The sequence below is a fragment of the Hesperophylax consimilis genome, chromosome 11 (assembly GCF_061612785.1).
Source record: "Hesperophylax consimilis isolate HC1 chromosome 11, BYU_Hcon_1.0, whole genome shotgun sequence".
Taxonomy (NCBI): Eukaryota; Metazoa; Arthropoda; class Insecta; order Trichoptera; family Limnephilidae; genus Hesperophylax; species Hesperophylax consimilis.
The window spans coordinates 19,146,332-19,269,351 of NC_142846.1; the positions used below are offsets into that span (position 1 = coordinate 19,146,332).

Sequence of the window (123,020 nt, forward strand, 5' to 3'; positions counted from 1 at the left end):
GGCATGGCGGATGAATTTTCACAAATATGTATAAATGTTCAACAAGTTCTTATAATAAAAAAATAAAAATAAATAAATAATAAATTTCTATATCTCCTAATTTTAATTTATTAATATATTAGGTTTAAATTTATACAAGATTATGTTAATAAGACTTTTGGAGTTTGTACTTACATAATTTTACACTAAGACGGCCTCAAAATTCGGATTCAAGTTCCGACGTGTAATATTTCATTTGTGTTATTTCACAATTTATTAATTTAAAAATAATATATAGCAAAACTTTCAACATGTTCCAGAATAGAAGATAATTTCAGTATTTTCCTGGCGTGTATCGTGTTTGACAAAATTTTAATAGCCAGGTACTCCCCCGCATTCCTCTTTTCCACCTCCTTTCCATCCCCACTACCTTCAGCCTCACAACATACACCAATTGGGAATGCCATAGCATTACAAACTCCATACAGTTGGAAACAATTGGGACCCATGTTCAATGTTAACATAAAAAAGGACATTTGAATAAAAACCACAATAAACTCCCTCCAACAAGAAAAAGAATCTATTTCTCATGCTACAATTTCAGTAAATCATTTCGTGTATTGCATCATAATATATTCTACCGAATAGAATATTGCGTCATGAAATTACGATTCGATTATCACGTATTCCACATTGATCGCTAACTGTTAGCATGGTTATCACAGAAATAAGCCACATGCTCTCCTGGCCTATATTTTTTACGTTTCCGGATTTCCACCGGTTCTAAGCCATGGAGATTATCGTTTATCGAAAATAATTACTGTTATCATATTTGGTTATTCCAACGTTTATTTGGTAGTAATCGTAGTAGTAGCATGGTATTTTCTGATTATTTAACTATGACGTTTATCTGTAAAAGTCTTTCGTCTGCATTTTTAATCAAATAATTGCGATAATTAAACGTGGGTAAAACGACGTATTTTATATTGAAACCGGATTTCTCTGTTGATAATTATGAACATGACAAAGTGCGCACGTCAATCAATTGCGTTGGTACATAATATTATTATGTATCAACCAATGATAACCAATATCCATAATCCAAAACCTTGATAGATTTGAGTAGAAAACATTCTCAACTCAATCTAATTGGAAATTTAAGGAAAAAAAGTTAATTACATAATATTTTTATACATTTGCTGCACACAGGAGATCCTGAGGTAAACAATTCCCTTCAAGGCCAATGTCATCTTTGGAGATGCTGTATGAAAAGTATTATTATGAAAAGACGGGGAAGAAGTTCTAGGAAGAAAAAAGAAATGAGGGGTGGGTAGGAATCTGAGGGTCAGTGTGTCCGGGAGTGACAGACGAATTTCATTTCTCTTAACATAGTGTTTACACGCGGACATACACGCATTTCTCTGAAATCGGATGACATTATAGCTGTTCATATACAAAGTAAATGTTGGTCCAACCCGATCGATATTTGGCGAAGTTGTTAATATACAAATCCTTTATTTTTTTCAGGAAAAGTATTGAGTACTACTTATTTTATGTTGATTACTGAAGCTGCTATTCATAGATCTAAGTCATTGTACATTCTGTCTTACTGGCTTTACTGAAGATGTAAAATTAATCTTACTCACGATTAGAATTATTAAATTTATTTTATGCAAAAAAATGGACTTAAATTTTTGGGTTGTTTTATTTGTCGTCAAGATTTTTTTTTAAAGTTTCATATTATAATCTGTGGCTTATTTGTAATCTTACCCACATCCCCCATGTCAATGCTTGCAAAGACTCGGTCGGATTAACAAGTCCCAATATATTTTGTCATATTCATATGTAATGTAGTATTCATTACACCATGGTAAAACAAACAAGATATGCGTAGAAATGAACTTTCAAAGCCAGAAAACTTACTGATATGAATGATGTTAATTTATTAAAAATATTGACAAATTATTCGTTTTCTTGTTGAAAATGGGACCTCGGGCCTATAACGAATGAGTCGAAAGAGTTCTTAACAAAATATCAAAAGGCAAAATGTTCATACAAATACTGATATTGATACTGACTTACTTATATTGTAGCATTCCATCACGATATCTTTTAAGATAAGAACACGTGCTCTCGATATATTCTGAACTACTAATATTTTATTAGGAAGTTCGCATACATTTTTTCAACAGGATAATTTTTCTCCGAAACAAGTATAAGCTTTAAAGCTTACCCTACCGGCTCACGTGTTGCTACAAGGCCATGACGTTAACTAATCAAGCGCGTCACGTTATTACGTTCTTGCGTTCGGGCCCACATAATGCAATATTATTATTTAATTTCAGGCCTCCCAATTTAGGTAACCAGAGTGCATGAAGGGTTAATATAATATAATATAATGTTTTCCGAATAAAATGACGCAAATTGCAGCACCAGATTGTCGCGTGTATAAATTTGACCTTCAAAATATTCTGGGCAGTTTTCGGTTACCAAAGGAATGTTTCTCAGAGTAAGTTAGTCAGAGAAGTTGTGGATTAAATGAGCATAGTTATAATATAGCCCAGTCAATGAACGCATTAAACTGGAATAAGGGGAAAGCTGAATTTTTGCATTAAATAATACCTATTGTAGGGAGTATTTTCATGAAACTCCCCACTCCTCCATTTAATGTTACCTTTTTATTTATCTGCGTCTTCTTCTGTTTCATGTTTCAGTTAGATTTATTAGTATTATCTTTTTCTTACTACTGCTACCTCATATTTTTACAAGAGTCCCATGATGTAGGAGGGAGGTAACGCAAAGACCGGCAAATCGTTCCACGGCCGAGCTGTCGAACTCAAGAACAGGTGGTAGAAACGACTCGTTATCACATGACAAATGACTACCGTCTACATATATTGGATGCACGTTTAACGTTTTTCCCGATTATGCAACGGTTATGAAGGGATCAATGACGCTAGTTCCTTGGAGAATCTTCCATTGGTACATTCCATTGTACAAAAAGGACAGCATACTTACCTGACGTCTGTGCTCTAAAGATTGCAATCTACCCTCTCAAAATAGGGTAATCTAAGCACAGAGTCAAAGGTTTTTCCATGTATGGGGCTCCAGACCAGAGATGGCTGACAAATTCAACAGTTGTCAATAAACAACAGATCAGCAGTTGTTTACTATGTTGTATATATTGTGTGTATAAGTTCTCACTTACCCTCGTTATTTTCATATTCCGCTCATCACAAACGCTTTTAAAAAAGTCCTTATCTTACATTATTGTTTTTTAAGTATCTACTTATTTATAATTTTCTTCGACACACTGGAGAAGGGTAGTGCAAGTATTATATAAGAATGACACACATTTTTCATCTGCTTGGTAGGTACGCACTAATTTGTTTTTTCATATCTCACAATTTCTATGATGCTCAGATGCTGTCACGCAGTGCATACAATCACGTAACGTAACAACAGTGACGTTAAGGCGATGCACTAAGTAGTGCAATATTTTAAATTGAGCCGCTATCAATAACAACCCTTACGTAGATGGCGATAAGGTTTAAATTCCCGCTCAAAACCATCCGCCGGTTTTGATTTATGCAAGAAAAAAACACGGCCAAAAAGTGCCTTTTATTTTATTTTGTGGATGTTCAGGCATAAAATTTTTTTTTTTCTTCGATTATTTTATAAATAACTTAATTTGCCACATTATTCAATAAAATCATCACTGAAAATGGGTTCGTAAGTAGGAGATTTTGAACTTTAAAGCAGTTTTCATAGGCCTTATACATTATTTTTTTCTGGGCTTATAAAAAGATTTATCTAAAAAATACTCCATTATTTCAAAAGCCAAGATGTATTCTACTCGCAGTATTCAATAAAAGCATCTGAAACATTTCTAGGCGAACAAATTTTCAAACCAAAAACACATGATTTTGCATTACTACGTATGGCATCGCCTTAAGTTATATCGGTTAATATAATATATTTCGTCACTCCAAGGACACGTAGCCTCGTTAATCTATTAAACTCTATTCAATAGTACACGGTTAATCGAAATTAAAATTAATTATTTGGCTTTTGTGTAACACTACTCGCTGTGACGCAAATAATGGTTGATTAAATAAAATTCGGTAACATCAACGTATTACGTTAATGATAGGTACTACGTCAGATAATACTATTATTGGTGATACAACATGGTTCTAGCCGTAACCAGTTATGCTCTCCGGATTCAAGTGCTTTCACAAACAAAGAGTATAATTAAAACGCTCACGTAGATTGGAACTACGTCATCTGTGCCAAGTTAAGTACGTTTACATGCAACCCTTTCCTGATAAATATATAGCTATTCTAGAAACTCCCTCATTTATTTTTATTATTTATTTATTCTTTTTAAACACCCCTGGGGCTTTTACATTGGGTACATTGAAATGTTTCAATTTTTCAAGTGATGTTTATAACCAATGGTTGCAAAAAAATATTTCTTACATTACAGTGGTATACAAATGGATAAAGTAAAAAATATATATATACAATAATAACGAAATTATATCTTTACATAAAAAAATAACGATAAGTAAGAGTTCACTTCATAATTTGTTCGTGAATGGTGATATTGAAATAGGACCATATGCCTAGTGTGTCGAGTAAGTACTCTTAAATTGACTAGACTAGAAGGTCTCAACGGTCGACCTACAAATTTTCGATTTTTAAAAAGAAGCGTCGGTTGCTTATCCAATTGATAAATTCGTAATAAATCAATATTTTGCCTGGATTATATACAGTTGGTAATACTTTCAAAGAAATAGTATATATTTTCAACTAGGCAGAATGTAGTTACAAGTTACAAGAAGACAGTAATTGAAAATGACGCGACAAATTATTTTACCATTTCACTAATTGATTTTTTTATGGTTAATTATATTATCCTTGATTACTCCAGTATCACTTAAATAAAATAAAATATGTAAAAACCTCTATGTTTAAAAAATAATTATGGTTTTTTTCATAAAATTCGACCTACTAAAATAAAAACTGGTTTTACTATTGAGTTAATTTTAAAATTTGGGAGTTGGATATGGGAACCGCCGCCGAGGGAACCATTTATTGGATGACGAACGCCTCTGCCATTAGTCACTCCCAGTGTTTTGCTACGTTTGGTGACTTAGCAGGGGTGCCCGGGTTCATAGGGTAAGGTTCGTTCAGGTCTTGACGGCGGATCATCTGCCAGGAGGGAGGTAGAGGGAGACATTTTTTAACATCTTCAATCGGACTCCCTCGACCCATCACCTTGCATAGCTGTCGGAATAATGGATGTCATTCCTAGACATACTGTCCCCGAGATTTCTACCTTCCCCTCAACCCGTTTTCCTTCCCTTTATTTATTTAATCCTTTCTTTCCTTAAAAATACCCCTCCACACAGCATCCCCAAATATGTCACAGGCCCTGAGGGCAATTATTTTCCTCAGGGCCTGTGTTGGATTAATATAAAAAAGATCGAAATTGAATTACTTTCTGAATTGCGGTCTGGTCTCTAACCAAGACTCACTTTTCACCTTCCTGTTGATGCTTATCTATAGGATAATGTATATTAATAAAAAAATAAAAAAAATACTGGCAATAGGTACAAACACTGCTCATTATTATCCACTATTCATAGATTCGAGCACTCGGACTTTACATTATCCCATAGATAAGCTTTCACGAGGATGGTGAAATATCCCCTTAAAGTATCATGCACGTTGTAACGTCATATAAAAATTACAAATATTTTAATTATTGAAGACAATATTAGCGATTTCTAAACGAAAATCTGAAACAGAAAAATCAGAAAAGGATACGGTCACATCTAGGACTCGAACCCAGGACTGTCTTTCCGGGATACCGCTCTACCAACTGAGCTAATTCTAGACTTGCAGAAAAGTCAATAGATGTCGCACATTAAAAATAAAAAAATAAGATAGGTTTATCTAAAAAAGACGCTGTCTAGATTGCATTTAGTTTGGGTTGAATCTTGCGATCATACATAAAGATAGTTGCCAATAAAAATGTGCGGTGAAAAATGAATACAATGTTGGTAGTTCTTATTCGAAGTATGATACAGTTAAAAGTGACCAAGGGGGATAGGGTCCCGTAAGCTCAGTTGGTAGAGCGGTGTCCCGGAAAGACAAGGGTCCTGGGTTCGAGTCCTAGATGTGACCGTATCCTTTTCTGATTTTTCTGTTTCATATTTTCGTTTAGAAATCGCTAATATTGTCTTCAATAATTAAATATTACAATTTGAGGTTTTACTCAATAAAGTTATTCCGAAAAATAAATACAAATATTTTATTTGTGTAGACAATTTTATTGTATGAGCAAATAAAGTAGAGGGTTTTGAACTTTCAATCTCTGGGCTTGAAATCGAGATGTTTAAAAATCATCCACGAGTGTCACCAATTAATTACATCCTGAAAAAGCAAATAAATACCTACATATTTGAGCTTTTACGCGGCTACGTATTTGCATTTGCGCATTCGGTGTAAGATATTACTTTATCTCCGTATCTTTGATCGATGATGTAGTTCTAACTACTGTACGGTCCGCGGGCGCCAGTGGGCCCTGACCTCCGACCCTTGGACAGATAGAGGGGCCACCCTACCGCAGGATGACAGCTTCTGACCCTCGTCAAATTACGTCTGTTACGAAAAAGATGCAATCAACAATTCATTTACAAGATATCGCGAGTCACGACGATATTCAGCGACGATAAAAATTTTCAACTTTCAAAAGATACTTCACGTCTTAAAAAAATATGATGCTTAAAACTGTATTTTTACAAACAACCTAACAATATTTAAAATCCTACTATTACCATCATAGTAAAAGTCTGGAAAGCAGGGAAGACATGGTACGATCAAGTGAACCAAATAATTGTGAATGTGAATGAAGAAAGGAGTGTGACAAGACGGAGTTGTTTGACGGTCCATCCTCTCTGCCTACCCCTGCGGAGATACTTGAAGATTATTTAGTTATATTGAATATATTAGTTAGTTAGTTCCCCCCCCCCACCGCTATAATCACTATATCATTCAAGGAAGCCTTACTTTGACTAGATGGCTAATTTTGACTAGGTTTCGTAAGGATTCTTGATTCAAAAGTGAAGTCGTCGTGTTTCTTTGAACTTTCTTATTCACCTTTTTAAATTTTATGGTACCTAGACAGAAGAAAGTTTGAAAAAAAAATTATCATTGAGATAGTGTCGTTTCTTTGGAAAATTGTAATAAAATAAGAATGTACATGTTTTTGTAATTAAGTAGGTAGGGAATTAGAACACATAAATTCCGTATGATTTTAGAGGAAGAGGTTTTGATTTATCAATTAAAAAACATTACAAACATATTGGATACGAGACCTACTGTTCACAGAACTCCAGGCGCCATTTGTCTCAACGCAAATGATTTTCTCGACTGGGTGTTAATCTCTAGGAAAATTATCAAAAGCCAGTTATTGAATCGAATACCCCACAGAGCTTTTACTACTTGTTACATAGAGGTCAAAAATATTAAAAAGCACTATTCATTTTTATCTGTTCGTAATCATATGTCAATTTCTGATTGGAATGCGTTTCCATAGCGCAGGGGTGCCATTACGAAAGCAAGCGCATTGATTGCAGTATGCAACGATACCATTTGATTGAGTCGTGTTATTAAACAGTAATTGCTAATAATTAATAAACACATAAATGCTAACTTTTCTCCGGTAATCATAAGGCGAATATACCGCCTGCGTGTGCTGCGTTCCTGATACTGAGATGGTTACGCAGTATACGGTTATACTTATTGAAATATATATATTTTTTAGATGATAAGATACTATTCTTTACTTGTATTTATTTTTTCCCGCGTTAGTTAGTATGGATACGTTCCACGGAGACACATAAAATAAAAACTCTAGAATTTTTACATGAATTCTTTAAGTGCTTGAAATGAAAAATGATTCCTACGGAACTGTCAGTTGATTTTGGAATGAGTAAGAATTGCGAATGACAAAACCCAGCACATTATATACACATTTGCATAAATCATTTACATGATGGTGAAATTTCATTGTACTATGTTTAAAATAAAATTTTAAAAAAATCAATAATTGTTGAATGAAAAAATGCCAGTACATATTATATAATTTTGCGGGTTTTGAATAATCCAACGTAGCTCAATTGGTAGAACACCTGATCGGCAATCAGAAGGCTGTGGGTTCAATTCCCGTCGGCGGCACGTATTTTTTCTTTGAAGATATTTTTCAATTTATGTCGGTGTTTCAGGCAAATAACTATTGATTAAAAATAACTTGTTATCCTTCGTGCTATCCATAAAAAACTTTGTCTCTTAAACATTAGTTAATCATTTATAAATAGAAGTAGGTTTTATTTTAAATTTGTATTTAGTTGATACCCGACCATTCAAGGGGCAATGGCGGGTAGGTATGTAAGCAGTTAAAAATATATTTGTTTGCATAAATAAAGCGAAAAATCCTGCTTACTTTGTTGCCCGTAGTTCAATAAACATAGATTCTACGCGGATCCGAGATAAAGACAGAAAAACGCATTTGAATTCCTTTATGTGTAGACACAACAAATTCTTTCCGTTTCCTTGAGATGTACACTTGCATCTGAGATATTTTTCGGTAGCAGATTCCGCCCACGCTTATTAGTGAAATTCTAATATTTGTTTCGTCGGCCGGCAGTGATGTAAGAAAACTTGATATAAATGTGGTTTTAGATTTAAGCTTTGTTGTTTATAATAAATTTAATCATTCAGTGCATCTCGTCACGTTTCCATTCCTAAAATATTTGTACTAAAGAAAGAAACGCTTGCTAATTTTCTTTCTAAACATTTTTCAAGGTTTTTACGATATGACTATGGTAATATTAAAATTATTTTTGACTGACAAAACGTTTTCTATCAATAAAAAATGTTTAGGTAATTCCACCTCAGCATTTGTTTACAAAAATCAGTGATGGTAGCTCAAGTTAGTTTATAACAGTAAATTAGCATCTCATTTAAATTACTGCTCTAGTATCCTTTTCTTGTACAATCAAACACAAATAAAGAAATTTAAATAATTCAAAACAGAGGCAAGCGAGCAGTATTGAATTGTAGCAGGTATTCTAAGATAATTAATATGCAGAAAAACTAGGTACGAGATAGTGTGTAATTTACAATATTTTAATATATATATTTATTTTCAAAAATAAGATGCTCCCGAAATGTTTAAGAATTTTAATTTTAGTATCGAAAAACATGGCTACCCCACGAGAAACTGTGAAGATTTTAGACTCGAAAAAAAACATGTCGGGAACCCAAAACAATCTTTATCTTAAAGAATTTAAAATTTTCAAATGAACTACCAACAGATGTTTTTTCGTGGATTATTCCTAAATGCTATAAAGAATAAGTTTTATATGTAGTGTAAGGTGTGCCTAAATGTCATAGATATAAGTTGTTAGTAGTTAGTAAGGGTTTACACTAGATATTAAAAAAAAAGAACTTGAGGAATACGGCGGAAGATCTGGAGGAGTTTAAACTTTTTTATAGGCAGAACATTCCAAGAATTTTTAGCGCTGTTAATGATTATTGCGAAAATAACAGTACATACTAAACTACAGTATACTAAACTACAGTTATACTTTATTGGTTCTTATTAGTGCGGTCGAATCTTTTTTAATACCTACCCTACATACATCGTTCGAGTTTTCATCAATGGAACACACAATGTGGCGACTTGCCTAATTTTAATAACTTACCCTACATACATCGTACAAATTTTCATCAATAGAACACACAATATAGCGACGTGCCTAATTTTAATAACTTACCCTACATACATCGTCCAAGTTTTCATCAATGGAACACACAATGTAGCGACTTGCCTAATTTTAATAACTTACCCTACATATATCGTCCAAGTTTTCATCAATAGAACATACAATATAGCGACTAATCTAATTTTTGTTACATTTTAAATCGGTCTAATATGGTAAAAGTACTTAATACGACGTAAATTATGTTTCTCGCTGAAATCTTGTAACCTTTATTTTCCAAGTGTAAAAGCTTTCTACTTGAAATTTTTATAACTCCAGAGCTCACTGTAACTGGTGTTTCGGACACACAGATGGTTTTTGATATTTAGTCAGGAAATTTTTTACTCAACGTTGCTGAAATTTTCATAAAATCTAACATAGTCGTTAACTGCTCTCTTTAAAAGTTGAAAATATTTCTAAAATGTCATATTTATTTTGATCTAAAAACTTATTTTCATGTGTTGAAGTTTCATCCATCCACGTTAATTAAGTGCATGAATTATATCGACCGAGTGCAATAATACAAATGATTCAGTTGACGAAATTGGGAGAGAGATTCTGAGATTGGGAGGAAGCGAACTTTAAATAGATCAAAGAGTAATTCTTTTGAATTAGATGTCTCATTAGAAACGAAAGTTAATCAAGTTGTGCCAGAATGACAATTTATTTATTCACTGAGTGACTGGCTGAGAGTTAGTGTCTAGGGACATAAAAATCTCATGATGTTACTTTTCGATTTATTAAACAACAATTATACCTGCCTCAACACTTTCAATTTTCCCTTTAACGTGGGAAATTGGCTATGATCAGGACAATCTTTGCAATTCAGCTTTAAAAATACTACTCAAAGAATCTACGTATATTAGTTTCAAAACCATGGGATGTGATGTCTCTTCTACAACTCGTAAGTCTTCCATGAATATTATTCCCCTGGATTATCAGTTGCATTTTTATAATTTCTGATACACATCCCAAGTTCGCCCTTGACTGTACAGCGTGAAAACAAAGGGAACTATATATATCCGATTTGGCAGCGTTGTGATGAGGGTTAAAGTAGGGACTCTAGGAAGGGATTTTTAATGGGGGTCCTGGAGAGCTCCGGATTATATATATGAAAGACAAAAATAAATTCCTGTAGCTCGTCCCGCAAGCGAGCCGACTTACATGGAAACAAATCGAAGCAAACATCAACTATGTACGTGTGATCCGCTCGTGTCACATGGTGTACAGGTGATCAATGCTGCTAGCTCCTTTGAGTAGGCTCTATTGAAATACCAGTAGGATTGGCTAACCTTGCCCACATTGCATCTGAGAATTAGAGATCAGTCTGTTAACGAACCACCCTCCTTTGCGCAGAATAATTTGGTTTTATCAGGTATTTTGAGGCTCCGGCCCAGGAGCGGCTCTTCGGACGTAGTTGACATTTGTACACAGTTAGCAGCTGGTCACTACTGAAGAATCTGCAAGCCCTATACAAAGCGGGTAGTTTCTTTGAAGCCATATTTACTCTGGCTTCAATGGAGCACCGATACTTGAGCTGGTCTGATATATAATACTGAGAATACTTTGATATCTTCTATTGAGGTAAAAAAGATATCAAAGTATTCTCAGCGTATCTTAATATCGAGTCTTGCTTTTATTTGCTTCCGAAGTTCCTATTTGTTGTCTCTATCTAATATTTGTTTTTTCTTTCATGTGAAGAAAACTGCAAAACCTTAGCTAGGTACAACAAATGCAAGGTTAGGTATAATTTAAGTTGTTTATTGCTGACTAAGTAACGAAAACAAATCCTTCATTAAAAACCTGCTTGACTGGCGTCATAGTTGTTCCGGGCAAAATTCTATTTGATGAAGATATTCAGCCTTTTGTATAGAACGTGGTCCAAAAAACCACAGTTCAAACGATTTTTCACAAACCTAACTTTCGTTAGGATAAATGAAAAGAAGTACCTCTAGAAGTTTCTTCGTACGATGGAAAGATGCCACCTGTACCCAATGGTCTCAAACTATTTGGCACAAGAATCAAATTCCAATTTAATTGTACCGAGCTTTAAGCATAAGCTTTATCTGATTAACTTTGTAGTGACTACAATGAAAAAGCCACGACGAAAGTAAATTCGAATTTTTACTACTGAACTCTGAAAAAAAATCTGAATAATGGTCAATAGATCAAGATGTCTTATATTGATATTGTATCTAAATACATAATACACGATAATATCCATTGAATCCATGTAATCTTATGAATAAATATGCCTACGAGTGAGCCCAAATACTTGTAAGTTTTATGCATTTGCGTGTGTGTAAAAGAAAGTTGCCTGTTTTATATCTCTATGTCTATGTATTTAATGACTTTTGTACTGTAGTCACTTGAAATTTTATCCTTTTTTAATCTATTTTCTATATTGAGGTTTCTAGTTATATTTGTGCTTTGGTGTTATAATTAATATTGTGAAAGAAACCTGCTGACAAACTGCTTTAGTAGTTTAGCGGGTGCTTATAATGAAAAAAAACAATGCTTCTAAACATTAAAAAATAATTATAAGCAATAATTAGTCGCCTGAAATATCAATACAAATTGAAAATATCTCCCGAGTATAAAATAAATGCCGCCAACGGGAATTTAACCCGTGCCTTCTGATGTCCGGTCAGGTGCTCTAAAACGACTGAGCTATGTCGGCTTATTTCCAACCTGCCAAATGATTCCATATGTACTAGTACCTCAACCAACAATTACTGTTCATTGTATTTTTTCCACCTGTAAACAACAAATTTGTATTGATATTTCAGGCGACTATTTATTGCTTATAATTATTTGTTATCCTTTATGCTATGCATAAAACCTTGTCTTATAAATATTAGTTTATCGTTAAAAAAAAAATAATAATAGTAAACATTAGTTCACGAAATTTCATAAATACATAAGTAATTCAACTGTTGGGATAAACCGATAAATGAAATGAAAAACAGCACATACTTACTATAGTAGTTAAAAAAGCGTGGGTTTAGTAAAACGAAGCATTAGAAACCAATTAATTATCTATTGATGCAATCTAAAAAACAATGGATATTAAAAAAATTATTATTACTTATCAATATTTTTATTGCAATATTGTACTTTTTATATTGGTTTCGTCTTGAGTCATCGCGCGTTTCTCCTGCGCCCGAAAAGGCGTTGCTGAACGGTTGTTTGTGACGCGTATGCCGGGTTGTTCGTGCATAGTCAGAGTTATACATACGTCTTGTATGCATAACAGTATACGGAAGGAAGAGCCGATACTGAATTAGCACTGCCCACGCCATAGGTCGTGAGCAGAAAATGTGGGCAGGCAAATGATATAAAATAAGCAAGATTGGGTGTCGCAATGCGAAAAACATAGCTCCCACTAAACTACTGGGTAACTAAAACAAACTTTATGTAAGAAAATTAGTAAGGTAGATAACTTTAATCGGGGTGTTAATGGTAGAAAAAATCGGGGACGTCCAAGGAAGACATGATACGTACAAGTAAACCGAACACTTGGGTCGGGTAATGTCAAGAGTCATAATAACAGATTGGTGTGAGATAATATTATAATGTGAATGTGAATAAAGCAAGTAATGTGTAGGCACAGACACGACACACCACAGGAAACGGCGTGGTGGTTAGTTAGTTAGTTAGTTAGTAATGGATTTAATAGAAATGTTGAGCTATAACTTTTAATATTTAAGTTCCCTGAAAATCTAGAAACTAAGAATAATTTGTTGAAAATTGAGAACCTAATCTCTTATTTTCCATGTGCCCTCTTCTCTTTGAAGTTGAATATTATTTAGGAATTCTTCTTCGGAAGAGTCCGGTTTATGAAGACCCTTTGCTGGTCTCCCTCAACCCATCGTATCGCAGCAAGGCAGGGAAGGATCCATCGTCTCGCAGCAAGGTAGGGAAGGATCCATCGTCTCGCAGCAAGGCAGGGAAGGATCCATCGTCTCGCAGCAAGGCAGGGAAGGATCCATCGTCTCGCAGCAAGGCAGGGAAGGATCAATCGTCTCGCAGCAAGGCAGTGAAGGATCCATCGTCTCGCAGCAAAGCAGGGAAGGATCCATCGTCTCGCAGCAAGGCAGGGAAGGATCCATCGTCTCGCAGCAAGGCAGGGAAGGATCCATACGTCCGTCAGTCCTGGACATACTGACCCCTAGATACCTACCCACCCCTCATATTTTGTTTTCCTTCCGAGAACTTCCACTCCTTTCATTATTTAAAAAAACCCTCCATACAGCATCCCCAAAGATGACACACGCCCTGAAGGAAAGTATTTTCCTCAAGCTTCTTACGGGGGTTAGTGTAAAAAAAAACAAACTTGTATCAGTCAAGTAACTTTGGACGTCATGAGGTGTAGCGATTCACTGAAATCTTCCCCTGGATTGTCAGTAGGGTATGTATTTCCTAGGTATGGACCAAGATATTTTTTCTTTCTTTCTAAAGAGTTTTATATATCAATATAATACAGTAGACACAATTTCATGGATTACATTTTTGGCATTCGATGAAACACCACTTTCTATTTTTTTAACAAATAACCGTTGTGTAAAAATAAACTGTTACCTGACAATGTTTGAAAATCTCATACTACCCTTACTTATTGCAGAAGTGGAATATTAGTGTAGGTTATTACATTGTGGCCTAAAAATGGATTAATTTTTATACCTCGTTATTTCACCGCTTTAGCACGCGTTACTCTGTTTATTTCACGAACTTTCCAAAGTTTTAGTGTCAGTGCTTACAGAAATATATTATTAACTTTTACTGGAGTAGGTAAAATGTAAACTTAGTTGAAATAATTTTATATTTGTATATTAAATATATATTTTTATATACTTTTTATCCTGGTGACAAAATCATTGTATTTGAAATATGTTGGTATTTTTTTTATTTAATAGTCGTTTAAACACAGTTTTTTTTTGGTTCTATTAAAATTATAATAAATATATTTATTTGTGTGCAATTAATTTTGAATGTTACAGACGCATTTGTCGAGGGACATTTAAGCCTGTGACAAACCACTCTTTAAGGACGCTATATTTTCGTGTCTTGGCCTATTCCAGGCCCATGCGTATAGCGTAATCCTACCTTATTCTGAATATCAACAATTTTTGTAATACAAGCATGTTTCATTAACGTCCTGTTTGTGTCCCAAATAAGAAAAAATAAGTAAAGATTTTTAAGAGAATACTAAAATTGAAGATAAATTAGTATGGAATGAACTTCAAGTTCACAAACCAATCAAAACCTCATTTAATTTGCTTTGTTGCTGTATTATTTCACTCTCTTGATTAACCAGAAGATAATAAAATATCTGGCCAGGTGTTGTTTTCATTATTTACTATTATTTTCTTCTTTAATATGCACATATATTGTAGGTACTTTTTATGTATGTGTCAATAAGAGCATAAGAGTCCCAACCCAAAAGGGGTACGTTATGAGGTTCATTATGGTCGAGAGGGAAAGGTGATAAAGAGTAGGATGGGGACATACCTGGCAAGCAGAAAATGTTAATTTGAAAAGTAAATAATTGGAGATCCGCAAAGAATGTGTAAAAGGCTGATGTAAGCGTAATGCGTAAGATTAAGAAATGGACGCTTAGACGGTTTGGGCATATTGAGCAATTGAACGAAGAAAGGAGTGTAAGGAGAATTTGAATGGTAGCAGAAGTCTAGGTCGCCCGAAGAAGACATGGCACGATCAAGTGAATCAGATACTTGAGTCGGGCCATGTCAAGAGTCAAAATAATAGAAGAGTATGTATGAAACGATCTATGAATGTGAATGAGGCAATGAGTATGTGCCAAGACCGAATTGTTTGGAGTTCCGTCCTTCCTGCCTACCCCTGCGGGGAAAGGTCGTGATGGTTAGTTAGTTAGTTAGTTGAATGACCAGATCTGAAGATCCAGGTATTTCCAAACCTTCTTCCAAAAAAAGGTGTACTACTTATAAAAAATTTTATTCGTTTTCAGAACAAAAGACATAATATAAGTTGCATGACCTAATAATGAATATTTTTATACGCCTACTTATTTAAACTTCGTTGCCAAAACTTCTTCTGTATGCTGGCCATAGAATAGTAATTTAGTTTGGTCATGCCTGGTTTTACTCGTCGAAGTAATCTTGATAGTAATGACTCAATAACGGTTTATTTTGAAACAATGTTCAGAATAAACTACATAACTCACCTAACCTAACCTACCAATTATTTATCACTTGTATTTAGAAAATTATCAAAATCGTGAAGCTTAGTGCTTGTCAAGTTTTCTTGTGAAAATTAATTTACTTTTTCACATATTTTATTAAGTTGTGTTTTTTGATGACATTTTTCAAAAATAATAAAAATAACCAATACACACAAATTATACTAACTGTTTCTGCTATCGTGGTACGAGAACACGCCGTCAGATGGAATGCAGGAAAACACTTCTTCTTCTTGACATATAAATTTATTAATTCACAATATAATTGCAGAGGATCTTATTTTCCTCTGCTAAAACTTAAACTGAAAGAAATAAAGGTCTAGTTTCCTTTATTCTTCAGTTTTCCCTAGGTTTACATAAACCTAGTAATTATCTCACGACTGACTGCCTAGGTACGCATGTACCTACCAGTTATAGCAACACTCTAATACTGTGCTTTTTCTGGGAGGTATCTGTATTTAAACTAAATTCTGAAGGACATTTTACCAAAATAAAGATGTTCCACCCGCTCGTTGGCAAACAACATTCTTAACATAAAATAAAATGCACTAAACTATTCTTAATGATACAAACGTGACTTAAACAATACAAATATTTTAAAGGGATTATTTTAAGGGACATGAAACTTTATTTGGGGTTTTTATTACTATGGGACAGGGGTGGGAAAGGTATTGGCAAATATTTTTAGGCATAATGGTTTAACTAGGGTCATCATAAAATAGAAAGCGAACAGCTCTATTTGAAAACTGCCGCTGCTTGCAGTAAAATGTCACTAATTCTTAAATCATAAATGATACACAAACAAGACAATATCTTTATAAAAATACCAGGCCAAAGAATTGTTTTATTGTAGGGTCGAATCTGCAAATGTGGGAAGCTACATTAACTTTGAAAATACGAACTATGGGAACGGGCCTCCTGAAGGCTAAATTTTATTGAGCAATATGTAATTGTCGCATTCTGGAAGATACATACCTCCTCCCGTGAAGATTCTTCACAAAATAGGCAAAGAATGCGACTGTTATCTTTGTTAGGTACCTACTGCTTGTCTACGAAAATTATCAGTTAAATTTATTAAAATATCTGAAATACAAATATTTATGCTGCTTTTAAAACTAGAAATTCCGTGGAATATGTAAATCTTATGACTAAAAATTGTGTAGTAGGTAATGTCTTAAACTAGAAATTCCGTAAAGAATGTATATCTTATGACTAAAAATTGTGTAGTAGGTAATGTCTTAAAACTAGAAATCCCGTAAAAAATATTTATCTTAGGACTAAATGGTTGTAGTAGGTAATTTCGCATTCACCTCCCCCCGTGAATTCATTTCACCTAGCGGATAAAAAGAATGCGATGGTTGTATCTTCAATACTGCTACTTTAGTAGCCGGTCTGCGAAACGTACCGTGATTTGTTTGAATATCTACAACGCGGACTTGTCCATCGGCTCCGGGGTATACTTTTACTACCATACCCTTTGGCCAGGTATTCCGGGGCAACGTGTTGTCACATAGGATAACTACATCGCCTACCTTTATAGGTGGTATCACGTCATGCCATTTAGAACGTTTTACCAGTGTAGGTAAATATTCTTTTACCCATCGTGACCAAAATTGGTCGGCAAAAAATTGTGCAATACGCCATTGCTTTTTTAGGCATAAATCGCCGTGATCAAAGACCCCTACGCTTGGGGTGTCATATTTATAACCTAACAGGAAATGATTTGGTGTTAGACTTTCAAAATCCTTGCTATCGAGAGAAACGTGTGTGAGTGGTCTACTATTAACTATATTTTCTGCTTCTAACAGCAATGTGTGCAAAGTATCCGGGCGTGGTGCTTGCTCGCGTAATATGGCGTAAAACGTAGTTTTAATTGGTTTTATTAGACTTTCCCAGGAGCCTCCGTGGTGAGGAGATCCTGGCGGATTAAATTTCCAATTTATTTTCCTTACCGACATTTCGTTATTTAATTTGTCCTGGTTTAGAGATGATAATGATTCTGATAATACCTTATCAGTACCTCTAAGGTTTGTTCCATTATCACACCAAATAGTTAGCGGGTAACCGCGCCTAGCAATAAAACGTCTGATTGCTAGTATGGCGGAATCCGTAGTCAGGGAATCCGCGATTTCAATATGCACGGCTCTTGTTGATAAACATGTAAACAAAACACCGTACCGTTTTTCATTTCTGCGCCCTATTGTTACTTTCATGGGACCAAAGTAATCCATGCCTGTGTGTGTAAAAGGACGTATATGATGTTGTAACCTTTCCATAGGTAAACATCCCATTAGAGGTGCCTGTGGTTGGGCTCTCTTATTTTTGCAAGTTTGACATATATATTTAATTTTTCTAATAGACTGACGCGCATTAAGTATCCAATACTTTTGTCTTATTGCATTTAAGACGTGTTCAACTCCACCGTGGCTAGACATCTCGTGAAACTGTGTAATTAATAATTGAGCTAACTTATCTTTATTGTCGAGAATTATCGGGAAGACTGTACTTAATTGTACGTCTTCAATCGCCGCAATTCTACCTCCTCCCTTAAACCCGCCTTGAGCATGTATGTATGTAATATCTTGTTTTAATTTCTTCGCACTTTCTACTGAATTTACACTATCTATATAGTCGTTCACGTAATGTTTTGTTTTTATTGCTTCGACGGCCTGGGGATACTGAGATAAAAATTGATCCGCGTTTTTATTTTTTACGAATTGCGCCGAACAAGGTGATGATTTTGCGCCAAAAATTATAAGAAGGGAAGAAACCGCGTCACGCGCCTCTCCTTTTAACGCTTTTTGTAATGTATATAAATTTTTGCTGTCAGATACTTTTAAGAAGTCTGTGGTATGATGGAATATTAATTTGAACGCAATCCATTCAATTGGATTGCCGTTAAACGTGGGAAGATCATTAACTTTGGGCCTGGTATTATATAAAGACATTGCCTTACCAATTGATTCCGCGAGACGGTCTTCAGTTATAGCAGGTGTTGGTCCCTGGAATCGGCCCTGCGACTCTGGCCACTGTTGCCCGTCGCGATGCTCTGCTGAGTTGAATGGCTGCTCTGATGTAGGCAGCTCCCAGCAGCTACTGCTTGGCTGCTGATGCTGCGTCGACTGCAGCTGAAGAGATTGCCCTACCAAGGGCGGCTGATGCGATGTTCCTCTGGGTGGGAGTAGCTCGTACCGCCCGCCCTGCCGATGCTGCTCCAACCGCTGTCCCAAGTGCAGTGGAAGAGCCTGCTCTGTCCGAGGCTCCAATTGCGACGGGAGAGTCTGCCCTGCCAAGGGCTGCTGCTCTGACGATCCTTTTGGTGGGAGTAATGCGTACCGCCCACCCTTGTGCTGCTCCAACCGCTGTTCCAGTTGCAGCGGATGAGCCTGCTCTACCCGAGGCTCCATTTGCGACGGGAGAGTCTGCCCTGCCAAGGGCTGTTGCTGTGCAGTTCTTGTGGGCGGTTGTAGTGATAACCGCCCATCATGGAGCAGTTCCTGTTGCTGCTCCATTTGAACTCGAAGAGGCTGTTCATCGCGATTTCCAAGTTCTGATGATGAACTGTGATGTGACTGGTCCACCCAGTCATTGACTCTATCCTTGAGAGTCCGTTGCGAAGTCCTTGATGCAGCTTCTAAAAGGAGCGCCGCATGTTGCTCCTCTGCTTCCAAGACTGACATTGCTGCAGCCATCTTTACTTCGGAAGCCTTTGCTTCCGCGGCCATCTTTGCTTCAGCCATCTCCGTAAGTAGGCGGGCCTTTTGTCTCGTGATATGCACCTTGGTTGCTGAAGCTTTTATTTGAGCCTCCATCCAGCTCCTGCTAGTTCCCGCCTTGCTGCCGAAGACAGATGACGTCTTTGAGTGTTGTCCCGCTTCCATGATGCTGCTGTTCCCGATGCGGCTCGAAGGACCATATGTTTCTGCTATCGTGGTACGAGAACACGCCGTCAGATGGAATGCAGGAAAACACTTCTTCTTGTTGCCATATAAATTTATTAATTCACAATATAATTGCAGAGGATCTTATTTTCCTCTGCTAAAACTTAAACTGAAAGAAATAAAGGTCTAGTTTCCTTTATTCTTCAGTTTTCCCTAGGTTTACATAAACCTAGTAATTATCTCACGACTGACTGCCTAGGTACGCATGTACCTACCAGTTATAGCAACACTCTAATACTGTGCTTTTTCTGGGAGGTATCTGTATTTAAACTAAATTCTGAAGGACATTTTACCAAAATAAAGATGTTCCACCCGCTCGTTGGCAAACAACATTCTTAACATAAAATAAAATGCACTAAACTATTCTTAATGATACAAACGTGACTTAAACAATACAAATATTTTAAAGGGATTATTTTAAGGGACATGAAACTTTATTTGGGGTTTTTATTACTATGGGACAGGGGTGGGAAAGGTATTGGCAAATATTTTTAGGCATAATGGTTTAACTAGGGTCATCATAAAATAGAAAGCGAACAGCTCTATTTGAAAACTGCCGCTGCTTGCAGTAAAATGTCACTAATTCTTAAATCATAAATGATACACAAACAAGACAATATCTTTATAAAAATACCAGGCCAAAGAATTGTTTTATTGTAGGGTCGAATCTGCAAATGTGGGAAGCTACATTAACTTTGAAAATACGAACTATGGGAACGGGCCTCCTGAAGGCTAAATTTTATTGAGCAATATGTAATTGTCGCATTCTGGAAGATACACTAACATTTGAGTAAGTTAGCTATACTTACTTCAAAAGGTTCTGAGAATAGCATAGAAATCGGTAATTAATTAACCGACTAAGTTCACACCGTCACTTCCATTGTGCACAACAAATCGTTGAACATTATTAAATTATCTGTAAAAGACCATAATAAGATGTTTAACATCAAAAGTGTGTTGGATATCGGGCGAAACCGGGTTGTAAAATGAAAATTATTATAATAAAAACAAATTTAATTATTTTTTCTAATAACACAGATTGTACTAACGTACAATATTGCCATCAATTATCTTACAAAAATTATCCGAAGAAAGAATATTTCATAAATGGTTCTATCCATATTAAACTCCTACTCGCTTTAGAATTAAAAATTTAACCTTAAAAAGTGCCTTGAAATGTCGTAAATTTTGAGGAATGGATTAGTTACTACAATTGTTCTTGCACAACTCTTTCTTATGTTAATATAAAATCATTACTTGTCCTAGAAACAAGCTATAAAGACACCTCAATACGTTTCTGCTTTCTGCTGAGAAAAAATTGAAACTTCTAAAATAAAGCTTTTTTTCTTCAGTTGTTCATAAATAAATCAATTCAACGTGATGATTGCTCTGAATCCGTTGGTGGCGGGTTCTTAGTCCAACGTGGGCGTAAATTAATTTGTGTCATTTCACGTGTTAATTAAAGTATTTAGTATATTTTTTACCGAGTTGTAGATAATCCATTAAAAATCGAAACGTTATCGCCTAAATGGCAATAGCCGTCTTTGGTGACAATATCTGAATAGCCATGATCTTCCTCTTTGCCATCTTCTTAATTTCCTCATTTTCTTCAGCCTTACAATGATTTTTTTGTACATTACAGATTGATGCAATCCTATTGTAATACACATGAAATATACAAAGTTTTAAATGAAACATTTTACAATAACTGAGTTCTTGCCTAAAATGACTTTTGAAATCTTCAAGGCCAATATTGAAAATGTCAAGAGACCTAGATGTATCATTTAGCAGCACCATACCTTTTGTCATGATATGCTGGGCCATAACGTCGGTTCTTCCGTGTGGAATACAGAGCAAGTCGTGGCGTCGACCCTTACGGTAGTTGTTCGGTACAAACAATTTATACCATTCCAAGAGGAATGGGCTGTCAATGTAATAGTTCATAATGTTAAAAGCTTGAAGGGTCCCATTTCTCCTAAATTGGAGACTTTCGTAGTGCGTTTCGGAGAGAAAATCTATGTGATGCATAAATCGTGGGTATTTACCATGCGTTCTCATATAAAGATAACTTAGAAAAAAAATTGAATTTGTTCTAATAATTCTATGTATTTTTACTGGTATGGGGGCCCAGACAGCAGAAGCGAATTCTAATTAAAATCGTATAAGGCAGTTGAACATCGATGTCATTGCTTCGGGCTTGGAGAATTGTTTGCTTAATATGATATAAATATTTTTTAAATATCTATTTTATTAGGTTTACAATCCATAAAGCATGTGTTTACTCGTGTTCGCGTAGCTCTATAGATGATTTTCCATTAAAACGGGGCAATGATAATCATCCAAGGATTACTTTTTGGGAGGCGCGGCAGTTGTGGCAATATCAGTACAGATAAATATATATATATATTGTAGTGGAATAGTACGAGGGCGAAGTGGTTTTGTGGTGAGAGTGCACCATACTACAGTCCTCCCACCAGCTCAAGGTAGCGTTATACCTCAACATTTCTCTGCCTACTCCTTTCGGGCCTACTGACGTACGTCACGTAACGTAAGATGATAAAAAAAATAAATTATAATAAAATCTTTAGTATCGCATTTATTTGGGGAGCAACTGAAAATAGCTTTTAAAAAACACAAGAATTGATATATGAAGAAAAAAACACAAGTAACTTACTATAAGAGTTAGATACACGCAGAAAAATGAGATTAAATGATGATTTATTGAAACACTGTTAAAAACGTGATGGTACTCAATTTCCTGATAAAATATTCGTCAATTCAGAATATATCGGAACACGTGTTCATGTAGGATAACGGTCTCGTTTTTAACAGGAATACGAATAATTTGAACAGATTTTATATAAATCAACAATATTTTATGTAAGTAAGTTTTCGAGAAAAAACCAACAACAGATTTTCTCAAAACTCGAAAATAAACACGTTTAACGAAGATTTGCTTCAAAACAGACATTTTTTAATAAAATTTGAAGGACTTTCACGTTTAATATTACCTGCTGTTACGTGGTTGGAAAATTTTAATTAAATGAGTTATTTTTAAACAAATAAGTACCTACTACCATTCCTTTAATTTGTGGGCAAAGCGACTTGTTAACCAGTTCAAATAAAATTAAAATCACACTTCTTGCTAATATACTGATTAAAACGTGATTGCATATTATAATCAGCTACATAAATAAATCGTAAGTTGCATTATGCATCAAATTATGTTATACTTCAGGCATAAAACATGACAGTTCACAAAACAATGTTAAATACTAGGTTAATATTTAAGCATTTAGACTTAAGTACTAGTGACTAGGTAATTTTTTGCATAACGATGATGTACAAACAATTCGTAAAAATGTTTATCAAATATTATTAAAATCTATTAACAAAAATCTGATATTAATATTTTAATGAACATTCAATGACAGTCTATTTTTACTTCACGGTTTTTGTAACATTGTTTACCAGGTGTGAAAATACTCGGAAGAAAACATTGTTTTTTACGGGAAAGGCAATAAAGAATAAATGGAAAGAATGTACACATAAATCTAAAAATGGTTTATCTCGTGACCTTTCTTTTGAAAACAAAGTAACATTGCTGAGAACTGGAAGTGTTGCATTGTATGTCTCAAAGTGTAAGTATTTCGTATCCCCTTCTGCCAATTCTAAAAATAATAATTCACACCAAAGGAAAAATAATTAGTTTTGCCGACGACACTGTCATTGCATCTAATAACAGTGATTACATAAACACGTTTCACGAACAAGGGCTTGTCCGTCGGCTAAAATGGGCCAAACACGCTCTCACTTAATTTTATCAAAAGTAATTTTTATGTGCGGTGCTGATTGCTAACAGAATGGAAGATCTACAGTTTCTCAAGTCTAGGATGAACAAAGTATGTATGAAAAATGAGTTAATGATGAATGTAAGTGAGTCTAAAGTCATGGTGTTTGAAAGAGAGAGTAGGAAAACAGTGTGCAATTTATAAATGAGGTAATAAATGAGGAATACTTTAAACTTGTTAAAGAGAGATGGGAAGGCTGACAGAGATATTAAAATAAAGGTAAATTCAGGTTACTCCATTAATGGAGGACTGAACGCAGTTGGCTCTAGCAAAAAATTGTCCAAAGGAGCGAAGTTAGCAGTCCTCAATGGAGGGCTAGTACCTACCCTGAAGTGAGGCATGAAACTGGCAGAGTAAGAATGAAAGTAGACTGAATGCTGTAGAAATGATATTCCTGAGGCGTATGTGTGGTAAAACCATGTATGATCGTGTGAGAAGTGTGGAGATCCGCAAAAAGTGCAAGTTTGATGTAAGATCAAGCGTAATGGTTAAGATCAAGAAAGGAACGGTTTGATGGTTTAGACATGTAGGGCGTATGTGCGAAGAAAGTGGTGTAATAGGAATATATGATGCAAATTTAAAAGGTAGCAGAAGTCGGGGACGTCCGAGGAAGACATAGCACGAACAAGTGAATCGATGTATGAATGTGAATTAGGCAAGGAGTGTGTACCAAGACCGAGTTGTTTGGCGGTTCGTCCACTCTGCCTACCCCTGTGGAGAAACGGCGTGATAGTTAGTTAGTCAAATATTTTACGTTTGACAGAGGACAGCCAGATGTTGTTAATGCTTTTAAATTACATGAATGACAAGGGAACCATTTATCACAATCATACCAATGCTTTACTATAACACACTTTAGAAGCATAAAATATCTTGTCATTGAAATCGATGAAAATATTCAATGGGACTCCCACATAAATAGCATTACAAAGAATCTCAAAAAAACGTGTATTACTTTGGAAACATACGCAATATACTAAGTAAAAATGATCTGTTTAAAGTCTACTATGCTCTTTGCCATAGAATATGGGATTATTGGATGGGAATCTCTCTCAAACACCCACATAAAGCAGGTCGTTGAAACACGAAAAGTAATAATAAAAATAATACTTCACCCATAAGACTCTTTGACGGCCGGCATAGTCCAGTGGTAACGCATTGGACTGCCATTCCGAAGGTCGCGGGTTCGAACCCGGCGTGCGCAAATAAATTTTATTTGATTAATTTGTGTTATTTCACAATTAATTAATTAAAATAATATACAGTATATTTGCGGCACATTCCAGAGTGGAAGATACTACCAGTATCGCCCTGGTGTAAGACCACCATTCAGAATTGAAAGGTTGCTCCAAATGGCATTAGCCGTGTTTAGTGACTAGATCTGAATAGCCAGGTACTTCCCCACCTTCCTCTTTCTCTTCCCCACTTACCTTCAGCCTCACAACATCCCCCAATTGGGGATGCCATAGTCTCACTGGCTCCAGACGGGAGCAGTTGGGACTCTTGTGAGGTATTCACTATAAAAATAAAAAAAACTCTATTGTAATTTTTTTAAAACCTTAATCTTTTCAGTATTATTAAACTCTGCTAAAAATCAAATTTAAAAGAACAAATGAGTACCCTACTGACCACCACACCTACAATACAAGGCCAAAAATCTCAAATTTACTGAACATCCCAAAATTAAACACATATCTTGGCCAGATAAACCATAATTTCCATGCTACAAAAATGTATATATGCCCTTCCGAGTGAAATCAAAAATATCATGGAGATAAAAGTTTAAAAACTACATTAAATATGGCTAAATTTATGATGATGAGAATCCACACATTTTACATTCATCAAACATCCAATTTTAATCAGTTTATTTATTTCATTTGTGGAAATCAACAAACCTGAAAATTAGAAAATCGTGATGAAAACCCTTTAAACAACTAACAGTCCACCTGGGACTAGGAATACCTAGTGAGGAGGACTGTGAATATAATTCTTTACTTTGCATGTTTAATATTCCACAATCCTATCCATTTGGCAATCAATCGCCAACGGGACACTGGCATCCCCATTTCATGGGAGTGAAATAACTGGAGGGAGGAGAAGTTGACGGGGAACAGGAAAGTCGTAAGCTACCTATCAATTCAGATGTAGTTACTTGTTCTGTTTTTTAAGGGTGGTCTCTCGCCTGGATGCTTATAGAATTTTTTTCATTTCTGGAAAGAAGTGCTAATATAATTTTTTTGTAAAAACATTACTTTGTTGTTCTATTTGTTACGATACAGATTTTTCAATCCAGGAGCTCTGGTCTAGAACCAAAGAACTACCGCTTTCCTATGTAAGTCATCCCTTACGGTGGTAGGTAGTCTCAAAAGAAAATTTCAAAAATTTCAAGTTCGCTCAAATCAAGATATACGAATTATAGCTTTAATGTTATCGAACATACTTTTGCCAACTAGTTGGGAGTAGTTGGGGCTTTTGAGCGGGTTTCACATCAACAGTAAAAACATATATGCATCAAACGTTGGATCAAGGTTCTCGATCCTAGCTTCCTCCTATCTTACAGCAAGCTCAACAAAATCCGAGCATAGCAGCAAGGCAACACGGCAGAATGCTCTCAATCCTGCAAGAAACTACCCCCTAGGGCATTAACGATAATCAAGCCTTGCTTCCTCCTGTAAAAAATGAAGCTAGCAATACGAGTGTCAAGCACCTCCTGCGTGAAACCACCCCTCGACGCCAAGCGATACGGTAGTAGTTTTCATTGTAATCGAGCCTCGCTCCCTCCTACCTCGAAGCAAGCAGCCCAGCAGCCCAGCACGACAGTACCACAGCTCGCGGTCCTGCGTGGGCACCGGGACGCCCACGCTGCGGGTGCTGTGCGCGGGGCGCGGGACGCCGAGACGCCCCCGCCCGCCCGCGCTCGCCCACGGCCGCCGGCTGCCGGCGCATGAATGGATGGCCGCTCAGTCCGCTCGCCCCTTCCGTCGCTCGTAGTCCTGACGGGTCGCGAATTATTTACACGGCGAAACGTATCGGTTGTTTTAGAAGCACGCCACGCCAACTATTTCACAACTTTCGCGACTGCAGTTTTCGTCCGGTTTTTACAAAGTGACTACCTACATATTTTAACTAACATCAAAACCTCTCGTTTATTCAAAGATCATCATTAATTTTTTCACATACTTAGTACCAAATGTCCTTCAACTTAGAGGTTTTTTTTAATAACCATTTGCCAAGTTTCGCAACCTTACTTTATTCGGCTTTATAAACTTACTACAAACATGTTTCAATTCTTTTCGTTTATTCAATAATCATCATTCACATACTCGGTATCAAATGTCCTCCCTTTAAAGGAGAGTAATTTTTTGGCAATTTTTGCAACACCAGTTTGTCCGGTTCTTACAATGTGACAACTTACTTAACATTTTATCTCTTTCGTAAATCATCATTAAGTTTTCACAATCTCTCTTAATTCCTTATTTTAATTTTGAGGATTTTTTAGCAACTTTAATTTTTCTGGTTTTTAGAAAGTTTTTTTTATTATCTTTACTATGATTATAAATCATAATTTTTCACGTAATAAAATTTCCTCATATTTTAATTTTAAAACAATTCATCTAGTGTTTACCTATATGGTTTTTACCTACTTATTAATTTTATTTTTTATTTATCTGTTATCCTCAACATTTTTACGTCTTACTAGTGTAAAAACAACCAACCTCCCCGCTCTTGCCCAAGTACATGACATTTTATAAGGATTTGAAAAGTTTCGCGCCAACAATACTTAAGGGTCGTTTGGTGGTAAAATATTTACTCTTCGATATCTTTACTCTCTTATTACAGATGACAAGTGACGATCAAGTTTTTTGAACGTCCATTTTTCTGTGATTATTCTGATCGATAGATTAATTATTTTTATTGCAATTCTATTGCAAATATTGTTAAATTTTACAACAGTTGTTTGATGGTTTCCCCTTCGGTCACCAGCACAATTTGATATTTTACGGTGTGTCAAATATATCTTTCATATAAATAGAATAAATACAATTAACGATATAAATCAAGGAAAGAATTTGGACAAATAAAATTGTTTGAACTAAAAACCTGTTTTGTTTGAAATTTAGATGCCCCCCTTCCCGCTCTAAAGCTGTCAAAACTACAATGAAAATCACGTTGGGTTATTTGTGTTTCAAATAGAATAGACTTTAAAGGAATATTTATTTCATTGAATATGTACTAAAGTAGCTGGTAAACTGACAATTTAAACAAAATATTAAGCATTGAAATACCCAGGTATTTAGTTTGCATTTGATCCCCTCTCCCGCAAAGAGCTCTCAAAATCACACTGAACTGTTTTAATAAAGAATTGAAATGGTTTAAAAAATCCTTATTTTTTAAAAAAAATGTAATAAAGTAAACGATAACTTTAAAATGTACTGCAAACTCGATTAGTTAGTTTTGGTTATGTTATTATTTTCAATACATATAAAAATATACAATACATTCTCATCACTTTGACGTGTCGAGGTGAAAAGCACATCGTGGACACTATTCCACAAAAAATGATTTGATATTTTTTTAAGAATTAGAAATTTTCTAGGTTTCCTACAATACCGTATATCCTACAAATATTGGAGAGGGATTGAATTTCATTATATGATGTGAACGTGTTAATGATGCAGTTTAGATGACAGAAAAATTTAATACTCAAGTTTAGTTTGTGTATTTAATGTTCGGAGGTTCCTTTGAACCAAGTCATAATACACAACACCAGCAGGTGGGCGGCTCGCTCAGGCGCTCTGTTCCTACAGTTGGCCGTGGGCGGATCACATGGGCGGGAGCTCATTCAGCTCGCGTCAGTCGCCGCCGCCCGACTACCGCCGGACTCGCTCTCACAGCTAGCTATTGCAATCCACCCGAACTAGCTGACGGGCATAAGGCAAACCTGGGGATCGGGCTTACATGTTAACGGGCACTCGTCAATCGTAGAATTCTGGCTCGACAAACCTAAGAATCGGGCACACGAGAACTCACCTGAGAACCTGACCAACAGGCACTCGACCAACTTAATAATAGGGATAGCAAGCACTCGACAAACCTGGATATCTGGCTAACGGGCGCTCGACAAACCTAACAATCGGACACTCGCGAACTCACCTAAGAACCTGACCAACGGACGCTCGACAAAGCTGGGAATCTGGCTAACGGACACTAGACAAAACGGGAAACATGTTGGTCAAATGGCGAAGATTACCCAATTAGTAAAAGTAATTATATAAATAAAACGTTGGTTGCATAATATAACTGAATAACAGACAACATTGAATAGTGCCAAGGGAACCTTAAAACTAGCTTTATTTGTATATTTTGAAATGTTTTCAAGATGCTTTAACTTTGTGCAGTCTTTATTAAAAACGAAATATTTTTAACAACAAACAAGACAGTTACCACATTGTAATTCTAAGGCTTTAAAATTTAGACCTATAAAACCTGTTTATCACTTCTTCGGTGTAAATTCAATTTCCCTTTCTCCGCAAGTAGTCATTTTCTGCGGTACAAATCTTAAACCAATATTATTAATTCCTAACACTTTTGGCAATTGATTATTTTTTTCCATAAACAATTAACTATTTTGCTTGCAAATGACATTGTAAGTATTTTTCGTTTGAATAACGTTAACTCAAAGTTCCCACTCAAGTTTCAAAACCCAAATTGCTAACTATCTCTTTGTAATTATTAACTTTACTATTATACTTAAGTAACAAAAACAAGTAAAGATAGATGTTTTGGAGAGCTTAAAACTTTTTCGAAGAGGGTATTATGATTTATATAAATAAATAAAAATGGTTTTCAACTCCGAGGTACAAAGGCTTGTGAAAAATAATGATGATCGTAATGTTTTTTTTTTTTAATTTTTTTCAGATTTACTGTAGCTTTTTATTTGGATTATATGAAGCTATCATGTAGCACATCAATTCATGTCAATATGGATAAATCTTCAAACAAGTGATTTCGACAATATGTGGACCAAGTAATATGCATCAAATTTCTGTGAAAGAAAATCCCATCGTAACCAGAAGTAAACGTATTAAAATGAAACAGCAACATTGAAAAAATAATAGCCAAATAAGTGTTTATAACTTAAATAAAATATAAAGTGTAAAGAAGTGTGCGTGCCTATTCAAGGTTTATTATCTCGACCGGAGCTTATAAATGTTGTGATATTTTTAATTAGTGTATTTCACTTTGAATGGTGTCCTTGTTAAAGTGTAAATCTTCCTGTGCCAGTCAATTGTCAATCTTCCTGTGCCAGTCAATTGTCAACAAATCTTATGATAATATTTAAATCCAATCATTTTCTCAATTTATCAATAGTCAATATTGAGTTGATTTAAGTGTTTAAATGTTGTCGGTATAAATAAGAAAATCAATTATATACATTTGTGATCGTATCATATTTGATACAAACTAAACATTTAACCCTCCTTAATATTCACATAAAAATTTTAAATTAATTACTTGTTTAACATTATTGTGAAATTTAAATATTTGTGTGATAAACTAAGTGTGAAACTATAAATATAAAAAAAACATCGAAATTGAATGTAATTTAAATATTATTTGCCAAGTGACATCGTATTTAACAACTTAATAAATAAATAGGGATGTTGATAACGATCGATTTGTAATCGACTACAACTTATGGTCGCGCGTGAGTCGCAGGTTACGGAGAGGGCGGGCGAGGCGAACAGAGGTCTCAGGGCGGGTCGCAGGGCGGCATGCTGGCTCTGATGATGCGGCGGGAGGGCGACGAACCGCAGGACAGTCCCTTCCTCCCGCCCCCGCCCCCTCCGCGCCCGCGAGCCCGCCACACGGAGGAGTTCGTCGACATCTCGCAGGTGCAGCAGCTGCTGCTGGAGACGGGGCCGGGGCAGGCGATGGGCGGGCAGATGATGGTGATGGGCGGGCAGGGCATGATGGGCCAGGGGATGATGGGCGGCCAGGGCGGCATGATGGGTGGCAGGTCTCGCCAGCTGCCGCAGCAGCCCTACTATGTCCCTTGTCCGCAACAGAACGCTAGCGTCGAGGACTTGGTGGCTCTATGGTTTTCCGGAACACCAGCTCAAGGTAAGACTCATTTCAAGAGACTCATTTTTCAGTCAAAACCTTATTTCCAATGCTAAGATCTGCGTCGGTATTATGATATTTAAAATGAATATTTCGGTTCCTCACCATTCAAGGTTCTAACCACAGTTAGACAAATTCATAAGCAGGAATAACTCAAGATATCTTATTTTATACCAATTTTTAATCTAATTACTCAGTGGTTGTGGGATTCAAAAGTTTCTCAGCATATTTAGCATTGTCAAAAGCGCAAATCGTCCATAAAACTTATTTTGCGCATTCAAAATAAGTTTCAGTCGTATTATCCTTGTGCTAAGTATTTCTACTAAAATAAATTTAAAGGTTGCAGAAAAATCTTCATAATTATTATTCTGGTTTGTTCGTCATATTAAACCGGTTAAAGTCATATATTTCATGTCATGAATGTCGCACCAAAAATGAACCTTTTTAGCGGGTTCGTCCAAAACCTCCAAGATCACATATGGGGTTTTGGTTCTTTCAGGCGTCGATAATAAAAACGTTGAAGATGATAAAGCAGCGCTGAATTATGTAACAAAAATTCTCAGATGGGAAAAGAAAAATACGAACACATGAATTGAAAATGCTACATGCATTCGATTAAAAGAACATTATGATTGAATGAATTAACTGGTGCAATATCTCTCGCCATTGCAGCACAGTAGTTCAAACGTTTGGATATTACCATTATAATGGGCATATGTGCAAACTGTATGGTAATATTTCAAGTGACGCCTCGCGTTTAATCTAGTAGTCTAATCTGGTGAAAGAAATATCTATTTGATTCTGGTAAATTATTCTTGCTGGTTTATTTCTTTTGCTTCCTATTTATTTAATTCACTTAGTAAACTGTTGTTTACTTCTTTATGCTTCACTGTTATTCTGCAACAATTTTTCAACAGTTAGAAATCGTGGTGATAAAATGAGATGTGTGAAACAATTTCTCTATCTCAGATCAAATAGATGAACTGGTAGTTAATCTGTGAGATGATTCATGGAATATGAAATGGATTTAGCGCCAAAGAAATATCACAGTCTAACATAAATTTAACACACATTTCTTTAATATGCAAAATGTTCGAGAAACCCCTTTTTAGATTTTAATTTCTTCGGCATGACATCAGCATGAGCATGAGTCCAGGAGCCAGTAAAGCTCTGGAATTTCTTCATTTATTGTTTGGTCAAAGGAATTTAAGGTATGGGGAGTGGTGAGGAAAGAAAAGATTAGGAAGTACCTACCGAGATAATCAGACCTTGTCACTAAGCAAAGTTGTAAAACATTAAACAAATTTTGATTAATAATGTTGGTCCCTCACCCGGATGATTTAGTTCCTTCATTCATCAATTTCAAAGTTAAAATTCAAGTTCTGTGAAACTTCTATTCAAGTTCTGTTGTCATTTCATAATGGGCTGATTATGTCACAATACCTTGTAAACAACAGAACATGGATTGGACATAACTTGAAATTTAATTATATTGTTTGTTAAGCAATCTGTCCTTAGAGTCAAAATCAACAGGCTTCTTGACTGGAATATATTCTCATATTGGCTGTTTTTAAACAATATCAAAAATTACTTGCAATTCGGTAATGAAATACTGGGAAGACCCAAAATGCATAGGACGCGCTTAATTACGGAGGCAATTAAAATTCACAAAACCTATTAATATTGACGCAGGGGCTAAGCATAGCACATCATGATTTCCGGTACATGATGGTTACACCAAAACAAAATGTCGAAAACCACAATAAATTCATTAACTATCGTACCGGCCCCAAAAGGGATTAACAAGCGCAATCGAATCCTAACATAGTATCGTCACTTCTACTTACATTAACACACTTCACTACAGTCTACATTCATTATCTGCCCTAATGGTGGATACTATAACGTTGTCCAAAACGTTGGCTGAAGAAGATGTAAGTGCAACACGGCCAAATAACCCAAAAATTAATCGCTATGGCAGCAAACATGTTAATATTAGTGACAGTGAATCGTCATAATAAATAGGTATTGCAATCATTAATCTAGTCATACATATAAACATATAAAACATTTTATATAGATAATAATTATTGCATTCAAATGCGTTAAGAGGGGTCGGAAGCCGCTTATGGATTTGCCCGTGGCCAGGAGTTGGTTGCTGCGCCACTGCTAGGCCGAGTGCATTATAAATTCATCACACTTGCAATAGTATGTTATTGCAGTCAATTTAATTTCATGTTCGCTGGCAAGCGACAAAAATTAATAACGGCTTGCTCGCGGTATGAAATTATTGCATTAATTTCTACGTCTGCACACTTGGCGCTGTAGATTTCTTCAAAATTCTCTAGAAGTCTCCAGCTTGGATTCTCCGTATTATATATTATGTGTAAAGAAGCAAGGCAGCAATGTCCACTTACTTGATATCTATTTTTAAACATTAAAAAACGTATATTTATTTTCTTCCTCGAATACATGGTTGATGTTTTTCTTTATTACTGTTTCAAATAGTTTCTAGTTTCATATATTAGTATCTAATCTCTAAGAAAAAAACATTTCCAAATATCAAGAATATAGCTTTGTACTCGATGAACTACGTAGGTAAAGTTAGTTAAATATATTTAAAATTTATGTTCACATCTTTTTTTTATGTGATTCCCAACTGCTACAACCGTCTGGAGCCAGTGAGCCTATGGCATCCCCATTTGTGGTATATTGGGAGGCTGAAGATAGTGGTGAGGGAAAGGATATGGGGATGAGGAAAGTGAGGAAGTACATGGCTATTCACATCTGGTTACCAAACATGGCTAAAGCCATTTCAAGCGACGTTTAAATTCTGAATGGTGGTCTTACACCAGAGCGATACTGATAGTATCTTCTACTCTTGAACGTGCCGTAAATATACAATATATAATTTTTAATGAGTAATTTGTGAAATAATACAAACTAATCAAATTAAATTTACTTACCGCCAGAAAGCATCCGACCATGGAGGCTGTCTGGGATAAATGAAAAATAATCGTTAAAATACGCCAAAAAAGCTAATTGCTTGTATAAGTTATCGCTTTAACTTATCATTGAATCACTATTAACTTATTTGTCACCACAATACAATAATTATTTCGCAATCAAATAGTTTTAAAAATTCTTTTTTATTTTTTTTTAGTAGAAGCTGCCGTACGATTTACAGTATAAGCCGCCAAGAATGACTTGAAAATTAAATAAATTGTTTACCCAATATCAGCACCGGGATTGGTTACTCGAATATCAACCAAAACCGAGTATCTTACCCACCGCGTTGAATCATAAAAACATATCCTAAAAAAGATCAACCAAAATTTTTACTTTTTTTTATTCTACTGGTCTGAAATCAGTGCAATCCACGCCAAATTTTTTGTGAAATATTTCTTTATTTTCAGACTTATATTCATATATTCCTTTAAGGCGATGCACTACGTCGTGTAGTATTTTAAATTGAGCCGCTATCAATAACAACCCTTACGAAGATGGCGAAAAGGTTTAAATTCCCGCTTAACACCATCCGCCTGTTTTGATTTATGCAACAAAAAACATGGCCAAAAAGTGCCTTTTATTTTATTTTGTAGATGTTCAGGCATAATTATTTTTTTTCATTTTATAAATAACTTAATTTGCCATATTATACAATAAAATCATAACCGAAAATGGGTTCCTAAGTAGAAGATTTTGAACTTTAAAGCAGTTTTCATAGGCCTTATATATTATTTTTTCTGGGCTTATTAAAAGACTTATCTAAAAAATACTCGATTATTTCAAAGGCCAATATGTATTCTTCTCGCAGTATTTAATTAAAGCATCTGAAACATTTCTAGGCGACCAAATTTTCAAACCAAAAACATTTTGCATTACTACGTATGGCATCGCCTTAAAGTGCATCGATTTATCAACCAATCATTCGCGACGCATATAAACAACCCTGGCGATGATCGGCCCAAGTCGTTTAAAAACAGGAGTCGGCGTCCATTACGGGCAGATCGGCGGTCAGCAGGAACCAATAAATATATTGACCAATTTGTAAGACAACATAATTGGCAATCCCTTGACACTTAAGATTTAACGGTGGCTTCACTATCAGTCGGGAAAGGGATAAAGAAATGTGATAAAACATGTTATCAGTACGAATAATATTAATACTAGTTTGTAGATGTAGTTGATTTTTGATATTGATTGTTTTGATTTACTCTGAAAAATGGTGCTGTACAATTTTTTTATTTCCCTTAGTATCTCTTGTCGGAGAGCACCACTTATAAATGGAGAGTTTTTTGAAATGGCTTCAGCTATATTTGGTGGCTAGATTTTAATCTACCGTATAATTTAGTTTAAAGATTGAACACACTGCGATACAATGCGAAACTTACAAATGTACTACAAAACGTGTATTTCGAAGGCTTTAAGTTTATGAAATAGCAGCGTACTTGACTTACTTTAATCAGTAATTCTATTATTTAGAGTAAAACATGACAATGAAATTTTGGCCTGCGGTGACATTAGTTACGGTGACTTAGATTTGGGGTGAGTGACCAGTGAAGACATGTGAGAGAAATAAAAATAAAAAATTCTTTCAAATGATTTTTTTTTTAAATTTTTACTCATATTAATCGCAATAATTTAAGACTCTAAGTCAAGTACTTCCTTTACTATCATAATATGCTTTACAAAATATCTTCCAATATTGGTACAAAATTGGCTGGAATATTTTGCAATCAAGTTTCAGATATTTTTACGTATAATGCCAATATTAACATTTTTCAGCAGTCCAGCATTTTTTTTAAATAAATTTCTACCTTACCTACTTCTCAAAACAACAATCACTATATATATACTATATCTCTAACAAAACTTCGTAAATAAATTCTAATAAACTCCGTTCAATCTTTCTCATTCACAAAGATTTGTCAATGCCCTTTGTTAGAGTATCGTATGTTTACATAATAAATATAACTGCGTTCATTGACATCTGATCTCCCAACTGGATGCTGTAAATCCATTGATATCTGGACCACCTAGACTGCAATCGTAATTTGTGATAAGGCGGCTTAGAATACAATATGCATTCCGTGTGATCAATTCCGTTCGTCGTAAAACCGATAACGAAGCTTATATTATATGAATAACAATGTACCAGTGGCAACTATGAACCTGAATCATTCAAACGAACGTTCATTGACAACATCGCGTTTCACTTTAGCTCACTAGTTTATGGATTAGGACATGAGATTATTGAAATTACTTGACAGCGTTAATTGGGTTTAAAGTCTATGAAATGTAATAAGTTAACCTTGCTCTTTACCAGAAATATGTATTTATTTCTTCATGTTTCTAATATATATAAATATCAGCAAGAAGATTGCAAATTTAAGCTACATGAAAGTATAAAAAGGACATGGGGGCAGTTCTTTGTGATAGGCGCTAGAAGAACCGTTTTTAAGTGACATTTTCGATGGTCAATGCAGAATCGCTCTGTTGATTGGCGCGTAATCATCTAAATGCGCCCAATGGGTTAACTGGATTTATGTGAAAGTGTACATATCTTATATGAATGAATGAAATTAATTAAAAATAAGATTTTTACCGTATTTAGATGATTCATCTGCCAACAATTATTCCGGTTGACGTGTTATTTTCCCACTGATATTGTCTATTGGTAGGCAAAATAGCATTTTAACTTTATCATTTATGAGGAGTGTTTGTCTATTATTCTACGACCAGACCAGCTTATTGAAATAGTAACTTTTGACGTGAGATTTTATGGTCTCTCATCGTATCGTTGTGCAAACAAAGCGAAATCTAATACTCCTGTCTGGCGTCGTGTAGATCTCTCGTTTTCAGTATGCATGCATTTTAAATACAAAAAAAATATACTTAATAATCCATGAATTTTAGAAAAAGATTCTGCATTAACAGGATTCATTATTTTAAACCCCTCAGGATTTTGAATATTTTTGTCCAGTTTGCAGTAAGACGAGTTTTAATTATACTACATTATATTTTTCATCGTGCATAAAAACACTTTTTTAGAAACTATGTTAGCTTATCTGTCAAGTGTATGTGTTCAAAACAAAAATTATAAATATTGTCCAAAAACGCTTAAACTAGACCCAGTGAGAGCTTGTAAGTCCTCTCGTCCTGTTTCTTCTAACACGTCTTGTTTGAAAACGAAAAAAATAGAAGATAGTAGAATGATAACGTCATGTACGATCTCTCGCTGGGACTAGTATACCACATTTTCTAGAACATTTTTTACTCCAGACATAGAAATAAATGATGGAACACGGTGTTTCCAAATACATTACTTTTAATGGAATTTGTAAGAAAATTGTACTATCTCTTTTTATCTTGTTCATATAAAAATAAATTGTCAATTCTTCATTTTGTCTATTTTTAGGATGTTATTATTATAAATTTTTGACTTTAGCTGTTTATAGGATTTTATTAATCTGAATTGAAAAATAAGAAATAATAATAGTATCTACATTCAAAATAAATCAGAAACATTGCAAGCTGGGCTGAAATATCGTAAAAGCCGAGGAGTTAATGAAGGTAAGTATTGTAGTTAAGGATTTCAGATTTCCTAAGGAATTTCTTATTCACGGATTTTGAAACGCACTTTAAATGAAATAGTAACCCTCATTAAATTTACTGTTTCCCCACCTTTATTTCTAATACTTCTCGAAAAATTTTATTCAAAATAATAATATTTATCATGAGTAAAAAATTTTATCACCTTCAAATGAAGCCGGCCTAGTAAAATAACTCAAACACCGACCTGCATTCATTTTTCACTTGAAAATGCATAACATTCAAACTGCATTAATAACTTGGTATTTATTAATTCATTACTCGGGGTGTGTAATCTAGTAGCAATTAAAATACTTCATTAAGTGATGTCGAATCGCCCCCAACATAAATCAAAACCACTTAATTTACAAAGATCATCTCATCTTAACTTTGTGGGATACTACAATATATAAATATTTCATGTTTTTTTCTCAGTTGAATAATTTGAGTTTGACATTTGTGCCGCGGAGAAAACAGATTTATAACATCTCTCTCTGAACCCAGCCGGATTAAGAAATCTTTTATTATTTTTATTGCATAAGAAGTAGTAGTTTCTGATATATTTAAAGTTTTTTATCTTTAGTGTGTTGTAAGAAAAAAAAGAGTTTGTGTATCGGCAATTAGGTTTGGCGATGGCGTTATTGATGGCTATTTTATTTAAGTTTATTGTTTTAATATAACCGGTTATATAGCAACTCTGCCGTGAAAATACAAAATGATTCTTCTTGACTGCGAAAATTAAATAACAAAGACAAGCGAACAAACGTCCTGATTTCTGAAATAGCTGCGTAGCGTTTTTAAATAGCTACTTAATAACGAAACAAGAATTATCTTTATGCAGGTTAAATTAATTTAAATGAGTTTATTTTTACCTTCATCAAAAACTCATAGTCCTTCCGAAGGGGTTTAGTTACGTGTTTATTATATTACATAGGCTTTTAAAGGTATAGGTAAAATCATCACGATTTCCATAATATTTATATTTCGTTTATTGAAATCAATATGCATATTTATTATGTGAATTTCATATTGCAAGCATTGGGTTATACAAACCGCAATGATTGCAAAAGGATTATTTGCCAATATTGATAAAAGTTTGGCTTTGAAAGTTGTTTAGGAGCCAGTTATTTCACGAAATGTAAATTTTTTTGTTAAATAAAAACAATTTGTACAAATTTAGGGTAGTCCGACAAAGCTGTCATCTGGCAGCTTGTTTGTAGGTTCTACCGATTAAACATTCTACTAATAACAAGATATGTAGTCAGTTACATTAAGAAATTCAAGGATACGTGAAATTTTCATTAATTAACCACAGATTTACTATTTTAGGGCATAGTCTCTCTTTTTATTCAAATTTTAAATTTTTAATGATTTTATTGAAAATCACTGGAATTATGTATTCAGGAGTACGGCTTCCATATTCATTTAATACTCGAAGAGTTTTTAGGCCCTTTCCTTCTTTAAATCTTGTGGTACGTTTGTGTACGAGTGGGTGTTTGTATGAGCTTTCCTTTATGTTATCCATAATAGTAGTGAACCAAAGGTGACCTTTTATTGTAAGTAGGCTCTCTGATCCATATAGAACATTTAAGTCGTGTCTCTGACTGTAAATATTAGATGTGGCAATTTTTTTTACAATGGCAGTTTGTAAATTTTGAATATATTTAATGTAAATAGTGCTTGCGTGTCCCCAAGTTCGAATTCCATATCTAAGGATGTAATCGACCTAGGGCAATGAGGCAAAATAAATATTAATTTGTAAAAGTTACAAGCTAAGGATCTGAGCTGGTTACAAATTTTTGCCACTTTTTTTATCCCATTTAAAATAACTATCAACAATTATTCCCAGATAAGTATATTCATTAATGAAATCAATTTTTTCATAATCGCAAGCATTAACAATTTCTCTATGATATTTGATATTGCACTGTGAAAGTTCTATTCGAGTTCTGTGAAAAAGCTTGCCAATAAAGTAACAACAACACAACTTAAGTAGAACTTTTACTGAACTTGAATAAATACTTTAAAATTGAATGAATTGTTTAAGTTCGGTGAGTTGTGCAGATACTATTACAAGTTTCGTTAAAAAAAGTTTTTTTATTTTTTTTCTTTTTCGCGCAATTTTCCTTTTCAAAGTAATTTTTCAAAATTATGACCAAAATACTAGCTAATAATAAAGTGAATCAATTATACGACCCTGATCAGAAATATTTAAAATGATATAAGTTGGTCAGTAAAACCAAAAAAAAAAAAAATTATATGACAAAATCAGGTTATTTCCGTCACAGCTTGCGCACTATTTTCATTTGTGACTTTGAAAACATAAGTGTTGACCTTTAAAAAAGCTTTATAATTATTATTTGCGGGTATTAAATACACTATTTTATATTTGGAACCCGTACGCCAAACGCACGAAGCATTTGTATTAAATAAACTAAATTCTATAAAGTAGAAAAATTTGCGTAAAAAATCTTCAACTATTTATCATTCGCGTTATATGATTAATAATGTGTTCGTTTTAGCCCGTAAGACTAAAGATAAGTACATTGATCATCATTTTTTTGTCACTTTTCTTATTGTTTTAATCACTAAACAAATAGTCGTAACATTTAACACTTCTTGTTGTACGTGAGTATATGTGTTCCATGTTCTATTACTTGGTTTATAGAAGAGCTTATACTCGTACATTATGGTATCAAAAGTGATGATTATGTACTTATAAGTAAAATTTACAAAATACTAAAAATCCATATTTTCTGTAGGTTCATGAAAGCTTGAAATCCAATAGATAGGAATAACATAAAATAATGTACGTTCTTATCGCATGTCTTCTAATTCAAAGCTTTTGTTGTAGTAATAGTTACCATGCGGATTCGAAAATATGAGACTAACACCATTTTTTTAACAAAACACATATTGAAAAGCTTTGTAACTGTGGAAAGAAATGACGCTTTAAACTTAACATAATTGCATTTTGTTGAAAATCCCCAACAGAAAACGCTGAACAAATTTCACAAAGCGTTTTATTAAAAGGCCTCAAAGCTTACCCTACGAAAATAATAAGCTCTTTTTTAGTAAACTACGAGTAAGTAATTTGTCTGACTCTCCTTCGAGGGAGGAGACGCAACACCCAGCCTTTCAGACGTTACAGCTCCCATCACCAAAGCTGATAAGGGGGCATCGTTCATTTAAAATATTTCCTCGTTACGCAGCCACCAGGCCCGGTAGTAAACAGGTTGGAGTAAGAAGCGTGTGAGAAGAAGTAATTGCTCAAAACGAGTAGCAATTAGTCGGAGCCGCCCCGCGGACCTCAGAACCTACATAAGTGCGGAAGAATATTATGTAGATTGAAAGAATTCCTCTTTAAATGGAATTATTAATCGAGACCATCCATTTGTCTATTGGTTAGTCGGCCTGATTTGTCCGAGATAAATTATTGTTTCTGGTGATTGAATTTTTTGAAATATGAGACTTAATGCCCTTCGATGCAAAGTGAAAATTTGCCTTAATTTGTTTTTCTGATTTTCATGGCAAGACATTAATTTATTTGATTATAAATCATTCATCTTGTATACTGGATACATCCAAAGGTACACTCATTTGTATCATGGCAACCAAAAAAAATGTTAGGACTTTTGCAATATGAAGGCTCTAATTTGATTCATGAATAAAAGTTCCTTCAGCGACAAAACTTTCAGCAAAACATGTAGCAAGAATGAGTGGTAGTTGAACACCAAATAAGTTTCTTTATAATACGCCTGCAGGACGATAAAAGGGAGTTTGACGACGAAAACAGTACAGGTGACCGACTTCCTTGAAGTGATCAGGACTCTCCAAGAGTTGAAGCATGTTCGATGATGGTGATTTCAAGTACCAGCCGAAATTTCGAACCTATTTCTCCCGAATATAAAGCGAGTCATACACCTTTAAGAAACGGCGTCATTAATGCCGCCTTGATATAAAAACAAACATGTGGGTGACATTTTTTTCATTCCTTGTAAGTAAGTGAATTTAATCTATTTCTCGGTCAATAACGTAGCATTAAAATAGTACAATTCCAAACCGATTCTCACAAACACCTGAACTATTCCGATAGTGAAAACACGTCCGTTCAATACTCTGAATATTTTTCACATATCTGTCAATAAACACAGCTCGGGGAATATCTCAATGTAGATAATAATAGTGTTCGGAGGAGCGCGGCGTGGTGTGGTCCAAATATCTCGAAATAATATCTGTAGAAGGCGTCGAACATTATTATTTGACACAGAGCGGATCTTCCCGCCCAGCTTGCGGGTCCAGGCGATGCGATGGGAAGAATCTTCCATTAGAGGAAGGTACTTGACCCAAGCCGACCAACGTCTATTTCTTTCATTGGTTTGGAACGAGGTATTCACGCGTGTCCACGTTATTTGGATTAGATTTCTTAATTTAATTTGTATTTGAGATGTTATTTTATTTGGTAAGAACGGCTGCGCGGCAAAACGTCCAAAACTTAATTTTTTTCGTGCAAAACTTAATTTTGAATTTGAAGCCAAAATACCCAACCAAAGAACAAAATAATTTTTTTAATCAAAATGTATGACAAAATCTAGTAGAGATATGTTACTTTATTTATTTATTACGGGCAAAAGAATTCAATTTTTCATGATTTTGGAGGCAACTTTAACAATTATTTGTAAATTATTAAAAAAATGAAAACAAATTGTTTTCAATCAATAAACATAAATTAAATGTGATTAAAAAAACTATTTTTATTGGCGTAAATTCAAATTATGAAAGACTGATTCACTTTCGAACGCCAGTTTGTCGTAATAAATTAAAATTTCTACAAAAAAAACGCCGTTTTAGGATGTTTTATTTTTTATCATATAAAAGAATAGGTAGGGCAACATTGTTTTTTTAGTAAGTACTAAAAAATATAAAAGTTGCCTCTAAAATCACACAAAATATATTTTTTAATTGCATATGTATCAATTAGTAAAATAGTACAAATGAACACTTGTCATTCTCTATATTCTCTATTCGGTATTTTGTCCATCTCTTAAAACGTAGACATGGAAAATCTTGAACACACCTCAACCGATGAACACGGGCACTCCTGCTAAGTCACCAAACGTAGTGAACCACTTAAGGTGACCTGTGGCAGAGATATTGGTTATCAAATAAATGATACCCAAACCCGCCTCCCAAATTGGGAATCGGAAATCTTGTTACTACATGTGATTTGGATTTTGGCACTTATACATAAATTTATTATTATATTTACTGAAAAACAATTTAAAAACTACATTCAAAGCGCAATGGTCTTAGTAGATGCATTTCTCTCTATAAACTCTTTTTGTATCATGGAAAGTATTACACACAGAAAAACTGCCGTTTCGGAAAACAGTTTACCTTTGTTGTTTAAGAATAGAAGATAACCCGGACCTTTCATTATTTTGTATTCATTATTTGGTTAGAAAAATAATCCATTTTGCTGCGCGTTCGTTATTTGGAAAATAAAGTATTTTAAATATCGCTGGGCTTTCATTCAAATGACAATGTAAATATTACTTTTAATTGTTTCTGTTCCGTTCAAAGGCATTTCTATTTTTATATTCGCGATGTAGCGGAAATTGCTAAGGTATTATTTTTAAATGGTTTCAATTGGGAATGAGAACAGATTTTTTTGTCTGCTTACTCAAAGCTAACGCTTTTTTAGAACGGAAATTAAAACATGTAAGATTTTAATATTTGATCGCACGATTCTATAAATTATCAACGCACCAAATTTAACCCTTGAAATTGTGGATTTATATGCATTATTTATTTTGTGGTACCGCATGAATGTGAGAGGATATGGAACGTGAAGGTCTGGGAAGTGCCTTGTTATTCAGATACGTCAATACATGGCTAATACGTTTTCGAACGGTTTTATTTTCACCACCAGACAATCTGGCTAAAATAGAATTCTGTGCTCCGGATAATTTCACGCGAGGCCACCAACACAGGCTTCTGATTCTTCCCAGGTGCAGAACTAACTTACCAATTAATATTGATGCCCCTGTGAAGACTTACTAACTGCCTCGCAGAAAATTAACGAATATAAACATAAAGCATTATTCAATCTTATGTTTACCTACGTGTATCTTTTTTGTCCTACTTGTAACTTTATGTTATATTTTTTTTAGTGATTTCGCAATATATCGGTTTTCATACTGTTTTAATCATTGTAGTCTCTCACAAGGCGATATTAGGACTACCTTACGCTCCAAGATTTTACACCGTATTCATTAATTGTTCATAATGTTGATGCCATTGTTTGAACCCTCGACTTATGGATTCAGAGCAAATTAATCCAAAAGAGGACATTGAAGAGGTTAACCATTGTTTTCTAAGAATTTTGCATCCACATTAATCCAAAGTATACCGGCGACCTGCCACATTTAGTTGGTACAGGAAATCCTGCTCCGAGATCATGCTCTTGTATAATAAAGTTAATTCCTCAAATTGTTAATGGTGACTGCAGAATCAATTTAAAAGATACCGCACGCGTCTTCTGCTCTCCTTGTCTCCCGGGTCGTCTGGCACAGTCTGGCACTACTGACCACTGGAATTAACAAATTTGGATTGTGAGGTTGGTTTATTAAAGCGGTAGAAAGTTTTTTAATATTCTTTATATATTTTTTTACTTTTTTGTATTAAAATTGAAGATGACTTGTTTTGGAAAAACCCTTACTTCGTTTTTTGAGAATTAAAATGGTACGAGGCCCTCCATGGTCGAGGGGTAAGGCTCTCCAATTGGCGTATGTTTTGAGACTTAAGGTAGTGGGGATGTGTATGAGATGTGTAAGAGGAAGATGGGGAAGTATCTGACTATTCATATCTGGTCACGAAACACAGCTAAAGCCATTTCAAGCAATATTTCAATTTTGAATGGAGGTCTAACACCATGGTGATACCGATAGTACCCTCCACTCTGAACCGCAAATATACAGTATATTATTTTTTAATGAATGTATTGTGAAATAACACAAGTTAATTAAATAAAATTTTAACCTGCGTCGTCCGTATTCATAGGGACCGTAACCACTCATCCTTAAATTTGGTAAAAAATATATTTCGGTTGTGATGATGCTATTTGAAAACTGACGTGATATGCTTCGCTAAATTGGAGAGAGAATGATCACAGCATTGTTTAGTGTGATAAGTCAGTTTCCTGCCATTAACACTTTGCTCCCATTAGGGTTAACGTGAAGGAATTTCACGCATCTTCCCGCTATTCGTATTATCTCGTGCTCTCATGTACTCCTGGTAGGTGAGATGTTATTGCAACATGTCAAATCGCATTGAAGATTGATAAACTATTTTGTATTTTTTTATCTTAAATTTCGTTTCTCAATGAAAACTTAGAATAAAACTTCCTCGGTACTTTCTAAGCATTATTTGATTTTTTTTAAATTGTATTATGAACACAATATGAGTTTTGTGTTTAGATATAAAAATTATCTGTCCGAAAACTCGCTAATTTCACTATTTATGAAAAATTTCAGGGGAAATTTTTCGATGCTATAGATTAATTTAAAACTGTTTTTAACTAGTAGTTCTCTGAAAAGTCGACCTAACGTCCAAAAAAGCACGTTTATAATTTTCTCTTATTTATTAATTTCAAAAAAGTAATTATGTAATTCGTCCAAAGAAACGTCACAATCTCAATTACAATTATTTTTCAAACTTTCACCATGCAGTTAGGTACCATTATATTGATTATTCCGATTTCATAGACCGTAGAAGAATCTACAATCATGCAAACTCTGGCAGTATCCAACACGGCGATCATCTTGAAACGGAAACTTAACATACCAGCAAATTTATAGCAGACGAAATGTAAAACAGGAAACGCTACGCTCAGTCAAAAATAAGTTACCGGTCTGCTTAGATGAGATGAGATTACTACATTATAAAAATGACAAAAATTGTCACTTACACATTTTCAGATGAAAAATAAGAAATAACGATATAAAATATACACCAAAGACCCGAAATTGGCACAAGAGCATACGAATTAAAAATTATGCCAGGAAAGTACCTTCTCTATCTCTGAGATGACATCTCCAACTATATTGCCGGTGTATTTACGGATGTCACTTTCTACGTAGATTATATTTGAGTATCTCTCTGAATTCTTTATTCACGTGTCATAATAATCCAAGCTTTGGGATCAGATACATAAAAACCGCAATCTGCGTTCTCAAAATATACTGCTTCGGTTTGACCAAGCTTCTGATAGTTGATAACGACGCAGGTCTAAGAATTGACTGTCGTGAACTTGTATTCTCGGGAGAATGCATAGATTATGATAACTAAAGCAAAACCAATTCGTTAAAATGTACCATGGATTGTTGTCTGTCGAAAATACCTTTTAATAATTTTGGATGTTCTTTTCAATTACAACCCATAATTATTACAGCTTTCAAAATCGTTCCAACTAAAGATATTCTTTTGTTCCAACAGTCTGACAGTTAAAACGATCTTTGTTACTAATAAAACTACATTCAAATAAGCTACCCTCTGACATACCGTTTACCTAATTCAACATTTTATTCCGTTCCGGTAAGCAAGCAGCACTCATTCCCTCGCTGAACAATAAAGAGCTATTAATTTGAAAGCGCTTGTAAACCGTATTCACAATCTGGTTAACATAAATCAAAGACGCATAATTAATTCCACATAAGGATTGTTCGATCCGTAAGTTGCAACAATACCCTGTAGATTATGTTGTATTAAATCCATGGTTGTGTCTAACACGGTTGGAACAAATGCTACTTCGTCGGTGGCCGCAATATTAATAATATTGCTGCTCAATAATCATATATTTATTCAATAAGCTTCATGATAATGCGATATGCAATATCTTGGACGATTCGCGGAAGATTTGTCGTGTAAAAGAATCCGCTTTGTGAAGTTGTGTGTTAAACATTACATTAAATGTTGAATTGATGTGATGGGCTTATTATTACATTTATTACGAATTTGTAACCGAAAGCTTTCTATTTTACCTAACTATTTATTTGATCGTACGCGTGCTAACGCGCTACTTTAGTGTGTTCACTTTAACCACGATGTGTCAGCACAAAGTTTAATAACAACGTAGATTTTTTATTACTTTTAACCACTAATCTTCAATAACACATTGACATTGTAGTTACTATGGAAAAGTGCCGCTAATAAATTTGTTTATTTGTATGAGTATATTAACTGAAGAGGATAACCAGACAATTCAGATATTATTAAACTATCTTATTTTCCATTTAAAAAAAATATTTAAATACGTTTCTTTGTAACAGTAGTTTCTTTGATTATCTGTAGTTGTGTGTTAGTTTTATTCACCCATTACCAGCAATACCACCTCTTACTAGGGCCGCCGTTATCGTTCATCACTTACTTCTATTCAGACGAAGGCGAGTACTCCTGCTACACTTTCCCGACTTGCCCCTCGCGTAATCTTGCATCTTGAGAGAGTATAGAACAGGCAATATATTTTTTAAATCATTTGAATAAAATGTCTCAAATTAATTTAAATTAATGTGAGCATCTAATGGCTTACTCCGAAAAGCATTTCAATTACACGTTTATAGATTACTTTGTTAAATTGCATGACTGTATTACGTCTTAAGCACAGGATAATATTTAATTATACTACTGAGGAGTTCTAGATTTCTCACATGCCTGAGCGAAGTAAACTCTACCGCACCTGTCCCTAGAACAATCTTCAATTATCTCCAAGTCAAATGTCTCCGAGTCAAGTACGTAATGGTTTTAATGGTTGTAATGGGTCTCTCCTGCAAAGCGAATTAATGCTAGTAATTTGTTTGTAATAAGAGTGCATACATTATTCTCATGAATAATTCAACGGTGGAGGACTCAGAAATTTGAGACAATCGACTCGTTCTCAATAACGAACAACGCCAGGCCATTGTGAGGCAATAATTTATTCCTAGATTAAGCTAATGCGGAGCTTCGGTGCAATTAAGAGCTATTAGGGAAGGCAGACGAATTTATAGAAGGAATTCAATTTGATAATGGTAATACATAAGTAGTTGTCTTTCACCTGGCTTTCTGATTTAGGACTGTGAGATTTTTTCGTTCAGCGGGTAAGTCTGACATAAATATGTATTTGTTCAATTTGAGAATTCAATTACGTAAACCAAATAATGTCGTCAAGATTCTACTCTAAGGACTCGTAATCAACAAATCAAATTATAAATCAAATATACAAATTAAAAATAATATAACATTCTTAATTAACTTAATTTGACCAGTGAAGAGAAATATTCTCGGGTCTAAATGAGGAGCTGGTCTATTACTAATGCTTAAAAATAATAAAGGTGCACTATAACTGCTTGAAAACCAATCCGTAAAAAAAGTTCTTTTACTATAACACATCTATTTTCAAATGTCTTTTAAAAATAAAAAATGGCTAGAGTGATGATTAAATTTTCTTACCCAGGAACTGGAGTCAAATCCTGTTTGGTTAAGACCGAGATTTATTGCGTGCATTAACTATTTAATAAAGTGGTTTAAAAAAAATCATTTATTTGACATAAAACATTTGATGGAAAGATATGTACATTGTGTACAGAGCCAAAGGGGGTTGTTTATGTGTTGTGTAAACTTTATTTTTTTACAATAAAAACACATAAATTTGTTTTTGACCACTATTGTTTTATTTTCACTCTACCGGTTTCGGAAGAACCCTTCCTTCGTCAGGAGAATGTTAATTTTTTCTTTAATTTCTCGTAAAGACAAAAACCATTTTAAGAAACTAAATAAAATGATCTTTTAGATCTTTTAATTGAAATAGATTGTAATATTTTTAAATTGGCAAATTTTAATTTCTATTTTTCGCTTTTTGTTACAACAGGTAAAGCGTTAAATTGCTTTTTGCCTAGATATTTGTAATTGGGCTGAAAAGCTGTCGCGTGGCATGATTGCACTTTATAATATATTCAATTCATGTTTTCTTAAATCTTTTAGGAAAAAAAAAGTTTATGTTAACTAATTCACCCGCCATAACACAGGGTCATCCCTAGCATGGAGGGTGAAATATCACAAAAACCATATATACCCTCTAAATCTTGTATTAATAAAATAAAACAACTTCTTAAAGGTAAGGTGGTAAGTAAGTAAGTTTTTACCAGTAAGGTGGGTACCAGTAGTAACAGTCTATGGATGATAAGAAGCGTTTATCTTATGAATGAATAATAATAATTTATAATTAACTAACTAATTTTTGTAGAACTATATGGTAAACTGGCATGAAAAAATTTATCAGAAATTTAATTTGAAGTTTGGAAAAATTTCCCCGTAGTCTTTTGGTATACTCCCTTATATCGGGTCAAGAATTTAATCAAACAATGAATCACTTAAGAAGTTCACATAAATCTGGAACCAATAAACTCATTGTATTTGTTGGATTTATTTCCATCATTATTGGTAACGGAAGCGCCCACAATTAACTTTAATAAATTGAGACAGGTGGAATTATCATACATTAATGTCAGCTTATTCCCAGCATTATGTCGCGGGACGTAAAATTCTTTATGTTCTTGCAATCTTTGTTTTATGTCCCGGCGGTTAAATGTTTATTTGTTTTCCGATTGTTTTAGTTTCACTAGTATTTCGAACAAATTTAAATTTTCGCTTTAACTGGTCTATTTTGGAAAGATTGCTTGCATATTTTGCACGGGTGTGTTTAAGCTAGCTGAATCTATCGAAACTTTTAAAACAGTGAGTTTTGATACTAGTTTCAACATGTTTTACTAAACTATTTGGGAAAGAATTTATTACCTAACGTGCACTGGTATCCATAAGTTGTAATTAACTGATGTTATCGGAGCTTTTATTAGACTAGTTCAAAGATTTGAGTTTGTTCCTACACTTTTCACTGCACCTTATTTTTATGGATCGCAGTTTCAAATCCCGGCGTGCGCAAGTAAATTTAATTTCATTGATCTGTTTTATCTCACAATTAACTCCTTAAAATAATACATATTATATTTGCGGCAAGTTCCAGAGTGGAAGATGCTTTCAGAAACGCCCTGGTGTAATACCACCAAATTTGAAGCATTGCTTGAAATGGCCTTGACCGTATTTGGTGACTAAATCTGGATAGCCAAGATCTTCTCCATATTCCTCTTTCCTATCACTTTCTTCTCCACACTACCATAAGCCTTACAATACACTCAAATTGGGAATGCAATAGTTTCACTGGCTTCAGTTCGTTGAGACAAAGTGCAGTTTCACATAAAAAAGATGTTAAAAAAAACATACACAGCTGTTGGGAATTTTAATCAATACGGCTCATTCACAAAGAATCTTAGGACGGGTTGTTTCGGAGAATCTGAACAATTCATCAAATTTCAAAGTTCATTTTCTGGTTCTGTGAAAGACTTAGTCAAGTTCTGTTTTTATATCATTGTAGGCTAGTTGCTTGACAAAACTGAAATAAAAACAGAACTTGAAAAAATCTTTCACAGAACTTGAAAATGAACGTTGAAATTTGATGAATTTTTCAGATTCTCCGAAACAACCCGTCCTTAGAGTTCTGTATAATTCAAATTTTATCCAAGGAAGAAAAAAAAACTTCTGTGTAATTATGACCATGAGCCGTAAAGCTTTTGCTTTCTTTGAAAATTAAAATTTTATCAGCGGTTTAGTTATGACTGAAGCATTCTTGGACAAAACTTTCGAACAGTTTATTTAATTATTGTTATACGAGTTTCCAGGGTTCTAGAATTTTATAATTCAAGAATAACTTTTTTATTTATTTAGACATAAACGGTACTTTTTATTAGAAGTGATAACGTACGTATATTGCATTTTACATGATCATGTATCGTAATCGACTATTAATACTATTGAACACAGAACTATTTTTTATAATGTCCAAACTACTTAAGATATTACAACCAAGGGGCATAATCTTTTACCCCTTTGTCTAAAACAATTTTTGTCTGAGGAAATTTTAGATACCTTGCAATACAATTCACTTCCACTGACACCAAGAAAACAGACATCAATCTTGTGTCATCTACCAAGACAGATCAAGCATCAAAGATTATATTCAACCCTATTTATATATATCAATGTATTTATTTGGTACGATTCCGACTGTATTTTATGTTTTTTTATTTTTTTTGTATTTTAAAAGTAATATTTTGTTGCTAATTTGATTTTTGTTGTAAACTGATTAATTTTTAAACTGCACCTGCTCTCGACACATGATTTCCTAGTAAGACAGGCACAGCACATCACCAATGTAGTGAAATTAATAAAGATGAAAAAAAGAAAATGAATAATTAAATTAAATATTATTTTTGATTACATCACTTATTGTTTCATTAAGCCTTTATTTAATTATTTGTAATGGTAAGCTAATGTTTAAGAGACAGACTTTTTTATGAAAAGTACAAAGGAGAAGATATTATTTTAAAGCAACAATTATTAGCCTGAAACACATATATAAATTTAAAAATCATTGAAGATAAAATACACGCCGCCGATGGGAATTGAACCAGCAGCCTTCTGATCGTTGGCTTATTTTATTGTATGTCAAAAAATCATCACATAAACTAGAAAAAACGAGAAGAGCCAAGAAGATACAAAATGAACCAGGAAGAGTCAAGAAGAGGCCAGGAAATGTCAGAAGAAAGTAGACATAAAGAAGAAACGATAACGCTCAATAAATTCATTTATTTATGCTTATCCTAAATTCCGACACTGGCTTATTGGGTTGCCATGTATTCAGGTTGATTAAACTCCTTTAAATCTCCTTCCAGTCCTTCGAGCACGTGTTTCAAGTCCTAATAAAACAGTGTCCCCCTGGTGTTCCGGTCTCACCGGGACAGGAGTGCTCCTGACTGGGGTGGTACAATCGTATCGTACCGTGTAAAAAAATAACACATGGATAAGAAAATTTGAAGCTGTAATTATTTAACTCAAATCCTAACAAATTGTGTCAATTGATATCAACGTAAATTATAAGACGTATCTAGATCCGATTACAATGCATCGTTACACTACCGTTGCAACGGTTGAGTGGAAAACTACTTGTTCGGAGATCATAAACTAAATACTTGCCAATAACTCTCAGTGTACGTGGGCTGGGATCGAACCAGGAACCCCGGACTTGAGAACTGTCAACGCCGAACACCTTGCTTCTCCATCACCGAGCCTCGTGCGGGCGGACTGCATTCATTATTCACAATATTAAGTTAACTATCACATGCAGTTAGTTAGCCGAGTGTTATTTCAATACAAACCTATTTAATAATGTGATATATTGATATATATATTAACTAACCAACCATCAAGCCGTTTCCAAGCAGTGGTAGGCAGAGAGGATGGATCGCCATACAACTTAACAGTGACACATGCTCCTTGCTTTATTCACATTCATACATCGTTCATAGTGACAGCACCCAGATCTTTAATAAAATTCTTATTCTAACTAGACTTCACTTGACACAGTCTTGTTTTTATTATTTTACATATGTATTATTTGATTCTTTCATATTGTTGTACATCGTTATTGGAAGGTTGATATTTATTTATTATTATTTCTTTATATCTTTAAATATCAACCCTTTATCTGTTGTATATGAGAGTACACCCCTTACACAACCGTACTCTTCTGTTAGTCAGATCCTTTAGATGGCCACATAATTCAAGTATATTTGATTTACTTGATCGTGTCAGGTCTTTCTTGGGCGTTCCTGACTTCTTCTACCTTTCACATTCCGATACATTCTCAAAGTATCTTATCTTTTCTTTCAATCTTAGTCATTAACCATTATGTTTACATCAGCATAATTCTTTTTTCTGAATCTCTATATTCTAAAAAAGGCTAAATTTAGTTTTTCCACTTATTTATCTACGTATTTCTAAAGCTTTCAATCTAGTTTCATCCTTCCTCTGAAAGTACCATGCCTCACTGGAATATTAATAACTTTCTTATAATATTATTTGTAACTTTTCAATGGATTCTATTTAGAAAAAAAAATTATTAGCCATTATATTAAGTTAAGTTTGTTATCATTTGCAGGTAGTTGAATGTTAGTTCAATGTCAACCTATTAAATTGATGATAACTCTAGAGGGCCCGAGAAATCTTTTTTCTACTTTTAAATTTTCTATTTTATTTTTATTTTCTATCTTTCATAGAAAATTGTTTTTGTAAACATATAATAGATTTTCAGGGATATTATTATTTACAAGTGAAACTTTAACACTTAAAATTTATTTTGTAAAATCTTTAGACCGATGCTAGATAGGAAAAAGGGCGTGAATATCATTTTAACTTAACAAAAATTAAAGCTCCATAAACTTTGAATATTATTAGTTTTTAAAGTCTAAAATAAAAGAGAGAGAATTAAATAAACGGCGGGTCTTAGACCTTAAATAAAGACTAAATGTTTAGCAACCGAATTTGTACTTTTTAAATACTTCCTTTGTTTAGATGTCGTGGTACCAATTTCAGCTTACAGAGCTACGAAACTCTTAACAATACAATTGTCACAGTATAAAACAATTTTATAGTTACAAAGAATTTTTTTGGCAGAACAGGGCTGGCAGATTCTTCAATAGTGACCCTGTACAAATCTCAAGTACACCCAACAATTGAATTTGGGAGCCACCTCTGGGCTGGAGCCCTACAATACTTGATTCTGTGCAAAAGAGGACTGTCCGTCTGACAATCGGTTGTAAACAGACCGATTGCCATCTCGAATATACAGACACATTGTAGGCATTGGAGTCAATTCTACAGGTATTTTAATAAGGTCTGTTCTAACGATCTAGCCCCCAGTGCCCGATGCACATGCTTGAAACTTGACGGACACGTGTGGAACATCCGTTCACAGTTTATTCGTGAAAATGGGTCTTTTTTTTACTCATTTTTGTGTAAGTCGACTCGTTTGTGGAACGAGCTACCGGCATCTGTTTTGTCTCCTTTCATCCGGGTTTCTTCAGGACCCGCCTTAATAAATCCCTTTCTACAGCCCCTACCTTAACCCGCCTCACGACGCAATCCAATTGGGTTGCGACATAGTTCCCTATCTTAACAATGTACATACAGGGCGCTCTTGTGAGGTGTTACGTAAAAAAATAAATTTGATAACCAAAATGTGGTTTTGAAAATCGTGCGACAAATTACTAGTCTAATATAATTCGTCATTGGATCCTATAGGAAGGAGGAAACGTAACGTTTAAACACTTTCCCAATGCCAGTACAGGCGTGTTAATTACCATTAGGCTACCATTAATAACGATTATTAATGTAACCAACAGTAATGATACAAACTAATGGGCCACAGTGTGGCCTGGATACTTGCCAACCCACAATAGTCCGAATCGCGAAGTTTGGCGGCCAAAAATATCATTTATCTCAAAATATAACATTTGAGTAAAATCTTTATCCCACTTACTAATAAACATGTTTTAATTTTACGCAATTAATAAATAACCGTGTGCCAAATAACAATGATTATTTAACAGATGTGTAAAGATTAAAATTCGGTTATTCGTGACGTCCTATTATTGAAGACTGATAGTCAATTATCACAAATGCGTACATAAATTTGAAGAATAAACTCGTAATTGGAAATGGCAACACCGCAAATGCGTCACTTCTTATATGATGATGTTTGGTCGTCAGCGTCGATCGCATTTATTTGTACATCTAAAACAACTAAAACTGCTCGGCTATTTGAACCAATATAATATGTAAGAAGTTTGGCAATTTTTTAATGGATATTTCTGGACAGGTATCACTCCTCGATGTAAGTTCTTAATGATTTCTTTCTTATTTTAAGAGTTCAATAGTAATTTCATCTTCTAAGTATATTAAGTTCAAGGCATGATCTTGATAAAGATTTTTTATGTGATTGATCATTAAAAAAAGTAACGCAATTGCATTATGTAAAAAACGAAAATTCTAAATCATACTTCTACTTATCTTAGGGCAACAAAAACTGTTTTGTCAACAAACTGTTATATTAATATAAATATGTATTAAGTACTTACATATATATATATATAAGGTGAGTGAAGGTCCTAGCATGCATGAGGCACCGCTAGCAGAGGCCCCGTCTCAAGGCCCCCGGGATGTACAACTCTTATTTTACACTCTTATTATTTTAAAATATCTTATATATATATAAGATATTTTAATTTTTTTAAATTGTCTCTTAGTATCAAATTCACTGTTTTCAGACCTCAGATTTATTATTATTACCAAAACGGTTTTTTAAGAGGTTGCTTTTGAGACCTGAGTAACTAGCACTAATAAAGGATTTAACGATAGTGTCGATAACTTGTCATCGTACCCGGGCATGACTGCAGATCTCTAACGAACAAACAACAGTTCATATCGACTAAATTAAGAACACTTAGGACGGGTTGTTTCGGAGAATTTGAACAATTCATCAAATTTCAACGTTCATTTTCGGGTTCTGTGAAAGACTTATTCAAGTTCTGTTTTTATATCATTGTAGGTTAGTTGCTTGAAAAAACTGAAATAAAAACAGAACTTGAAAAAATCTTTCACAGCACTTGAAAATGAACGTTGAAATTTGATGAATTGTTCAGATTCTCCGAAACAACCCGTCCTAAGTCTTTGTAAACCCTTGTTTATTCTTTGGCGATCTGCAATCAAACTCGGAAACGAAGACGAGTTACCCACATTATCGATAATTTTGCTATCGATCTACCGTACTAGATACACTGGTCATACGTAGATATAATTATTTTCTTAAGATACTGAAGTATTTAGTATTTCGAAATGAATTTCGGGAGAGTAATTTTATGGGAAAAATTACACATGAAACAAAAATCGTCCTGGAACCTGCTGAAAAATGAGATGTGTTATATTAATTTAAAACTTATATAAAGCATTTACTTAAAAGTATTTTAGTTCAATAATATTAGCATTTCGGACCTCTGTGCAGTCCCAGTGTCCGATATATCCACAACAAGTCACACTGCTCACAAAGTAGACTCTGTAGATTATTCAACCCGTTGCAAAGGAGAAATGGGCGTAATATGCGGCCCCATTCAGCTCGCATGACTACATTATTGGCAACGATTGTTGATGAATTAATAAATCCAGAAGATTTATTAAACAGCTGGAGTACTGATGAACTTTTCAATGAGGTTGTCTCTATTTTTAATATATGATATTATATTTAAAAAGTTAATAACGACGATAATTTTTTTATGTCTAGTTGCCTACACATAACCCGCGACCCATTCTCTGTCAAATTTAAGACCTAATTCATGTAAAAAAAAATTCCAGAATGAAGTTTATCTCTTTATGGCTGTTGATATTATTTTTAATATTTATACTGCCCTGATGATGCTTCGATACTAAAGAAGCTAAATGGCATTATGATATTTTAAAACTATGTGTATACGCATAAAACAATTTTCAAAACACAAGACTGCAAAATTATTACACCGCTAGTTTACTGATAAAACGATCCCTCTATATACCCGTGCAAAAAACCAGAAACTTTTCTGTGCCTTTGTGGATCTACAAAAAGCATACGACCGAGTCGACAGGAAAAAGCTTTGGAAGGTGTTGTCCAAGTATGGAGTGAATACAAATCTGACTCAGGCAATTGCGTCTCTGTATGAGGGAAGCGTTGCATGTGTTAGGGTAAACGGTGGTTTTACGGGGTGGTTTGATATCACAAAAGGTGTTAAACAAGGCTGCGTAATGTCACCGTGGTTATTCAATCTATACATGGATAATTGTATGCAAGAATTGAAAGAGGTGGGATTGGGCGCGAATTTGAATAATTTGAAAGTATGTTGCCTGTTGTATGCTGATGATACAGTGCTGATTGCTAATAGTATAGATGATCTACAGGCTCTTGTGTCTAGGATGAACGAAGTATGCATGAAGAATGAGTTAATGATGAATGTAAGTAAGTCTAAAGTAATGGTGTTTGAAAGAGAGAGCACGAAAACAGTGTGCAATATAATTGTGAATGAGGAATACTTGGAGCAGGTGGATGAGTTTGTGTATTTAGGAAGTATGTTTACGAGAGATGGGGAGGCTAACAGAGATATTGAAAGAAGGGTAAATGCAGGTAATTCCGTTAATGGAGGACTGAACGCCGTTGGCGTTAACAAAAAATTGTCCAAAGAAGCGAAGTTAGCAGTCCACAACGGAGTGCTGGTACCCACCTTGATGTATGGAAGTGAGGCATGGAACTGGCAAAGAAAGGATGAAAGTAGATTAAATGCTGTTGAAATGAGATCCTTGCGGCGTATGTGTGATAAAACCATGTTTGATCGTGTGAGGAATGTGAAGATCCGCAAAGAGTGCAAGGCTGTTGTAAGCGTAATGAGTAAGATTAAGAAAGGGACGCTTAGATGGTTGGGCATGTAGAGCGAATGAGCAAAGATAGGAGTGTAAGGAGGATATATGATGCAAATGCGAATGGTAGCAGAAGTCGAGGACGCCCGAGGAAGACATGGCACGATCAAGTGAATCAGATACTCGAGTCGGGCCATGTCAAGAATCAGAATAATAGAAGAGTATATATGAGACGATGTATGAATGTGAATGAGGCAAGAAGTGTCTGCCAAGACCGAGTTGTTTGGCGGTCCGTCCTCTCTGCCTATCCCTGCGGGGAAACGGCGTGATGGTTAGTTAGTTTGTTAGTCTTGAAACACAATTCAGTACGAATCACAATTCGTGGGCAGTACTGCATTCTGCCGCGGCAGTCATTTTATGTACCGTGCCGTCATGCGCTTACCGATTGTCCTAAAATGTCAACATTTTATCAACTTATATCTTCGGTACTTACCTACTACGATATTTCCTATCCCGTCCTTAGCGTGCGCTAATTAATATTATAAGTTGAAAATTATATGAAATTGTGTTGAAGGAGACAACCTCATTAGGATGGATAGTATTTAAAATATTTTTTTTTTAAATAAGATAAAGATTAAAGTATAAAAAAGGCTATATTACAAAATAAAAGATTAAAAACATACTTACATAGTACACATATTATACACAACCAATCATAAATTATATACATCATATTGCTTAATTTATTAAATACATATTGCTTAATTTTTAAATACATGTTGCTTATTATTATACTATCTTAATATTTTTTTACTTCATTTAATTGACATAATTTCAATATAGTACATTTTTATTTACCTACATAATTTGTCACGTAAAATTGTAAAACAGGGTCTTCAGCACGTATTATTATTTTTTTTTCATGTTCTCCATAAAACGGTTATACACCAATATATCATGGAGAAGATTACAAATTAAAAAGTTTACAGAGGCAGTTTTACTATTTTGTGACATGTGTTAAAAGATAGTTACTGAATTGTCTGTAGGTGTTATTGAAAATGTCGATGGCTAATGCAGAATCGTTAAGCAGTTGAGTCGCTCTGTTTATTGGCGCGTTCTGATAGGCAGAAGTCCTCGCTTTCGGAGCATATAAGAGTGCATGGGATCTCCCTCGAGTATAATTGTTAGGGACATAAAAGTTAACCTCTTTCAACTTAGGCGGATTGTGTATTGTACCAGAGATTAACTTAAAAAAGTGTTTGCCTAAAAATATTTTTCTGCGGGCTTCTAATGTATTGAAATCGAGCATTCCTGTTAAGAACAAGGATGGATACAGGAATGGATAGTATGTATATTCCCTCATATACAGAAATCGCATAAACCTTTTTTGTACTTTTTCTATTTCTAAGATATGGTTTTGTTCAGAAGAGGCCCAAATTATGGAACTGTATTCCAGGATGCTGCGGACAAGTGCTTCATATGTTCTCCGTATTGCAATTCCATTAGTAAATGATCTCGCATTACGAAGAACAAATCCAAGCATTTTGTTGGCGCGGGAGACAATGTCAGATAAGTGGGATTGGAAAGAGAGATTTGCTTCGAAGATCACCCCAGGGTCACGAATCTCGTTTTTGCGTGTTAATATATTTTTATTAATGCGATATGGGAATAGAAATGTATCTTTGGATCTTGTAAATGTAACTACACTGCATTTCTGGATGCTGAAGGGTAATTTATTTAATTCCGACCATTTGGAATCGATACAACTTTTGATAGCTCTGAAAAGTTTGATATCGTCAGCAAAGAGGAGATATTTTGAGCGGTTAATGGTCTTGCCTATATCATTAATGAATAAAAGAAAGAGGAGGGGTCCTAGATTCGATCCCTTGGGAATTCCGGAGTTAGTTTTGTATTCGTGAGAGAACTGGTGTCCGTAACTGACATACTGACGACGATTGTGTAAGTAGCTAGCTACGAAAGCGAGAAAATCCTGAGAGAATCCGATGTCACTCAATTTTATTAGTAAAATATCATGGTCGACTTTATCAAATGCTTTTTCGAAGTCTGCATAAATCACATCGACATGTAAAAATTTTTCAAACGATTTATTTATATAGGTGGTGAGATTCATAAGGTTTGTTGAGGGTGATAGAGTGGGGCGAAATCCATGCTGATTATCGGTGAGTGTATGTTTTGTTTGATTATATATTTGTGAGTAAATTATGGTTTTTAAAAGTTTTATAAGCACCCAGTAAGGCTCACATTGCTAAAACACATTTTATAAAAAAAATATTCTAATGTTTTAAAAATAAAACAAAAAATATTTAATGGACCTTTACCTTTGCAAGAGTTTTGACACTCTCAAAAAGCTTTCTCAAAAGCTTTCAACATAAAAATTTAAAATATCTTATAATTTACAAACAATATTGCGATTTTTCAAACAGTTACGCACACATATGTAAAGACAAAAAATATAGGCGTATTTACTTATATATTACAAAGTTACAAGCATTAATTTATTTCTGGAGGAAAATTATAAAACTACAATATTTTAACCTTAATGGATAAGCAAAAAAACATCTATAATCTGCACTTCTAACTCTCAACTTGTACTTTGTCTTTTAATCTTTTAATTTGTATTGTGATTGAATGAAATTCTTTCTCATGTTCGCAGAATGCTTTTTAATAACCTATGTATAACTCGTCTTTCAAATAATTCATATCAATCAGTGTATATTGAACATTGGTGTATACTATTGCAATCTTAATCTTATGATACATATGACCAACAGGTATTTTAATTGTATAAAAACCACATGAAAAATTTTGATTTCCTGTATAACATAATTCTACTCACTAATGATATGCGGCGGCGCGAAAACAAATCGGAATTGTTTTTATTTCGTTTTTGTCTCGATCCTTAAAAATATTTCGTGATGCTGAATTTTTAATTCGCGGAAGAATGGAAGGCAATGTCTTGAGAAACCAGTGCGCACCGAACAGTGTTGAGCGTAATTTATTGAGAGGTTCTTCCTGCATCTGCCTACTGAGATGAAAGTTCCTTGGAGATTTTATGATGCAATGTGCAATGAATTGAATTGTACGATAATAAAAGAGGATATTGGATGCATTACGAAAGTAGTTTGCCATAGAAAACAAGAAAATTGTTTTCGAGAATCTTTAATTTAAAAGCTCATTCATCAGTTTCATAAACTCGGAGAAATAAATTCCAATTTAATTTCGTACATTTGTTAGCTTTCGTATTATTTTCTTTTTGGGAAGAAACAATTTGACTTTTTTTTAACCATTATGTGTATGCACTTGAATTTAAGGTAATTCATCATTTAGTTTGAAGCTTTTGTGGTTTACTTTATTAATATAAGAAGGCGAAGGCGTTAACTGTAATTTAAATCTATGGGTAAATTACTGTGAACACATTAAGTTCTTCACAAAAAATATCAAATGGAAAGGAGTATTTATATATTGTTCATCGTAAAGTACACAAATATGCAAAAAAAACATTAAAAATATTTCCACACCGTGGGCTAGCACGCAAAAGAAGTAAAAACTTAAAATTTTACAAACTGATAAGAAATGGAAATCAATTTATTACGCCAATCTTTAAAACAACTCAAATGCAAAACCATTATATTTACCAAGCCATAAAAAACTACAATAATCTCCCTTCCGAATTGCGCTGTATTACGAACCAACAAGAACAAATAAAAAAAGTCAAACTATTTTTAGAAAAAAAAATTTATAGTGAAAAAAAAAAAAATATATATATATATATTTTTTTTTTTTTTTTCACTATAGTATACACATAACATAATATTATAACATAGAATCTAAGTAAGAATCGTGGCTCCCTTATCAGGCACAAGAGCTCCTCTTTTCTGATAAGGTATACATGACCAATTATGAACCTAAATATTATATTTTGCAAAATATGTATGTATTAATGTAACCCATATGATCTATATTAAAATAATTAAAAAAAAAGTTTGCTACTACGAGTATGTTGTATAAAAATAATCGCAAAGATACGAAAAGCCTTAAAATACCATTATTAAACATTATTATTAATAAACAAATCTCACCTGCAAATTTTTTTTTGCTTCGCATGAAAACTGGTAATTTATTTTTAATTTGACATATTTCAGCATTTACCAGTAAAATCTTAATGTCCGGGTGCATTCTAAGCAGATAACAAAAACTGAGACTGTTTTCAAAGACGGTAAACACAAAAGTTGAACTCAAACCTTTCTATAATTTCTGGGCAAATAATGATATACTTTCATCGACATAAATGCGACACATACAACAAAATAAGACACACTATTTTGTAAGTGTGAATTCAAGTACGAGCATTTTGGCAACTTTACAGTGATCTTTTGAATTAATGTATTTGTAAATAGAATGCTTTCATCGCTGCAAAGCCTCCTTTAAGCTCTGTGCCCGAGATGCAAACAATAAGGCACGCGTTGGCTCCGCCCACCGCAGCATTATGCCCGTGCTCAAGTCTCCCGGATGATTGATGCTATCACTTTCAGCGAGCATAATGCAGAAAGGATTTGTTGAAATTATGATTCATCTCCACTACAGCCAACTCGCTGGAGCTTTTGCACTGCAGCCATAACCAGAAATAATAATATATTATAATATATGGAAATGAAGACAACAAGTTTGTGCATTTAGCTTTGAAATCAACTTGTTTTGGAAGAATGAACTTTTGTGAAAGCTGATATTTTGATAACATATCTCGCAATTAACAATCGAATGAAGTGACAAGTGTGAAAACTGTCTTTGTTTGATTTCTTATCTATTCCTAATTATGTCTTCCGACAATACTTAGATGTACAATTTTTATATCGATGACTAAACGAGGATCCTACAGCGATCATTATGAACCATGAAGTCCAAAACAAAAGTAATTGAGTGGCTGAACCATTGTGATGTCTGCAGGTTGCAACTGCGATGAGCGGGCTGGAATGAATAAATAATGGTAAGAATGGGAACGCAATACTGAAATTTACACCAATTGTGTGCTTTGTCAAAATGTTTCCATTAAAAATGTCCCCAGTCATAATGTTCCCGGTAAAAATATTCTCAACAATATTGTTCTTTGCCAAAATATTGCCAATTAGAAACAGGTAAAATGTTACTATACTGGCCCAGTCAGTCGGCAGACTGTGATCATCCTAACCTAACCTTACCTAACTGACTTAACTTGCGACAATTAACTGGGAACATTTTGGCAGGGAACGTTTTGATCGGGGTCATTTTGCGAATATTTTAACTGGACATTTTTACTTTGAACATATAACCGGCCATGACTGGAAACGAATGATTTTAGACTGTATATAGCATGTTGATGATCTGGTATCGCAATGACTATCCATGTGTGAAATATAATTTCTTAGATTAGTGTTTTCATGGGATCATGATATATTTTCTGAATAATAACTGATGTCGTTTAAGATATCTCTTTGATTTAAACATAAATGACTAACGTTAACTTAATGACATACAATGCATTTATAAAGTACTTATTTAGAATCTTTTAGATAATTTTTTGCGGTTTCGATATAACGCACGCAATTGTCAATGCCTTTATGCGTTTTAATTAACATTAAATTTAAAAATTCTGAGACATCCAATAAACCACCTCAGTGCTCTAAATTCCCTTAATTGTCATGTTATGAGTTCACAATATTCTCCTAATAATGGAAAAGGCATAGTTCCACTAGCTCCAAACAAATGGAATTCTAGAACTACGTCACAAAAGTATAAATTATTGTACCTGTTGAAATGTTGAAACGTTTCAAATAAAGCAAACATAAATGATTTTGTAGATACATATTAACTCAATATCACCAACACAAGCCACTAGAAGATCAAACAAGATTAATGTATCCTGTAAGTCACTTATCGCTTACGCATTATTAAAGCTCCTAACCATTTTGGCCCATCTTTAAATCATGCCTGTCAAATAGCCATAGCACTACCGTTTTAGCTGTTAACATGTCGCTTTTGGTCATAGAATTATATTCAAAATGTAAGATATGATGTGACAGACCGATTTAAAATCGAAATTACAGGTAATTCGGTGTGAGAAGTTATAAATCGGGTATCGAATTATCGAGCAGACATTAAATTACCAATACAATTTCCTTCTATTAACAGTTAGTGCCCCGGGACACTATAACAGGAGTACATGATAGAAAAGTGGTCACAAAATACTTGTAAAGTGTATGAGGATATCGAGACATGAATACAGTAGATAGTGCAGTACATACCTGCATTATATATTATTTTATTATTGGGACCCGATCCCTGTGTTTAGATTATGCACTATAAAGGGCTCTGGTGCATAGTGGATGTATTTAATAAAACTAATTACTAACATATTGATATATTCAATGTTATTTTTATTTAATTTTATTGGTGTAATATTATTTGAGATTTTCACGGCCAAAAGTATTATAGTAATTTATTTTTGGGGTATTGTGCCGTGTTGTGCTACCTCCTTCATAAGCTAATTTTCGGACAGCATAACAGTGTCCATCATCAGGGCAGATGTGTAATCGATGTAGTAAAGTGTATGCTTAGGTACGTAGGTGTGATACCGCAGGATTGGTGTGTTGGATCCTGGTTCGATTCCTAGTTGCAACTGTTACCTTTATATTTTCTTTGTCTTGTTCTGTTTCATTTTTCGTTTAGATTAATTAGTATTAGCTCGTACAAAAGGCCCCGAGGAAAATAGATTACCTGAAGACCGGTGAAATATTTGGGTATGCTGTATTCTAAGTATCTTTAAGGAAGCAAAGGAGAGGAAGTTCTGGGAAGGAAAAAGGTTTGGGGGGTGAAGGTAGGAAACTGGGGGTTAGTTTGTCGAATTCGTATGAATCCGTACGAACTGCAGTACAAGGCGATAGGTCGAGATTCCGGCTGGAGAGGTCAAAGGTTATCACTCAACCGGACTCTCCCGATCCGGCCCGCCACGCAGCTGGTGGGCAGGCATCACCGCAAAGACCTAGATAAGCCTCATTAAGTGAATCTGTATTGACGTAAAATTTTCAGCAAAATTAATTAATACGTTTATTCTATGGTTTACAATTACATTTAAGCATATAACATATGTATAAGTTCCCATAAACACTTTATTTAATAGAATAACTCACCAACCTATACAACGTACAATAATTACACAAAATAACCTTCATTATTGTGTAGGTGTGGTTCTAAGTGAATTTCAACTTTGTATTTATCTTATTTCGTAGTGTAAGTTATTGTATAATTTAGACTCAAAATTTCTGAGGTTTGTTTGTCGAAATGTTGTTGTTGTTTTGGGCTTTAGTAAGAATTCTTATTAAATTAAAAGAATAGTAAGAATTTATATCGTGCGTTTTCAAGGTGCTTTCCTTATAAATGTATTTCAACTACAACTTATCACTAAGCCTAATAACTAGCGACTTATAAATGGAAATTTATAACAAGTCACTTGCATTTAGAACAATACTACCGTAGTAACTAAAAGCACAGTGTCTTCCTTGAAAGTCTCAAGGAAAAAATGCGTTTTTAGTTACCACAGCAGTATAGCTATTATGTGTCACTAAATACAAGCATTGTTTTACTTTATGTTTTATGTGTATATGAATTCACATTGTAAATAAACACATCTTAGACTGGATTTTGTTAATGCTGACCCCATTTAGGAAAATAATTTTTCTCAAGGCCTATGTCATCTTTGGGGATGACATAGGAAGGTGTGTGGAGGGTATTTTTAAGGAAATAAAGTTCTGGGAAGGAAACAGGTACGAGGGGTGGTTATAAATCTAGGGATCAGTATTTTCAGGAGTGACGGACGAATGAATACATCCCTTCCACTGTGGTGCAAGGCGTTGCGTCGAGACACCCCTGCTAAATCACCAAACGTGGCGAACCACTTAGGGTGACCGTTAGCAGACGTGTTGGTTATACAATAAATGGTTCCCGGGGCGGCGGTACATTCCCAAATTGTAGACACTGCGATCCAAAGACTAAATAACTTATTCAGGTCATGTGAGGAGTCGGAATAACTTATTTTCATGAAAGATTGCAGTATCGTCTGCCCCGAGAGCAAAGGACTATGGACAAGGGTAAATTAAATTATTTCAAATAAGTAGCTAAAGATTTTCTTTAAACTTTGATAACATAATATTAATACTAAATTTGATTTTGGTATTTTATTATCATCATCAGTGTGAAAGAAAATAAAATATTAACGTATATTACACATTTTAACTTACTAACCCATTTAGATCGGTGTTTTTATCATTCTTTTCTAAACAGATTAGACTAAACCTTTTACCAAAAGTAACCAAAGTTCTCTCGAATCCTTGTAACAACTTGACACATAATATTATTTAAGAGCTTGCGTCATTTTACTGTTGAAATTTTTCCAAAAAGATCTGGAAGCAATATAAATTATATAAAGATTCTGTTTACGTGGACTTTCTGAACAAATTCTAAAGGATCTATAAATAAAGCATTGCCTGCTAAAGCCCGTCAATAATAACGTGGTATAATGAAAAAAAAAACACGCGTAACGACACTGGGTAATCAAAAAGTGTTGTCTTTTTGGAATTTATAATACATCAATCATTCACCAGATATCCAGAGACAAAGCGAAAAAACAGGTTATACTTTTTACATCCAACTGATCTCCAACGCTCTAACGCTGAAACTACTGAATCCGGTCTATGCGCAACGCTTATCATTATTCAATAATTCATCATCAGCAGGTAGTCATCCTGTACTTTCCTTATATATACCTTAATTACATTATTAGGTTCAAATATGATACTTACCATTCAATATAACTAAAAAATTAATAAAATGGAGAAGGTTTACTTAGTTTACGTGAGCACTCAGACCACAGGCCCTTTGTGTTGTCTCCCATGTTACCTTATTCCTTTAATCCTTTGATAAACTTCATCTTCGATCACTTTGATAAAGTTCACTAGGGTTAACATTGAACATACGGATATGTTTCCTGGTTCCACAATGTGTCTTCCAAGGAAGAGGATAGTTTCCATTAGGACTTCGATCACTTTGATAAAGTTCACTAGGGTTAACATTGAACATACGGATATGTTTCCTGGTTCCACAATGTGTCTTCCAAGGAAGAGGATAGTTTCCATTAGGACTTCGATCACTTTGATAAAGTTCACTAGGGTTAACATTGAACATACGGATATGTTTCCTGGTTCCACAATGTGTCTTCCAAGGAAGAGGATAGTTTCCATTAGGACTTCGATCACTTTGATAAAGTTCACTAGGGTTAACATTGAACATACGGATATGTTTCCTGGTTCCACAATGTGTCTTCCCAGGAAGAGGATAGTTTCCATTAGGACGGGGCATTAGTACCATAGGTCAATTAAATTCTCTTCATCCTCTTGACATTTACTGCTTCTATTGGTGTTTTCCACTTCCAACAGTTGCATATGTCTCCTGAAGTGGCAGTATCTCATTAGTAGTCCTACCAGTTCCCTCAGTGAGTGCACTGTCCATATTGAGTAGTTCCTTGGTCCGTCTAGAGTCTGGTCCATTTATGAGTCCTTTGGATTGTATTATTTCGAGTGCCCACTCCCATTCTTTCCAGTGCTGTGATTTGCCACAACTTTCAATATACGAGTATAGTTGCTAGTCCGTCAGCCTTCTCCTAAACTTCAACACCTTTGTATGATGTCTGTTAAGAATTGGTCAAATGTACGTTTTTACAGAGTAGTAGATACTTTCAGTATCGCCCTGGTGAAAGACTACCATTTTGTATTATATATTGTTTGTTGTTATTACTATCCCATTGAACTGTAACTAAGCAGTTTGTGGACTAAGGTTGCTCGGAATGGCTTTTATATTTAGACAATTCTACGTTATTCACCTGAAAAAGTTTTGCATCTAAAGTATCCGTTTTTTCCTCAGATAAGTGTACATTACTTGTAAATATTAAAAAAAAAGTTTCTTAGAGCGCCCGCAGATGAGAGACTTTAGTCCCGGTGACAGTTCGGTGCAACAGTTACGGGCATAAAAATCCATTGGGTATATGGAGGTGCCCACATGAGTAACGCGACACTAAGGAGATTTTTTTAGAGTTTGTATGAATTTTGGAATAGTTTCCAACTTTTGCAGCGACTTAAATCTCTCGCCTGCGGGTGCCCTTTTATTTTTTAAAATTATTTTTTCAAAGATTACTTATACCACTATCATTCTGCGCCCTCGGTAACACAGTGGGCAGTTACATTTGATGATAGTGACTAACCTTATTATTAATAACCACTTTTCAATAACCATTGCTCGGGGTGCGTAAACTAAACGTAAAACAGGTTGACATTTCAGTGGTTTGAATGGAGTGAGCATATATTACCATATTTCAGTGCTGGGATTAGAATGGAGCAAACCGGAACGGCGTTCCGGTTTCACACCATCCGTGTTCGTCAATTATTAGATAAAACGATGTAAAATCTTAAAACTATTTGAAATTCAGGTAGTAATATTTGTATTGTCAATTAGAAGCATAAAATTTGTATTGCGTAACCACTGCAGCATACTCAGAAATATTACAAATCATTTAGAGCTCATTTATACCTCCTACGTAAAGTAAAAATAATTGTTTTAATTGTTTTTCGTTTTCTTTTGGATCTGTGCTATAATAATAACATCCTTGGCATCGTTAACTGGAAAAAGCTTTTCAATTAAATGTTGAGCTTTGGTGAACGGTGTAAAATCTACACAATTTTTTTAAATACTCGTAAATATCTATCGAGACATAATAACTCCGTTTATATATAGAGCTTTGAACACCAATTTAACCACATAAAATGCACAAGATTATATTATTAAACAAAGATTGAAAGTCGGGAGGTAATCACTAGTTCTTCTATGAACTTTGTTTGGATGACATGTTACACAGGTGCGTAGCTAGCATGCTCTTCATCGAATCCATTGTTCCTGTTGGCAAAACTATCGAATCTGAGCACTGCCATAATGAATGGAAAATATTAAAATAAATCTTCATAAATGAATTGATATTATTCACTTTGGCTTGTGTAACCGATTATGTATAATGTAGTTCACCTAATCATGTTTAGGTGTCGTAAAAATATAATGTCTGTGATCGGTTCCTAGGTGGTTAAAGTCTGCCATAAATTTTGGAAAGTTGTCACTATCGTGCCTAGATTTTAAATTAAATTAAGTCCAATGCGTTGCCCGAGTTATTTTTCATGAATATAAATATTTGAATTGATGAGTTCGTTTTAAATTTAGCATAATTATCAGGCAGCAGATATATGATTTAAATAATGGGTGATAAAAAATGATTTAATTATTTTTTTGTAGAATTATTGCAGGTTATTATGTATTTTGAATATAATTTAGTTATTTATTACCGAGTGGTCACATCGGTGGCTCCGCTCGTATGGTTGTACGGCTTTCAATCTTGAGTATAACTTCTTTGAAATTAATTATTTTATGTCATTTTTATTGCCATGGTAATCATGGTATCGCCGTGGACTGTAAGAAACGACATATTCAAATTAAAATGTCTTTTTTATATTAACTCCACACGGGAGAACCTGACGAAAATATTTTTCGGAGGTCTTTTCGAGGGTCTTTTTTTAAGTAAAAGAATGAAAGGAGAGTTTTGGGAAGGAAAAGACATTTATTTATTTATTTATTAAACGCCATAAAAGGCTTTTACAGTAATGTGATACATTAGATTATAAGTACACAGTGATACATAGGCGAATATTAGTATTAAATTTAAGAACACAACAATATGTATATAAAACGACATTGAATGTGATACAGCTGAAATTTTCAGGCATAGAATGCTACAATAATAGAAAACACTTCATTTAAACAGGATAAAATATACAGAAAAGGTGACTTGCCAACAGATATAATCTAGCAAAGTATAATAGTAGCGCAAATAGTAGAGAGTTTATTGTTACAATCAAATTTATATATCAACTTGGCCACTATGGCCGGAGTGTATGGCAAAGTAGCTTCAACAATTCAGGGACATGTGGGATGAGTAGTAATCTGGAGTTCAGTGTGTCCAGCAGTGCAAGACGTTGGGTCGAGAGAGTCCGACTGGACAAGTCAAAGGGTCTTCGTCAACTGACCTCTCCTGGTCTAGCCCTCCACACAGGTGGTAGGCAGAAACATCTGCCGCCAATACCTGGAAACCTCATTACTATGAACCTGAGCACTCCTGCTAAGTCACCAAACGTGGCGAACCTCTTAGAGGACATATGACAGAAGTGTTGCCCGCCATACATTTACCAGCCTCCCAAGTTGTTGGTTTTAAATACCTAAAACTCTGGGTATCTATATATACCTATATATATATATATATATATATATATATAATAAGTTATTAGTAGCAAATATACTATCCATATATATATATATATATATATATATATACCTATATATATATGGATAGTATATTTGCTACTAATAACTTATTATTTTTCGGGTAAGCGTTACTCAGATACCTTATGTTCAAACCATTTCATTGCTTCGTTCGTTTAATCTCTTTATTAATTCATTTTCTTTTCAAACTCAGCATAATATATGTGTTTTGAGTAAACATATTAAAACGAGCCTAAGCAGGTGCATGCTTGTAAATTAGATTGTTGTAAGTAACTAAATAGTTGCTGGTTTGCATCACAATGCAAGTTTCACTAATGGGTGGCACCCCCTGATACTGGCGAAGTAATAACGTACTCGATAGTAAATCAAATTAATATTATGAAGCTATAAACAATTTTACAATACTGCGATCCCAGCATTTTATCTAAACGATAACATAAAAAAACAACATAATACAAAATAACATAAAAATAAATTTTAAAAGTTGACATTCGTGTGGCACAAGTTCGATAAAAATAAATGTGTGTTTTTTAACAATATTTAGTATCAACGTTCAAATGTCGGATTAAAGACGGATCTCGACTACCATAATATGGGTATGATCCTTGTGAGGTAGTAACCAAGATCAAAACTCAAGATTTACAAAATTTTCAAGGCAAGTTATGATTTGTCTCAGCTTTTACAAACGTTTACACCTTCTTTATAATAAACTCGTTCAAAAAATTATTCAAAAGATTAATATGACGAAACGTTTGCAGTTAATTTTTAAATTAAATTGAACGTGGTAAGTTGTATACTTAAGGAAGTCGCCTCCAAACATCAAGGCGTGTAAATCAGACCCTAACGACCAATAATTCCATTTTTCCGCGACCATTTCGGTGTCACGCATAGTGCCACTTTTTAACCCTTTTACAATTTGGCATAAATAAATCCTTTCTCCAAATTGAGAGGCCGTGTCCCCAAGTTTTATAGCCATGTTCGTGTCTCGCAGATTCGATAACATTATCCCGAATAATAAAACCGAATGTTGTTCCATTTTTGTTGTAAGTTTTTATAAGAGTCGTGAATGAAGGATTCCAGTGAAAATATTACTAATATAAAAAATTTATTAACGTTGAAAAACAAATGTCGATTTAAATAATTCATAAGTCTTACTGTCGTTAAATCGTTTTTAACTATGGTAAATCGGTTTCGAAAAATGATTAAAAGAGCAAAACAACAACAATGTAGATGAGTGAAACTGCATATTCTAGGCATAACTACATGCGGACAAAAACACGGTTCCCATTCGAGAAAATGGATTTTGTTTGAACAACTATATCTTTGACAATAATACATTTAATAAAATTTTACGTAGTACTTACCACACCCCAACTATAAAATTATTATCTAAAATTTAAGCCTACTTTTGCAATATAACTCCATAAACTGAAACTAAAGTTAGTGTTAGCTCATTTATTGATGTTGTATTTGTAAAAATGTACGTATTTTATTACATTACATTTTTTTTTCTTTTTCGCACAAATCATTAAAACAACAACAAAAAATGTATCTGCGGTGAGATAAGTGCAAGAATGTATTACCTGTTTTACTGGCTTACGTATAGAGTTTCCTTTTGATAAAATATTCTTCCACACAAAAGACAAGAATTTAAACATGTGGAATACTTGGTTCACTTTTTTAAATACATATAAATATAGTTTATAGACGCTAAAAAGGAGATTGAATATAAAATTATCGGACAGTAAAGCCTTTTCTGCCATTCAAATAGGGCCGGCATAAAAGGTAGAACTACCCTTCCTGCCGGAAGTGTGTTGAAACTGATAAATGCATACACGTCTTAAACATCATTCATAATTATGTTACAATAATATAATGCACAAGGTAAGCCCATGATAGATACGGGAATATAACAGTAAAGTGACTTTAGGTTAATTTGGTGAAAAAGTACCGAATTTAAGAAAACAAAACGTGATTTCTCTTTAGTTCTTTGGTACAAGCCAGTTCATGATTTTTATGGGGCAATAAGCAAGGACCAAAAATGGCAACGAGCAAATTTAATTATTCACTAGCTCAATACTTTATAAATACCTATCATGAAAGGATCTTCAAATGAACAGTATTGCAAGAATGAATTTTGCGTGGGAAGTATAGATGTGTATATTCTCAGAAAGATTAATTGGAAACAAAAATATTCAGATGGTGTTTTTCTACATACCTAATTTCAAAAATTTTTATTAACGTCCTCGCAGGATCGAATAAAAATCTTTATAGGTATGCAAATAAGTACCACGCTAAACGCTTTGAACATATTTCACAGAGTAGAAAAGATACTTGTGGATGGTTAAGAATTAAGTACTATGACAGGAATCTAATAAGTTACTTGATGGATGGCTGAATTGGAGCTCGTGCTGTGAAAACGTCTCAGGGAAAATGTTATGCAAAACATAACACCACTTGTTGGTAATTTATGTTATTGTGGGGAATTGTCAAACATATATCGCCGTTTTACTAGCTGGTTGAACGAGCAATGAAATGTTTTGAAGTTGCGAGCCAACCTCTAAATGTGCTTTACGTGCAATGACGATATGTAATGTGATGGTACTCCTTCAGAGAATATATTTATTTATTTTAGCCATTTTACGCCCGTTGGGCTTTTACATAGGAATAAGTGGTAAAATTTTGACATGATGCATAATTTAGAAGAAATAATAATAAAAAAGATTACAATAAACCAAAAATATATACACACATGACATAAAAATACAAAAAACAAAATATTTATTAGGACACAGTGATCAGATAGGTTAAAGAGACAACCAAAGGTTCAAGAATAAGGTTGGGATAGGTTCTTAATATGATCCACAAAATTCAACAAATTCACCAAGTCAACATTAAACACATCAATATCACCAAAGAATGGGTTGTTTCATAGAATTTGTAAAATTCATCAAATTTCCACGTTGATTTACGGGTTCTGTGAAAGCCCTATTCAAGTTCTGTCAATATATCATTATGGGCCAGCTACTTGACAGAACTGAAATGATAACAGAACTTGAAAAGAACTTTCACATAACTTGACAATTAAGTTTAAATTCTCTGAAACAACCCGTCATAAGTATTGATTTCCCATAGTGTGAAACCTCTGTATCAGAGAATTGGCAATGTAGTTGCGCTTTTGCACACTGCGGCGGAATATAGTATTGTGTCTTGTTTTCATGTAGGTATTTTAAAGCTTATAAGTTGCAGGAGTTCAACTATAGTTAAAACCATAAATGATTGTTTTAAATGTGATAACACTCGAAAGTACCAACTGCCTGTAGCCAATTTGGGGAACGAAGCTGATGTCATTTGATGAGAAAATGAGGTTGAGAATATGTACGTAATACGCAGGTGCGAAAGAAAGTTTTCAAGTTATTTCAAGCAATTCATTGGTTCTGAATAGTGGTCCTTCACTAAGGTGAATGGAGAAATTCTTCCACTCTGAAACGATTTTAGATTTTTTTTAAATAGACATTTTTGTAAAAATCAAATTAATGTTATTTCACGATGCATGTTTGTACAACTTAAAGTTAAAAATAGTCATTACAGATTTACAGAAATTGGTGGGATTAGGTTGTATTTCCACATCTCATTTGAAAAAATGTACTAGTGTTTCCGAACGTATTTAGGCTGATTTATTGACATTATTTATTATTATTGTGACAGCTGTTTTGGAGTTCAAATAATTCCTTAAATTAGAATATTAATAAAAAATAGTCAGTAAAACCTTGTGGTCAATTAAATGCTTCATGAAAAACTCCAATAAATTTCTAAATGAAGACGCATCTAACTCGAAAATGTCGTTAAAGACCATATACGATCTTACCTATGACCCGCAGCTTTTTACACTTCGTGGGTCTTTCTTTTTCGTGTAATTTATTCGATAAAAAGGCTAAGGGTAAAGTCATTGTGGATGCCGACGACAAGACGTTTAATCAGAGATTCGATTCAAAATGGCCATTAGTCACGGCATTCGCCACGACGCGATGCGATGCGACGCAGGTCCTAGGAACGCCTCTAAAGGTATAAGTGGAAACCTATAAAATTATCGGCCATGCCTATTAAATGCTTCGACACGATATTTTATGTGAATTTATTGGTTTTCATTATTATTACTTGTAGACTAGTAAATCTTTTTAATTCATCAAGGCCGGTGATCATCCAGTGATGAAAATCACACTACACTTTTACGGTCTTCAACGGTAAAAAGATGATGACAATAATTACCATCTTCCGATTCCAATTTTTCCTATCATACAGAAAAATAATTACGCTCACTTCCCGTTCTGCACAGAGGCCTGATCAATATTATATTTTAATTTATTTTCACTTTTTTTTTACTTTCGAAAAACTGAAGAACAAAAATACGATAAACAAAGTATTTTATGTTAACGAATAAAAAAAATTACCTATTAAATTAGCCATTTTAGATTTGCCGCTAAGACGACATGTTCGTTTTTATTCGTTAATTCGGCGGCGTTCACGTCACCCCGGGCGACGTTGGTGACAGCCGTCTTACCAGGCATTGGCGATTTCTATGTCATAATGATGCTGTAACCGTTGTAACAGTTGTAACCGTTTCGGAATGCAAGGTTTTAGATCGTTGTTTAAATCAATAAATCTAAATAAAAATATTATAAATACAATTTTTTAGTACAAACTCAAAAAAAATAAAATCAATCTTTCACTCATTCTTATCGTTATCTATCGGAAAGTGTTGTCTTTCTTCGCTCAAAACATAAGAAAACCCTTAGAATTCACACCTACCACATTATATTTAAACTATGACTAAAATATAAATTAAAAAACAGGTTCTTTCTATTCCACCTAGTTATCCCCTAGTTATTGGATGGAGTAACATTAGCCAACTGTGACTCATTTAAGTATCTGGGCTCACTCATCCACAGAGACGGAGGATGTGCAGCGGATGTCAACCATAGGATAGGAGTGGGATGGATGAAATTTGGATCCGTAACAGGAATTTTGTGCGACACAAAAATGCCAATAAAACTTAAAGGAAAGACATACCAGACTATTGTTAGACCCGCGATAATGTATGGCTCCGAATGCTGGACTATGTACAACTCCTACTCTAGGCAACTCGAATCAGCAGAAATGCGAATGCTTAGATGGACGGCAGGAGTATCATTAAAAGATAAAATTAAAAGCTCACGCATTCGTGGTAGCCTGGGTGTCACTGACATAAACATTAAGCTAGAGGAACGACAGTTAAGATGGTATGGGCACATAAGACGGAGACCACCAGACCACACAGTGAAGCAGGCAATGTCTATAGAGCTTCAAAGACAGTCATCCAGAGGTAGACCAAAGAACTCCTGGATGACCCAATGCTCCAAAATCCTACAAAGAAACGGCCTAGATGAAAGCGACACTCAGAACCGAAGAAGCTATAACCTGAGAACGAGAAGAGCCGACCCCAACAGCCTACCTAGGCAATGAGTTGGGATAGTGCTAGGAAGAAGAAGAAGATCCCCGATAGGGGTTGGTTGGGAGGTTAAAGGTAGTGGGGAGATAAATTAATTGCAGAAAAAGAAGGTGGAAAATTACCTGACTATTCAGATCTGGTCACCAAACACGCTTTAAGCCATTTCAAGCAATGTTTCGATTGTGAATAGTTGTCCTACACCAGGGCGACAATGAAAATATCCACCCTCTTGAACCTACCGAAAATGTACTAAATATTTTTTTAATGATACAATTGTGAAACAACACAAATTATTCAAGTAAAATTTGTTGCTCGCGACCTCCGGATTTGTAGGCAAAGATTTGATTTTTGAGTTGATTTTTTTAAAAATACTATCCTGTTATTTTAATGCGATGGTGATTGATCAATATAATGATCTCAACAATTATTATAAAATTTACATTACAAAATACATCATTATTAAAAAGTTTAAAAAAATATAATTTTTATTTCATACTATAAAATTATTTACTTGATGATAATTTTAAAGATAAAATCAAAATGCTGCAAAAAAAAATCCAATGCTTTTCACCATTCACTATTCCACCCAAAAAGCTCAATGGCCAGAGTTCATTGAATCCACAATTTCAACATAATTATTCATTTCATTCAATACCCGTTACCAGGGACGCCGCCGCCACCACCTAGCGGAAATTTCTCGAAACATTTTCCCGCTTCTCCAGGGTGAGCGAACGAGAACGGCTCACTTCCGGGACGTCGCTATGACGACGACAGACGGATGCGCACAAGTCCAGAATCGTTCATCACCGAACAAAAACCTCTCCACGAGCAACAGAAGCCTTCCGGTCTCTTCTAACACAGCTTCTGTCTCAGCCATTTGTTGAATGAATCGGACACGTGATCTAGGATATTGCTGGTATATGAATATTGTCTCTAGCGCATGCGTGAGTTTGATTCAGCTTTCTCTCTTTAACCTTCTACCGTTTTTGAATGTCAGGCTCACCCCCGAAGGATTCCGAGAATATCCCATCCCTTAGGCGTTCTGTCTCTTTCTACGTGGCGGGGGTTGGGGTTAGGGTGTGACTGGTGAATTTATGAATGAAATGACGTCATTCTACGCTAGGTTGGTATACTGGGAATTGGGCCGGCGATAACACCGAACAACGATTCACTAGAACTACGTTCACGGTTGTTGTGATTGCGATTGTTTGAGCCCATTCGGTTTCCTGGCAACCCGCAATCGATAAATGGAAAATTGATACCATTTATCGTGGCGAGCATTTGGAAACATGGAAATAGATTTAGATATTTTAATTAAGGCGGTGAAGAAGAAGATTAGAAAATATTTCAATAGTGTCTTTGACATACAACTTAAAAGCATATTTACTTTCGGGGTAGGCTTAAAAAAGCTGGCATTCGATCATATTAAAAAAAATAATAACACTTTACTTATTCTATTAAAATCTGTTTCTTAGTGTCTTACCAAAAACTCTGTAGCGGTGAGTTCAAGTGTCACGATATTAGGACAGATTTTCTATGAAATGATTTTTGGATTAGCATTAGCTAGCGAGTCTATTGGTTTTGAATAATCAAGTTACTTCGTAAAAGCATTTTCAAGTGTGTACAGGTTATTAATGTTAATATGTCCGATCTGGCTTTTTGTATAGAATTCGCACTGGACTGAGCTTTTCTGTAACCATTTCACCGTTCACCGACCGAATTAACCTCATGATCTAATATTTTCGCTGGAGATAATCATGCAATGTTTGCATGAGGAAAATAATCCCATTTGACGTCAGTCGAACACGTCCACTACCTGTCATGCATACGTAGTTGCTATGTAATTTATGTAAGTACCAACTATGTTGTACGCACCATAATGTCGGTCATAATCAACGTACAAAGCCATGGGGATCACATGCCAGTCTGAGACTGCGTAGATAAAATCATCATTATCGACTGGCTCGTTCAGAGCCTTATCCAATAGCTGTGACGTGTGAGAATGATGGTATCAATGATAAAAACAAGTCATTAATAAAAGGTAAGGGAGCCCATGACGCTTTGCGAATGTTGTACACGCCTAAACAATGTGATCTTCATCAGTATTACCGTTGTTATGTACTCAAAGCTTTCAGAGGGAAAATAGCTTTAAGCTTATGCGAATACGTGCTGTTAACGTAATACGGAACGTTTTTTTCTATATTTATTTATACTGAATTTTTATAGATATTCTCATTTTTACATTAATAGGTACATGCGATTACAAAAATCTACTAATTAATTTGTATACATATCATATACGGGTGTCCGGGGGTAAAGTGCACAAACTTCGGAAGGTGATTCTAAGTGATGGTAGAAGTAAAAAATATAAATAACTTTTTTCATCACTCTGTATAGAGAGTTATTTTATAAACCGAATAAAATACAAAAGATTCGTTTATTTATAATTTTTAATCGTATTGGACTTGGCGGGTGGTCAATCTTAGTGTAAACACTGTATAGTAAAATATTAAATCTAAAAACAGAAATAAACAGTGCAGGAGGTTTAAAAATGACTCGTTATCTTGCAACATGCATTGCACAAATTGAAAAAAAAACCTTGATTAAGTCCTTGGACTGAAAGGTTCAGGACTGAGTGAATCAATAAGGCTTGTTCCACTGCAAACCTTTCATCTAAATATCGATAGAACAGACAAAGCGTGCCCACCTGTCGTTCCACCTGGAATTCCAACAGCAACATTGCCTGGTCAACAATGGTTCTCTAGGTGGGGAAATGAGAATCCTGAACCATATCGACGATTAAAAAAGGAATTCTTTGTGACATCTTTTTTTCAAGATATTTTTATTTTTTAAAGCTTTAAGACCTTTTACTTGTTTACGGTCCAAAGGTATTAACAGAATAATATTTTGTGTTCGGAAACTGGCATTAAAGATTTTGTGAAGTGTTTTCATAACTTTATTCATTTTCCCAAAATCATCAATAAACAATAAAAAATATACAAGCTTTATATGTCGTACGTCTGTTGTTACTAGTATTTAAGACACGAACGAAATTTAAATGCGTAGTATAAAACCGTAACTGTGTTCATTCAAAATATATGTGTATCTGCTAACATATATGTAATAAATAAAGCAATAATTGATCTCAAGCCAAAAGTGAATAATTTATGATGACAAAGTTCAAAGAACCGTTTCTTTTATTTACATCACTTCTTGCGATACATTACTCACCACCCTTAAATTATATCTTCTAAATCATATCATTGTTATATACCTAATTTTCTTTTTACTGTAAGCACATCTACTTTACCTACCGGAGTTGTAATAAGTAATGCCTAGTGAAAGTATTATGTTGTTTTCAATGATGTTATTGGAAAAAAAACCATTAAAGTTGTTTCCCAACAGTCAGCTCACCTAGTAGGAACCTACTGATAATATGTTATATTTTCTGTATGATTCACCTCTGAAGTATTATATGGCTGAAACTCCTTCTATTTGTATCATACTTCAACAAAAATTCTATACACATATTTTTCACATAAAATTACGTGTTTACTGGGTTGCATGTACCAACTATGAAATTTCCGTGTACACAAAATACACTCTATTACAGTTATTAAGTTATTGAAATTACAGACTTGAGAGTCAACACTACTTAAAACATCGAGTACGTTGACATCTCCAAATCTTATTTGGTTTGAACTGTACTTTGAACTTTCAAGACGCCATCCTTAAAAGGAGCTTTTTTCAATTTATTTCTTCGAAACCTGTTTTGCCGAGTTAATATTGTCAAATAAACCCTATTTCTTCAAGTTTACACGGGAAAAAAAACTGCCAAGTAAACACGCCACTTAATTTTGGGAGACTTTATTACAAAGCCTAGGCACTTCGTTCCGCCAGCTTTAACCAAACATGACTTTGTCCCAACTTGGAGACACCAGATTCCTTCACGTGTGACTTGGAGACCAATTATTATATTTATTTGTCTCATTATTACGGTGACGTCACGGAAACCTCGGATTGATTAGTACTAGGTCGCTTTCTGATTGGCTGATCACCTTGGAAGGCCCCGACACCCGTGGGAGGACCTAGCATCTATTACAAAATAATAGTGCAAAATTATTCCTTATACCTTTTCGAAGTAACGTGTAACGTGGGCTAGGAGAGTGTAGGTGTCACAAACTAATCAAAGGTCGCCAGCATTTTGTAGTTAATTTACTTTTGTTCCTATTTCATCTAAGGAAACGGCGATTCATTCAATGGAATCATTGTTAAAGTCACAAAGCTTTGGCAAGTTATGAATGGGTCATTGCCTGAAACGATTTCGTGAAAAAATGCTCTTGACTAAAGCATTAATGTATTTGCTTGAAATCAGAAACGTGTCGTCATTTTTAAACAAAGAGTTATTATTTTTGTGATTAATTTTTTTTTTGATACCTACCTGCTTATTTGACTTTAAGTTTGGGTATGGGTTTTATGATATTTAAATTTAATGCGTTTTTGAAAAATGTGATACAGCTATATGGCATAAGGAATGAAATTTTTTTACATTACTTCATTTGTTGTTGCTACATAATTGTTTTGTTTATTGATATATTTTTGTTTAGATAAAATAATATCCTCGAATTTTCTAGTTTTTAAATTTATTTCTTTTTGGCGTATAAGATTTATACATAGTTTGTCATAATAATGAAGTTTGTTCAAGTACCTTGACCGCTTTTTTTCGAAGTAACTTAATTTAAACGATTCAAACCATTATAATTATTTCTTGCTATTGAGGCTGCTTTTAAACTGACACCCACTGCAATTTTTTAACATAATGCGTTTTCCATTTTAAGGAACTTTTTTTATAATTTTGGCAATACAACTCAAGTAGCTATGTGGCTTGTCGACTCCAGTTTTGATACGTCATGGGAAACTTTATTTTCCTGTGTTGAATCAGGACTAAAGCACGGTAATTGCACCATATTTCGCAATCAGAATTAAAAATCTCCTGTAAAATATTTCCACTGTTGTTATTCATATTTTTATCAAATATTTCTAGGTAAGATTTTACCTATTTTTTAGTCACTATTTCAGAAAAAAAAAACCTAATGTTACGATAAATTATCAAATAAAACAAAATAATTTCACCATGTTTTCGTAACTGGTAATTTGTTGGTAGGTAGGTACCTATTTTTAATATTCTTTATTCGAAGTATCCTGTTTGTTTACAAGCCTTTTCTATGATTATAAGATTATTTTTGAAAGCCTTTTTTAACAAACAATACTTTTTATTTTAAAATGGGTAATGTAGGTACTGATTTTCAGGCATCTTAAATACGTTGATTCGATACATTTAACAGCCGCAAATGATAAAAGAATCCCAATCTAACAAGGTGTACATTTGCCTGCATAAAACATAACCAAAATACCTCTTCATTGTGTGTACATTTGCTAAAATACTTAGAGAAGGTCCTTAAAACTTGTAAGTCAAACAAGTTAACACATTCAGATAGTTTTGTGGATGCTGTATTATTTGGCCCGTTGTTTTTCGGCTGTTCTTTCGTAAGTTGGTCGTGTGGGCTGCGACTCCATTTGCTATAGCTGCTGCTCCTAATAAGGAAATTCGGAACGGTCTATGTTGCGAGGCGACTCAGATCCCTGTTTTTCAATATCTCTAGAATTATAGAGGAAGTGTTACTGTAAAAATTCGAGAGACTAATATGATATTTTATTTGCTAGGCACGTCTATATAAGTAAGGTATATATATTATTTTTACCTGCCGTCTAACAAAGTATATTCTGTATCGGGACCGGCTAGTTTGCAAATATTTTATTTTAATAATAACTTATGTATTTTTCGACAAGCTGAAAGCAAAAAATATTTAACGGAATTAAATTAGGTTGGTATTGGTAACAATAACGGGAATAGAGAAATTTTATTATTTTAGATTTTGGCGAGTTGACTAATTATTGCACGATCTTTTTTGATAATCCATCGTTTAGTCTAGATTTTAAATTTGTTTCGATTTTTTAATTATATTGTTTTGTCAGGTGGATTATTGTTTATTTTAGCCACATTGTGTTTTAAGTTTCTTTATAATGTAAAATTATTTTTATCAGTGTTGAATTTTTTTTTAAATATATTACAGTGCTTTTGTAATCATGGGGACTTCGTGTAAAACTTTTATAATTTATTTTATTTTAGAACCTTTGATAGTGCATCTATGGCTAATTGTAGATAGTATTATAGATATAGAAGAATGCCTACTGTTACAGATCTAAGACCAAACTGCACGGAAATCAAAGTGGTGAAGCCAATGATAGTTGTGCGTTTGGTTTGTAGGTAGAAATAAATACACTGCTGTGAGTAAATGCAATTTTCAGTAGGTTTCAATTTCAATACAATGAATGAACAATGTTTGCTACACTTTTATTCTTGCGGTTTCACTCTAATAATGTGGTTCATGACCCATCCTCTTGTTTCTTAAATTATTGGTAGTGAAGATTTGTTTTACTTGTAATAGATTACCCGCCCTTCAGATGATTTTTTATAAAATCCCACACATGAATGTTGCAAGTTAATTTATGGTATCCCACTTTTAATAAAACATTGTAAAACTGAAATAAGACCGAGATGAGAGAGTTGTGGACAAGGTCAAATAAAATAAGTACATAAAATATTACAAACACAAGTTGTTGTTTACAAAAATTACAATGTTTTAAGTATATCTGATGTTAAACAATATACATATCAAAATAAATGTGTATTCATTGATGTTCCAGCGCCAGACTCTTTTTGGTCCGCGGAACTATAGTATCCCTAACTTCGATAATGTTGTGAGAGTTCAGAGTAGCATTAAATGGGGAGAAAAAGAAGAAAATAAACTGGGAGATCGAGTTAAAGCAACGTTACAATCATAAATTATTGCATCTTTACATTGCATTTTTCTTCACCTTGGAAAGAAAAATAATTTATCAGATAAACCTCAAATGGTTATATTTAATCGTTTAAGACAATATTAACGACTGTCAAACAAAGGCTGTGAAACGAAAAGACTGAAAACAATTCAGTTGCATCTAGGAATTGAACCCAGGACCACTGAGCAAATTTAGCGACTGAATCCCTTTCTTTCTTTTTTATTTCACATCTATCATTTGAACGTCATTAATGTTGTTTTCGATGATGGTAACTATATTTTATTTCAAGTCTCGTGTATAAAAAGAAACAAATTAATGTCTATTTTTGTGATCCAGGGGCCCAGAGTCAAATAGCTTATAGCCATTTCACAATATTTACATCCCTTTCTGTGGGTACATTTCTCAATTTTTATACTTTTGGTTTTCTTTTGCCCCTGGTAATTTCATTTACACTATTTCATTATTCAACTGTAACCCATGCTATTTTATAATCAATTACTTTGAAAACACTTATATATTATATTATTTTACGTTGCTAACAAACAACATCTACGGCCTGAACACGTAGAGACTTGTAGAATGAAATCATCGTCCCGAAATATGATCAGAAAATGAGAACGCAGAGAAAGCCTGCTGATTAAAAAAATATATATTTTGGAGACGTTTGGCAATAGTTGTTATTGCTCTTAGTTAAATATTATTAATTAAAATCAAAATCTAGATACCTAGTTCTAATCTGCTGTAAGTAATACCCTCTGAAGTCATTAGTACGTAACACCTTCTGTAGATATTTTGATAATTTTGTGGGCAAAAACTTTATCCCATTTTTTGGCAGGAGTTAGATTTTCCTAACGATCATGACACAAAATGTCTACCCTATTTTAATGGGCCCATTTGAGTTACGCAGATATAACGCCGTCCGACAAAAAAATTAAAAAATAATAAATTAAAAATTTGTGCATATTTGCCTGACGATGACAACTGCAAGGTGGTCCAAAACGTTTTCTCAAGTAGAAGGAGACAAGGGTACAAAGATAAACCAGCACCTTAAATATTAGTACTCAGTGGTATAATAAAATCCCTTTGTAAAGAGCAACCATTTCAAAAATGCATCCTTACTGGGATCGAAAATCGGACGAGTTTTTAATTTTTTTATTTGAATACCATGCAAAATCCCAACTGCCGTTAAGGGTATTTTGTGAAGCTGAAGAAGTTGGAAAGGGGAAGGATATGGGAAAACCGGAAGCGGAAGGATGGGAAATATCTAATCAAATATTACAAATGCATTTGGATGCTGAAAATCTTCATCTTTTTTATAGCATCTAGAATCTTGAGTCATTTAGAGAACTGGAAAAAGAAAAGTGGAAAAACCTAAGTGGAAAAACCTAAGATATCATAAGACCAACAAGTTGTGACGATATTTTTTATTTGATGATTTGTGTACCGTAGTTTTTTTGGCAGAATTTTGGACAATGCCATGAACAAGTTTTGTGAAAATTTTATTCAAATTCTGTTTTTACTTCATTACTGTGAAATATTTTTTTTTATTTTATTTTTTTTTTTATTTTTTTTTTATTGTTATTAAGTTTAATTTGTAGAACTCCATTTTATTTTTTATTTTTTTATATATACAATAATATTATTATTGGGTATACCCAATAATAATATTATTGTATATATAAAAAAAAAAAAAAAAAAAAAAAATTAAAAAAACTGTGAAATAACAATAGATCTTTTGCAATTCGTGAATTTTAGCTTTGAAGTTTGATGAATCGTTCAAATTCTGTGAAACAACGCGTCTTAAGTATCGTATGAGTTTTTTCAGTTCAAAATGATTAACACCAAAATTACAAATTTAAAACACTATATTGAATAACTCTTTAGGGTTTAGTTTAAGGTAGTTTTTTAACCACATTTTCGTGAATTAGTAATGTAACGCAATAATAACGCTGTCTATGTTCTATTGAACAGGCAGTTCTTGTTTTTATGTGTGATTGGTTTTATTTTTAATCTATTACCAGAGTGAAAAACCATATTAGTTCCCTGCAAAATAATATTTACCTTTCAAATACATGTTGAATAGTTATAATAAAAATTTTATAATTTGTATAGCGTAATACAATTTATTACTAGTTCCTAGGCACTATTTATGTTATTACGGAAATGGACACCCTTTAATTGATCAGAAAAGTCCGAAGTTGGAGAAAAAAAGGGCACACGGCGGCTGCATGTGCATATAATCACCATTATTTCCATGGAAATTTTATGGGAAATTTCTGATACAATGGAAAAAGCCGAAATAAAATCTGGATATGGTATGACGTCACACAAATTAAAAATGAAAGTAAATTACACTTACATAAGACGAGAAAATTAATACTCATTAGGTCGCCAACAAATTACACAAACATGAGACGAGAAAATTAAAACTCTTTAAGTTGCCAACAAATTACACTAACATGAGACGAGAAAAGTAAAACTCATTAGGTTGCTAACTAATTACACTAAAATGAGACGAGAAAAGTAAAACTCATTAGGATGCCAACAAATTACACTAACATGAGACGAGAAAAGTAAAGTAGAAATGTGGGTAACCCGGGTCGGTCAACTCTTTGATGAAATTATTATACAAATTACTGCGATAACCAATATTCATTTTACATAGAATTTGGAAAATAGATATACAATAAAAATTCATGTTTTTGGTTTTTATATTAGAGCACACAACGATGCGCTGTTGTTATTTGTTACCCGTGAACAATCACAGGACATAATTTGACTTTTTATTTTCAGAATCAAAAAATATTACTCATTTCAAATAGAGAATAAAAATAATTTTCTGGTAAAATATACTATGAATAGGTACCTAGACCTATGTACTTTATAGCATATCTGAATTTGAAAATATTATTTATATATTTTTCACATCAAAATTTTGGAAATGTCGCAGTCATATGCACAAGGAAATTTTATTGACCCAAGCGTAGATCCGTAAATAAACGCGGATACTCTGATTTATTAACAAATAAGTTCCAATTAATAAATTACGTACCTGAGTACCGTAATGACTGGCTTTTCCATGACCCTCTCTATGAATAAATTCTGTATAAAGTATGAATGTATTTGCAAACTGAAAAATAATATTTTTGTGATTTACGTACCTTCCTACCTAATTGTTAATAAGTACGCATTATTGGTTAACTTCAAATTAAAAATCTTCTGTTTTTGTTTTCGTAATTAACTTCTTATCGCAAACCGCTGACAAATTACTAGGAAATTGTCATTAATATCTGATATTGACGTATTAGTTATTTTCGCAAACAATTTGTTACATTATTATTATTACGTATTTATTTATGCAACAAAGTTTTTCCTACACTGATAACGTAAATGAATCATTTACTGATGTATAAATCTTATTATAAGCCCATAAAAAATATCGCATTAAGCCTATAAAAACTGCTTTAAAGTTCGAAATCTCATTCTTACAAATTAAGTGTTTTAGAAAATTATTTACTTGTGGAGGAACTTCGCAAAATAAAATAAAACACCCATTTTAGCAATGTTTTTTTTTTCTCGTGTAAATCAAAACCGGCGGCTGTTCTTAAGCGGGAATTTAAACCTTATCGTCATTTACATAAGGAGTGTCATTGTCAGCGGCCCGATTCCAAATTTTACGCGACGTCGTGCATCGCACTTGAGGAATAGATCCGAAAAAAGTAAGTAGCAAAATGATGGAATGTAGAATTCACGAAATACTTTCTTAAATGTTGTTATGAAAAAGGGTTTAAAAAAATCAAGAATTAAACTGCCAGAATACATAATTATGAAACCAATAATAAAAAATATTTTAGATTGCCGCATTTACATACCGAAAAAAACCGAGTCACTGAACTGCTCAATTATCTCTTTTCTATTATATGAAAATACAATCGCTATCCGCGCCTGTATGTTTGTGCGCTTAGTTCTTCTAAACTACAAAACGGATTTTTATAGTTATCACCATCATTTAGAGAATTTCTTCCGAAAGGTTTGTAAGTATAATAAATGCCGAATTATATTTATAGAAAGTAGAGCGTCAGCAAGTAAAGGACTAAAAATGTAAGATGAAATGCCTGAAAAATGAAGGCAGAATAAATGTTTTGTATAAAAATTGATTTCTGTACATATTAGTGTATATTATACGTCAAATTTAATATAAACAAACTCAAAAAATAGATTATAAAAATTAAAAATTGTCTTTCAAGATAACGTGTAAATTTGCAAAATGAATGTAGAATTTCAGTATCGCCCAGCTGAAAGATTTACTGTTATGAGCTCAAATGTGAAATGTGTGTTAATAATTATTTAATAAACTAGAAAAACCCGTGAAAAATCACGAGATATAACTTGACTAGCCAAGACGAAAACTGAGAATTTTGTCTATGCAATCAAAAAATATTAGTTGCTTCGTTTCGTAATAATTTATTCCACTAAATAAGTTCCCTTTTTAAAAATTACCCATAAAACATAGCTTTATGAACGTACTTAATACAAATATGGGATAAAAACAATCGTTTATTATAACTTTTGGGTCTGCATATATATCACACCGTTACTTTCCAAAGTCGTCACGTTATTCTTACATAAATCACGCTAACTACAAGAAAAATATCATTTCCATAGACAGTTTTCTTGTCTGCCAAAACCTAGACACATAATTCCGCACCCATTAAAGTATTGAGGGCCCAAGCAATTATTGTTAGAATGTTCGCGAGATGGTTCGTGCTGCGCGCTCTGTAAACAATGCCAAATACTTGCGCGCCTCGTCAGTAGCAACCGAAATAGTGACTCGTTCACGCGCCTTGCCAACATTTACCTAACAAACCAAAACAAAGGATTTATTATATTCCCGGCTTGTCGCTGCTTGACTATCACTTTTTTATTTTATTTTTTGTCGTATTTGAATATTTCATCTATTAATAATTCATACAAATTATTAGATCACACGTTATAAAAACATTTTAAAATATTTCACAACCACTGGTTACTACCTGGTTTAGTTAGAGTTTCAAAATTATTTCTCAATAAATCATTACAATTATTTATCGGTGCTTATATTTTTGATTGATAAATTTTTTTAAACATAAATTCATATGGTTTAAGATTTTCACGGCCAAAAGTATTTTTGTTATTTGTTTTTGGGGTGTTATGTCGTGTTGCGCTAACTCCTTTTTTAGCCAACTTTTCAAACAGCATTGCAGTGTATCATCAGGGTAGATGTGTTATCATGCAGATAACACATCTGTCCTGATGATGGACACTGCAATGCTGTCCGAAACTTTTGCTAAAGAAAGAGTTAGCGCAACACGGCACAACACCCCAAAAACAAATAAATAAAAAACTTAAATTCATATTTCAATGCTACACAACTCACAATTACGTTATGAGCTGGTTAGCGTTATTATCTTGACGATGAGTCAGAAAATTTCATGATGCCAGCCGTTCGAGATATTTTGTCCCTTCGGCACATAGATTTACTGCTAAACCATTTACCAACTTATTGGTTTTTAAAATGCATACTTCCAAAACCCGTTGCCAACATAAAATTTTAAAACATTCGAAATTTTAGTGCGCGAATTTTAAAATTTTATACAAGTATATTTAGTACTGCTTTCACAGTTCCAAAAATGCGTCATAATTAAAATTTGATCCCTAAAATATTTGCATGGTTTTTATATTTGTTTTTTTTTTCGTAAGAGAACATTGAGTGTGGACTTCGCCCAATATTAAGGTTTGATAAACAAACAAATGTCATATTGGTTGTTTTTTTTGTATTTTTTATGATGTTGACATCGGAAAAACCAATTAGTTCATAAAAATACAATGTATTTACGCAGAGCATTTTCGATTTAAAGAAAATGCGAGCAATGTTACCAGGAAATATAAAGTCACTATACCGTCAAGAAAAAACCAATATCAACCTGTTTGTACTTTGTGGGCTTGAAATGATGATGAATGTAATATTATAACTTATAGTTCTAGCTGAATCGCATTTTTTGATTTGCGGTAAAGTTATGATATACGTTATTTTATTTTATTTATTAATTTCTATTCACGTACACACAGTTTACATAATAAGCACCAGTTAAAAATGTTGGTAATCAATCAGTAACTGTATAGGTTAGTAGTAGTGTTTTTTATCACCTCACTAGGAGAAACTGCGTTAAGGTGTTGGCATGTTTTAGATAAAGTGCTATTATGCAGTCATACAAAAAACACACAATCGTCCTTGAATTTCTTAAGGAGGATTCTGTGGTACCACCCATGGGGCAGTATTTTATAGTAGGTGAGTGGCAGTTTACATCATTATATTACAAAGACACAATGAAGTAAGAAAATGATTCAATATGAAGTAGAGAACGATTCAAAATGATTCAATATGAAGAAGTGAAGTAGAACTTAATGAAGCAGTTACGATGAAAATAAAATCAAACGAATAAAAGCAGATGATTTAAATTATTTTATATTTGGCTTGGGTGAATAGGTTGTGGAAAAAATGTGTACCTTTAATTTGTATCCAGTCTGTGATCTGTTTTTTTTTAGTTTGTGTATTGGTGAATTATCAGCAGGTTGTTTCATAGTACTAAGTGGCATGCAGTTATACAGAATAAAGGATTATAACTTTTAAATGATTTTTTTAAATATTTTTTTTACTTTCTTTTTATTAATCTAATCCTATATAACAGACCTCTTACCTCCTATCCCACGATTGAAAACGAGATTTCTTATAAACATCAGCGTTTTATTTAAAGTCTGTTGTGACGTCAGAATAATCTTATCATATCCTGCTACAGAGAGAAGTGAAACTTTATTTAGTTTGTAGTCGCAATTTTCTGTTATCAGCGACAACTTGACTGAATATGCGATTATAAAGCAATGCGTCGCTTTTGCATTAAGGACTTTATTTCCCAGAAAATTTAGGTTAAAACACGCGCCACGAAACCACAGACTGTTTACATTAATACCTATAAATACACTTCCTTGGAAAAACCTTGTTTTAATCGTTTTAAAAATAGTTGCGTGTAATTTCTGGAAGACGACATAAGATACTCATACGTCATTTATTATTATCACGCATTCAGGATTTTGACTCCTAGTACGCAGAATTTGGGTCATGTAAATTTATAAATTCAGTGAAACACCGGTTATGATCTAATTATTTTTATTTTTATATAAGATGAGTTTAACATGGTTCTCAGTATAATTACTGGTATGTTTATAAAAGTCTATCTAAGACCCGTGAAAAATCACGGAAAATTATAAATCCAATTTTGAAAAAGCCAACTGACATGTTTCTTGTCAAAATATTTTATTTTAGATATGTTACGGTTTTTCTGAATTCTCCAAAAAAATACTTCCGATTTTGAAAAAGATTCTTAAATTCAAAGCAAAACCTATGTTTAGAGTTCATTGAATCTACATAAGTATTTTTTTTATAATGTCCACATATTAAAACTTGCCAAGTAACGAAGATAATATATATAATATTAAGTTGAATGCATCGAAATTTTGCATATTCGCGTGCACATAAGACAAAAATAATACCTGCTAGGCCCTTGAAGACTTAGTGAGAGAGTTAGTAATACTTTCGGGGCGCTGTTACAACAGGGTACTCCTGTTACCTGTAGCTGTAGGAAATGTGAAGATGTTCCCAATGGCGAACGTCCAGTGCATTGACGCTATCGGTAAATAAATATTAAAAAACTTCCCATCAAGGCTGGACATCGGAAAGCCATGTTGCGGTACGAGGAGATATAGCCAACGATCAATCATACAATACACGTGAACTTTACTCGAAGAAATGGACTACCATTTAAAAAAATAGGTAAATAATATGAGACTTGGGGCACTTTTAAATTCAATACATCGTTCAATAAACCTACTTTTGACTACAACTCAAAAATTGAGATATAATTTTGTTCATGATAATATTCAGCCAGCCAGCTTCTCTCATACAGTAGAATATCGTTCTAGGCCGCATTTTCCCGGACTTTACTAATATTTCCACGTTATTGTTGATCTGAGATGTGCCCATTTTGCCTAAATATTTGAACTCAGCTTCTAGAGTTGCTAGGATACCATAATATATAATGTTGAACTCCACTGCTTGAAAATCCAAAGAAAAGTAATAAAAAATTCTCTGTTTATTTCAGATACATTTTCTTAGCTTACTAGGTGTCTTAGGTCAAAAATAACCCCGTGGGTATGTACTCGTAGTATGAGCACGTTTAGCCGGCGAGTCGTGGGCAAGGCCTAAACATAGCAACGCCAACCCGAAATCATCGGAAGCCGTGGAAACAATCGCTTTTGGTTCCACGGGCTACGGATTTAGATCAGTATGTATGCCAAAATATGTCCGATACTATTGAATACGTGATGTTACGAGAATTTTAGGTGGGACTCTTTCCAAAAGTTCAATGCATCTCATAGAATTTACTGTTCGATATTATTTTATTCTTGGATGAATTATTGCCAATGTAGACAGGTACGAGGTACGTGTATGACAATGATTAAAACATTTAAAAATATTGTCAATACCGCACTTAACCGTACTACTCCCAGCTGTCTGAATTATGGAATGCCCAATTTAGGGTATTTTGTGAGGCTGAAGCGAGTGGGACAGGAAAGGAAATCAGAATTATTTATTAATTAATTATTATTTATTGAATATGGCCAAAGTCATTTTAAGCAACATTTTGATTATGAATGTTAGTCTTTCACAAGGTCTAAAATGTGACCATCCACCCTTCTGAAAAAATTAATAATAGGGATAGAAAAAAACTTTACTTTTTCATTTTTCGTACTTACCGCAAATCGAATCTTTTTTTATGAAACAAGATAAACATTATTAAAATCTTATGAACACTTGAGAAAAACATGGAAAGATGATCACTAACAAATTTAATTGATACAAAAGGTTACCAATTAAGCAACAATGTTTTAGACGATATCGTAAAACATATAATATATGAGAGTAATTATTAAAATTATATTATAAAACCTTCGGACTACCTAACAGACCGCTTATTCGAAGAATTTCAAGTACCTCATTTTAAAGATCTGTACATAAAAAATTCATTAATTCAAATAATAAAAGAAAAAGAAAAGTACCAATTTCTAACCGAAAACCGTACTCGACTTAAATATATTTTTCCATGTCCAAAATTAAACACTTCATTTGCACAAGATTACTATACATACCAAGAAAGAACCTTTATCAATCAACTCCCTGAGGAAATTAGAATCATAAACGACCAAAGCCAAGCTTTCATTTTGAAAAAGCTACTAGTAGTACATTTTATTTATATTTTTTTTCTACTTCTCTTGATTCTACGTAAAATGCATAATGTAATATCTACAATGATATAATGTAAACTCCTCTTCCAACCAAAAGCTAATGCTTCTCTGGAAGAGTAGTATTAAATATAGTCATCGTAATTGTAAACCTTGTTACTCATATGTACTTTTTCCTTTAATAAATAAAATAATTTATGTAAATAAATATATATACACACGAATACATATCGGAAAAGAATGGGAATATATAAGCGTTTAATTTTTTTAAACATTGTTCGTTAATATTACGGAAAGCGGTATGAACAGTGATTTTTTAAAATTCTTGTCTTCATTATTCCGGCTAATGATCACATTTGTTTTCTTAATAGCGTTCTTGAACTGAAATGTAACAACGAAAATAAATTTATATTTTCCAGCTTCGATACACAATTACTCTGTTTTTCGGTAGAATGAAAGTAGAAATTTGTTTGAAATGCCACGATTTTGCTAATGCATAAAGAAAGAAGCCAAGTTGTGTTTACGTAACATTACATGTTTAAAACTAACCGAAGTAAAAAATATATTACAGAGCCGAAAAATGTGTTGTTTTTTTCGTTTTATCTCATAGATCTAATGCCGTTTTATAAACGACACGTTACTTACGAAACAGAGTTTTGAAGGTTTTATATTTTTGCATGTTTACAACACACGTATATTTTGAAAGAAATATTTTTCCATGTAAATCTTCATTTCTTGTTAATATCTTACAATTCCTTAAACTTTTTTACAAAAGCTGTCTTCGCTATCAGTTTTGCCTCATTGATTTATGTTTTTCTTCGTTAATAACTATTTTTATTATTTTTCTTGCCTGTACTTGAAAAATAATTAAAACTTTAATACTATTATCAATACATCGTGAATGTAAGATGTAATATTTATATCTCCGAAGAGAAATATTTTTGATTCCCACGCAACTTGCGATGCTCAGCCCAGCTTGCTCACCTGTGAATTTGAATGTGGTAATGATACAGGAGTTAAAAATAAAAAAAATCGAATACCGACTATTTGTGTACCATTGCGTGTCCAGAATTGGAACACTGACGCGCGTGAGCGGACACCCAAAATAACCACTCAAACATATTATTCAGCATTCTGCGATGAGTCCCTAACACTATGAAAATCACACAGCAACAGATCGTGCCAGCAAATAAAAACAAAAGAAACAACCATCACACAAAAGAGCTTAACTATTAATAGACACTTAAAAAGTTTTTCAAGTTAATGAAGCATCACTTGCTCCTTACGGCTGTGCTTTCATCGGCGAATTTTCCGATTTGCTTGCTTGTTGCAACCTATCTTAAAAAGACGCCACTAGGTCGAAAAATCATTTGTGTTTTACATATTATGTGATTGATGAAATGCATGGAAATAAACTTTTTATCTAGGTTGATCTACTTTGCTATCACATATTCACAAGTGTTGAATTTGATGTATTTGGAGCTTTCGCACTCGGCTGACAGAGGACCGCTGAAATATCAACACAAATAATAAACTTTTGCAAATGCGTTGGAAGAGTTTCAAAAAATTACTAATTTACACTTTGATCGGTTTTTATTTCAAAATAATTACAGTCTGCCGAGAAAAATTTGCCAATTTGTTTCAGTTCTAGAGAATTCAACACTTTAAATATAGCTTTAACGCGACCACCGAAGCTTTAGCGGTAGCTGAATAAATAAGTCGGCGACAAATTACAAAATGTTACATAAATAGTATGTTCGAGTTTTATACTGTTATAATTAATAGTTTTATATTTTTCTCGCACTCAAAGCTCGTATTTAAATAATATTAAATACGTTGGAATTATGTACGCCAGTTTATTTTGGCACCCAATCCATGATTTTCTTTAAAATACTCGACTGCCATTTAAAAAATATATGTGTTAACACCAGTAAATATTTTATGCGTATAATTTTAAACAAATTAACGTCTTGTATAAATTTTGAAAAGTTTCTTTCCTGATGATGGATACGTCAAGGGTCTCAGAATGGTTGGTTCAAATAAAAAGGAGATGTGCAACATGGCTTTAAATCCTAAAAACAAGGTTTTAAGGCCATAACCAACATGATATTTTCACTTAAATGTATCTATAGTGCAAAATCTACTAAATTGGCGTAACTGAAGTACATGTTATAATATAGTATGCTTAAAATAGTCACAATATTTAAAAACGTAGTGCTTTGTTTATGTTGATGCCCACAGTGAGTAAATAATCGCTGGGGTCAATTTCCGATCCACACCACACGAAATTCCTCACATACAAACCAACGACTTTGCATTCCCACGTGCAGCGTAAAAACAGTCCACAACTTGATCAAATAATCTTGTAGACTACTCTGCTTCAACGTGGGAACCGTCTGAAATGGATACGCGCTAAACCTACGTGTGTTTTACGTTTACAACCAATGTTTGGACACGAGGACGTTACGTTGATAAAGCCATGGGTAGGCACGTTTTGGCCGTGGAGCTCTTCACTACTATGTGTAAAATGCAAGCCGAGAAGTGTTTAGTGGTATGGAGGCTTTGGATAATGGTACCTACTTGTCTCACAAATGGTAAATTTTGTTTTTCATCATTGGTATAATTGTCTTTACCATTGCTTGCAGTGCTTTTGGTCGGTTGAAACACAGGTAGGTTTACACACTCAATAAGTAAATCCGCTGCATATACACAGAGAAACCAACAGCCTTAAACATTAACACTTTTTTCATAATAGCTACACAATTGTCCAAATTTGTAAATCAAATAACTCATATCTCCAACATAAAAACGGTCTTTAAATATTCATGCTTACGTGGTGGCTTATCGTGCTTTGTTTTCTGAACATCGACTAATTTTAAACTATCCAAAAGTTATTCAGTTTTTACAAAACATAACTTTTGTTCGAGGAGCCTGAAGGCCATTTGAATATCCTGAAGAAATTTCTAGTATCTGAACGGTATACTCTGAACATTTATTAATTGTTAATGGCTCTAAAAACAAATCTAAATACTGTCAATCTTTCATTAAATGCTACATAAGTATTTTGTGATTGACCTACATTTGACTCTCGCTGTTGTTAATAATTTGCGTCCAGTTGTCGTTCAAATATCGTAGAATTAAAATATAGAAAGTAAACGCTATGTTTGCGCACTCCTGCAGCATACAATGCCGTTAATGCGTCCAATGTTGACAACGTTACGCCATCCGCCTCTGGGATCACCCCTGCCTACGCGGCGCCGCCTACCCTCACTGCAACGCTGTTCTCGGAAAATCACAACAAGGAAGGGGCCCAACGCGGAACAGCTGATGGGTTCACTGTCCCGACACCGGCCCACTGTTGTGGGGGCCGCCCAGAGGAGTCAACTCGCGTAATCTGCGTGAACTTGATCGTGCGTGTTTACAAATTGGACTTGGATATTGGATCAAATGGTTTTTTTATTGATCTTTGAACTTGACAATTCCTATTGTAGTACTTACTGAATGCAGAAGCTTAACATCCCTTAAGATGAGATAAACATCCCTTCAGATTTAAATACGAATTTTGAGTGAACTTGTTATTTAGTCTTGGATATTGGATCAAATAATTATTTGTTGGTATTTTTATTGGTACTTTTGTCAATTGCTAAATATCACTGATTTTAGAAACATTCTTATTCGGATGCATTATTTATAAATGAATGTGAAAACGTTTATTGGAGCATTTTGATATTTTGATAGTTTCTACGTTATGCGAATAATTGAACATGAAAACTCTTTATCTGAGGGCATTTACTATAATTCATTCGTTATTTGGGCTATTTTAAATTTAATAGCACAACACTCAAAGCAGATTTTTAAAAATTCCGTTCAGCAATTAAATTATTGTTTCTTAATTGAAAAAACACACTTTGTAATAAACCACTTTTTAAAAACAATCAATGACAACCAATTCAGTTTTCGCTTATCGCAAGCTTCATAATAGCTTATATATTAACTACAGGGTTTTCCAATAAGAGGTGTTATTTTGATATTCAATCGTAAAAGATCAATGGTTTTTTACGATTGAATATCAAAATAACACCTCCTATTGGAAAACCCTGTATAATCCTAAAATATTTATTGATTCAATAAAATACTGGACAGCAAAGTGTTTTTGTTTCCTTCATAAAAATTAAAACTATTATCATTCGTTACATGATAATAAGTAGTGAAAAATATCATAACTTCAATTCGGGAGATTATCATATAGTATAAGCTACATTGGCAATGTAAAACATAAGTATATCCTAAGGGCATTAAAAAATAGTATAAGCTACATTTGCAAGAAAAAACATAAGTATATCCTAAGGGCATTAAAAATGAGTAAAAATAAAATATCTGTGTTATTTATCTTTCTTCTAAACATATAGTAGTTTGGAGTTTTCGAAAGGCACGGCCTCATTATATTAAATCTTATCAGAATGATGCAAGTTCAACTATATTAAAAATTATTCAGTCCTATTTTTAAAATACTGCCAATAACACATTGCAAATTACAATATCCCTTAATGGATGCAACCATCGTCAGTTAATGCAAACATCTGACAATTCACAGATTACGAAATATTACTCGGTAAATTCAAAACCACAAACTGAAATACAAATCGAAACAACCTTCAAATTGCGTGAATTGAATGATGTTACAAAGCATATTATTTGCAAGAGAATTGCTATTGATTTAGATTAGATTATTATAACAGTTTGCTTAAGTTCGTGTGGGCTGGGCGGGTTGGGCGGGCTGGATTCCGCCCAAAGGTCTACGGCTCAGCCAGAGTCAGATCGGAGAGGTGTTATGTAAGGATGCGAGGGCGGTGTCTGTCGTCTGCTGTCCGTCGTCCCTCCGCCTTGGGTATGGTCAAGGATTCGGGGGCGGGTGACGTCTCGCCTGACTCGATCATTACGTTTTATCACATGCAAGATGTTGGGCAACGGAGCTTATTGAATGACAATGTTTACTGTCACTCATAACTCACCCAACTTCAGACCATTTACATACGTATATTTTCTTTTGTAATTTTTTTGTTTATTTAGGAGACGCAGTGCCGGCCAAACATATACATCATCATTTTTCAGTAACTAACTAACTAACAACTATTATTCCCCTCTTGTATTATGTTTGGCGCTTGCAGACCGCCACCTTTTTTCCTTTTAGTCTTTTTTTATGAAATTGTAGAATCGTTTTTACCAAAACATTAGCTTCCTTGCGAGAGACCCGAAGGGGTGACAATAAGTCACTTATACCGGGACGGGAAAGTGGTGGGTCCCTCCAATGTCACTCATAAGAATATCGCAAAAACTTTAATATATTATATTCCGAGCTTAAAGAAAACTTACATTTACAATTTATGAAAAACCTCTCGATTCGTAGATATGAAAGACAGGCCAGCTGATTATCTCTTCAAGAAAATATTTCAAAATTTACCTTAATTTAGGCACGGTTAATTTTTTTAGTGATTTTTGTCATATCCTAATGTTTACTGAATAATTTTCTCTGATGGTAGATACAATGCAGCAGATAGAAATGTTCATGCACGAAATAAATAATTTTTTTAAGTGCATATTCGTTGTTATAGTAATATAACACTTAACATAACACAACATAACTAAACATAACACTAATACACAGATCATTAAATTATAAATCTTTTACCAGTACACATCCAGGAGCATTATACTTATTGAGGTACTTTCGCATTTCATTGTATGTAATTAAAAAAAAATATTTCGTTTTATTATTTTTATTTTTTTATTTAAGTTTTCTGTTCTCTGCAAATCTTTTTAATTACTATTTTGATTTACTGTCTACTAAACATTCATCTTAATGGCATTCGCGCACTCAGTTAGTTAGCACTTCAGACGTTAAACTGTTTTATAATTTTTAAGTTTGTTCCTATATTAAATCTTACTTTCTTCAAATAAAATTTCATTACCACATATTATTAAAATAAATTACGGTTTTTGTTTTTATTTATCTTGGTAACATTGTAAATATCCTTTTTTATTAAAATTACCTCATTTCTTGGCTGTTTTTAATCCACTTTGTTAAACTTGATAAAACAATTCTATTGATTTTGGAAAAATATTAATTCTTTCAAGCACCGTATAAAAAACACCAACGTCACAAATAATTAGCTCTTCATAATTTTAAAACAATCTTGAGGTACTCTTAACTGTCTTATTGCTGTGTTCACAACGCCCTTTCCTGCTTCACACATTCAAATACACTCATTTTAATAATTGAACACTGTCTCTTACTGCTTTAAGTGTTTGATACAATGTTTAGTTTTAAGCAGGAGATTGTTTTGTACAAACAATGTGTTGTTGACAGAATGATTAGAATGAACGTTAAATAGGCATGTACCCAAATCTATTTCTGAAGCCAACCGTGAAGAAATAATAAGATAGATTTAACACAGAAAATGAGTACCTAAAATAACTTACAGATTTTTTTCTTATTTAGCTATACATGTACTAATTTTCAGTATTTTAAACTTTTTGTAAATATGAAATTTCGTAGTTTTTAATTTACCTATTTGTACTATTTTTTTTAATATTTGTTATTAACGATGTTATAAGATTTATTGGACTATGTACAACTCCTACTCTAGGCAACTCGAATCAGCAGAAATGCGAATGCTTAGATGGACGGCAGGAGTATCATTAAAAGATAAAATTAAAAGCTCACGCATTCGTGGTAGCCTGGGTGTCACTGACATAAACAGTAAGCTAGAGGAACGACAGTTAAGATGGTATGGGCACATAAGACGGAGACCACCAGACCACACAGTGAAGCAGGCAATGTCTATAGAGCTTCAAAGACAGTCATCCAGAGGTAGACCAAAGAACTCCTGGATGACCCAATGCTCCAAAATCCTACAAAGAAACGGCCTAGATGAAAGCGACACTCAGAACCGAAGAAGCTATAACCTGAGAACGAGAAGAGCCGACCCCAACAGCCTACCTAGGCAATGAGTTGGGATAGTGCTAGGAAGAAGAAGAAGAAGAAGAAGAACGATGTTATAAGATTTGTTAATTGATTTTATAAATTGTAATTCAGGAGCATTAATAATAGTTATGCAGAAAGCAGCCAGTCCACAATTTTGGCAATAATATATTATTGCCATCGGACGGAGTAAGGTCAATTCTTCGTTCTGCTAAACCCAGCCGGCCGCCTTCGTACAAAAAATCATAGTGTTCGCTTTTCAAAATATTTGTTGGACGCGATAAAACCATTTAAAAGTGTGCAGTAAGTGTTCAGCACTTAAAACACTTTTAATGTGGCTATTTCTAAAAAACATATTTACCAGAAATCAGTCAGAGGCAACGGGTCGATTTCAGCAACATGCCTAAAATTCGTACAATGACATTTACTTTATCGCCAGAATATTTTAGTTTTTTTCACATAGTAAGTTAAGATCCGTACTTTAAAACCCTTGTGGGGGATTTACATAAATCACTCTATTACAAGTACTATCCTCGTTCACAAAACAAGTGTTATTATTTGGACACCAAATATAATAGGAAACCACATCATCATTTTTTATCTCTGAAAATGTGGAGCAAATCAATAACGGTAAACATTCGCGAAAATTACATCATTTAATCAATAGTTTATTGCGAACTATAGTGTCCTTTGTTGTGGAACGTAATCTACCGTCTAGCCCAGATACTGTCATATTTTTATCAGTTGTATGAATTTATGTCGACAGCTTCAAGGCGACGTCGACGTCGATTTTGTCACCCGGCTTTTAAAAGCTTCGAGAGCTTATTACAAGTTCCTATAATTAGCCGAGCACTCATAACTTTCAGCATATCCAAATCTTCAGTTTTACTAGATATTAGAGAGGAAATACATCAAATTAATCTTCATAATCGCTCGGTTTCCTGTTTTCGAAGTATACATATATTATTCAATTATAATTATCAAACACCCACAAAATATACATCACAAGATATAATGTAGATCTTCCTATTCCCAGGATCATGCAGTAAAAAAATGATGTTTTCTCTTAGTAGATTTCAACACAAAAATAAGTATTCAAAAATTGTATTACTACAAATATATTACCTCATGGAATTTTCTCTGTTTCAATTCTGCACAAAGTATTACTCTTTATTTAAACTTACTTGGTACATTAATTATTTGAGTAGCTTAAAGTGTAAGGAGTACGAAATAACTTATTCCGTAATGTCCACAATGTAATTAATGTTTTGAGTAAGAAAATTGAAAAAAACGCACGCGACATGTTTTCTTGAGTTTTTCAACCATTTTAAATAATTGTGCAGTTCACTGAATCACTGCCCAAATAACACGTGCGGTTTTTTTAATTTGCCCTCAAAATTGATCATAACTCACGGGAATCAAAATAGATATGGGATATTATATTCTCACGCATTGGGAGCGAATAATTCTCGTCAGCGAAATTCTTTGCCTGCTAAATATTATGTTAGAAAGAGAGTGGATAACCTTTACCCGAAAATCATTTCAGTTTTTTTTTATAATGGTGTTTCGAACAACCTAATCTTTTTTTCGTTAAAAAAAATTGAAAAACAACAAACGAAAATATTTTTGGCGGCAAATAATCACCATAATGGAAATTTCGTACATGTGTCGTTATTTGAAATTTTTTAAGTTGAAATTCGTATGGTTTATAATTAAGTAGGTGTGGATTTAATTACATACCTAATTACAAATCTTAAGACTTCAGAGAAAATTATGTTTTTAATATTTTAAACAAGAGAAAATTAGAAACCTACTGTTCACAGAATGTCTAGTGTTAGGTTCATTTAAAAATAAACTCAGTAAATAAAATAAAAATTCCCTAGGAATTTTCTCGGAAGATTCGTAATTTAGCGTAGAATGATTTTTTCACTATGACGGAAAGCCAATTCTTAAGAGGAAGCTACAAGCCAAAAATGTGTATATTCTTGATAAATATTATATTTTAGGTAATAGGCATTAAAAATACTTGACAAACGGGGTCTAGAAACGTTCGATTTCAAGCACAAAACTGGTTTTAATTTATTTTGTAAATAATTTTATAAGAAAGCAAAAAATGTAATCAATTGAAACTGTCACAGATAATCTTAGCTAATATTCTGTATTTTTTTAAAGTTGTTTCCTTTACGCGTTCATACATTTCTATTGCAAAAATATATCTTTTAGTAGTTTACATTTATATTTTTTAATCAGTAATTTATTTTTTATATGTATTCTACTCCAGCTAAACGATAGGAAAACCTTCAATTTATCCATGGCATATTTTTGGTATTCGTAATGTACACCAATTCGTTATAAAGATTAACCAAAATAGTGATTTAACAGCAGAAAATTTTGCAAGAAAGATACAATTTTCGAATAAGCATTCTTCAGAGTATAATATCCGTGCCGCAAGGAATTCTATATTTATGATCATTAGCAAGTCGTTGTTTGGCTTTCGCTAGGTGATATGAATTATTACATAAGATCCCGAATCACCTGCTCCCTCTACGTCACATCTGATGTAACCACGAAAATTTTATCAGTTGGGAAAAATTGTTCCACCGGTCTAAGGATCGTCTACGAAATGTTACACAGTTTTATTTATTCCAACAACACGTTCTTTTCTCAGGTGGTCATCATCATCTTTATTTAATGATAAAAGAAGTCAGGCACGCCCGGGGAAGACGTAGATAATCATCAAGATATCAAATACTAGAGTCGAGTTAAAATAACAGAAGGTTATGTAAGAGTTGATGTTCGAATGTGAATGAAGCAAGGAATATGAGTAAGACTATCCATTATTAAGTTAATTATTTAGATAAAATCAGAAAACTGTACGAATATAACATTTGCCTATTTATCTTCAAAATCCATAACGGATTTAAAAACACGAATATTTCAATTTGGGATGCGGGTTTGGGTACCGCTGCCTTGGGAACCATTTATTGGATAACCAACACCTCTGCCATAGGTCACTGTAAGGGTTTCGCCACGTTTATTGGGGTTTAGCAGGGGTTTTCATCGGGTGAGGTGTGTTCAGGATGCGCCTGTCCACCAACTGCGTGGCATGCCAGATCGGGAGAAGCTGGTTTGGGGAGACCCTTTGACCTCTCCAACTGGTCTCTCGACCCATCGCTTTGCGTCGCAGTGGGAGCATATGTCTATCAATCCTTGATACACTTATCGATAGATTCTTACTGAACCTACTTTTTACTTTCCCAGAACTTATTCTCCTTACTTTCCTTTAAAAAGACCATCCACAAAGCATCCCAAAAGATGACAGTCACTCCAGACATTTTTGGCCCTCCTGTGTGTGGTGAATGTAAAAAAATATAACATTTATGAAAACATCACAAATAAATGAACACTATACCAGACAACATAATAAATTACGCTCAAAATTCAGCAGTCTGAAAGTGTGAAAAGAAACATAAGCTAAGAGGGTGTACACAAATATAATATCTTTCCCGATAACCTGACAACAGAATGAAACAAACCTAAAAAAAAAACTTTTTGCTTATAAGAATAGAGAACATAATTAAAATGTACTTCTATAAGAATAATTTTTTACTTGGGTAGTAAACGAAGTATCCAAGTTAACATAGTGAAATATGTATATTTATTTTAGATAATTAAAGAAAAAATCGAAAGACATGGATTTCTCATTACCAGTATATATTTTTTTGGTTTAAGAGTAAATAATAAGTAATATGTACTACGATGTATGTTTTTTGTGGTTTCATAGCAAGATCTAAGACAAACAAGCGACTCATTGTTAACAATTGACTTTAACCTATATAATTTGATGACGTTCATGAGAGTCAATCAATTAGAGTTACACTAATTGAAATTACGTTAGGTATTCTCACACAACATTGAACGAAATAGCCTCTTTATGTGTCATCAATTATTTATTTGGTTGAGAGTCTAACACTGAAATGTCTTCTTTTGATCGCCCTAGCAATAATAATTACATATCGAGAGAACACTTAGCGAATTTAAAGTGAATAATAGAACAAAAAGTGAGGAGTTAATCTAATTTTATTACAAAGCACCATAATTCAAGATAGAAACAACTCTGTGGGTATGAATACATTTGCTAACTTAAACGCGAACCGAACCACGAATTACGGTAAAGGAACGAAGCAACTGGAAGCGGTGTTTCGCACCATTCGCGTTTGGCGCGTTCCTTTCCCATAAGTTGAGGTTCAGGTCAGCAGTTCGGCTCGCGTATGTATACGTACATTAGAGTTGTGTCCGTTTGTGTCGCCAGAACACACTGTTCGCGAATTTTTTTTGGATTAGAGTATTATATTTCTTGACTGAGGAAATAAATCGACAACGTAAATATAATCGTGATTTAGTTTTGGGGCACTATGTCATGTTGCGCTTCCTCGTTATTTATCCAACGTTCCGGAGAGCGTTACAGTGTCCATCGTCAGGGCAAATGTGACATAATACAATTAAAAATTACTGATTTCAGTTGTTTGTCTGTAACTCCGGTTCAGTGAACTCTAGATAAAACTTGAATTTGCTTTGAATATAGTGTCATTTTCAAAATTGGAACTCTTTGTTTGAACAAATACCTACATAACAAAGTACCTACCTACCTACAATGTAATATCAAAACTATAATAATAATATCCCGTAATTTTTCAGGGATCTGCTCTCTGTAGTCTACAAAAAAAAAGTCAAATACTTTTTTATATATATCTAATGCAAAATAATATTTTTATTATTTTACTTTTATACTTTAAAAATATTACAGTATCTTCAATACCACAACAACAACAACAAAAACATGAAAACAAACAAAGTAAACAAGATAACAGCAAAAACGGTAAAGGTTTTTTTTAAAGCTTCACATTGATCACCTGACTCACAGAGAGCTTAAAGCTCGCTGTATAATAAAGCACCAGGTGTATATTTTTAGGAAGCTTAATATATCTTCATAATTCGACGGGCCGAATGACCATAAGTACCGCTCTGAAATAGACGCCGCATAGTTTAAGACGTCAGCGTGTCATAGGACGAGAAAAGCTCCTCGGTGTTTTATCACCAAGAAACCTGGATGCTTCTGGAACGCCCCGCAAATAGCCAAGAGTTGTTTTGGACACTCTGACGTAAATGCTCCATTGCGTTGGCCCCAATTAAGAAATAGCAGATACGCGCAGTGGCGTATTACAGCACAGGCCGGCCTATTACCTATTACCAACCAGGCATATTATTCCGCACAAGAATCTTGTATTTTATTAACACTTTATGAAATATACTAACACATACCCAGGTTTATTATATCTATTTGTATATATTTATAACAACCATCTCAAAAGTCAGGGAGTTTATAGCAACATTACATTTTATTTATTATTTATTTACCGCCGAGTTGAGCTTTACGAATTTATATCAATTTTGTAGGATTCAAAAAAATGCTGGTAGATATAGATATTGCTTAATTCTATAAATAGAGACAGTTATAATAATAGTTCCTCTAAACTTGTTGTTGCAATATTTGAATGATAAATTTAATGTTTCAATTAAATCCACAAAATATTTCTTTTTGGTACGTACCTATATAGTGAAGTTTTTAAAAGTAGGGGAGGGGAAGAAAAAAGTGAAAGTGCTATTAAGATCTGATTAATACACAACTAAAGTCACTTGTATATTCTCCATGGTGGTCTTGCGCCAAAGCAATGCTGAGAGTATTTCCAATTCTGGTAACTTTCCTAACGCTTTGCAAACTTCTTCCATTCTGTCAACGACAAACATTTTTTACGCTCGGAAACTCTGAGGAATTATACAACTGAAACTTTTTCTTTATTTTTTTAATGTGTACGCCCAGGTATTTGAGCATGTCACCTAGAGCCAAGGAGATTTCCGCTCTTGAGATTCCATATGAAAATAACTAGAAAAATGTTCAATAACTTGATAGATAGAAAAATATCAACTTTTGCCATTGGCATGTAGATTATATTTCACATTAAAATTTCTTTAGCAACGTAGTGTTAAAAGGCGATAATGGTCGTTTTGAAACTAAAAACGATTTTCGGTTTAAATAATAACCTTGATCTTGTGAGTGAGTTTATATTATAGCCTCGTTTATTTATATTCTTGTTTATATTATAGCCTCGTACACTCACATTTAAACTACTTGGTTGAAATCTGGGGAAATACATGTGAAACATATATAAACGAACTACAGGTAACACAAAACAAAGTAATCAAAAAACTATTTCACTTCAAATCTAGAACAAAAAACAAAAAAATTATATATGGAAACAAAACTATTAAAATTAAGAAAATTATATGAATATAATATATGTCTTCTTATTTACAAAATAAATAATAAACTCATACATACAAATACAGAACTCATTAAAACGTCCCAAGTACACACACACTTTACACGGCAACACGATAAAATACATTTAAACACCATACATACTCATTATGGCAAGCAATCCATTGGTTACGAGGGAAACAACATATACAATTGCCTCCCAGACGAAATTAAAAATGAAAAAAGTATAGGTACATTTAAAAAAAAATTGCTCAGTTTTATGCTCAATCAACAAAACAATGAAAGTGAATAATATCAGTGTGTAATATATTTATATGTAATATATATGTTATTTCTAGTTAAATAAGAGAAAAATGTAATTTTCTTTTATCTAGAATAAAAAAAAAAATAAAAAATAAATAGTGAGCATATTATGTAAGATAATTAATATGATCATCTTGGTTTTAGTGCACACGATATTTTTCCTGATTACGGCCTCTCGAAACTCTGTCGAACCTAGTTGCATATTTTAATCTACAGGCATAATAATATATTCTCTTTTCCTCCTACGCAAAGCATTTCGAAAGCTTTTGAACTTGCAATAAAAAACCGAAACCTGAGTGTTTTTATTTACATTCCGCTGTTGCTATTCTAGTGCTAAAATAGCATTGCTAGGAATGCAGTACTCTTTCAACGTATACTCTAAGAATAAATCACTTTGCAACTAAAACAAGTTACTTTTAGCCAGCTTTGCGAACTTAAATTTCAATTGTTTTATTAGCAATCAAGAATCGAAGATATACGTTGTATTAAAACTCATACCGCAAAATTCTAAATGATTCAAATTCCAGGTGATAAAATATAATTTAAAAAATGAAACGAAAAGATAGGTTTTTTGCTTAAATGCATGCTTATATATTTTTAACGACGTCAATGGTCACGCGAGTCTATCTTATGATAAAAGTATGTTTATACAAATGGATTGCCAAACAAACTTGGAAATAAAAGGTTGTGGAACCATTTTTGGGCCTCAGGAAAAAAAACACTATTCCATTATTTGTTTAAATTCTCATTTTGAACTGCTGCCCTAAAGTTTTATAGTATCACAATGATATTTCACAATTTCCAATAATTGTAAGATACAACTATGAAATCGTCAGTATTATGTAAATACATCATAGAAAATTACAAATTCACTTTGTATCGTCATTTGAATTTCAATCAATAAATAACATCGTCCGTACCACTATTTACTAATGGATTTTTCGATTATTTTTATTAACTAGTGGTGAATAGAAAGTTTTTTCATATAAATTATGTACATACGCATAATAAACATGTAAAAGAATTTTTCTGAGGGTTGTAAAAGTTTCAGAGCTTTCTAATTTATCACTTTAGACTGGCTCTTTAAATTTGGCCGCTTCGCTTAATATAAGGAAATTCATTTCAAGCGACGTTTCTTTTCTGGGTGGTCTTTGAACTAGCCAAATTTTTTAACATTGTAAACTCTCGGGGTTTGCTATGTGACTGATCACTGAATCCACATCTGACTAGTTTGCTACGTAATCACCGAGTTACACCAAATCTGCCGCGATGATTCAGTGAAAAAAGATGCTGTACATTTTGGCCCGCGATCTTCTGTGACGTACCGATTTACCGCGGACATGTTATTATTATGATGAAACTTCTATATATTTAGTAAGGGTATTTCGGGAACATGACCGTATTGTTTTGATTGATTTCTAAATAGGATTTGTGGGGGAGGTGTGTGACGTCACGCAGCGTCAGTGTGACGATGGGATGCCTTTGTCATTGAACCCCTACGGAAATTTCATTTCACTGAAAGTTTCAGCTCAATTGCTTCAACGTTAAATACATGAGCTTTAATCAAATTTAGCTTGAATTAAATAGTTTTCCTTTATATTTTGAGAAGAAAACGCTAAAGTGTTATATATATTGCCGACTTTTGGGTAGACTAAACATATTTTAAGTTATAATGTCTACGGCGAAGGCTTGCATTGCCTGGAAACCGTTTTTTTCATACAAATAAATACTTCATTTATCCAAAATTATTATCATTATCAAGGAAGAGCTTTCATCATTTAATTACCGAAAGAAACCATTTATGACAAAATCCAAAAAATAAACACTGTGAAATTATTTTTATGACAACTCTACGTGAATTGCTCTTATATAAAAATAACCTACATCATCCATTTTCTGAATAAAGTATATTACTTACCTACATTAGCTATTTACATTTATATCACATCTACCTTACATTATCATTATTTTTTTACTTTCTCACTGCAATGTACTTACTACAACACGTAATACCTATCATATTATTAATGACCTTTAAATAACTACAATAATATACTGTGCACTCCACTTCCAAACACAAGCTAACGTGTATATGGAAGAGTAGAATTCAAATCTCGCAATATGTAGAAACCCAATGTAGATCTAATATATTTAAAACATAAAATAAAATACGATAATAGTGAAAAAGTCAAAGTTACATGAAAAAATATTTTATATATTTTAATGGTGATGGGTTCAAGATTTCTTTCAAATGTCAGTATACTGGTACCTACTATCAATAGTCCGTGTTCCTTTTGCGTAGGTCTTTGTATTTGTATAGTCAGGTGAAGCTTTTAGGTGCTTAGCTAATTACAAAAAAAAATATATCCTTCACTAGATAAATTTGTGACCCACCTTCCATAATCAAAACTCAGAGCTTTCGAAGGAAATGCACTTATTTTAAGTTGAATTATTCAACAGTTGATCTAAGTCGCACGGATACCTGTGTCATATGTATTTATATCTTTATCTAATAAACACTAAACAGTGTCTGAAATCCCAAAAATATATCTTCACTTAACCGCAATACCTAACTAAATGCTTTTTTACAAACGTTGTTTTAAAGATTAAGAAACACTTTTATAATGCTTACAGACCAAGGAAAACCTCAAATCCTTTAAAGATAAGGTTATCATCATGATTGAAGTAAAATACATAACTCGATTTACTAGTGGAAAACTAACGCCCGCAAAGTCTGAGAAAGTATTTAATTTGTTATTATAAGATAGTGATATGTGAAATATTTAATTTTTTTTGTAATTTAAGTAAGAATAGTATGATTTGATAATAAAATAATTACTTCTCATGTTTTCTTGTAATAAATCCTACAGCTGTTGGTATAATACGTTTTTGTGACAAAATAAATATATCAGATGATTAAATATGTGTATTCGTCCATGAGTGGAAAATGCATTTAATGGACATGATAAAAATGTCAGAATTGTAACGTGACTACGGAAAACGTTTTCCCTACCAAGCTATACGTGAAAAGTACGAATGCCAAGTGCTACGCGGAGAGGGGACTGGCACGGCCGGGTGTCGGGCGCTTGCTGTTGCTGAAAGCTCGCTAGAAGCCTCCCCAGTCCCCTCCTCGGGGGAGTGAGGGGCGAGAGAGGAGGGAGCAGAGGGAGGCAGAGGGGGTCAGGGGGCGGGCGGGAGGCGCGAGTGAGCGAGATGGACGGGGCGGAGCCAGCCGACGTCATAGCTACGTCATCGCCATACTGCTACGCGATTGGTTCTCCTCCTCCTCGCTACTACCAAATATGGGACAGCGGCTCCATTCATAAAAGTGGGCGCGCGGGCGCGGCGGGCAGTACCGCAGCGGCCGCCGCGGAGTGTAGTCGCGCACGCAGTCATTACGGCCCTCTTCCTTATCCCGTTTGGCGCGCGGCCCGAGGAGCAAGTCGTCCCGGGGAGCGCGCCCACCATGGTGATGGACGGGCTGGATCTCCCGCTCTCGGCGCAGATGCTGCTAGCAGAGCCGCCGCCGCACGTGCTGAGCTTCGACTACCTGTGTCGGCCCGTGGGCTCGCCGGCGCCCGACATGCGCCATCAGCCCGACCTGCATACGCCGGTCACCACGGCCGCCGACGCGCCCTCGTTCTTCGGGCCCCTGGATGCCGTGGAGCCGCCCCCTATCTCAGGTGTGTGTTGTCAGTGTGTGCCCAGTCAGTGTGTCCGCCCACCAACCACCAGCGTGCGTACTGCCTACGTCCATTCACAATCCACAACAACAGTGTGTAACTACTAGGCTCGATTGGAAAATGTCTAACGACCGTCTCAGTGTTAGCCGTCGAGTGTTATTTACTTAAGAATTCTGATTTTTACTTTTAAAAATGCGTGCTCCTCTATAAATACTTTGCTGTGACAAGTTCCCGCGGCTGCTGGGAGAATTTTCCGGCGGCGAAAAGCTCCCGCCGCCCGCCCGTTTCCCAGCGCCGCGTGTTCCCACACTCGTAATATCTCGAAATATGTCGGAGTCAAACAAACAAACATTTCCTCGGCCACTTGGCGCGATCGCTACTCGGCCGCCGTGTAAACACCCAACAACTAACAGCTAACAGCTAACATCGAGAAGGAACACAGGACAGCGAGATGTTTGTTTAGTCCGTCTTCCCGCGACACGGGAATTGAGTCAATCTAGCGCGGCCAAAGGGTAATTATATTAAATTAAGGAGAATTCTCCTTCTTCAAGTCGGTCGGGACCCCCGTTAATTGGCCCGTACTATACGGCCATACTAAATGCGCTCGATGTATCTACTATTCTTACCTACAGCCTAATACTTAAGGTGTGCGTGTGTGTGACTGAAGTTTTCTCATCTTCATCTCCCTACAATCAGATTGATGTAATACTGATTGTTGATCCGCTTCAGTTTCAAGTGTTTGTTGTGAGTTTGTGAGGAAATGTGTGAAACGAAGTTGATCCCAGGTATGACATCACTCTTCAACCGCACGATCTTTAAAACAATCACCGCGACGAAATCACCGAGTAAACTTTAAAACCGCGAATATCTTCGATCAGTGTAAAGTTGTTCACCTCCTTTGTATTTATTTATGTGGAAGTACGCGCCGTGCAAAGTGTTGAAATAACATTGCGTATAACTGCAGAACACACTTCTGCCGCAGCATTTAACGTCTTGGTTCATTAATGCTGCGAGGAGTACCACAGTAAAGTGTACGTGCACTGTACCTAGTACTACTCGCAAAGTAAAGTTGACACATGCGCAAAGATGCGGCTGCCGTCGGCTCGTGTTGTCAACATTAAATAATCACCGCTTTAATCAAACAATTGAACTGTTGACTTCTCACATCGTGAAATTGCTTAATGAATCCACATCTGAACTCCGAGAACTTTATGATGTCCACTTTACCGTGAACCATTTTTTGTTATTTCGGTCGTAAATTTTCATTATACTCGACTGATGGACTAGGACCGATCTAATGAACAAGAACTTAAAGGATTCTTGTTAAATGTTTTCTACCGATGATTTACTGCCTTTTATAATGCTTTCAATTCATAGTATGTAACCCTTCTTTATAAAGATACATTTTCTGCAAATCGTTAATATATTGACAAAGTTAACTGTTTCTAGTAAATTTTCATAATTGATTGCACGTTTATATATTTTACGGTCCATAAAAAGCTCCTAATCTAGCACTTTTAAATGTGCACAGTGTTACAAAGTAACTAACTCGATCCCCGCGTTATCCGTTCGTAGCTTATCTTTATTATTTGAACATAAATGCAACAGGAGGGAATGTCCTGAAGCTATTTCGACGTGAAGCAGCAAAGATAATGAATGCCCGGAACATAAACTATATAAGAGCTAATTGCGCTTGCGCCGTTTAACCCGACAATACACGCTTTACTTTACTGTACTCCATACAAATAGCGGTGAGCTTTCGCTAAAGTTTCATCCTCTTTGACTATTTGAAATACCGCGCTTTCCATTTCTTTAAATAATAAATCTGTCTTATTTCGAAACGAAATCCGTAATGACTTTTGACGATTGTAAGGGAAACTAGATTAATATTACTTATTCACGGTGTCTATTTTGTCCGGCATTTGCGTGAAATATTAAAGTGGCTGAGGGCGCTTGCGTATCTCCCTAGTAAATACGTATAATGAATAACACCTGTTACAAAATGTCAACATTTATCAATCTCCACTATAATTTTCTATCATTTTCTAAACTGAATTGCTTCATCGTTCTAAAAGTAATTTTTATTACCTCTCGATGAGCGTGTTTGGATTAATCTGCGAATAAATGAAGCTCTTTGTTTGGTGCGAGTATTCTTAAATTTGGAATTCAGAAAATGCTTCAGGTATTAGTATATCTTTACCATAAAGCTTTTTCGTGAAAATCAGAAAAAGTAAAATATTTGTGAGATCATAGAAAAATAATTTTGCGCAACTTATTTGTCTTCAATTTCGGCGTGTTGACGCAATTGTTTTCATCTTGCAAAGTATTTGGCAACAAGAAATGCAGATGTAACGGTGAAAATGAATAAAATACACCATAGTGTTTTTAAAATATTAACCAATAAGAAAAGGAAATTCGAAAAATTTGTGCGTAAACTCATACGGCAAGTTCAGTAAAAAGTAATTCTATGCTATCCCCTACAATACTCTATCTATCTCATTCTAGGAGAACTCTACTATTACCATATTTCCCATTTTTATACAATTATTAAAAAAACTCAGCTTTTTTATTTTTTTAAACAGTTGAAAAAATTCTCATCACGGCCACAATTTAACAACCTATCCTATCAATATACACTATATGGTTTGATTTCTTTATTAATTATTCATAAATTGCTGTTTTTATTAAAGAAACACGACACCTAGAATCTCACTAAAATCCAATGATAAAAATAGATATCTGTATTTCGGGTATCGTTATCATATAAGTAAATAAAATAATTGAATAAATTCGCCCCAAGATATATCAGTTTTAAAGTGTGCACCACGCCAGATACGCGCGCGGGTTTCCTAAAGGATCGATTAAGGGGCACACGCCGGATCAATTGATTATATTAAATTAATGTCGGACACGGCAATGTATATTGATAATGTAAGAAAAGTATAAAATCATCAGCGGGGGGTTTCAACTTGTTCGTCATCCAGTAGGTACTCCAAGCGAGTAGGACATTATTATTCCCGATGATAATCTACCCAGCAGATGCGATACAAACATTTTGATTTTATTTAACGACTGGCACACTCCACGGAAATGAAATTCTGTCTCATTGTATTATAGTCCATAAAGGACTCGGCTCGGTTTCATTAAAAAATCTTCGTGATGAACAAGTTTTTTTTTTCGTTTGTGGTTTCTAACTCACGAGATTATGAATGAACATTCCGATGGGCCGTAATGGCAGATGCGCAAAGATAAGATTAACATTTCACATAAAAAGAGTATAAAATTATTTACGCAGAATACAAACGTTCGATTAACGCAATTAAAATAGTCTGTATTTATGAAGAAATTATGCTGTTTATGCTTGAAATTCAATATTTGCATCTTAAAATTAGTATTTATAATAGTACAACTTAAATTTAAAATATTTATTTTTAATTGTCATTCCATTGCTTGTCAATTTATTTTAGGCTCGTTTTTCAACAACAATATAATATCAGATGCCTCTCATTTTCTTATATTTTTAATGAGCGTCGTTTTAATAGTATTTTTATTTACTATCACTATTACCAATTATGACTATTCGAAAACATCCACGCATTTGTATGCGAGTACCCGTCGGCAAGTGACTGCCCACTAGGGATGCCACGACCCCGGCTAATCGTCAGGGTCACATCTGCATCGACATTGAAACATATCGATTGCTTGATATTACGTAGAACGAGTCACCTGTTGGTCGCGGTCCTTGGGCGGCCTTTCGTGGGCGGCGTTGTATGGCCGCCCCCGCCCCCGCCCTCCCACAAAAAGTCCACTAGATGCGATTCCGGCTTCCCTGACAAATAAGCGAATGCGTAAACAAAGACTTTATCGATACGTTGCACTCGTGACGTCAGATTTACTCTTTTACTCAGTTTTTTTCGATTTATCTGCTACACTTATGACGTCATAGGATTAGTTAAAATTTTGTAATAATGTTTATTTTTCAGTGTTCACATGAACAAGCTTTACTTCACGATTCTTCCTAGCTCTTATCTGATACTGAATCGTTTTTACGTTTTTTGAGAGAAGAACATTTAATGTTTACATTTTTTACTTTGAAAAATCGTGGTGGAATAAATATAATCATTTATTGAAACAATCTAAAAATTTCTTCCGGTTACAGCTTATTATTACCAGTCTGAAGATGGCTATAATAAGCGGAAGCCGGTAAAGTTCAAAACATAAAATAAGTTGGAAAAAGTTTTAAATTGTTTCAATATATCATTGATGAAAGAGAGTTTACAAGGGAGCCAACAGCGGTTTGTCTATCAATTTCTTACTGTTATCTCATCACCAATGATGACGTAGGCCGTGAGTGAAATTATTTCATAATATATATATATGTATATACCCAACATCATCCGAATTTTAGTTTCTTCGGTTATTTCAGTTATTTTACACTATTATTGCTACCCATTGCATAAAAGTTCATAAATTATAATCACTAAGATGATAATCAATTATTTATATTTATGTCAAAAGTCTTAATTTTACATTTAAAAAAAGCTTTTGCATTAAAAGAAAAAAACTTTATGATTAAGCAATCAATTCTCAATAATATGGAAAACATTAAAACATTATTGCAAGTATAATAATTTCATAAATTCGTTTCTTATCTACGGCATAATTTGAAACCAACATTTTAGATAGCACTATTCCCAGCATATTTATTATAAATGTCCCGAGTGGTTTTTAATGCGATAGCGACTGTATGAGAAAAGTTGTATAATTTCATGAAGGTCAGATTTGTATTTCAAAAGCGAATTTTGATTTTGAAAAACCTACGTATATTTTGATATTAAAAGCTCAGCAGAAATGAAAACTAGATTTAACAAAAACCCTTCTCTATTATTCTCCTGGCGCTGAGAGCTTCATTGTAATCAACCATTCTATTACTTAAATTAGACATACGCTTTAAACTGTGTTTATTTTTCTTTAAAGTTTAAAACAAATCGTTAAATCGGGGGATTATAATCGTTACGTAATTTTTTATGTTCTCCGTATGATAATTTCTTATTACGTTCTCTGTGGTGATAATTAGGTATCGATATACGACAAAAATGGCCATGTATAATGGCTTAAAAATTCTAATAAATCGTTATATTCCTTCCCTATCTTAAAATCTGTTGACAAAAGAAATACCATTAAAAAAAGTTCACTAGTAAACATCGTTTATTTCATATTTACTACTTTAATCGTACAATGTGAGTTTTTCAGAGTGTATTTCAAATACATTAAATAATGTTTAAGACAAGGCTGTGTCGATATTGTCGAGTTGCCTCGGTTGTAAGGCATTCCTAGCATCTTGGCATCTCAAGAAGGTTGTTTTTTTCCAGCCGATCCCTCGAAGGTTTTTTCTTCGATTTTTAAGCCTCCGCTCATTTGCATTGTTTACAGCAGGCAAGCCAACAATGAACTTTAGGCGTCAATGTATTTTTATCGCTCGAATATTATTTTATACTTTTGTATCAACACAGAATGAACAATACAGAGAATTTGCTGGGGTATAATTAGTAATTCTACCTTCCTCGATCTTTTGAAGGCTATAAAGAGTTATTAAAACCTGCGGATTATGTATATTTGTGTAAGCATTGTGTTATAAAGCTCAATCCTCAAAAGTGTAAAGCTTGACTCACTTATTGCCGACGGCTATATTACCTAAACACTGGTAAAAGCTATAATTCTAATGAACGCTTAATTAATGTAATATAAGTACAAGTATTAACTATTTAATATGCAACGAATTACCAAACCGATGTACTGAGATGGAATTGCGGATTATATTGCTACCGTCATTACCACGCATTATAATAACTTGATAATTGCATTATTAAGTACCAATTTTACTTTTATTACAGATTAGTAGGTAAAAAGTCAATAATCAAGTAGGTACCTAGAATGGAATATTAGTTCAAATACCTATACAATTAGCGAATCAGTTAAAATCTTTGAAATAGATTGCTTCCGTTGATTTAAAAATTTCTAAATTATAATTATTCTATTTCGATTAAGGGTAAAAATTAAGATCTTCAAATTGGATTCAGCTTTATAATAATATGTTGTTTTTTATACAGCTCTAATATTTATTTATCTCGCTGTAATTTAGGTTCGTATTTAATAGTATGTTAGTACGTTATAATTTCTAGATATGTGGCACTGGGCAAGCGTTTAGTTAATCTCACATCCTGCCTCTAAGATAATGGACCAGGAGTAAAAAACATGCCATCGAATTCCGATTGCGTTTCTTCGGTAAATAGAATTGAATTTTATTTAAGTATATGGCTCGGCATAAATTATATTGCTCTTATACCAATTTGTGTAGTTTAATCAATAGGGTAATATCAGATCGCTGTTTGATAATTAAATTGCGTTTAGTTTATATTGCCGAAGATTGTCCGATGATGCTTGCATCGCTACCTGGTATAATCTGAAATATTTACTGCCATTATAATTATTTTTCTTGCCTATTCAATCAGTTTCAATAGGTACTAAACCTACGTTTATAATTTTAATTTGTTCAAAAAATTATAGGAAAATTTTTAACTCTCAACTTTTAATAGGTACATACCAATTTACCTATATAGGATTGTGACTTAAACATTTAGTATGACCTAGACTTACTTTCATTAAAAATCTGCTTATCCTTCTTAAATTATTAATCTAGTTAGATTTCGAAACGGAGTTCAAATTTCAACACTTTCATATTGAACAATTGAAAAATAAGAAATATTTGGGGTTATGTCTCTTTCGTAAACTCCTTAGCTCATGATGGAAATGACGTTACGAGGTGTTGCGTTGACGTAGAGGTTACAAAAAATGCAAATTTCGTGACGTCAGATCCTGCCATACGATGGTTTTTGTGGCTTCAGATTCAGCTTAACCTTTATTACAGCTTATGACGGAGCTAGCTTTGTAAATTTAAGATTTTCTACTTTATTGGAAATATATATCAATACGTAAGGAATAGATGCGACCGCGCTAAAAACAGATTATTCCAAGTTTCCAAAAGGAGACATTCCGCAAATTAACTGACAGCGGTAATTCTCGACTTATATGCAAATCTCGCCGGGGTATAATGGCCGCTTCCAGTCAATGAGGCAAAGTGATGAACATAAATCACGGAGCCTGATACATACTTTCGCGCAGGGCCGATCATTCACGAAACACCCATTGCAATTGCACAATAAATTAAATAACCAGCGAAAACTTTGCTACCCACGAACGGCTACCGTTCTACAATTATACGAATCCAGAACTAAATTTGCGTGGTCCCTGATATGTTTTATGGCGTGTTACTGCTTTGTTCTCCTTACTATATAAATACACCGAACAAATATTGCGAATACGCGTTATAATGTTATAATGTAAATAATAATATGATTTATTTAAGCACTCTGCTCTGTACCTAATCTATTTTATATTGCGTATTATAAATTCAACCGGTTTGAGTTGCGCTTCAAGGATGCAAGGAGTACTGCTGTCTATCGAAGATATTATTCAATGTGAAAGGATATTTGAATAGAGTAGGTGAAACTACCTTTTGCGTTACGTGACGACCTGAGTGGCAGAGTGGTAAGCTACTTGGTACCCAGAGGTCGTGGGATCGACAGTAAAATTGAATTCAATCTGTTGGAGTTATTTCACACATTATATTCTCAAAAAATAGTACATTTCCACATCGTTCCAGAGTGGAAGATGCATTTTTAATAGCCAGATAATTTCCCACCTTCTCCATGTATTCAACCCTTTTTTCTAGCTCACAAAATCCCTCATATTGGTTTACCAACCTTATTTTGAGTTATTTATTTGAAAATCGACCGACCAAGTAAGTTTGTAGGTATTATTTGATCGGGTATTGATTGAGCAATTCCGTACTGGAAATCATTAATAACCAGGAAAGCTATTGGTTCATAATTTGCTCTAATGGGTAATACTCTCGGCTCTAGCTAGCTGTAGTATAAGGCAACGCAGGCAGAGAAAAGCAATACACAAGTGCAATGTGCAGCCGGCATGCATGCACTCAAAGCAGTAAGCAATACGGAAGCGAGGCGCAGGTCTGACAGTTTGCTAAGCAGATCGCAGAATTTTAGAAAGTTTTGTTAATGTTTTGATATCGGCGTTGTACAATTAGCATGACCGATCGATTAATATGTGATTATTGCATGGGTTGGTATATCTACAAAGTGGAGTACTGCTTCATGTGAAAAATCTATTAACCAGATGTTGCACGAGTTGCAGCAAATATCGGCGTCTGACTTGGTAGCAGTCGGGCATTAATGAAATTACATTCGGTAAACTCCGAACTACAAATCCAATTATGATAGTGTTAGTGGTCTACAAAAAGAGAACTTTAATTTACAATGATTATTTTATTAATTGGGTACGTTAATTGGTTAAAATAGCACTTAAAATGATAGCAGTAGGTACAGCGATAAACCAAAACTGGACATAATTGAAACACTTGACTCCATCACCCTTTTTACATCAATATGCCAAAGTTTTGGCCCAACCGTGCCTTTGTCAGGTCAGATCCATTGTGGTCATAGATATGTATGATAGTTCCTAAGCCGTTTGGGATGTGGCTGTAAAATAAAGTCAAGTACACCAAGTTGGAGCATTTCACTTACGACTGTTCCATCACAAAGTTAATAATCACTGAATTAGGTACCTAGGTAATTGGTAGGTATTGATGAAATATATAAAGAACTTTTTACTAGTATACCAATACTTTTATTTATTTACATTACTTGCAAGGACAATTTAAAGCTTTCTGTATCTTTTACATCCACAGTCCAAGTTTAATATTATTAAACCTTCGAACATGTCTGCATTCATCAGACTTCTTTCAGTCAAAATAATGACTTTCAAACAATTATTTACCAATAAGTGAATACCTAGAAGTAAAATATTACTTATCTGCAGAATACGTTGTCGAAAGATAATTCAACTTAAGTTATTGTAATATTCAATTGGAAGTGGCCAGTGCCTATCGTAAAATTTATGGCAAATCTTTTTCGTTTTATCGCCATTGTATGTCCAAGTATTCCAAGACGATAAACACTATGCCCGCTGACTTGTACCGGATATGTTTTCCCTACAGCGTTTATCATAAAACTTTAATATTGAAACGTAAATTGCGTCTATATTATAATGTTATACGAATTTTAAACTCGCCACGCTTCGGACTTGGTCCATTGGCATAATTTATACTCACCGTGAAACTTATGCTTTGTATTTTACTGCCCTAGGTAGACAGATGATGGAGTAATGATAGGCTATGATACTTTTCTGTGGATTTTAAAATGGTTAATGTTGAAATTTCATCAAAGATATTCTTGGTCTTAGATCAATATATTATCTATTATTATGAGTGCAAAATAGTATTTTTTGATGAATTATTTCTATAAGTTTGATGTCCTCTTTCGATTGATGTAACTAAGATCACTAAAACAGTCAACAAACAACCAAATATATTTATAAATATCACACTTTTGTCTAATTTACCAAAGACCACAGAAAATTGTTTATAAACCCCACGTACATAACAGAAAGATAGCTTGCAATGGAGTGTCAGAAACCATAAAAATTAAAATACAAGTTTTACTCATGAGTTTTCTTTTATTTGTTTCAGGATCCTTGGAAGGCGAAGAGATGTCCCTGACAGGAGGCAGTCCGTGCAGCCAGCGCGGGCCCGCCAAGCATGAGGCCTCCCTGTCACCAGGCGCGCGCGGCGAGGAGGCCAGCAACACCAGCACGGCTAGCGCCAGCATGTACCCTACCTCCCTGCACCGGGGCACGCCCGCCCCGCTGTCCGTGCACGACCAGCACAAGGTCTCCTACCGTGGGATCTTCACCAACGCGCCTGCCTCCTCCACACTGGTCCAGCCGCCTCCGCCCCCTCTGTCACCTCCTTCAGGCATGGTGCAATGGGCTCTACCCAGCCCAGACAAAACTCTCTTCCAGCCCATGTTCGGCTTGCAACAGTATTCGTCCAGCAGCCCGCAGTACGACGACAGACCTGAGTTATTAGGCCTGGCAGAGTGCGGGCTCAGACCCCCGCCTTCCTATCAGCCACTTCCTCTAGAGCTGCCCCCCTCAGATATGGGCTACCGGCCTCCTCAGGGTAAATATCAGTGGCTCGACCCGCCTTCACAGCAACAACAAGAGCAGGAATACATCCCCATGCCGCAAGTTCAGGCACCGGGACCCTCCTCGCTCGTGCCCAAACAAGAACCTTACAGCGTACCCTCATCCTGCGCAGGAGAAGTGCAATCTCACCACTCCCAAAACTACGCGGTCACGCTGGCAGAATACAACCCCTCAACGAGTAAGGGCCATGAGATCTTGTCTCAAGTGTACCAACAGAGCAACATGCCCCTCAAGCTAGTTCCAGTCAAACCCCGCAAATACCCCAACAGACCAAGCAAGACGCCCATCCACGAACGACCATACGCTTGCCCTGTAGAGAACTGCGATAGGCGCTTCTCCCGCTCAGACGAACTGACCCGCCACATTCGGATACACACCGGGCAAAAGCCCTTCCAGTGCAGGATCTGCATGCGATCCTTCAGCCGCTCCGACCACCTCACGACCCACATCAGGACGCACACCGGAGAAAAACCGTTCTCCTGCGACATCTGCGGACGGAAGTTCGCTAGGTCGGACGAGAAGAAGAGGCACGCCAAAGTGCACCTGAAGCAGCGCTTGAAGAAGGAGAAGAGCTCGAGCGGCAGTGGAGGCGGTGGAGGCGGTGGAGGCGGCGGAGGAGGAGCGCCACCAGCACTCCTGCCCCTGCAGATGCCGAGCAGCTCGAGCCTGTGAGTTGCCACCGAGTGTGCCCGGGCCCCATATTGGCGGCTCGGGCCCGTGACTGTGATCTCCGATAGACTTTGGCCGCTCCTCAGTAGCCAGTAGCCAGGCCCAGTGGCGCGAGTGAGGGAGCGTGACTACGTTGTTTCGAGAAGATTTATTTAAACTGTTTAATGTTAAGAACTGTTATTTGCCGCGGTTGGAGCGGCGTCGTTGTTTAACTCGTACTTTCAGTTCCACTCTTAAGATTTAACAAACATGGCTTTAACTACTAAATAAAAGACGAAAGAATGGCAAGTCTAGATAGAATATTGAAATAATCTATTTTACGTGTTGCCAAATAACAAATGATCGTTTCGACGACTTCGCAGTACATTCCACGTTGTAGATTTTTTACGTAAATTATCGATCGTCGGCTGTTTAGATTGGATATTAAATTATTTGTATCGTATCTAATGTTGAATAGTCGGATTGTTGTACTACTTGTTAATTAGTCAAGAGGCACGTCACCTGTACACCTGTAAACCTTCAGTCGGTCCGTCAGCCTATCCAATCCATCCCATGCCTTGTTCCTTGACCTCATCCCACATCCCGCGTCTGGCGACCAGGAGTGCTTCGGATCATTGCCTTAATTCACGTGTCTTAACCCCCCTACCCCCAACCCCCTACCCCCCACCACCCTACCGCCCGGGCACTCTTCACACAAGAAGCATTTTGCTTATTTCTATTGATCTCATTTACTTTATTATTTAGGCCTGACGATGCTTTTATGTGGAAAATATCTTTATTTTTATCAACGCATTGTGAGCTCAATAATAAATCTAACTTTCAAATAGTCAAATGTTAGAAAAAATTTCCTCTGATCTTAAGTAATTTTCAAATTCAGACTAATTAATATTTAAAATAAAGATAAAATCTTCCGTCAACATTTGGCGCCTTAAAAAAAATCATAAACCTAATAAAAATCAAATATTTTCATACAAATAATATTTTTATAATGCACTTGAATTAATATTGACCACTTTGAATCAAATGAATGTTGTTTAGCCTGAAGTATTAGGAGCAGAATTTAATTTAATTTGCACAAAGTTGTGGCGAGTGAGCGAGCCTAGAGTATTTTGTAGAAGTTCGCTCGACAGAAGACGCTATGACCTCTCTATTGATAGTACAACGATTTGATATTCTGGAAACTGGAGAACTAACCCAATTGTTACATTTCCTTCCTGTCTTGTCGATGTTTGAGGAAGTGATCTATGTAGAACATGACTTTGAACTACAAATACTAATTTTTTTATAGATATGAAAGATTTTACTTTTTTATAAATTCTATTGCAAAAATTTTGTGAAATAATATTTAATATTTTTATATAATATATCACCTGTTTTTCGTTTTTGTGTCAATGTTACGATAGCATCAAATGTGAAGGTGTTGACGCTGTGGACGGTCAACCACCTTAAAAAAGTGTTAAATTTTATAATTATTGCTGTTTCTTTTCGGCCACAAAGCCACAAATTTTATAAAAATGGAAGATGTTAACAAAATGAAATGTTTCTGAGATCACGAATTATTCATTCGATATTTAATTACTTCAGTGTCTCACACAATAGACTAATTAATTATTAAATAATTGTACCTTTGTAAATAAACATCGACTAAACCCTTTTTAATGTGTATATAATGAAAACTATTAATTTTATTTAATAACTAAATATATTATTATTAAAAAAAAATAAAACAAATTATAATCTTGTTGACTACACTACTTTTGTTTTTTTATTTATCAATGTTCCCTAGAGGTATAAACGGTTACTATCGATTGAATTGGCTATCGAAAACACATCAAATTATTAATATAATTTGGAACAATTTGAATTGAATCAAGGTATGTTTAATAGAAAAGTATCTGCTTCTTAGAAAACCTACTATAATAATAACTCGACTTTTACTAGAAATTAGAAATTATTAACAGTCCAAGTGTAAGTACCTACACCGAGGTTAGGTACCTGCAGTCACGGTTAAAATAAACTTTTAACATATCGATTAGTTGTTATTTCAATTAGTAGAAATAATTACCTAAAAACAATATATAACTTTTATGCCTAATTCTATAAAGTTCATAAATAACTTCAAGTAAGTAAACAGGTACCTATCCGCAAACAACAAAATCTTTCAAGGCTTAATTAAATTTCAAATTTGAAGTGACCCATTGGAGTATTGGAGTGGTCATTAAAAAAACAACATGGCAGCTGATTTATAATATTGATTTTCCTCTTTGAATTTTGAAACTTTTAATAATCTTTAATAATGTTGCTTTTACCAAAAGCGTACATTTCATGTGGGAGGGTTGCCAAATAACAAGTCTCATACATTCACCGGTGGTTTGGAATCATATTGACCTCATGGCAAATACGCAGCCGGCAATATATCTAGATGTATTTACGAGCGAAGAGACATGGTGAATTTAAATGGTGAGTATTTAGGTAGTGGAATAATGCTTACAAGCTGCAAGATAATATTTTTTACATATTTTAGATTAATTGCATTTTAGAAATGGCACTGACACTTGGATAAGAAATATTAAAAAATCTCACTGTTGATTTTAGAACCGTTTTATATTTTGACTTGCGATTGTGATCTCTGTGGTCGAGGGGTCAGGCTCTCGACTAGCAAGCTAGCGGTCACGGGTTAAATCCCGGCGTTTGCAATAAATTTTATTTTATCAATTTGTGTTATTTCACAAATTACTCAATCAAAAGAACATATAGTACATTTGCGGTACGATTCAGAGTGGAAGATACTATCAGTATCGCCCTGGTTTAAGACCACTATTCAGAACTAAAACTGTTCTTGGAATGGCTTTGGCCTGTTTAGCGACCAGATATGAATAGCCAGCTGTTTCCCCACCTTCCTCCTCCTTCCCACCACCTTAATCCTCACCCAGATCAATTGTGCGTTTTCATATTTTAAAAAATTAATAAAAATTACTGGGATCATTGGGCTACCTACTACTTACTTTAAATAAGAAGAAGAAAAAACAAAGTTTTCCCTTGGTTAAAATGCAATACACGTAACTAGTGGGTTGTACTCTATATGTTAACATTTGTTTTTGTAAAGTTTTCTTAAGCCTACGAAATAGTCAAAAATTACGTTGTTTGGATGGAGTATGTTTTACTGAATTCTAAAATATTTGATATACCTACGCAATGCGATGTGGGTATTTAAAAGAAAGACCATTCTTCGCTTAAATTTCAAATCCAGATATTCAGTATCTTAGATCAAATATTTTAAGTTCATGTTTGACCGGTCGGTGGCTTAGTTGACATCTCAATGTGTTCAATTCCTTGGCTGACTAAGTCCTCCGTCATAAACAAGCAACATTTTCCGCTTATTGTGGTGGTAGTAGGAGATTTTCAAATATGGTAAGGTTATTCGTAACACGGGAAAGTTTGTCTTTCTTTCTAAAAAAATCAAATGCACTGTCAGGCTGTCTTGATCTAATAGTCCAAAGGTATCAGTGGCGACATTCCTTTCCATTCAAGTCTACATGTTATCTGTTCAGTAGCGTACCCCTATTGAGATAGGATTCAATTTGGAAACATTTTTATATTAAATTAATTCCACACAGTAGGGCCTGAGGAAAATGTTTTTCCTTAGGACCTATGTCATCTTTGGGGATTTTCTTTTAAAGAAATGAAGGAGAGGAGGTTCTGGGAAGAAAATAAAGAGATTAGGGGTGGGTACGAATCTATGTGTCAGACGCATAAATAAATCCCTCCCACTGCAGAGCAAAGGAATGGATTGG

At 34.2% G+C, this 123,020-nt stretch overlaps 1 protein-coding gene across 2 annotated transcripts; it reads left to right on the plus strand.

Annotated features, from left to right (window-relative positions):
- Positions 1-30,795: 30,795 nt before the first annotated feature.
- On the plus strand, positions 30,796-120,972 carry LOC149419886 (uncharacterized). 2 transcript variants are annotated; one of them, XM_089637072.1, is made up of 2 exons: positions 30,796-30,955; positions 118,040-120,972. In XM_089637072.1, the coding sequence occupies exons 1-2, from the start codon at positions 30,802-30,804 to the stop codon at positions 119,227-119,229; spliced, it is 1,344 nt and encodes a 447-aa protein (XP_089493198.1). In that variant the 5' UTR covers positions 30,796-30,801; the 3' UTR covers positions 119,230-120,972. The 2 variants fall into 2 exon arrangements, with proteins under 2 accessions (XP_089493198.1, XP_089493197.1); XM_089637071.1 differs by lacking the exon at positions 30,796-30,955 and adding an exon at positions 108,044-108,372.
- Positions 120,973-123,020: the final 2,048 nt, after the last annotated feature.

Excerpts from the sequence above, each read along its gene's own strand:
- LOC149419886 (XM_089637071.1), top strand. The coding sequence starts at position 108,156 with ATGGTGATGGACGGGCTGGATCTCCCGCTCTCGGCGCAGATGCTGCTA. Across the intron at positions 108,373-118,039 it reads GGAGCCGCCCCCTATCTCAG|GATCCTTGGAAGGCGAAGAG; the intron begins GTGTGTGTTGTC and ends TATTTGTTTCAG.